The sequence below is a fragment of the Mytilus trossulus genome, chromosome 4 (assembly GCF_036588685.1).
Source record: "Mytilus trossulus isolate FHL-02 chromosome 4, PNRI_Mtr1.1.1.hap1, whole genome shotgun sequence".
Taxonomy (NCBI): domain Eukaryota; kingdom Metazoa; phylum Mollusca; class Bivalvia; order Mytilida; family Mytilidae; genus Mytilus; species Mytilus trossulus.
The window spans coordinates 70,956,917-71,101,095 of NC_086376.1; the positions used below are offsets into that span (position 1 = coordinate 70,956,917).

Genomic DNA, 144,179 nt, shown 5'->3' on the forward strand with positions numbered 1-144,179 from the left:
GCAGGCTGGAGCAACTAATAATAAAGTGCATAATATATGTGCCGAGTGCTTAATTCGATTCTTCATGATTTACGATCACAATTTTTAATCTGTAACTCCGATAGAAGCCGTAATAGAATTTGGTCGAAATTTAATAAATAGTGGTAATGAAAGAAAACAAAATTAGTCTTTTCAAGTTTTTAAAGGTACTTCCACCTTTAAAAAACCGCACAAAAACAAAAAAACTGATGTAAATTTATGATCTATATTGCCGGTGACGCACTTGGCTGTAATATTTATCTCGTTTTTTTATCAATTTTTTTCATCAAGTTAAAAAAAAAGTAGACTTCCACGATGACTCGGAAGCCCGCGGCACCCCCGTTTGTGGTAAAAAAATTATGGAATCACTGATGCATGACTGGACTGGGCTCCCTCTTAGGCAGCCAGAGGACTTCTCTTATGAAAATTTCATAATCCGACACTTAATAAGCCGGGTCTTTCATTCTGTATTCTCCATTATTTTTTTTAATCATTTGCTCATTATTTTTTATCTTTAAAACTATCATTAATTGATAACTGTATTTTGGACATTGCTCTTTTCTCAGTATATTTTTGCTCAAAACTTCCATTATTGCAGTTTTTCTGTACAAAATTAAGGTATTCTTTAATTTTCACAAATTTTCCTATTATTTAATTTTCTCATGTTTCCAATTCAGTTTATATTTAAGCACTCCTTATTCTCTATGCTTTATTATTTTTGCCAATTGATTAGATTAAATTAATGATTAATTATTCTCTATTCGGGAAACCCCCGTTTTTCACGGTTCATGGCACCACGTGCATTCTGTTCATTGTTGGCTACTATTGGCGGGATTTTCTATTTATAAGTAACAGTTTTCAACTCTTCCCGGCGTATCCATTTTGAACTTATAGAGGACTGTTCATACATTTGTTTTGAAAGTTTCGTCTTAAAGGTAGGTTTTATTCTTTCTTTAAATTTATAGATAATATATGACATAATATTGTTACCAGTATAAATATCAAATATCAAGTTTTAAATATTACACAATATCGGAATGTCAATTTTAGTTTGTTGAGTAACTCTCAGGAGTGACTGTCGAAAACCTTTTGTTATCACTTTATAAAAAATACATTTGTGAACAAAAATACGACGATAAAATGTCATCATTCAATATGCATAATGTTATTGTATATAGTCTCTGGTTTAAGGGAACAATTGGCTGAATTCTGTGGATTTCTCGTTCGAGTAGACCGAGTATTCACGTACGTGTGAATCGAGTTTGACATAACATGGCATTGAAAAGAAAATTGTTTTATATATAGGGTTAATTTTAGTTGAATTAGTTTTATCATATAAAATAGTAATTTTTGTTGTCTAAATTGTCAGTTTAATTAATATTGCTGGCATTGTCATGTTAAAAAACAGTGACATAGAAATATGTGGATGTACAAGAACCCGGCCACGTCCACTTGTATTTTTGTCCATCTGATGAGTTGAGCCTTTTCAACTGATTTTTATAGTTTGTTCTTATGTTGCACTGTTATACCAATGTCCCAGGTCAGGGGAGGGTTGGGATCCCGTTAAAATGGTTAACCCCTCCACATTATTTATATATGTGCCTGTCCCAAGTCAGGAGCCTGTAATTCAGTGGTTGTTGTTTGTTTATGTGTTACATATTTGTTTTTTTTCTTCATTTTTCTAAACAAATAAGGCCGTTGGCTTTCTCATTTGAATTGTTCTACATTGTTATACATTGTATCAGGGCCTTTTATAGCCGACTATGCAGTATGGGCTTTGCTCATTTTTGAAGGCCGTACAGTGACCTATAGTTGTTAATATCTGTGTAATTTTGGTCTCTTGTGTATACATTGTCTCAATGGCAATCATACCACATCTTTTTTATATATACTACAGGGCTTTTTTCACATGTCTGTAAAACACTTACCAAAGTGGGGTATCGGTTTGGTTGTTCAAGATATACAACTAACCCAACCATCCAGTTAGAATGTCAACATTATATTTTATGCATTGTGTAGAGAGATTGTCAGTGCTCTGCGCATGAACCCTTTTTACTTCCTTACTTATGATATCCAGTTTTTAATACATCAGAGTTTTTATGATTACTAACTGTCAATGATGGATCCAAAGTGGAGAGGGGTTTCTAGTAGTTGGAACCACCCCTTTTTGCTGGACGATTAAGGTTCATCATAACCTTTTGGCTAAAACGGCCGTATTTACACCCCAAATTTTACTCTGAGTACAGACTAACCTATACACCTGCAACAGTTTTAAGGGATGGCAGGAACAAGATATATAAATTTTAAATGCATTTTATGTTTCAGAAAATTATAAACTTTTCTAGATTTTGCTATACTTTTTTTTTGTTCCTGCAGAAGGTGCAAAAATTAACTAAGTAGTGAAAACAATTGAGAAGCTCCCCTCATATAATCAATGTTGTGAGTAGTATTGATTTAAATGGACAATAGATGGACAATAGACACCTGTTAACAATAGGTGATTTAACAGGTTTAAACTGTGTAACTGAGTGGACCATATCAAATGAAACTGGGTGTTTGTTTATTTTGCTATCTTCTGCAGACTGGAAAAAATGCACATCAAAATGCAGGTAAGTTTTTCATTTTCTGAAACGTAGACTTCATATAACTTTTATATATCTAGTTCCTGCCATGCCTTAAAACTTTCCTGAATGTACCAGTTTGTCTGTACTCATAGTAATTTTCGAGGTGTAAACACGGCCATATTTTTCAATTCCTTATGATGAACCTTAATTCATTTAAATGGGAACATATGGTTGAACCCCCTTTTCTCAATTGTAAGAACCCCTTTTAAAAAAGGATCGACTGGATTCTCCCCTGAACTGCTGTGCATTCATAAGATAATACATAAATATTAACAAACGAATATTGCCAAAAAATATTATAAATACTAACTTGAAATGTAATCAAAAATATTTACATAACTCCTAAGGTTTACTCCTTAGATGGGGAGGGTTACTTCAATATTTTTTTGGGAGTGGTGCGCACCATTTTAGTTTAGACTGCAACTTTTGACCTCAAAGCTTGACAAAGTGACATAGTGATCCAGCAGCAACTGGTGTTAACTAAGTGTTAACTAACTTCTTAACAGCTTTATTTTAGCCAGTGAAAGACCTGTATGCTTCATACTTTGTATATATACATGTAGATGCCTTATGTTGGGAAGTTTCGGTCTGTCTCATGTCCATTGTCCTTGACCTCATTTTAATGGTTCAGTGACTACTCATGATGTATACTTAAAGAAATTTCGTAATGTTAATTTTTCTCTTTAAATCATGAGTAATAGGAAAACTATTTAATATATATACATTGTGTATATATGTACCTTACAAGGGCCTCTTGCCTGTCAGAAAGTTTTCATTTGACCTTGACCTCAATTCATGGATCCGTGAACAAGGTTTTAGTTTTAGTGGTTAAGCCCATATTTCCAATATTATGAACAAAATCCGGTCTAGTATATTTTGTATGGAAGGACTGTAAGGTGTACATGTCCAACTTGTAATTGTCATCTGACCTTGACCTTATTTCAATGGTTATATTTTTAGTATCTGTGTTTTTATACTGATATGCAATGAATTTAAACACAAGGTTTGAAACCACAAACGGAGGTTGGGATTGATTTGGGGGAATTTGGTCCAAAGGGTTTAGGAACAAGGGGCCCAAAAGAAGTCAAAATAAGTATTTTTCTAGTTTCCAGATAATAACTTGTAAGTGTATGTATCTTTCTGAAATTGTATCAGAAGGTTCCATTCCAAAAAAGAATGGTTGGGATTTGGGGTTATGGCTCAAACTGTTTAGGAAAGGGGCCAAAAACAATACTTTTCTAATACTTTGTATAAATTGCTTATTTCTTGACCAATTTCAATAGGGTTTTATTCTTGAATTATTGGGGTTCTTAAATATGCTGAATCTAACCGTACATGTATTTAGTTTTTTGAATTTGATCCCCATTTTTAAATAAGTCCACACAAGGTCCAAAGGGCCAAAAATTAAACTTGGTATGATTTCATAGAAAATTGAATTATTGAGGTTCTTTGATATGCCAAATATAGCCGTGTATTTAGATCTGTGTCTCTTCTTGATGGAATAAAAAAGCAAGACATAGGTATGCTGTTATCGTCAACAATGTATTAGTTTCTGATCGGTTTTAGTTTATGGTGAATTACAAGTGGTAGGTCAATCTTACTTGGTATGCAGTTGTTTAGCATTGGCATACCAGTATCTCATTTCCATAAGGAGATTATTTGGCCCTGCCCCCACAGTCATGGTCTATTGACTTTGAAACTTTTGCTTATTTTTATATGTATAAGTTTGTGATTAGTTATCTCAGATGGTGCCATTAAAACAAAATGCATATATGGATTGGCGATATCTGGCCACAGCTTTTATTCATAATATAGATTCATATAATATATATATATATATAGGTAGATAGATGTATTGTAGATAGATAAATGATTGGTTACCCGAAGATAATATGGCAACCTTGTAGATAGATAGATATATTAAAATGTAAAGGTGCACCGTGGGATACACAGGTGCTTCAAATTTCGAAAACACCTTGGGATACACAAGTGTAGTCTGTATTATCCAAAAACCTAAAATGTCATATTTAAAATTAAGATTCTATGCAGAGATTATTTGGCCCTGCCCCCACAGTCATGGTCTATTGACTTTGAAACTTTTGCTTATTTTTATATGTATTAGTTTGTGATTAGGTTAGTTCAAGGGGAACCATTAGTGGTAGGCCAATGTTAATTGGTATTCAGTTGTACAAAATGTATAAGCATTGGCACATCTTATTTCCATGGAGAATACTTGGTCTCACCTTTCAGTCACAGTCTAATGACTGAAACTTATCTTAGTTTATGTATTAGGCCCTGTTCACACCAAACGTTGTGTACAGTAAACCTGATCACATTTGGTTTAATGTAATGTACACTAGTTTCACATTCAATTTGTTCACATCTGTACACCTTGTTTAGTTACCTGTACATAAGATTTGTTCACATTTGTAAACCATATTAGGTCATTTAAATGTTCATTACATAGAACCGAATTCAAATTTTCGAACAACTTTTTCGGCTGGCTGTTGAGGAACGACCATTTGATTTAAAAAAAAAAGAAGGGAGGGGGAATGGATTTTTCCACAATTTGACTTAGTATAAATATATATAAACTTAAAGTGGTTCATCCTTTAAGAAATTCATTTTGGATGATATGCAGTAGTTTAAAGATGACGCATTAAAAACGTAGGCTGCATCAGTGTGCTTACAGACGAAGAAAGAGAATTGCTATATTACAGATCACTTCATTTCTATCTTTTGTGTTTGTTTCAAATGGTATTTTTTCTCCAAGTAGTATTTTGCAAAAGGAGGTGGTTATGTTTTTTTTATTTCTTATTGTATTTTAACAGATTTGAGATACTACACAAACAAATAATATAACCTCACCCTTTTTCAGTAATGCATTTATGAGTGAATCATGGAGTAAATACCAGTGGCAAATATTTCTGTCAGTGTGTACGTCCAGTCGATTCGGAAAGACCTTTTCAAATGAATTATGTTTTCGGCAATGATAATGGATGAGTCTTGATAAGGGGTTAATAATGCTGTGACGTAAAGTGTCGTCTAATAACATATTTCTTGTTTGGTTTATATGGCCTTGACCTCATTTTCTTGGATCATGTTAAGTTTATATGTGATAGTTGTAGTTGAGCCTTATATGTAGGCATACATGTGATGGACTGTGAAACTCATATCAGGAAATTTTGGTCAGGAGATTAGGACTTCGATCAGGAGGTTTTTAATCGACATAGATTTTGTCGTAAATGTAACCATATGATGTAGAAATTGTCTTTTAAAGTGTTTTTTCTTCAAATTTCCATTCAAATGTAGTACCCTTGTTGCCTTTCTATTTGAATGATATCACATTATTTAAAAAAAAATTGAGAAGAATCTCTTTCTTGTTTTGTTTTGTTTTTGATAATTGATTATTCACTGTTCGCAAATATATCGTTATTACCTTTTCTTTGTGTATAGATTTGTATTCATGTCTCCATCTCCTTATCATTGTTAACTGTATAGACAAATAAGAAAGAAATATGATTTACATGAATATTTATAACACGATAAATAATGAAAGTGTTGCATGGTTTATAAGCATTATGAAAGTCATATTTCTGGTGGCTTAAAGACTCAAACAGAGTTATATCTTCTGACATCGGACTCGGACTTCTCTTGAACTGAATTTTAATGTGCGTATTGTTATGCCTTTACTTTTCTACATTGGCTAGAGGTATAGGGGGAGGGTTGAGATCTCATAAACATGTTTAACACCGCTGCATTTTTGCGCCTGTCCCAAGTCAGGAGCCTGTGGCATTTGTTATACTTGTATTATTTTTAGTTTTTTTGTGTACAATTTAGAGTTTAGTATAAAGGCATTAATTATTACTGAACTAGTATATATTTGTTTAGAGGCCAGCTGAAGAACGCCTCCAGGTGCGGGAATTTCTCGCTACATTGAAGACCTATTGGTGACCTTCTGCTGTTGTCTTTTCTATGGTTGGGTTGTTGTCTCTTTGACACATTCCCCATTTCCATTTTTAATTTTAATGACATTTTGCTAACTTTTATAGCTGAATTACTGATCATTTATTTTACTGACATTTACAAATTTCAATCTCCGGGACATGTTTGAAATAAACCTGACAATGTTCTATTTAAACTTTGAAAACAAGTCGTGATTCATAAATTAATTTATAAATTTATAATTATACCTCAGCTTTATACCCCCGCTTTAAAAAAGGGGGGTACACTGTTTTACCTCTGTCTGTCCGTCCGTCCCATGAATATTTTTCTTCGTATTTTTCTCAGGAACTACAATACTAGGATTTCTGAAATTTGGTTTCAGGGTTTATCCAAGTCAGCTATACCGTGTGATGCGTTTTCAGATTGATTACTTGACAACTTCCGGTTTACCGAACACTTGTATGATTTTACACATGATAGCCGAGTTGAAAATTTTTGTTGCATTTTTCTCAGGAACTACAATACAAGGATTTCTGAAATTTGGTTTCAGGATTTATATAAGTCAGCTATACCGTGTGATGCGTTTTCAGATTCATCACTGCACAACTTCCTGTTTACCGAACACTTGCATATTTTTACACTATGTATATTATCCACTTGCCATGATTGCGGTGGGGGTATCATCAGTGAGCAGTAGCTCGCAGTTTCACTTGTTTTTTATTTGTCCCAAAACATTTAAATTAACTTAATTACCATCCTTTTTATGATTATTTGATTAAAATATTATTCATTCATGTCATTTATATATTCTTTTTACAATTAATTTACATTTTTAAAAGCAAAATAACTTAAAACAGGATAAATCAAAGGGAAGTAACAAACTTATTTCAATTATTTTTCCATACACAACAGCAATTAGCCAGAGGTAAACATCAAAAACATTGTTGATTACTAGTATGTTTGACGTCCAAACTGGCAAGTGAAGCCATATAATTATACATCTTTTTTGATTTACAGGTAAAATTTAACACAGGTGTCAATTACACCCGTACGGTAGACTAGTAAGATATTAACAAATATGGCAGCTAAAATATTTCATGCACAGGATTTGATTCTCCTAAACGGGAGGAAGGGAGCAGACCCCTGAAAATGGGATTATTGTACTCCTGTCGGGAGGTTCACATGTATGTGTAGGACAATTAACATAATATTGATTACTGTGAAAGTACTTTTATTCGTGGGGTACCAATTTTCGTGGTTTTCGTGGATGACCCTATCCACGAATTTAAGTGTCCAACGAAACAAAAAAACCATTGTCCACATCAAGACATGGAAAGATCGTCATCGGTAGGCTTGACTTGTGATATGATCCAGAGAATATATTGAATAAAGCCATATCTGAGAATACCTTAATGGCAGTCACAAAACTATCAATCGCATGCAAGACTATACCCATTTAATCTTTGATAACCTACATTGTACAATTTTTGATTTTTTAATTCTCTTAACAAATATTTTTGATCGATAAAAGTCAGATTTCCGGTATTGATATGCCAGTATGATAAAGTGGTAATTTTATATCCTCAAAGTTCTCGAACACATTGGGGAATGATAATTTTATGCTGAGCTTGATTTTGATAAGAATTATTTGACAATTTAAGATACGTTTATAGCATTTGCTTATGTTACTGTTTTCTTAAGGTGACATCTTCATGGCCTAATTAACGCCTTTGACGGTCTTCTATCTGTTGATCACTTAATCGTGGGTTAATATGTGTTATCACAACAATTTACATGGCTAATGTTTACTTTGCAATTTCCTTCAATCCAGACTTTTTTTAACCTTTGTTTTTTATATTTTTTTCAATTTTTTTTTTAAAGAAAACGAAAATACAGGAATTTTAAAACCCACGAACATGTAAATAATGCTAAAACCACGAAAATTGATACCCACGAATTAAAGTACTTTTACAGTATTAGAAATGAAGCCGACACATTTCAAGGTGTGCACTCTTGTTATATTGTTGCACCTTTAATTTTTCATACTAACGATATTCTTGTTAAGACCCGTAGGGAAATTAATCTCCCTTGATGCATGGTAATTTTCTCTTGAATAACTACATTTGAACCAGTGTGTCGAAGTAACACTCCCCAATAACCATGATACACTAGCTAAAAAAAAAGATTTACACAATCATGATGTATAGATAAGGGTAAATAACGCACTGTGTATAAAAGGGGCTAGAAGGCTTGGGAAACCGAAAGTTTTCATATATAATTGTTTTTTTGTGGGCATGAATTGGGTTTTTGAAAGTTTCAACTGAGTCATGATAGTCAATTGCATTTGGTTTTCAATTGTTTTTTTTAATATTGCTTGATCACACAAATACACAGCTTATCTGGAGCTGTGAATAGGTCAGCTTTATTTGGTGTATGGATTATAGTCATATGTATATGTCTTAGTATCTGGCAGCCATCTGACCTTGACCTCATTTTTATGGTCAAAGGTCAATCTTAAGTTTTTATCAACCTCATCCTGCGACTCGTGCAGAAAGCTGGACATGGGGATAGTGATCTGGTGGGGGTGGCTTTAGATAGCTTAATTTTTATGCCCAATTTATGGGCATTATGTTTTCTGGTCCGTGCCTCCGTTTGTCGGTCCGTTCTTTTGTCCGTCTATTCATCTGTCTCGCTACAGGTTAAAGTTTTTGGTCGAGGTAGTTTTTGATGAAGTTGGAAGTCCAATCAACTTGAAACTTAGTACACATGTTCCCTAGGCCACGTTTTTTTAATTTGTTGGTTTACAGATTTTCTCCATAAAAAAGTCGGTCGGTCGGAAAAAAAAAAAAAGATCTTTCAAGACAGAAAACTGATATGCAAAATAAAAATATATTTCACCTTTGTAATAATATGTTTGTCATACTATTTTTTCATCATTCTTAAATTTTAGTTTGATGAAATACATCGCATGACATCCCGTAAAAAAAGGGGGGGGGGGGGGGGGGGGGGTACACTGACAAAGACGAAATTAAATCGTTATTTCACAAACGAGAAAAACAGATTCATGTCAGTTATTTTACTTAGCTTTTAATCAAAACTTGGTGAAAAATAATAAGCACGAAAACTGATAAAGAAAAAAAAAAGTAAAAACGTCGTACGAAAAATAAGTTTCAACACACATGTCAAAAACGGGTTACACTAATGTCCTGACAATGTCCTGATAGAAATGAAAATGCTTAATACTTTTTTTATTATTGGAAGGATTTACTTGAAATTTGGAATCAAGCAAGATGAGAACTTATATTTAATAAATAAAATAAAAAAAAAATAAAAAATATTTTTAAGAGTTAGAAAACTTGACCTGACCAACTTGACTTTGAAACTATTAATGTCCTGACCGATATGAAACGGCTAAAAAATGTTTTATCATTTACAGGATAGACTTCAAATTCGATACCAAGGAAGATTAATACATTTGATACAAAAATATAAGAAAAAAAATAAGAAAAAAAATATTTTCAAGAGTTAGAAAACTTGACCTGACGAATTACATGCCCCCGTGACTAATGTCCTGACCGATGTAAAATGCTAATAACTTTTTTGTTCTTTGAAGGTTCGATTTCAAATTTGATGTCAAGGAAGATTCTAACATTGAATACATAGATATAAGAAAAAATATTAAAAAAACTAATTTTAAGTGTTAGAAAACTTGACCTGACCAACTACGTCTTTCCCAATAACAAGTTGAAGCCCCGCCTATCTTAATTGCCATGCTTGAGCAAATATTGATACAAGCAAAGCAAGCAAGTCGAACAAAAATTTGTCTTGCTAGCATTAATGTAAAAGCTGTAAGCAAAGTAAGATCTACAAATAAGTCAATTTGACCAAAATTGTCAATTGACCCCTTAAGGAGTTATTGCCCTTTAAAGACTTTTTTCACAATTTGTTCATCATGTTGACTTACTTTAAAAAATCTTCTCCTTTGAAACTACTGTGTCAATTTCAGCCAAACTTAGGCTAAATGAGTTTCAGAGTATCTAGTATAAATTTTAAATTTTATTTCCTTGTATGTCAAGAAACATAGCTCCTATGGCTAAAATAGAACATAGGAGAAAATGATTTTTTTTTTTGCTTTTGAAGAAAATAGGACGATTCAAAGAACATTTAAATAAATTGAAAAGCCAAAATAATCATTGATGAGAGATTTAACCAAAAAAATTAAGGTGAGCGATTCAGGCTCTTGAGAGCCTCTTGTTTTTTAGTATATCCTGACTTTTTTTTACCCAAATTGTCGTCCTGACTTTTTTTTTGCAAGTGTCTCTTCCTGCCTTTTTTTTCTTTCTCAAAACTCCTGTCCTGCCTATTTTTTTCAAATTTCATCCTAGCCCCCCCCATAAAATCAAATGGTAGCTCCCTTAAGTCATTTTGATGTTTCAGTGCTCAAAGTTAACTGTTTGAGTTTTGAACTTTTTTTGTATTACTATTTGCAATAGGTCACAGTGGCGGATCCAGAAAGTGGGGGCCCAATGACTGACCTAAGAGGGGGCACGCTTCAGTGATTCCCTATATAAGCAACCACATTTTTTCCCAAAAATCCGCCTCTGGGTCAATTACATTTGGTGTATGGAAATATTTTATGATGTCAGTCTCTCATGTTTTGTTTGACCCTTGCCTCTTTTTCATGATTCATTGCTCATTTGTAAGTTTTTATACCCGTCAAAATTTTGACATGACGCATTATGGTATTCACATGTCCGGTGTCCGTCCGTCTGTCTGTCAGTCTGTCTGTCCGTCTGTCTGTCTGGCGTAAACATGTCACACTGTAACTTGAGAACGACTTATCCAAATTTCATGAAACTTAATATAGTTGTTTCTTATGATGGTCAAATGATCTGTATACTTTTTGGTGAAAATTAGATTTAAACTTTTTGCTTTACAGCACTTTGTACCTAAAACAGGGGTGTGTTTTTTTCACATGTCGCACTGTATCTCAAAAAAGATTCTTGATTATGGCTTAAAACTTAAAACACTTCTTAGTTATATTAATCTTAATATCTGTATACTTTTTGGTGATGATGCAAAATTTCATTTTTGAGTTATTGAGTATTTTGTAAAAAAGGGGTAGGTTTTTTTTTACATGTCGCGCCATATCTCAAAATCGATTTATGATTATTGCTACCAACTTTACACATGTCTTTGTTATATTAATCTTAAGATCTGAATACTTTTTGATGATGATTCAAAATTTAATTTTTGAGTGATTGAGTATTTTGTAAAAAAGGGGGATGTTGTGCCGTATCTCTATAACAATTTATGATTATTGTTTAAAACTTTACACACTTCTTTGTTATATTAATCTTAAGATCTGTATACTTTTTGGTGATGATTCAAAGTTTTATTTTTGAGTTATTGAGTATTATGTTAAACAGGGGAGTTTTTTTTACATGTCGCGCCGTATCTCAAAAGTAATTTATGATTATTGCTTAAAACTTTACACACTTTTTTGTTATATTAATCTAAAGATCTGTATTCTTTTTGGTTTTGATTCAAAATTTTATTTTAGTGATATTTAGTTTTTGGTAAAAAAAAAAAAACAGGGTGGGGGGTTTCCCGCTGTGTCTCAAAAACTATATATGGTTATTGCTTAAAACTTTCTCAGAAACTATTTATGATTATTGCATATAACTTCCACATAAGACGTCAGGGGTATCATGCGCTCATGGGGCAGCTGTTTATTGTCTTTTGGTCTGTTTTTCATGGTAATGTTTTTCTTTTTAAGATTCTTTAAGCAATAGGTAGGTCAACTATATTTTAAAATCTTAGTATTGATTGTTTTTGTCGAGCCTGCACCTTTGCAGAAAGCTTGACATAGGGATAGTGATCCGGTGGCAGAGTTAGCTAACTTCTTAAAAGCTTTATATTTTAGAAGGTGGAAGACCTAAATGCTTCATACTTTGTATATAGATGCCTTATGTTATGAAGTTTCCGTCAGTCAAATGTCCAATGTCCTTCACCTCATTTTCATGGTTCAGTGACTACTTGAAAAAAAAAGTTGATTTTTTGTAAGGTTAAATTCTCTCTTATTATAAGATTCTAACATTGAATACATAGATATAAGAAAAAATATTAAAAAAACTAATTTTAAGTGTTAGAAAACTTGACCTGACCAACTACGTCTTTCCCAATAACAAGTTGAAGCCCCGCCTATCTTAATTGCCATGCTTGAGCAAATATTGATACAAGCAAAGCAAGCAAGTCGAACAAAAATTTGTCTTGCTAGCATTAATGTAAAAGCTGTAAGCAAAGTAAGATCTACAAATAAGTCAATTTGACCAAAATTGTCAATTGACCCCTTAAGGAGTTATTGCCCTTTAAAGACTTTTTTCACAATTTGTTCATCATGTTGACTTACTTTAAAAAATCTTCTCCTTTGAAACTACTGTGTCAATTTCAGCCAAACTTAGGCTAAATGAGTTTCAGAGTATCTAGTATAAATTTTAAATTTTATTTCCTTGTATGTCAAGAAACATAGCTCCTATGGCTAAAATAGAACATAGGAGAAAATGATTTTTTTTTTTGCTTTTGAAGAAAATAGGACGATTCAAAGAACATTTAAATAAATTGAAAAGCCAAAATAATCATTGATGAGAGATTTAACCAAAAAAATTAAGGTGAGCGATTCAGGCTCTTGAGAGCCTCTTGTTTTTTAGTATATCCTGACTTTTTTTTACCCAAATTGTCGTCCTGACTTTTTTTTTGCAAGTGTCTCTTCCTGCCTTTTTTTTTCTTTCTCAAAACTCCTGTCCTGCCTATTTTTTCAAATTTCATCCTAGCCCCCCCCATAAAATCAAATGGTAGCTCCCTTAAGTCATTTTGATGTTTCAGTGCTCAAAGTTAACTGTTTGAGTTTTGAACTTTTTTTGTATTACTATTTGCAATAGGTCACAGTGGCGGATCCAGAAAGTGGGGGCCCAATGACTGACCTAAGAGGGGGCACGCTTCAGTGATTCCCTATATAAGCAACCACATTTTTTCCCAAAAATCCGCCTCTGGGTCAATTACATTTGGTGTATGGAAATATTTTATGATGTCAGTCTCTCATGTTTTGTTTGACCCTTGCCTCTTTTTCATGATTCATTGCTCATTTGTAAGTTTTTATACCCGTCAAAATTTTGACATGACGCATTATGGTATTCACATGTCCGGTGTCCGTCCGTCTGTCTGTCAGTCTGTCTGTCCGTCTGTCTGTCTGGCGTAAACATGTCACACTGTAACTTGAGAACGACTTATCCAAATTTCATGAAACTTAATATAGTTGTTTCTTATGATGGTCAAATGATCTGTATACTTTTTGGTGAAAATTAGATTTAAACTTTTTGCTTTACAGCACTTTGTACCTAAAACAGGGGTGTGTTTTTTTCACATGTCGCACTGTATCTCAAAAAAGATTCTTGATTATGGCTTAAAACTTAAAACACTTCTTAGTTATATTAATCTTAATATCTGTATACTTTTTGGTGATGATGCAAAATTTCATTTTTGAGTTATTGAGTATTTTGTAAAAAAGGGGTAGGTTTTTTTTTACATGTCGCGCCATATCTCAAAATCGATTTATGATTATTGCTACCAACTTTACACATGTCTTTGTTATATTAATCTTAAGATCTGAATACTTTTTGATGATGATTCAAAATTTAATTTTTGAGTGATTGAGTATTTTGTAAAAAAGGGGGATGTTGTGCCGTATCTCTATAACAATTTATGATTATTGTTTAAAACTTTACACACTTCTTTGTTATATTAATCTTAAGATCTGTATACTTTTTGGTGATGATTCAAAGTTTTATTTTTGAGTTATTGAGTATTATGTTAAACAGGGGAGTTTTTTTTACATGTCGCGCCGTATCTCAAAAGTAATTTATGATTATTGCTTAAAACTTTACACACTTTTTTGTTATATTAATCTAAAGATCTGTATTCTTTTTGGTTTTGATTCAAAATTTTATTTTAGTGATATTTAGTTTTTGGTAAAAAAAAAAAAACAGGGTGGGGGGTTTCCCGCTGTGTCTCAAAAACTATATATGGTTATTGCTTAAAACTTTCTCAGAAACTATTTATGATTATTGCATATAACTTCCACATAAGACGTCAGGGGTATCATGCGCTCATGGGGCAGCTGTTTATTGTCTTTTGGTCTGTTTTTCATGGTAATGTTTTTCTTTTTAAGATACTTTAAGCAATAGGTAGGTCAACTATATTTTAAAATCTTAGTATTGATTGTTTTTGTCGAGCCTGCACCTTTGCAGAAAGCTTGACATAGGGATAGTGATCCGGTGGCAGAGTTAGCTAACTTCTTAAAAGCTTTATATTTTAGAAGGTGGAAGACCTAAATGCTTCATACTTTGTATATAGATGCCTTATGTTATGAAGTTTCCGTCAGTCAAATGTCCAATGTCCTTCACCTCATTTTCATGGTTCAGTGACTACTTGAAAAAAAAAGTTGATTTTTTGTAAGGTGAAATTCTCTCTTATTATAAGTAATAAGATAACTAGATTTGGTATGTGCGTACCTTGCAAGGTCCTCATGCCTGTCAGACAGTTTTCACTTGAATTTGATCTTAGGTCATGGATCAGTGAACAAAGTTAAGTTTTGGTGGTTCTCAGATACTGTATGCAATTGGTCTACTTTATTTGGCGTATGGAATGATTGTAAGGTGTACATGTCTAGCTGGCAGATGTCATCTGACCTTGACCTCATTTTCATGGTTCAGTGGTCAAAGTTGAGTTTTTGAGTTTTAGTCTTTTTTTCGAATACTACATGCAATAGGTCAACTATATTTGGTGTATGGAAGTATTTTATGATCTGTATGTCAGTCACGTAGGTTTTATTTTACCTTTACCTTATTTTCACGGTTCATTGCTCAGTGTTAAGTTTTTGTCTGTTTTTTTAAACTATATAAGCAATAGGTCAACTATATTTGTTGTATGGAAGAATTGTTAGCAGTACATGTCTGCCTGGCATAGTTCATCTGACATTGACCTCATTTTCATGGTTCATTGGTCAATGTTTAGTTTTCTTGGTTGATGTTAAGTTTTTGTGACAGTAACTTGTAATAAGGCTTTATATTAAGGACTATATGTATCAACATAATATCAATGATTAGTGAAGAAGGCGAGACAATTTTCAGTGTGTGCACTCTTGTCTTAGAAACATTGAGCAGTATGTCAACTATATATTGGGTATATGTGTAACCAAGAAATCCAGTCTAATATCTAGGAGACTAATTTGAGGATTGGGTCACAACTAAATGTTAAACCTAAATAACCATGCACCATAAACTAGCAATAATACTGTGGATTCATTATTTTTCGTGGGATACCAATTTTCGTGGCTTTCGTGGGTACTGGTGAACCACGAAATTAAATGTTAAACGAATAACAAATTTTCTATAGGCTTGTATGTAGACATCAGCAAAACCACGAAGTGAAATGTCCACGAACTTGCAAGTTTTCCATAATCCACGAAAATTGGTACCCACGAAAATAAATGAATCCACAGTACACAGAGGATGAATTCCAGTTATTTAAGTATGTAATTTATTTCCAAGACTGGAACTTGTCACTAAGGCTGTGACTTCCAAACTTATATTTTTCACAATGATTTTACAATATATATTTTTAAGAATTAAACAATTAGCTAAGATCAATTATTACATAATGTGTTGACAAATATAAACAAGTTACATGTATTATCCAGATAAAGAAATATAAATAATAACAACTCTTTTAGCAATGTCTCTAATTTAAGAAGGATAAAGGATTAAGCCCTGATGCATTATTGTCACTTTGATTATAATGTCCATTATCAATTCAATATATATTAACTTATTGTCTAGGTAGATAATAAAATATAAAACAATATTAATGATAAATTCTTCGAGTCTCAAGCATAGCAATAAAAAGCTAAACACAGCTTAAAGTCGTTTAAATCTGTTAAACATGAATGTATTGTATGGTGTACATGTATTTCTTGTTTGGTTTTATCTGACCTTGTCTTCCTTTTCTTGGGTCATGTTAAGTTTGTGATATTTATAAACATTTTTTTTATAGGACTATTTGTAAACATTTTTTTTTATAGGACTATCAACATAAATCAATGGTTGGTAAAGAAGGCAAGACATTCCACCATATATGACTTTTGTTGGGATTTGGTCTGTTTTTCACTTTCCCTTTTGATGTTTCAATGCTAGAAATATATATGGAAATTTGATAGAAAATCCTCAGCCTTTCCCGTTGTACAATTCGGTGCTTTATAGATGGAGGATTATTGCATGCGGTGCTAGTATGATTGTGTGTGTGGGGCCTCATTGTGACAAAATGGGCACATTCTTGTTTAACTTTACCACATTGTCATGACAGCACTCCTTTTGCGCAATTACTGTTTTTCAGGGGTATCATTTGTGCCATTTTTTTTTTCTTCAAATGTATCATTTGGTCCAGTTTTGGAACTCATTTGCGCCAATTTACCTCAACACATATTGATTGTACATATTAAAGATTAATATATATTTAGAATCATTTTTGTCTTATAAATGTTTATTCGATACATAATCATTACTCTTGTTGGTGAAAGGCGAGTTTAAATAATAGGATTACCATTAAACTAAAGGTATGCATATAAACACTAATCACAAATGTGTTCATACCTGTCAACTCACCCGTTTTTTGCGGGTGACACCCGTTATTTTCACCTCTCACCCGGGACGTTTTCTTTACCCGGCGGGTCCCGGGAATTTCTAACATTACCCGTTTCACCCGGATTTCTGACCGGAATTGTTTCCGGTATTTAGAAGTAATACGACCTTCGGTTTTATCGGTCTTTTTCAATGTAACCAAAAGTCAAAATGTAGGACTTGTTTATCTGAGCTACGTAACGATATTTTCAACAAGCTACAAGATGAGTTCAGTGACTATCAGTTGACTCCATTAGATGAACTTCCACTTTGCACTTCCCCTGAAACTGACATTGGTACATTTTGGGGAGAAATGTCCAAGTTGCATGACATTTTTCTTAACAAGCCAAGATTTTTTGTTTTGTCAAAACTTGCTAAAACATTACTGGTTTTGCCAAACAGCAATGCAGACAGTGAGAGGGCATTTTCTTTAGTAAAGAAAATAGCTACAGAGTTTAGGGCTGATCTTAATAAGGATACACTGTGTGCTCTTTCTTGTAAAATGAATACACATTTGCATTGCTATGAACTGAAACCAAGTGCAGTTCTTTTAAAGAATGCCAAGTCTGCTACTATAATGGAATATAACAATAGTCTGAAATAAACTTGTATACATGTTCTAACTGTTTTATATACATATTGACTATATAAATTATATGTAAACATATTTTTGTTCTTCAATTGAGCCCGCAAAATGTCGTACGCGTTATGACCTGAGATTTTTTTTCTCAATGCAGGTCATGACCTGACTTTTCATTTTCAGAGGTTGACAGGTATGGTGTCAGTGGCAAATATAAAAGAATCAGTTTAAGAAAAGTCTTCGCGTTGATAACATGGATGTAACTATAAAGAAATGAGAATCAAATCGAGGGAAGCCAACGGCCATAAATTTCGTCAGACTTTTATTAAGAAAAGTAGAGAAATAAGATGGAGATGTACTACAAAAAACTGCAGTGCTACAGCTTATACCGATGAGCAATGACTAGCTGGTCTGAGTGGAAATCTTGCACATAAACATGAGACAGACCCACAAAGTTATTCGTCAAATATTACAAATATGCAAAAGAAAAGCTAAAGAAAATATATCCAAAAGACCAGCTAAGATCATATTTTCATAGCTATTACATCAAGAAGAGGAACATCTATAGAAAAATGACTCGAAGTGCATAAGACAGCATGTACATAGTTTTATATTTTAAAGTTAATCATACTGTTGGTCCCAAGCACGGATAAAGAAGGATGGAAGTCATTTTTAGCTCACCTGGCCCAAAGGGCCAAGTGAGCTTTTCTCATCACTTTGCGTCCGGCGTCCGGCGTCCGGCGTTAGCTTTTACAAAAATCTTCTCCTCTGAAACTACTGGGCCAAGTTAATCCAAACTTGGCCACAATCATCAGTGGGGTATCTAGTTTAAAAAATGTGTGGCTTGACCCGGTCAACCAACCAAGATGGCCGCCACGGCTAAAAATAGAACATAGGGGTAAAATGCAGTTTTTGGCTTATAACTCAAAAACCAAAGCATTTAGAGCAAATCTGACATGGGGTTAAAATGTTTATCAGGTCAAGATCTATCTGTCCTGAAATTTTCAGATGAATCGGTCAATAGGTTGTTGGGTTGCTGCCCCTGAATTGGTAATTTTGAGGAAATTTTGCTGTTTTTGGTTATTATCTTGAATATTATTATAGATAGAGATTAACTGTAAACATCAATAATGTTCAGCAAAGTTAGATTAACAAATAAATAAACATGACCGAAATGTCAGTTGACCCCTTTAGGAGTTATTGCCCTTTATAGTCAATTTTTAACCATTTTTCGTAAATCTAAGTAATCTTTTACAAAAATCTCCACTGAAACTACTAGGCCACAATCATCTTTGGGGTATCTAGGTTGAAAAATGTGTCCGATGACCTGGTCATTCAACCAAGATGGCCGCCATGGCTAAAAATAGAACATAGGGGTAAAATGCAGTTTTGGGTTTATAACTATGAAACCAAAGCATCTAGAGCAAATCTGACAAGAAGTTAAATTGTTAATCAAGTCAATATCTATCTTTCCTTTTTCAGATGAATTGGACAACTGGTTGTTGGGTTGCTGCCCTCCAATTGGTAATTTTTAAAGAAATTTTGCTGTTTTTGGTTATCTTGAATACTATTATAGATAGCGATAAACTGTAAACAGCAATAATGTTCAGCAAAGTAAGATCTACAAATAAGTCAACATGACCTAAATGGTCAATTGACCCCTTAAGGAGTTATTGCCCTTTATAGTCAATTTTTAACAATTTTCATTAATTTGGTAAATTTATGTAAATTTTTACCAAATATAGTTCTCTGTTACTAATGGGCAAAGTTCATTATAGATATAATTGTAAGAAGCAAAATCGTTCAGTAAAGTAAGAACTTCAAACACATCACCATCACCAAAATACAATTTTGTCATGAATCCATTTGTGTCCTTTGTTTAATATGAACATAGACCAAGGTGAGCGACACAGGCTCTAGTTCTTTAAATTGGCGCAATCATATATTTTATTTTTGGTGCAATCGTAGCATAGGAGAAAAAAATTTGTGGCACAAAAGGACGCATTTTTGGCGCAAATGGATCTCTCCCGTTGTCATGTACCTTTAAATATATGTTAAAATTTTCTGTTACTTGTGGTTAATAAAGATAGGATGATGTGGTAGTCAAACCTTCAAATTGAAGACCCTTTCAAAGTTCGATATAAAATGAATGGTCCCTAAAGTAGGAGAGAAATTTCAGCTTGTGCATCTTTGTAACATTGTTTCTTTTTCTTTTTTCTTTGAAGTCAAACGCAATTAAATTTATGATCATTCAGCAATTTAAATATTAGAATGAGGGAAAATGATAATGAAGTACTTGTTTGACTAAGTTTTTCTGTATAATACATTTAAATTCAAGTTCCATCTTGTATTATTTCATTTGAAATAGTGTTAAATCAGTGATTTTGCTCAAATGACAATTCTTATATGACCGCTTATTATCGCCAACCAATATAATCGAAATATATCCACCTTTAGAACAAATGCAGTAAGTGATACACAAAAAAGGCTGTTCCGGGTTAGACCAACTTATTTGAACTACCAGAATTTTCGACATCAAATCCCCCACTATATGTAGGCCAAGCTTCAGATACAATATATTTAGGGAAAACGGTACTTAATTTATTCTGCCATAAATGACAATAGTAACATTTTCTAAATTTACCACTTTTTAAGATGAAAACCTGGATAAAACAGTTATATGTTCACTGGGGTAAAGCTGATGACCGTAACTGCATTCACGGTCATCCCAAGATGTCGGATGAAAAATTATGTCAGTATTTTTATTGTCTGTTAAGGTGTTTCTACATCATTTTCTTTACAAAGCATACTTTGATACGATGTAAATTTATAAAAGATTCACACGGAATTCACAAATCTCTACCGAGGAACGGTTATAAAACGGGAATTTGGATTTGAAAAATTCGCTAGGATGACCGTAAATCGTAATCGAGATGACCGTAACAGGATTAGCGATTCATAACAAGGCTGACCGTAATTGGTCAAAAGATGACCGTAAATTGTTAAGGATGACCGTAATTTATAAAGAATGACTAAATTTAAAAGGATGACTGTATCCATATGTGTATGCATTGTTAATATTCCATTAGATATGGATTTCAATACGGAAATGAAGTCTTCGTATCTCCCAATCTCTTTTAGGTTGCTTCAATATTTGGCAATATTTCATAAAGTTCATTGTTTAATTCCGTTTGACACCCTTCTTCGATATAATCGCCTCTCACTTTCAAATTTGAGGAACAACTTTTGAAAGATATGGTTTGTTCTTCTAAATTTATAATTGGGCTTATAACCTTTTCCTAACATCATTTTAAAATTTGTGACTTCAACTCCGAAATGTACGGACCGATATGCAGTATGACCAGTGTTTTCATCCAAAACTTTCTTCCTAAAACTAAATGTTTGTGGACCAACATGATTGCCTATAGTGTGTAAAAATGCTGTCTACATTAGATGAGGTGAACTTGTAAGTGGTAAATTGATAATATATGTACGTATCTGAAATTAAAAAAAAAAACATCTGCAATGGTAGTTGAAACGATATAAAATAAATGGAAGTACATCCATTGCCTTTTTTGGCATTTTTAAAAAGCTGTATTTATTATATAAAATTAATAGGAATCTCAGAAATAAAAATAAACCTTTGGCTTGTAGTTGGATGCTACATATGACGAACCATGTATTTGAAGCACGTCTTTTATTTGTCTACCTTTAGGATAATGTTGTCTTATAAATACGTCTTACACCAACACGCTTAATTATTTGAAACAAAAAAGGTAATACAAATACGGATATTTCTTAGAAATGACGGTTATACTATGAAAGGTACGGTCATCCTTTATAAATTACGGTCATCCTTTCGAAATTACGGTCATCATTTTACCAATCACGGTCATCCTTATTATATGTTACGGTCATCTTGAAAATATTTTAAAGATGATTTACGGTCATCTTAGCGAATTTTTCAAATCCAATTTCCCGTTCTATACACGTTCTTCGGTAGAGATTTGTGACTTCCATGTGAATCTTTTATAAATTTACATCGTACCAATGTATGCTTTGTAAAAAAAATAATGAAGAAACACCTTAACAGACAATACAAATACTGACCTAATTTTTCGTCCGACATCTTGGGATGACCGTGAATGCAGTTACGGTCATCAGCTTTACTCCAGTGATGTTGTGTAAGTACTTTATTATTCTGTTTTAAAAATTAAAGCCAAATAGTATCATGACCAACTTCCAACAGAGACTGTTTATGTTATCCATGCCCACCGTCATTTTGCACTAAATTTATGAAATTTTGGAAGCCTTTTCAAATAATTCTCTAGAAAATATTTCAATAGGTTTCAAAATTTATATTGTAAATAAACACACTGCAGTTATTCATAGATAAATAGAAAATATATTGTACCCTTACATCCAATCACAGCGCTCCTAATTTGACTTCTTCACCTGCCTTGGGTACACAAAAGGCCAACCTGGGAAAATTTAATACTACCATCTTCCCTTTATCTCTATTCTACAGGAAATTAAATGAAAATATCAATTTCAATTTATTGTCGAGCCTTCCACTTTAGTCGAAAAAGCGAGGCTAAGCTATCCTACATTCCGTCGTCGTCGGCGGTGTTCACAAATTCACTCTTTGGTTAAAGTTTTTGAAATTTTAATAACTTTCTTAAACTATACTGGATTTCTACCAAACTTGGACAAAAGCTTATTTATGATCATAAGATAGTATCCAGAAGTAAATTTTGTAAAAAGATAACTCTATTTTTTTCTGTATTTTAGTTTTAAATGGACTTAGATTTTCTTCCTGTTAACATTAAATATAGTCTGCAGTTAAAAACATTTATTAGATTCATAAACTATCCTAGATTTTTAATAAACTTGGACAGAAGCTTCTTACAATCATAAAATAGTATCAAGAGGAATATTTTTATTGATTTTTTGCCTCATTTTGTTGCGCCTGCGATTTACAGCAAAAGTAGATGAGACACTGGGTTCCGCGGAACCCTTACAATTTTTTTTCAAAATTGGGTGAAATGGTACAGCCAAAATAGTATCGTATGTATAGGGGTTTCACAGTTAACAAAATTGACAAATATGTCCTATTTCGAATCGTAATAATTTATGGCAGCCATACATTGGTTTTCATTTAACCATGGGTTGGGCATTTATATTCATATTTTACCTCTCGCTAACACAATGCTCAAGGTAAAATAGTTGAATATAAATGCCCAACCCATGGTTTAATAAATGAAAACAAATCTACGGCTGCCATGAATTATTTCTTAATTATATCATGACAGGTGACAATGAAAGAATTAACTCTGATTATTGATAAATTTTCATGTTAACTTTTTTTAACCTTATAAAGCCACTGTATCTTTTGTAGTTTTTTAAATGGCATATATTTGAAGTTCTAGTTTGACAATGAGATATTTGTTTGAGACGTATTCCTCAACATGAATAAATACACATGCCTAACATGTTGATTTCTCTTGGACTCATTTTCAGGTTTTTCTGTTGCCCAGGCAAACTCAATTAGATTATTAAAAGCGCCAGGATTCTGTGTTAGTTAAGTTCAGCCCTGTTTATGTCTTGTTGAATCTTTGACATACATTCCATAAATATTGTTATGATGCCATCATTATGGAGTTACCATTTCTGTTTGTTAAACGTGACAAAATATTTTGAAGAAAGAGCTTTTACTTAGATTTATATTTATATATATTTAAAGATGTATTAGACTCACTATTAGTTTATGATTAAGTCAGTTCAAGGGGGACCATTAGTGGTAGGCCAATGTCAATTGGTATTCAGTTGTATAAGCATTGGCTAACCTCATTTCCATGGAGATTATTTGGCCCTCACTCAGCCCTCTCACTCATGGTTTACATGGTCTAAGGACTTCAAAATTTAGCTTATTTTACACGTATTAGTTTGTGATTAGATCAAATTAAGATAACTAATAATGTTTAGTCAATGGTATTTTGTAAAGAAATTAATTGGCATTTGCAAATATTATTTCCATGGAGATTATATAGCTCCATCCCCCTCATCATGGTTAATTTACTTTGAAACTTTACATAGCTTAACTTGTTTAAGATGTTAAAGAATTGTTGTTTTGATTTCAACATTTGCATAATCAAAATTACAAAAAGGCGAGACATATCGCTGTGATAACAGTTAATGGGAATAATAAATCTGCTGCTTTTGAAATGTTTATGTCAGAATAAGACCTTGTAAGCTTGGAGGTCATACAACCTTTACTAAATGCATGTTGACATTGAAATGCAGTAAGTGGTTAAGTCATGTCTTCATTCTGAAGTAGGTCATTGGAAATAAGTTAAACTTGCATGTTTTACTACATTGACTTATGTTGTTCATCTCATTTCAGTTCTTGAATACAATATGAACTTGACCTACAGTCACCTTACTTGGAATTGTGATGGATTGTGGAGAGCCAGACTATGGGTTGCCCTTAGGTATAGTCTGCTTTTTATTTATGATAAATGATTTGAAAAATCGTATTATTTTTAAACCCAATGCTAAGTAGAGTTTAACCAATTAGTCGGTCATTTATATCTTTTCCTTGTGCTGCTCCAAATCTTTAAATGTTTTTTGATATGAAACAGATCATACTATGCCATAAGCTATTGTTCTTCAGTTGGGGGACATTGTTATGTGAGCTTGCTAAATTAAGATTCTATAATAATCAGTTAGACCTGAGCCAGAGAAGTTATTTTGTTTGGTATATCTGAGCTAACATGGTTATAATTCAGAAAGGAAAGATGTCTTCAATTATCACAAGATACCTAAATAATGGTATTAACTGAAGAAAAAGCCTTCAGTATTTCAAGTTCATAATCACCATGAATAGAAAAGTTTTTGAAAAGACAAAACATTTTTTTAAAAATTAAATGATAGTCAGCCGACTTGAATTTTCATGATTCGGTTTTGCATGAAATTACAAAATTGCCTTAGATAGATTAGAAATAGGTTAATTCTGTTGTTTAAAGGAGATGTCCATTATTAAGCATTTAAATTAGAATTATTCTTAATTATATTTATTTAGGTATTTAAGATATTTATTTCAATGAGCTAATTTATGTGTATGCCTTCTCTTAATCTTGTTCCTTCGTACATAATTTTAATGACCATTTTTTTTCAGCATTTCTTTAAAATGATAACATCAATTAAAGAAATTAAAAACTTTTTTAAAATTACATTAACCCTAGCCATGCTGACATCAATTAGAGATAACTTTTTCATTTTCAAAATCTGGTTATGATGTTGGGTGCCATTTCTTTAACAAATCAGCATGGATCCTTCCCTATAAGCACACTAACTTTTAAGTGTATCCTAGGTCATTGACCATATTTTAAAATGAAATATAATTAACTAACTTATGAAGAAAATTTTAATTGAAAATAATTTTACTCATCTCTACTCTGTAGATACTATATATTGCACAAACACTGCACCTGGACTGGAGACACAACTTGACTGAAGACACAAACACTGCACCTGGACTGGAGACACAACTTGACTGAAGACACAAACACTGCACCTGGACTGGAGACACAACTTGACTGAAGACACAAACACTGCACCTGGACTGGAGACACAACTTGACTGAAGACACAAACACTGCACCTGGACTGGAGACACACCTTGACTGAAGACACAAACACTGCACCTGGACTGAAGACTGTAGACAAAATATTGAAGTTGAATGGAACTAGGGACCATTTAAACTAGCTGCTTCAAAAAAAATATTCATTATTGACTTCTTTATTGATGTGTTATGATGAAATCATGTTTTTGATAATAGCATTATAAATGTAAATGCATTAAAACATTGGATTGACTTTGACTCGAGACTTGTAGTTTCTCCAGAGTATAAATGAGTTTGCTCATTAAAGGGTAAAGACAATTTCATTTTGATATTTACCAATTTCTTTACATTTCATAGCAAGGCTATAATGGTAGATGCACCAAAATAGATTTTCATAATTGGCTCTTTTTCCACAAATTTAAAAAAAAATGAAAATTGAAACAGCAAATAGTGTCTATTTAAAGCTGATAATGATTTACAGCTTTTGTTAAAAAGACGGCCTTTTCTTTAATATATGTTGCCCTCCTCGACGAAAGAAGATAGATTCATGGCAGATAGGAAGAGTCAACATGTATGTATTTGTTCATTACAGTTCATCTGAAAACTATGTTCATGTTTTTAAGGCAATACAATCAGTTTTATCTGAATAGTTTGACAAAAAGATGCCTCATGTTAAATTCTAAAAGCATAATATCTCTGCAGAGAGCAAACTTGATTTTGATATAAAATTGATGCATTTAATGGGTGCTTCATGTTAAATGGGACTTGAAAATAAACTCATCATAGATACCTGGATTCAAATTTAATACTTAAGCCAGACATGCATTTCGTCTACAAAAGACTCTTCAGTGACTCTCGAATCAAATTGATGCATTTAATGGGTGCTTCATGTTAAAATGGTAGTTATGAATAAACTCGTCATAGATACCTGGATTCAAATTTAATACTTACGCCAGACACGCGTTTCATCAACAAAAGACTCTTCAGTGACTCTAATCAAAAATGATAAAAGCAGATCTCGGCAAAGAACAAACTTAAGGATTTGATGCAACGTTGACATGCTAATAAAAAGATTAAAATCTGAAAAATTGAAACAGAAAAAAGCCTCTATTTAAAGGTGATATTAATTGATAGTTTTTGTTACAGATACAGCATCCAGTATATGTTGCTCTCCTCGACAGATGAAGAGACCCATTTGTATAGGACTGGCCACATGTATGTTCATTACAGTTTGCTTAAGTTTATGTTTATATTTGAAAGGCAATAAAATTAGTTTTTTTTCTGAACAATTTGACAAAAAGATGCTTCATGTTAATATGGGACTTGTAAATAAACTCATCAGAGATACCTGGTTTAAAATTTATATTGACGCCAGACGTGTGTTTGGTCTATGAAAAGACTCATTAGTGATGCTACAATTAAAAAATGTAAAAAAGCAGATCTCTGCAAAGAGCAAACTTTTCGTTTTGATGTAACGTTGACATTCTATTTAAAAGATTAAAATCTGAAAAATTGAAACAGAAAAAAGCCTCTATTTATAGGTGATATTAATTGATAGTTTGTGTTACAGATACAGCATCTAGTATATGTTGCCCTCCTCGACAGATGAAGAGACCCATTTGTATAGGACTGGCCACATGTATGTTCATTACAGTTTGCTTAAGTTTATGTTTATATTTGAAAGGCAATAAAATTAGTTTTTTTTCTGAACAATTTGACAAAAAGATGCTTTATGTTAATATGGGACTTGTAAATAAACTCAGCATAGAAACCTGGTTTAAAATTTATATTGACGCCAGACGTGTGTTTGGTCTATGAAAAGACTCATTAGTGATGCTACAATTAAAAAATGTAAAAAAGTAGATCTCTGCTAAGGGCAAACTTTTCGTTTTGATGTAACGTTGACATGCTAATTAAAAGATTAAAATCTGAAAAATTGAAACAGAAAAAAGCCTCTATTTAAAGGTGATATTAATTGATAGTTTTTGTTACAGATACAGCATCTAGTATATGTTGCTCTCCTCGACAGATGAAGAGACCCATTTGTATAGGACTGGCCATATGTATGTTCATTACAGTTTGCTTAAGTTTATGTTTATATTTGAAAGGCAATAAAATTAGTTTTTTTTCTGAACAATTTGACAAAAAGATGCTTTATGTTAATATGGGACTTGTAAATAAACTCATCAGAGATACCTGGTTTAAAAGGAGTAGGGGCAATAAGGCCCTTATTTGGCCCAAAAATTACTGCAAATTTAAGTTATCATACATATTTTTAAATTACTGAAAACTTGACTAAGGTGTAAGGTACTAAGAAAAACAAAACAAATTTGACATTGAACAAGTTACCATGGCAACGAATCATGACCTAATTTGCATATTTGTTAAATTTCGTGATTTTCCTTGTTTTTTCATCAAATTTTAAGTTTATTTTAGATTGAAAAAGTATGTGCGCACCCAAGAAACAACTTTATATTTGATGAGATTGTGCCAATAGTTATAATAAAGCTTCTGTTAAATTATTTTGTTTCTCTGCTGCGCAGGATGTTTCCTCAAAATAATGATAGAAAACTGCATAAATTCTATATTTTTCATCGTTTTTGTGAAAACAATACATATTATGACGTAATTGTGACGTCAGCAGATAAAAATCTTTCTGTTTTTAATTTATATTTCTTGACCCTATGCATTTTTAATCATTATGTGCCAATTTGAAATGGTTATCAAACATTTTATTTTCTTGGGCCAAAACTAGGCCTTAATGCCCCTACTCCTTTATATTGACGCCAGACGTGTGTTTGGTCTATGAAAAGACTCATTAGTGATGCCTCAATTAAAAAATGTAAAAAAGTAGATCTCTGCTAAGAGCAAACTTTTCGTTTTGATGTAACGTTGACATTCTATTTAAAAGATTAAAATCTGAAAAATTGAAACAGAAAAAAGCCTCTATTTAAAGGTGATATTAATTGATAGTTTTTGTTACAGATACAGCATCTAGTATATGTTGCCCTCCTCGACAGATGAAGAGACCCATTTGTATAGGACTGGCCACATGTATGTTCATTACAGTTTGCTTAAGTTTAAGTTTATATTTCATAGGCAATAAAATTAGTTTTTTTTTCTGAACAATTTGACAAAAAGATGCTTCATGTTAATATGGGACTTGTAAATAAACTCATCAGAGATACCTGGTTTAAAATTTATATTGATGCCAGACATGTGTTTGGTCTACAAAAGACTCATTAGTGATGCTTCAATTAAAAAATGTAAAAAAGTAGATCTCTGCTAAGAGCAAACTTTTCGTTTTGATGTAACGTTGACATTCTATTTAAAAGATTAAAATCTGAAAAATTGAAACAGAAAAAAGCCTCTATTTAAAGGTGATATTAATTGATAGTTTTTGTTACAGATACAGCATCTAGTATATGTTGCCCTCCTCGACAGATGAAGAGACCCATTTGTATAGGACTGGCCACATGTATGTTCATTACAGTTTGCTGAAGTTTATGTTTATATTTGAAAGGCAATAAAATTAGTTTTATTTCTGAACAAATTGACAAAAAGATGCTTCATGTTAATATGGGACTTGTAAATAAACTCATCAGAGATACCTGGTTTAAAATTTATATTGACGCCAGACATGTGTTTGGTCTATGAAAAGACTCATTAGTGATGCTACAATTAAAAAATGTAAAAAAGCAGATCTCTGCAAAGAGCAAACTTTTCGTTTTGATGTAACATTGACATTCTATTTAAAAGATTAAAATCTGAAAAATTGAAACAGAAAAAAAGCCTCTATTTATAGGTGATATTAATTGATAGTTTTTGTTACAGATACAGCATCTAGTATATGTTGCCCTCCTCGACAGATGAAGAGACCCATTTGTATAGGACTGGCCACATGTATGTTCATTACAGTTTGCTTAAGTTTATGTTTATATTTGAAAGGCAATAAAATTAGTTTTTTTTTCTGAACAATTTGACAAAAAGATGCTTCATGTTAATATGGGACTTGTAAATAAACTCATCAGAGATACCTGGTTTAAAATTTATATTGATGCCAGACGTGTGTTTGGTCTACAAAAGACTCATTAGTGATGCTACAATTAAAAAATGTAAAAAAGCAGATCTCTGCAAAGAGCAGACTTTTGGTTTTGATGTAACGTTGACATTCTATTTAAAAGATTAAAATCTGAAAAATTGAAACAGAAAAAAGCCTCTATTTAAAGGTGATATTAATTGATAGTTTTTGTTACAGATACAGCATCTAGTATATGTTGCCCTCCTCGACAGATGAAGAGACCCATTTGTATAGGACTGGCCACATGTATGTTCATTACAGTTTGCTTAAGTTTATGTTTATATTTGATAGGCAATAAAATTAGTTTTTTTTCTGAACAATTTGACAAAAAGATGCTTCATGTTAATATGGGACTTGTAAATAAACTCATCAGAGATACCTGGTTTAAAATTTATATTGACGCCAGACGTGTGTTTGGTCTCAAAAGACTCATTAGTGATGCTACAATTAAAAAATGTAAAAAAGCAGATCTCTGCAAAGAGCAAACTTTTCGTTTTGATGTAACGCTGACATTCTATTTAAAAGATTAAAATCTGAAAAATTGAAACAGAAAAAAGCCTCTATTTAAAGGTGATATTAATTGATAGTTTTTGTTACAGATACAGCATCTAGTATATGTTGCCGTCCTCGACAGATGAAGAGACCCATTTGTATAGGACTGGCCACATGTATGTTCATTACAGTTTGCTTAAGTTTATGTTTATATTTGAAAGGCAATAAAATTAGTTTTATTTCTGAACAAATTGACAAAAAGATGCTTCATGTTAATATGGGACTTGTAAATAAACTCATCAGAGATACCTGGTTTAAAATTTATATTGACGCCAGACGTGTGTTTGGTCTATGAAAAGACTCATTAGTGATGCTACAATTAAAAAATGTAAAAAAGCAGATCTCTGCAAAGAGCAGACTTTTGGTTTTGATGTAACGTTGACATTCTATTTAAAAGATTAAAATCTGAAAAATTGAAACAGAAAAAAGCCTCTATTTAAAGGTGATATTAATTGATAGTTTTTGTTACAGATACAGCATCTAGTATATGTTGCCCTCCTCGACAGATGAAGAGACCCATTTGTATAGGACTGGCCACATGTATGTTCATTACAGTTTGCTTAAGTTTATGTTTATATTTGATAGGCAATAAAATTAGTTTTTTTTCTGAACAATTTGACAAAAAGATGCTTCATGTTAATATGGGACTTGTAAATAAACTCATCAGAGATACCTGGTTTAAAATTTATATTGACGCCAGACGTGTGTTTGGTCTACAAAAGACTCATTAGTGATGCTACAATTAAAAAATGTAAAATAGCAGATCTCTGCAAAGAGCAAACTTTTCGTTTTGATGTAACGCTGACATTCTATTTAAAAGATTAAAATCTGAAAAATTGAAACAGAAAAAAAGCCTCTATTTATAGGTGATATTAATTGATAGTTTTTGTTACAGATACAGCATCTAGTATATGTTGCTCTCCTCGACAGATGAAGAGACCCATTTGTATAGGACTGGCCACATGTATGTTCATTACAGTTTGCTTAAGTTTATGTTTATATTTGAAAGGCAATAAAATTATTTTTTTTTCTGAACAATTTGACAAAAAGATGCTTTATGTTAATATGGGACTTGTAAATAAACTCATCAGAGATACCTGGTTTAAAAGGAGTAGGGGCAATAAGGCCCTTATTTGGCCCAAAAATTACTGCAAATTTAAAAGTTATCATACATATTTTTAAATTACTGAAAACTTGACTAAGGTATAAGGTACTAAGAAAAACAAAACAAATTTGACATTGAACAAGTTACCATGGCAACGAATCATGACCTAATTTGCATATTTGTTAAATTTCGTGATTTTCCTTGTTTTTTCATCAAATTTTAAGTATATTTTAGATTGAAAAAGTATGTGCGCACCCAAGAAACAACTTTATATTTGATGAGATTGTGCCAATAGTTATAATAAAGCTTCTGTTAAATTATTTTGTTGTTTCTCTGCTGCACAGGATGTTTCCTCAAAGGAAATAATGATAGAAAACTGCATAAATTCTATATTTTTCATCGTTTTTGTGAAAACAATACATATTATGACGTAATTGTGACGTCAACAGATAAAAATCTTTCTGTTTTTAATTTATATTTCTTGACCCTATGCATTTTTAATCATTATGTGCCAATTTGAAATGGTTATCAAACATTTTATTTTCTTGGGCCAAAACTAGGCCTTAATGCCCCTACTCCTTTATATTGACGCCAGACGTGTGTTTGGTCTATGAAAAGACTCATTAGTGATGCTTCAATTAAAAAATGTAAAAAAGTAGATCTCTGCTAAGAGCAAACTTTTCGTTTTGATGTAACGTTGACATTCTATTTAAAAGATTAAAATCTGAAAAATTGAAACAGAAAAAAGCCTCTATTTAAAGGTGATATTAATTGATAGTTTTTGTTACAGATACAGCATCTAGTATATGTTGCCCTCCTCGACAGATGAAGAGACCCATTTGTATAGGACTGGCCACATGTATGTTCATTACAGTTTGCTTAAGTTTAAGTTTATATTTCATAGGCAATAAAATTAGTTTTTTTTTCTGAACAATTTGACAAAAAGATGCTTCATGTTAATATGGGACTTGTAAATAAACTCATCAAAGATACCTGGTTTAAAATTTATATTGACGCCAGACGTGTGTTTGGTCTACAAAAGACTCATTAGTGATGCTACAATTAAAAAATGTAAAAAAGCAGATCTCTGCAAAGAGCAAACTTTTCGTTTTGATGTAACGTTGACATTCTATTTAAAAGATTAAAATCTGAAAAATTGAAACAGAAAAAAGCCTCTATTTATAGGTGATATTAATTGATAGTTTTTGTTACAGATACAGCATCTAGTATATGTTGCCCTCCACGACAGATGAAGAGACCCATTTGTATAGGACTGGCCTCATGTATGTTCATTACAGTTTGCTTAAGTTTATGTTTATATTTGATAGGCAATAAAATTAGTTTTTTTTCTGAACAATTTGACAAAAAGATGCTTCATGTTAATATGGGACTTGTAAATAAACTCATCAGAGATACCTGGTTTAAAATTTATATTGACGCCAGACGTGTGTTTGGTCTATGAAAAGACTCATTAGTGATGCTACAATTAAAAAATGTAAAAAAGCAGATCTCTGCAAAGAGCAAACTTTTCGTTTTGATGTAACGTTGACATTCTATTTAAAAGATTAAAATCTGAAAAATTGAAACAGAAAAAAGCCTCTATTTATAGGTGATATTAATTGATAGTTTTTGTTACAGATACAGCATCTAGTATATGTTGCCCTCCTCGACAGATGAAGAGACCCATTTGTATAGGACTGGCCTCATGTATGTTCATTACAGTTTGCTTAAGTTTATGTTTATATTTGATAGGCAATAAAATTAGTTTTTTTTTCTGAACAATTTGACAAAAAGATGCTTCATGTTAATATGGGACTTGTAAATAAACTCAGCATAGAAACCTGGTTTAAAACTTATATTGACGCCAGACGTGTGTTTGGTCTACAAAAGACTCATTAGTGATGCTACAATTAAAAAATGTAAAAAAGCAGATCTCTGCAAAGAGCAAACTTTTCGTTTTGATGTAACGTTGACATTCTATTTAAAAGATTAAAATCTGAAAAATTGAAACAGAAAAAACCCTCTATTTAAAGGTGATATTAATTGATAGTTTTTGTTACAGATACAGCATCTAGTATATGTTGCTCTCCTCGACAGATGAAGAGACCCATTTGTATAGGACTGGCCTCATGTATGTTCATTACAGTTTGCTTAAGTTTATGTTTATATTTGAAAGGCAATAAAATTAGTTTTTTTTCTGAACAATTTGACAAAAAGATGCTTTATGTTAATATGGGACTTGTAAATAAACTCATCAGAGATACCTGGTTTAAAAGGAGTAGGGGCAATAAGGCCCTTATTTGGCCCAAAAATTACTGCAAATTTAAAAGTTATCATACATATTTTTAAATTACTGAAAACTTGACTAAGGTATAAGGTACTAAGAAAAACAAAACAAATTTGACATTGAACAAGTTACCATGGCAACGAATCATGACCTAATTTGCATATTTGTTAAATTTCGTGATTTTCCTTGTTTTTTCATCAAATTTTAAGTATATTTTAGATTGAAAAAGTATGTGCGCACCCAAGAAACAACTTTATATTTGATGAGATTGTGCCAATAGTTATAATAAAGCTTCTGTTAAATTATTTTGTTGTTTCTCTGCTGCACAGGATGTTTCCTCAAAGGAAATAATGATAGAAAACTGCATAAATTCTATATTTTTCATCGTTTTTGTGAAAACAATACATATTATGACGTAATTGTGACGTCAACAGATAAAAATCTTTCTGTTTTTAATTTATATTTCTTGACCCTATGCATTTTTAATCATTATGTGCCAATTTGAAATGGTTATCAAACATTTTATTTTCTTGGGCCAAAACTAGGCCTTAATGCCCCTACTCCTTTATATTGACGCCAGACGTGTGTTTGGTCTATGAAAAGACTCATTAGTGATGCTTCAATTAAAAAATGTAAAAAAGTAGATCTCTGCTAAGAGCAAACTTTTCGTTTTGATGTAACGTTGACATTCTATTTAAAAGATTAAAATCTGAAAAATTGAAACAGAAAAAAGCCTCTATTTAAAGGTGATATTAATTGATAGTTTTTGTTACAGATACAGCATCTAGTATATGTTGCCCTCCTCGACAGATGAAGAGACCCATTTGTATAGGACTGGCCACATGTATGTTCATTACAGTTTGCTTAAGTTTAAGTTTATATTTCATAGGCAATAAAATTAGTTTTTTTTTCTGAACAATTTGACAAAAAGATGCTTCATGTTAATATGGGACTTGTAAATAAACTCATCAAAGATACCTGGTTTAAAATTTATATTGACGCCAGACGTGTGTTTGGTCTACAAAAGACTCATTAGTGATGCTACAATTAAAAAATGTAAAAAAGCAGATCTCTGCAAAGAGCAAACTTTTCGTTTTGATGTAACGTTGACATTCTATTTAAAAGATTAAAATCTGAAAAATTGAAACAGAAAAAAGCCTCTATTTATAGGTGATATTAATTGATAGTTTTTGTTACAGATACAGCATCTAGTATATGTTGCCCTCCACGACAGATGAAGAGACCCATTTGTATAGGACTGGCCTCATGTATGTTCATTACAGTTTGCTTAAGTTTATGTTTATATTTGATATAGGCAATAAAATTAGTTTTTTTTCTGAACAATTTGACAAAAAGATGCTTCATGTTAATATGGGACTTGTAAATAAACTCATCAGAGATACCTGGTTTAAAATTTATATTGACGCCAGACGTGTGTTTGGTCTATGAAAAGACTCATTAGTGATGCTACAATTAAAAAATGTAAAAAAGCAGATCTCTGCAAAGAGCAAACTTTTCGTTTTGATGTAACGTTGACATTCTATTTAAAAGATTAAAATCTGAAAAATTGAAACAGAAAAAAGCCTCTATTTATAGGTGATATTAATTGATAGTTTTTGTTACAGATACAGCATCTAGTATATGTTGCCCTCCTCGACAGATGAAGAGACCCATTTGTATAGGACTGGCCTCATGTATGTTCATTACAGTTTGCTTAAGTTTATGTTTATATTTGATAGGCAATAAAATTAGTTTTTTTTTCTGAACAATTTGACAAAAAGATGCTTCATGTTAATATGGGACTTGTAAATAAACTCAGCATAGAAACCTGGTTTAAAACTTATATTGACGCCAGACGTGTGTTTGGTCTACAAAAGACTCATTAGTGATGCTACAATTAAAAAATGTAAAAAAGCAGATCTCTGCAAAGAGCAAACTTTTCGTTTTGATGTAACGTTGACATTCTATTTAAAAGATTAAAATCTGAAAAATTGAAACAGAAAAAACCCTCTATTTAAAGGTGATATTAATTGATAGTTTTTGTTACAGATACAGCATCTAGTATATGTTGCTCTCCTCGACAGATGAAGAGACCCATTTGTATAGGACTGGCCTCATGTATGTTCATTACAGTTTGCTTAAGTTTATGTTTATATTTGAAAGGCAATAAAATTAGTTTTTTTTCTGAACAATTTGACAAAAAGATGCTTTATGTTAATATGGGACTTGTAAATAAACTCATCAGAGATACCTGGTTTAAAAGGAGTAGGGGCAATAAGGCCCTTATTTGGCCCAAAAATTACTGCAAATTTAAAAGTTATCATACATATTTTTAAATTACTGAAAACTTGACTAAGGTATAAGGTACTAAGAAAAACAAAACAAATTTGACATTGAACAAGTTACCATGGCAACGAATCATGACCTAATTTGCATATTTGTTAAATTTCGTGATTTTCCTTGTTTTTTCATCAAATTTTAAGTATATTTTAGATTGAAAAAGTATGTGCGCACCCAAGAAACAACTTTATATTTGATGAGATTGTGCCAATAGTTATAATAAAGCTTCTGTTAAATTATTTTGTTGTTTCTCTGCTGCACAGGATGTTTCCTCAAAGGAAATAATGATAGAAAACTGCATAAATTCTATATTTTTCATCGTTTTTGTGAAAACAATACATATTATGACGTAATTGTGACGTCAACAGATAAAAATCTTTCTGTTTTTAATTTATATTTCTTGACCCTATGCATTTTTAATCATTATGTGCCAATTTGAAATGGTTATCAAACATTTTATTTTCTTGGGCCAAAACTAGGCCTTAATGCCCCTACTCCTTTATATTGACGCCAGACGTGTGTTTGGTCTATGAAAAGACTCATTAGTGATGCTTCAATTAAAAAATGTAAAAAAGTAGATCTCTGCTAAGAGCAAACTTTTCGTTTTGATGTAACGTTGACATTCTATTTAAAAGATTAAAATCTGAAAAATTGAAACAGAAAAAAGCCTCTATTTAAAGGTGATATTAATTGATAGTTTTTGTTACAGATACAGCATCTAGTATATGTTGCCCTCCTCGACAGATGAAGAGACCCATTTGTATAGGACTGGCCACATGTATGTTCATTACAGTTTGCTTAAGTTTAAGTTTATATTTCATAGGCAATAAAATTAGGTTTTTTTTCTGAACAATTTGACAAAAAGATGCTTCATGTTAATATGGGACTTGTAAATAAACTCATCAAAGATACCTGGTTTAAAATTTATATTGACGCCAGACGTGTGTTTGGTCTACAAAAGACTCATTAGTGATGCTACAATTAAAAAATGTAAAAAAGCAGATCTCTGCAAAGAGCAAACTTTTCGTTTTGATGTAACGTTGACATTCTATTTAAAAGATTAAAATCTGAAAAATTGAAACAGAAAAAAGCCTCTATTTATAGGTGATATTAATTGATAGTTTTTGTTACAGATACAGCATCTAGTATATGTTGCCCTCCACGACAGATGAAGAGACCCATTTGTATAGGACTGGCCTCATGTATGTTCATTACAGTTTGCTTAAGTTTATGTTTATATTTGATATAGGCAATAAAATTAGTTTTTTTTCTGAACAATTTGACAAAAAGATGCTTCATGTTAATATGGGACTTGTAAATAAACTCATCAGAGATACCTGGTTTAAAATTTATATTGACGCCAGACGTGTGTTTGGTCTATGAAAAGACTCATTAGTGATGCTACAATTAAAAAATGTAAAAAAGCAGATCTCTGCAAAGAGCAAACTTTTCGTTTTGATGTAACGTTGACATTCTATTTAAAAGATTAAAATCTGAAAAATTGAAACAGAAAAAAGCCTCTATTTATAGGTGATATTAATTGATAGTTTTTGTTACAGATACAGCATCTAGTATATGTTGCCCTCCTCGACAGATGAAGAGACCCATTTGTATAGGACTGGCCTCATGTATGTTCATTACAGTTTGCTTAAGTTTATGTTTATATTTGATAGGCAATAAAATTAGTTTTTTTTTCTGAACAATTTGACAAAAAGATGCTTCATGTTAATATGGGACTTGTAAATAAACTCAGCATAGAAACCTGGTTTAAAACTTATATTGACGCCAGACGTGTGTTTGGTCTACAAAAGACTCATTAGTGATGCTACAATTAAAAAATGTAAAAAAGCAGATCTCTGCAAAGAGCAAACTTTTCGTTTTGATGTAACGTTGACATTCTATTTAAAAGATTAAAATCTGAAAAATTGAAACAGAAAAAACCCTCTATTTAAAGGTGATATTAATTGATAGTTTTTGTTACAGATACAGCATCTAGTATATGTTGCTCTCCTCGACAGATGAAGAGACCCATTTGTATAGGACTGGCCTCATGTATGTTCATTACAGTTTGCTTAAGTTTATGTTTATATTTGAAAGGCAATAAAATTAGTTTTTTTTCTGAACAATTTGACAAAAAGATGCTTCATGTTAATATGGGACTTGTAAATAAACTCATCAGAGATACCTGGTTTAAAATTTATATTGACGCCAGACGTGTGTTTGGTCTATGAAAAGACTCATTAGTGATGCTACAATAAAAAAATGTAAAAAAGCAGGTCTCTGCAAAGAGTAAACTTTTCGTTTTGATGTAACGTTGACATTCTATTTAAAAGATTAAAATCTGAAAAATTTAAACAGAAAAAAGCCTCTATTTATAGGTGATATTAATTGATAGTTTTTGTTACAGATACAGCATCTAGTATATGTTGCTCTCCTCAACAGATGAAGAGACCCATTTGTATAGGACTGGCCACATGTATGTTCATTACAGTTTGCTTAAGTTTATGATTATATTTGAAAGGCAATAAAATTAGTTTTTTTTCTGAACAATTTGACAAAAAGATGCTTTATGTTAATATGGGACTTGTAAATAAACTCATCAGAGATACCTGGTTTAAAATTTATATTGACGCCAGACGTGTGTTTGGTCTATGAAAAGACTCATTAGTGATGCTTCAATTAAAAAATGTAAAAAAGTAGATCTCTGCTAAGAGCAAACTTTTCGTTTTGATGTAACGTTGACATGCTAATTTAAAGATTAAAATCTGAAAAATTGAAACAGAAAAAAGCCTCTATTTAAAGGTGATATTAATTGATAGTTTTTGTTACAGATACAGCATCTAGTATATGTTGCTCTCCTCGACAGATGAAGAGACCCATTTGTATAGGACTGGCCACATGTATGTTCATTACAGTTTGCTTAAGTTTATGTTTATATTTGATAGGCAATAAAATTAGTTTTTTTTTCTGAACAATTTGACAAAAAGATGCTTCATGTTAATATGGGACTTGTAAATAAACTCAGCATAGAAACCTGGTTTAAAACTTATATTGACGCCAGACGTGTGTTTGGTCTACAAAAGACTCATTAGTGATGCTACAATTAAAAAATGTAAAAAAGCAGATCTCTGCAAAGAGCAAACTTTTCGTTTTGATGTAACGTTGACATTCTATTTAAAAGATTAAAATCTGAAAAATTGAAACAGAAAAAACCCTCTATTTAAAGGTGATATTAATTGATAGTTTTTGTTACAGATACAGCATCTAGTATATGTTGCTCTCCTCGACAGATGAAGAGACCCATTTGTATAGGACTGGCCTCATGTATGTTCATTACAGTTTGCTTAAGTTTATGTTTATATTTGAAAGGCAATAAAATTAGTTTTTTTTCTGAACAATTTGACAAAAAGATGCTTCATGTTAATATGGGACTTGTAAATAAACTCATCAGAGATACCTGGTTTAAAATTTATACTGACACCAGAAGTGTTTTTGGTCTATGAAAAGACTCATTAGTGATGCTACAATAAAAAAATGTAAAAAAGCAGGTCTCTGCAAAGAGTAAACTTTTCGTTTTGATGCAACGTTGACATTCTATTTAAAAGATTAAAATCTGAAAAATTGAAACAGAAAAAAGCCTCTATTTATAGGTGATATTAATTGATAGTTTTTGTTACAGATACAGCATCTAGTATATGTTGCTCTCCTCAACAGATGAAGAGACCCATTTGTATAGGACTGGCCACATGTATGTTCATTACAGTTTGCTTAAGTTTATGTTTATATTTGAAAGGCAATAAAATTAGTTTTTTTTCTGAACAATTTGACAAAAAGATGCTTTATGTTAATATGGGACTTGTAAATAAACTCATCAGAGATACCTGGTTTAAAATTTATATTGACGCCAGACGTGTGTTTGGTCTACAAAAGACTCATTAGTGATGCTACAATTAAAAAATGTAAAAAAGCAGATCTCTGCAAAGAGCAAACTTTTCGTTTTGATGTAACGTTGACATTCTATTTAAAAGATTAAAATCTGAAAAATTGAAACAGAAAAAAGCCTCTATTTATAGGTGATATTAATTGATAGTTTTTGTTACAGATACAGCATCTAGTATATGTTGCCCTCCACGACAGATGAAGAGACCCATTTGTATAGGACTGGCCTCATGTATGTTCATTACAGTTTGCTTAAGTTTATGTTTATATTTGATAGGCAATAAAATTAGTTTTTTTTCTGAACAATTTGACAAAAAGATGCTTCATGTTAATATGGGACTTGTAAATAAACTCATCAGAGATACCTGGTTTAAAATTTATATTGACGCCAGACGTGTGTTTGGTCTATGAAAAGACTCATTAGTGATTGCTACAATTAAAAAATGTAAAAAAGCAGATCTCTGCAAAGAGCAAACTTTTCGTTTTGATGTAACGTTGACATGCTACTTTAAAGATTAAAATCTGAAAAATTGAAACAGAAAAAAGCCTCTATTTAAAGGTGATATTAATTGATAGTTTTTGTTACAGATACAGCATCTAGTATATGTTGCCCTCCTCGACAGATGAAGAGACCCATTTGTATAGGACTGGCCTCATGTATGTTCATTACAGTTTGCTTAAGTTTATGTTTATATTTGATAGGCAATAAAATTAGTTTTTTTTTCTGAACAATTTGACAAAAAGATGCTTCATGTTAATATGGGACTTGTAAATAAACTCAGCATAGAAACCTGGTTTAAAACTTATATTGACGCCAGACGTGTGTTTGGTCTACAAAAGACTCATTAGTGATGCTACAATTAAAAAATGTAAAAAAGCAGATCTCTGCAAAGAGCAAACTTTTCGTTTTGATGTAACGTTGACATTCTATTTAAAAGATTAAAATCTGAAAAATTGAAACAGAAAAAACCCTCTATTTAAAGGTGATATTAATTGATAGTTTTTGTTACAGATACAGCATCTAGTATATGTTGCTCTCCTCGACAGATGAAGAGACCCATTTGTATAGGACTGGCCTCATGTATGTTCATTACAGTTTGCTTAAGTTTATGTTTATATTTGAAAGGCAATAAAATTAGTTTTTTTTCTGAACAATTTGACAAAAAGATGCTTCATGTTAATATGGGACTTGTAAATAAACTCATCAGAGATACCTGGTTTAAAATTTATACTGACACCAGAAGTGTTTTTGGTCTATGAAAAGACTCATTAGTGATGCTACAATAAAAAAATGTAAAAAAGCAGGTCTCTGCAAAGAGTAAACTTTTCGTTTTGATGCAACGTTGACATTCTATTTAAAAGATTAAAATCTGAAAAATTGAAACAGAAAAAAGCCTCTATTTATAGGTGATATTAATTGATAGTTTTTGTTACAGATACAGCATCTAGTATATGTTGCTCTCCTCAACAGATGAAGAGACCCATTTGTATAGGACTGGCCACATGTATGTTCATTACAGTTTGCTTAAGTTTATGTTTATATTTGAAAGGCAATAAAATTAGTTTTTTTTCTGAACAATTTGACAAAAAGATGCTTTATGTTAATATGGGACTTGTAAATAAACTCATCAGAGATACCTGGTTTAAAATTTATATTGACGCCAGACGTGTGTTTGGTCTATGAAAAGACTCATTAGTGATGCTTCAATTAAAAAATGTAAAAAAGTAGATCTCTGCTAAGAGCAAACTTTTCGTTTTGATGTAACGTTGACATGCTAATTTAAAGATTAAAATCTGAAAAATTGAAACAGAAAAAAGCCTCTATTTAAAGGTGATATTAATTGATAGTTTTTGTTACAGATACAGCATCTAGTATATGTTGCTCTCCTCGACAGATGAAGAGACCCATTTGTATAGGACTGGCCACATGTATGTTCATTACAGTTTGCTTAAGTTTATGTTTATATTTGATAGGCAATAAAATTAGTTTTTTTTTCTGAACAATTTGACAAAAAGATGCTTCATGTTAATATGGGACTTGTAAATAAACTCAGCATAGAAACCTGGTTTAAAACTTATATTGACGCCAGACGTGTGTTTGGTCTACAAAAGACTCATTAGTGATGCTACAATTAAAAAATGTAAAAAAGCAGATCTCTGCAAAGAGCAAACTTTTCGTTTTGATGTAACGTTGACATTCTATTTAAAAGATTAAAATCTGAAAAATTGAAACAGAAAAAACCCTCTATTTAAAGGTGATATTAATTGATAGTTTTTGTTACAGATACAGCATCTAGTATATGTTGCTCTCCTCGACAGATGAAGAGACCCATTTGTATAGGACTGGCCTCATGTATGTTCATTACAGTTTGCTTAAGTTTATGTTTATATTTGAAAGGCAATAAAATTAGTTTTTTTTCTGAACAATTTGACAAAAAGATGCTTCATGTTAATATGGGACTTGTAAATAAACTCATCAGAGATACCTGGTTTAAAATTTATATTGACGCCAGACGTGTGTTTGGTCTACAAAAGACTCATTAGTGATGCTACAATTAAAAAATGTAAAAAAGCAGATCTCTGCAAAGAGCAAACTTTTCGTTTTGATGTAACGTTGACATTCTATTTAAAAGATTAAAATCTGAAAAATTGAAACAGAAAAAAAGCCTCTATTTATAGGTGATATTAATTGATAGTTTTTGTTACAGATACAGCATCTAGTATATGTTGCTCTCCTCGACAGATGAAGAGACCCATTTGTATAGGACTGGCCACATGTATGTTCATTACAGTTTGCTTAAGTTTATGTTTATATTTGAAAGGCAATAAAATTAGTTTTTTTTCTGAACAATTTGACAAAAAGATGCTTTATGTTAATATGGGACTTGTAAATAAACTCATCAGAGATACCTGGTTTAAAAGGAGTAGGGGCAATAAGGCCCTTATTTGGCCCAAAAATTACTGCAAATTTAAAAGTTATCATACATATTTTTAAATTACTGAAAACTTGACTAAGGTATAAGGTACTAAGAAAAACAAAACAAATTTGACATTGAACAAGTTACCATGGCAACGAATCATGACCTAATTTGCATATTTGTTAAATTTCGTGATTTTCCTTGTTTTTTCATCAAATTTTAAGTATATTTTAGATTGAAAAAGTATGTGCGCACCCAAGAAACAACTTTATATTTGATGAGATTGTGCCAATAGTTATAATAAAGCTTCTGTTAAATTATTTTGTTGTTTCTCTGCTGCACAGGATGTTTCCTCAAAGGAAATAATGATAGAAAACTGCATAAATTCTATATTTTTCATCGTTTTTGTGAAAACAATACATATTATGACGTAATTGTGACGTCAACAGATAAAAATCTTTCTGTTTTTAATTTATATTTCTTGACCCTATGCATTTTTAATCATTATGTGCCAATTTGAAATGGTTATCAAACATTTTATTTTCTTGGGCCAAAACTAGGCCTTAATGCCCCTACTCCTTTATATTGATGCCAGACGTGTGTTTGGTCTATGAAAAGACTCATTAGTGATGCTTCAATTAAAAAATGTAAAAAAGTAGATCTCTGCTAAGAGCAAACTTTTCGTTTTGATGTAACGTTGACATTCTATTTAAAAGATTAAAATCTGAAAAATTGAAACAGAAAAAAGCCTCTATTTAAAGGTGATATTAATTGATAGTTTTTGTTACAGATACAGCATCTAGTATATGTTGCCCTCCTCGACAGATGAAGAGACCCATTTGTATAGGACTGGCCACATGTATGTTCATTACAGTTTGCTTAAGTTTAAGTTTATATTTCATAAGCAATAAAATTAGTTTTTTTTTCTGAACAATTTGACAAAAAGATGCTTCATGTTAATATGGGACTTGTAAATAAACTCATCAGAGATACCTGGTTTAAAATTTATATTGATGCCAGACATGTGTTTGGTCTACAAAAGACTCATTAGTGATGCTACAATTAAAAAATGTAAAAAAGCAGATCTCTGCAAAGAGCAGACTTTTGGTTTTGATGTAACGTTGACATTCTATTTAAAAGATTAAAATCTGAAAAATTGAAACAGAAAAAAGCCTCTATTTAAAGGTGATATTAATTGATAGTTTTTGTTACAGATACAGCATCTAGTATATGTTGCCCTCCTCGACAGATGAAGAGACCCATTTGTATAGGACTGGCCACATGTATGTTCATTACAGTTTGCTTAAGTTTATGTTTATATTTGATAGGCAATAAAATTAGTTTTTTTTCTGAACAAATTGACAAAAAGATGCTTCATGTTAATATGGGACTTGTAAATAAACTCATCAGAGATACCTGGTTTAAAAGGAGTAGGGGCAATAAGGCCCTTATTTGGCCCAAAAATTACTGCAAATTTAAAAGTTATCATACATATTTTTAAATTACTGAAAACTTGACTAAGGTATAAGGTACTAAGAAAAACAAAACAAATTTGACATTGAACAAGTTACCATGGCAACGAATCATGACCTAATTTGCATATTTGTTAAATTTCGTGATTTTCCTTGTTTTTTCATCAAATTTTAAGTATATTTTAGATTGAAAAAGTATGTGCGCACCCAAGAAACAACTTTATATTTGATGAGATTGTGCCAATAGTTATAATAAAGCTTCTGTTAAATTATTTTGTTGTTTCTCTGCTGCACAGGATGTTTCCTCAAAGGAAATAATGATAGAAAACTGCATAAATTCTATATTTTTCATCGTTTTTGTGAAAACAATACATATTATGACGTAATTGTGACGTCAACAGATAAAAATCTTTCTGTTTTTAATTTATATTTCTTGACCCTATGCATTTTTAATCATTATGTGCCAATTTGAAATGGTTATCAAACATTTTATTTTCTTGGGCCAAAACTAGGCCTTAATGCCCCTACTCCTTTATATTGATGCCAGACGTGTGTTTGGTCTATGAAAAGACTCATTAGTGATGCTTCAATTAAAAAATGTAAAAAAGTAGATCTCTGCTAAGAGCAAACTTTTCGTTTTGATGTAACGTTGACATTCTATTTAAAAGATTAAAATCTGAAAAATTGAAACAGAAAAAAGCCTCTATTTAAAGGTGATATTAATTGATAGTTTTTGTTACAGATACAGCATCTAGTATATGTTGCCCTCCTCGACAGATGAAGAGACCCATTTGTATAGGACTGGCCACATGTATGTTCATTACAGTTTGCTTAAGTTTAAGTTTATATTTCATAAGCAATAAAATTAGTTTTTTTTTCTGAACAATTTGACAAAAAGATGCTTCATGTTAATATGGGACTTGTAAATAAACTCATCAGAGATACCTGGTTTAAAATTTATATTGATGCCAGACATGTGTTTGGTCTACAAAAGACTCATTAGTGATGCTACAATTAAAAAATGTAAAAAAGCAGATCTCTGCAAAGAGCAGACTTTTGGTTTTGATGTAACGTTGACATTCTATTTAAAAGATTAAAATCTGAAAAATTGAAACAGAAAAAAGCCTCTATTTAAAGGTGATATTAATTGATAGTTTTTGTTACAGATACAGCATCTAGTATATGTTGCCCTCCTCGACAGATGAAGAGACCCATTTGTATAGGACTGGCCACATGTATGTTCATTACAGTTTGCTTAAGTTTATGTTTATATTTGATAGGCAATAAAATTAGTTTTTTTTCTGAACAAATTGACAAAAAGATGCTTCATGTTAATATGGGACTTGTAAATAAACTCATCAGAGATACCTGGTTTAAAATTTATATTGACGCCAGACGTGTGTTTGGTCTATGAAAAGACTCATTAGTGATGCTACAATTAAAAAATGTAAAAAAGCAGATCTCTGCAAAGAGCAAACTTTTCGTTTTGATGTAACGTTGACATTCTATTTAAAAGATTAAAATCTGAAAAATTGAAACAGAAAATAGCCTCTATTTATAGGTGATATTAATTGATAGTTTTTGTTACAGATACAGCATCTAGTATATGTTGCTCTCCTCGACAGATGAAGAGACCCATTTGTATAGGACTGGCCACATGTATGTTCATTACAGTTTGCTTAAGTTTATGTTTATATTTGAAAGGCAATAAAATTAGTTTTTTTTCTGAACAATTTGACAAAAAGATGCTTCATGTTAATATGGGACTTGTAAATAAACTCATCAGAGATACCTGGTTTAAAATTTATATTGACGCCAGAAGTGTGTTTGGTCTATGAAAAGACTCATTAGTGATGCTTCAATTAAAAAATGTAAAAAAGTAGATCTCTGCTAAGAGCAAACTTTTCGTTTTAATGTAACGTTGACATTCTATTTAAAAGATTAAAATCTGAAAAATTGAAACAGAAAAAAGCCTCTATTTATAGGTGATATTAATTGATAGTTTTTGTTACAGATACAGCATCTAGTATATGTTGCTCTCCTCGACAGATGAAGAGACCCATTTGTATAGGACTGGCCACATGTATGTTCATTACAGTTTGCTTAAGTTTATGTTTATATTTGAAAGGCAATAAAATTAGTTTTTTTTCTGAACAATTTGACAAAAAGATGCTTCATGTTAATATGGGACTTGTAAATAAACTCATCAGAGATACCTGGTTTAAAATTTATATTGACGCCAGACGTGTGTTTGGTCTATGAAAAGACTCATTAGTGATGCTACAATTAAAAAATGTAAAAAAGCAGATCTCTGCAAAGAGCAAACTTTTCGTTTTGATGTAACGTTGACATTCTATTTAAAAGATTAAAATCTGAAAAATTGAAACAGAAAAAAGCCTCTATTTATAGATGATATTAATTGATAGTTTTTGTTACAGATACAGCATCTAGTATATGTTGCTCTCCTCGACAGATGAAGAGACCCATTTGTATAGGACTGGCCACATGTATGTTCATTACAGTTTGCTTAAGTTTATGTTTATATTTGAAAGGCAATAAAATTAGTTTTTTTTCTGAACAATTTGACAAAAAGATGCTTTATGTTAATATGGGACTTGTAAATAAACTCATCAGAGATACCTGGTTTAAAATTTATATTGACGCCAGAAGTGTGTTTGGTCTATCAAAAGACTCATTAGTGATGCTTCAATTAAAAAATAAAAAAAAAGTAGATCTCTGCTAAGAGCAAACTTTTCGTTTTAATGTAACGTTGACATTCTATTTAAAAGATTAAAATCTGAAAAATTGAAACAGAAAAAAGCCTCTATTTATAGGTGATATTAATTGATAGTTTTTGTTACAGATACAGCATCTAGTATTTGCATCTAGTATATGTTGCTCTCCTCGACAGATGAAGAGACCCATTTGTATAGGACTGGCCACATGTATGTTCATTACAGTTTGCTTAAGTTTATGTTTATATTTGAAAGGCAATAAAATTAGTTTTTTTTCTGAACAATTTGACAAAAAGATGCTTTATGTTAATATGGGACTTGTAAATAAACTCATCAGAGATACCTGGTTTAAAATTTATATTGACGCCAGACGTGTGTTTGGTCTATGAAAAGACTCATTAGTGATGCTACAATTAAAAAATGTAAAAAAGTAGATCTCTGCTAAGAGCAAACTTTTCGTTTTGATGTAACGTTGACATGCTAATTAAAAGATTAAAATCTGAAAAATTGAAACAGAAAAAAGCCTCTATTTAAAGGTGATATTAATTGATAGTTTTTGTTACAGATACAGCATCTAGTATATGTTGCTCTCCTCGACAGATGAAGAGACCCATTTGTATAGGACTGGCCACATGTATGTTCATTACAGTTTGCTTAAGTTTATGTTTATATTTGAAAGGCAATAAAATAAGTTTTTTTTCTGAACAATTTGACAAAAAGATGCTTTATGTTAATATGGGACTTGTAAATAAACCTATCAGAGATACCTGGTTTAAAAGGAGTTGGGGCAATAAGGCCCTTATTTGGCCCAAAAATTACTGCAAATTTAAAAGTTATCATACATATTTTTAAATTACTGAAAACTTGACTAAGGTATAAGGTACTAAGAAAAACAAAACAAATTTGACATTGAACAAGTTACCATGGCAACGAATCATGACCTAATTTGCATATTTGTTAAATTTCGTGATTTTCCTTGTTTTTTCATCAAATTTTAAGTATATTTTAGATTGAAAAAGTATGTGCGCACCCAAGAAACAACTTTATATTTGATGAGATTGTGCCAATAGTTATAATAAAGCTTCTGTTAAATTATTTTGTTGTTTCTCTGCTGCGCAGGATGTTTCCTCAAAGGAAATAATGATAGAAAACTGCATAAATTCTATATTTTTCATCGTTTTTGTGAAAACAATACATATTATGACGTAATTGTGACGTCAGCAGATAAAAATCTTTCTGTTTTTAATTTATATTTCTTGACCCTATGCATTTTTAATCATTATGTGCCAATTTGAAATGGTTATCAAACATTTTATTTTCTTGGGCCAAAACTAGGCCTTAATGCCCCTACTCCTTTATATTGACGCCAGACGTGTGTTTGGTCTATGAAAAGACTCATTAGTGATGCTTCAATTAAAAAATGTAAAAAAGTAGATCTCTGCTAAGAGCAAACTTTTCGTTTTGATGTAACGTTGACATTCTATTTAAAAGATTAAAATCTGAAAAATTGAAACAGAAAAAAGCCTCTATTTAAAGGTGATATTAATTGATAGTTTTTGTTACAGATACAGCATCTAGTATATGTTGCCCTCCTCGACAGATGAAGAGACCCATTTGTATAGGACTGGCCACATGTATGTTCATTACAGTTTGCTTAAGTTTAAGTTTATATTTCATAGGCAATAAAATTAGTTTTTTTTTCTGAACAATTTGACAAAAAGATGCTTCATGTTAATATGGGACTTGTAAATAAACTCATCAGAGATACCTGGTTTAAAATTTATATTGATGCCAGACGTGTGTTTGGTCTACAAAAGACTCATTAGTGATGCTACAATTAAAAAATGTAAAAAAGCAGATCTCTGCAAAGAGCAGACTTTTGGTTTTGATGTAACGTTGACATTCTATTTAAAAGATTAAAATCTGAAAATTTGAAACAGAAAAAAGCCTCTATTTAAAGGTGATATTAATTGATAGTTTTTGTTACAGATACAGCATCTAGTATATGTTGCCCTCCTCGACAGATGAAGAGACTCATTTGTATAGGACTGGCCTCATGTATGTTCATTACAGTTTGCTTAAGTTTAAGTTTATATTTCATAGGCAATAAAATTAGTTTTTTTTTCTGAACAATTTGACAAAAAGATGCTTCATGTTAATATGGGACTTGTAAATAAACTCATCAGAGATACCTGGTTTAAAATTTATATTGACGCCAGACGTGTGTTTGGTCTACAAAAGACTCATTAGTGATGCTACAATTAAAAAATGTAAAAAAGCAGATCTCTGCAAAGAGCAAACTTTTCGTTTTGATGTAACGTTGACATTCTATTTAAAAGATTAAAATCTGAAAAATTGAAACAGAAAAAAGCCTCTATTTATAGGTGATATTAATTGATAGTTTTTGTTACAGATACAGCATCTAGTATATGTTGCCCTCCACGACAGATGAAGAGACCCATTTGTATAGGACTGGCCTCATGTATGTTCATTACAGTTTGCTTAAGTTTATGTTTATATTTGATAGGCAATAAAATTAGTTTTTTTTCTGAACAATTTGACAAAAAGATGCTTCATGTTAATATGGGACTTGTAAATAAACTCATCAGAGATACCTGGTTTAAAATTTATATTGACGCCAGACGTGTGTTTGGTCTATGAAAAGACTCATTAGTGATGCTACAATTAAAAAATGTAAAAAAGCAGATCTCTGCAAAGAGCAAACTTTTCGTTTTGATGTAACGTTGACATTCTATTTAAAAGATTAAAATCTGAAAAATTGAAACAGAAAAAAGCCTCTATTTATAGGTGATATTAATTGATAGTTTTTGTTACAGATACAGCATCTAGTATATGTTGCCCTCCTCGACAGATGAAGAGACCCATTTGTATAGGACTGGCCTCATGTATGTTCATTACAGTTTGCTTAAGTTTATGTTTATATTTGATAGGCAATAAAATTAGTTTTTTTTTCTGAACAATTTGACAAAAAGATGCTTCATGTTAATATGGGACTTGTAAATAAACTCAGCATAGAAACCTGGTTTAAAACTTATATTGACGCCAGACGTGTGTTTGGTCTACAAAAGACTCATTAGTGATGCTACAATTAAAAAATGTAAAAAAGCAGATCTCTGCAAAGAGCAAACTTTTCGTTTTGATGTAACGTTGACATTCTATTTAAAAGATTAAAATCTGAAAAATTGAAACAGAAAAAACCCTCTATTTAAAGGTGATATTAATTGATAGTTTTTGTTACAGATACAGCATCTAGTATATGTTGCTCTCCTCGACAGATGAAGAGACCCATTTGTATAGGACTGGCCTCATGTATGTTCATTACAGTTTGCTTAAGTTTATGTTTATATTTGAAAGGCAATAAAATTAGTTTTTTTTCTGAACAATTTGACAAAAAGATGCTTCATGTTAATATGGGACTTGTAAATAAACTCATCAGAGATACCTGGTTTAAAATTTATACTGACACCAGAAGTGTTTTTGGTCTATGAAAAGACTCATTAGTGATGCTACAATAAAAAAATGTAAAAAAGCAGGTCTCTGCAAAGAGTAAACTTTTCGTTTTGATGTAACGTTGACATTCTATTTAAAAGATTAAAATCTGAAAAATTGAAACAGAAAAAAGCCTCTATTTATAGGTGATATTAATTGATAGTTTTTGTTACAGATACAGCATCTAGTATATGTTGCTCTCCTCAACAGATGAAGAGACCCATTTGTATAGGACTGGCCACATGTATGTTCATTACAGTTTGCTTAAGTTTATGTTTATATTTGAAAGGCAATAAAATTCGTTTTTTTTCTGAACAATTTGACAAAAAGATGCTTTATGTTAATATGGGACTTGTAAATAAACTCATCAGAGATACCTGGTTTAAAATTTATATTGACGCCAGACGTGTGTTTGGTCTATGAAAAGACTCATTAGTGATGCTTCAATTAAAAAATGTAAAAAAGTAGATCTCTGCTAAGAGCAAACTTTTCGTTTTGATGTAACGTTGACATGCTAATTTAAAGATTAAAATCTGAAAAATTGAAACAGAAAAAAGCCTCTATTTAAAGGTGATATTAATTGATAGTTTTTGTTACAGATACAGCATCTAGTATATGTTGCTCTCCTCGACAGATGAAGAGACCCATTTGTATAGGACTGGCCACATGTATGTTCATTACAGTTTGCTTAAGTTTATGTTTATATTTGATAGGCAATAAAATTAGTTTTTTTTTCTGAACAATTTGACAAAAAGATGCTTCATGTTAATATGGGACTTGTAAATAAACTCAGCATAGAAACCTGGTTTAAAACTTATATTGACGCCAGACGTGTGTTTGGTCTACAAAAGACTCATTAGTGATGCTACAATTAAAAAATGTAAAAAAGCAGATCTCTGCAAAGAGCAAACTTTTCGTTTTGATGTAACGTTGACATTCTATTTAAAAGATTAAAATCTGAAAAATTGAAACAGAAAAAAGCCTCTATTTAAAGGTGATATTAATTGATAGTTTTTGTTACAGATACAGCATCTAGTATATGTTGCTCTCCTCGACAGATGAAGAGACCCATTTGTATAGGACTGGCCTCATGTATGTTCATTACAGTTTGCTTAAGTTTATGTTTATATTTGAAAGGCAATAAAATTAGTTTTTTTTCTGAACAATTTGACAAAAAGATGCTTCATGTTAATATGGGACTTGTAAATAAACTCATCAGAGATACCTGGTTTAAAATTTATACTGACACCAGAAGTGTTTTTGGTCTATGAAAAGACTCATTAGTGATGCTACAATAAAAAAATGTAAAAAAGCAGGTCTCTGCAAAGAGTAAACTTTTCGTTTTGATGTAACGTTGACATTCTATTTAAAAGATTAAAATCTGAAAAATTTAAACAGAAAAAAGCCTCTATTTATAGGTGATATTAATTGATAGTTTTTGTTACAGATACAGCATCTAGTATATGTTGCTCTCCTCAACAGATGAAGAGACCCATTTGTATAGGACTGGCCACATGTATGTTCATTACAGTTTGCTTAAGTTTATGTTTATATTTGAAAGGCAATAAAATTAGTTTTTTTTCTGAACAATTTGACAAAAAGATGCTTTATGTTAATATGGGACTTGTAAATAAACTCATCAGAGATACCTGGTTTAAAATTTATATTGACGCCAGACGTGTGTTTGGTCTATGAAAAGACTCATTAGTGATGCTTCAATTAAAAAATGTAAAAAAGTAGATCTCTGCTAAGAGCAAACTTTTCGTTTTGATGTAACGTTGACATGCTAATTTAAAGATTAAAATCTGAAAAATTGAAACAGAAAAAAGCCTCTATTTAAAGGTGATATTAATTGATAGTTTTTGTTACAGATACAGCATCTAGTATATGTTGCTCTCCTCGACAGATGAAGAGACCCATTTGTATAGGACTGGCCACATGTATGTTCATTACAGTTTGCTTAAGTTTATGTTTATATTTGATAGGCAATAAAATTAGTTTTTTTTTCTGAACAATTTGACAAAAAGATGCTTCATGTTAATATGGGACTTGTAAATAAACTCAGCATAGAAACCTGGTTTAAAACTTATATTGACGCCAGACATGTGTTTGGTCTACAAAAGACTCATTAGTGATGCTACAATTAAAAAATGTAAAAAAAGCAGATCTCTGCAAAGAGCAAACTTTTCGTTTTGATGTAACGTTGACATTCTATTTAAAAGATTAAAATCTGAAAAATTGAAACAGAAAAAACCCTCTATTTAAAGGTGATATTAATTGATAGTTTTTGTTACAGATACAGCATCTAGTATATGTTGCTCTCCTCGACAGATGAAGAGACCCATTTGTATAGGACTGGCCACATGTATGTTCATTACAGTTTGCTTAAGTTTATGTTTATATTTGAAAGGCAATAAAATTAGTTTTTTTTCTGAACAATTTGACAAAAAGATGCTTCATGTTAATATGGGACTTGTAAATAAACTCATCAGAGATACCTGGTTTAAAATTTATATTGACGCCAGACGTGTGTTTGGTCTACAAAAGACTCATTAGTGATGCTACAATTAAAAAATGTAAAAAAGCAGATCTCTGCAAAGAGCAAACTTTTCGTTTTGATGTAACGTTGACATTCTATTTAAAAGATTAAAATCTGAAAAATTGAAACAGAAAAAAGCCTCTATTTATAGGTGATATTAATTGATAGTTTTTGTTACAGATACAGCATCTAGTATATGTTGCCCTCCATGACAGATGAAGAGACCCATTTGTATAGGACTGGCCTCATGTATGTTCATTACAGTTTGCTTAAGTTTATGTTTATATTTGATAGGCAATAAAATTAGTTTTTTTTCTGAACAATTTGACAAAAAGATGCTTCATGTTAATATGGGACTTGTAAATAAACTCATCAGAGATACCTGGTTTAAAATTTATATTGACGCCAGACGTGTGTTTGGTCTATGAAAAGACTCATTAGTGATGCTACAATTAAAAAATGTAAAAAAGCAGATCTCGGCAAAGAGCAAACTTTTCGTTTTGATGTAACGTTGACATGCTACTTTAAAGATTAAAATCTGAAAAATTGAAACAGAAAAAAGCCTCTATTTAAAGGTGATATTAATTGATAGTTTTTGTTACAGATACAGCATCTAGTATATGTTGCCCTCCTCGACAGATGAAGAGACCCATTTGTATAGGACTGGCCTCATGTATGTTCATTACAGTTTGCTTAAGTTTATGTTTATATTTGATAGGCAATAAAATTAGTTTTTTTTTCTGAACAATTTGACAAAAAGATGCTTCATGTTAATATGGGACTTGTAAATAAACTCAGCATAGAAACCTGGTTTAAAACTTATATTGACGCCAGACGTGTGTTTGGTCTACAAAAGACTCATTAGTGATGCTACAATTAAAAAATGTAAAAAAGCAGATCTCTGCAAAGAGCAAACTTTTCGTTTTGATGTAACGTTGACATTCTATTTAAAAGATTAAAATCTGAAAAATTGAAACAGAAAAAACCCTCTATTTAAAGGTGATATTAATTGATAGTTTTTGTTACAGATACAGCATCTAGTATATGTTGCTCTCCTCGACAGATGAAGAGACCCATTTGTATAGGACTGGCCTCATGTATGTTCATTACAGTTTGCTTAAGTTTATGTTTATATTTGAAAGGCAATAAAATTAGTTTTTTTTCTGAACAATTTGACAAAAAGATGCTTCATGTTAATATGGGACTTGTAAATAAACTCATCAGAGATACCTGGTTTAAAATTTATACTGACACCAGAAGTGTTTTTGGTCTATGAAAAGACTCATTAGTGATGCTACAATAAAAAAATGTAAAAAAGCAGGTCTCTGCAAAGAGTAAACTTTTCGTTTTGATGTAACGTTGACATTCTATTTAAAAGATTAAAATCTGAAAAATTGAAACAGAAAAAAGCCTCTATTTATAGGTGATATTAATTGATAGTTTTTGTTACAGATACAGCATCTAGTATATGTTGCTCTCCTCAACAGATGAAGAGACCCATTTGTATAGGACTGGCCACATGTATGTTCATTACAGTTTGCTTAAGTTTATGTTTATATTTGAAAGGCAATAAAATTAGTTTTTTTTCTGAACAATTTGACAAAAAGATGCTTTATGTTAATATGGGACTTGTAAATTAACTCATCAGAGATACCTGGTTTAAAATTTATATTGACGCCAGACGTGTGTTTGGTCTATGAAAAGACTCATTAGTGATGCTTCAATTAAAAAATGTAAAAAAGTAGATCTCTGCTAAGAGCAAACTTTTCGTTTTGATGTAACGTTGACATGCTAATTTAAAGATTAAAATCTGAAAAATTGAAACAGAAAAAAGCCTCTATTTAAAGGTGATATTAATTGATAGTTTTTGTTACAGATACAGCATCTAGTATATGTTGCTCTCCTCGACAGATGAAGAGACCCATTTGTATAGGACTGGCCACATGTATGTTCATTACAGTTTGCTTAAGTTTATGTTTATATTTGATAGGCAATAAAATTAGTTTTTTTTTCTGAACAATTTGACAAAAAGATGCTTCATGTTAATATGGGACTTGTAAATAAACTCAGCATAGAAACCTGGTTTAAAACTTATATTGACGCCAGACGTGTGTTTGGTCTACAAAAGACTCATTAGTGATGCTACAATTAAAAAATGTAAAAAAGCAGATCTCTGCAAAGAGCAAACTTTTCGTTTTGATGTAACGTTGACATTCTATTTAAAAGATTAAAATCTGAAAAATTGAAACAGAAAAAAGCCTCTATTTATAGGTGATATTAATTGATAGTTTTTGTTACAGATACAGCATCTAGTATATGTTGCCTTCCACGACAGATGAAGAGACCCATTTGTATAGGACTGGCCTCATGTATGTTCATTACAGTTTGCTTAAGTTTATGTTTATATTTGATAGGCAATAAAATTAGTTTTTTTTCTGAACAATTTGACAAAAAGATGCTTCATGTTAATATGGGACTTGTAAATAAACTCATCAGAGATACCTGGTTTAAAATTTATATTGACGCCAGACGTGTGTTTGGTCTATGAAAAGACTCATTAGTGATGCTACAATTAAAAAATGTAAAAAAGCAGATCTCTGCAAAGAGCAAACTTTTCGTTTTGATGTAACGTTGACATGCTACTTTAAAGATTAAAATCTGAAAAATTGAAACAGAAAAAAGCCTCTATTTAAAGGTGATATTAATTGATAGTTTTTGTTACAGATACAGCATCTAGTATATGTTGCCCTCCTCGACAGATGAAGAGACCCATTTGTATAGGACTGGCCTCATGTATGTTCATTACAGTTTGCTTAAGTTTATGTTTATATTTGATAGGCAATAAAATTAGTTTTTTTTTCTGAACAATTTGACAAAAAGATGCTTCATGTTAATATGGGACTTGTAAATAAACTCAGCATAGAAACCTGGTTTAAAACTTATATTGACGCCAGACGTGTGTTTGGTCTACAAAAGACTCATTAGTGATGCTACAATTAAAAAATGTAAAAAAGCAGATCTCTGCAAAGAGCAAACTTTTCGTTTTGATGTAACGTTGACATTCTATTTAAAAGATTAAAATCTGAAAAATTGAAACAGAAAAAACCCTCTATTTAAAGGTGATATTAATTGATAGTTTTTGTTACAGATACAGCATCTAGTATATGTTGCTCTCCTCGACAGATGAAGAGACCCATTTGTATAGGACTGGCCTCATGTATGTTCATTACAGTTTGCTTAAGTTTATGTTTATATTTGAAAGGCAATAAAATTAGTTTTTTTTCTGAACAATTTGACAAAAAGATGCTTCATGTTAATATGGGACTTGTAAATAAACTCATCAGAGATACCTGGTTTAAAATTTATACTGACACCAGAAGTGTTTTTGGTCTATGAAAAGACTCATTAGTGATGCTACAATAAAAAAATGTAAAAAAGCAGGTCTCTGCAAAGAGTAAACTTTTCGTTTTGATGTAACGTTGACATTCTATTTAAAAGATTAAAATCTGAAAAATTGAAACAGAAAAAAGCCTCTATTTATAGGTGATATTAATTGATAGTTTTTGTTACAGATACAGCATCTAGTATATGTTGCTCTCCTCAACAGATGAAGAGACCCATTTGTATAGGACTGGCCACATGTATGTTCATTACAGTTTGCTTAAGTTTATGTTTATATTTGAAAGGCAATAAAATTAGTTTTTTTTCTGAACAATTTGACAAAAAGATGCTTTATGTTAATATGGGACTTGTAAATAAACTCATCAGAGATACCTGGTTTAAAATTTATATTGACGCCAGACGTGTGTTTGGTCTATGAAAAGACTCATTAGTGATGCTTCAATTAAAAAATGTAAAAAAGTAGATCTCTGCTAAGAGCAAACTTTTCGTTTTGATGTAACGTTGACATGCTAATTTAAAGATTAAAATCTGAAAAATTGAAACAGAAAAAAGCCTCTATTTAAAGGTGATATTAATTGATAGTTTTTGTTACAGATACAGCATCTAGTATATGTTGCTCTCCTCGACAGATGAAGAGACCCATTTGTATAGGACTGGCCACATGTATGTTCATTACAGTTTGCTTAAGTTTATGTTTATATTTGATAGGCAATAAAATTAGTTTTTTTTTCTGAACAATTTGACAAAAAGATGCTTCATGTTAATATGGGACTTGTAAATAAACTCAGCATAGAAACCTGGTTTAAAACTTATATTGACGCCAGACGTGTGTTTGGTCTACAAAAGACTCATTAGTGATGCTACAATTAAAAAATGTAAAAAAGCAGATCTCTGCAAAGAGCAAACTTTTCGTTTTGATGTAACGTTGACATTCTATTTAAAAGATTAAAATCTGAAAAATTGAAACAGAAAAAAGCCTCTATTTAAAGGTGATATTAATTGATAGTTTTTGTTACAGATACAGCATCTAGTATATGTTGCTCTCCTCGACAGATGAAGAGACCCATTTGTATAGGACTGGCCTCATGTATGTTCATTACAGTTTGCTTAAGTTTATGTTTATATTTGAAAGGCAATAAAATTAGTTTTTTTTCTGAACAATTTGACAAAAAGATGCTTCATGTTAATATGGGACTTGTAAATAAACTCATCAGAGATACCTGGTTTAAAATTTATATTGACGCCAGACGTGTGTTTGGTCTACAAAAGACTCATTAGTGATGCTACAATTAAAAAATGTAAAAAAGCAGATCTCTGCAAAGAGCAAACTTTTCGTTTTGATGTAACGTTGACATTCTATTTAAAAGATTAAAATCTGAAAAATTGAAACAGAAAAAAGCCTCTATTTATAGGTGATATTAATTGATAGTTTTTGTTACAGATACAGCATCTAGTATATGTTGCCCTCCACGACAGATGAAGAGACCCATTTGTATAGGACTGGCCTCATGTATGTTCATTACAGTTTGCTTAAGTTTATGTTTATATTTGATAGGCAATAAAATTAGTTTTTTTTCTGAACAATTTGACAAAAAGATGCTTCATGTTAATATGGGACTTGTAAATAAACTCATCAGAGATACCTGGTTTAAAATTTATATTGACGCCAGACGTGTGTTTGGTCTATGAAAAGACTCATTAGTGATGCTACAATTAAAAAATGTAAAAAAGCAGATCTCTGCAAAGAGCAAACTTTTCGTTTTGATGTAACGTTGACATGCTACTTTAAAGATTAAAATCTGAAAAATTGAAACAGAAAAAAGCCTCTATTTAAAGGTGATATTAATTGATAGTTTTTGTTACAGATACAGCATCTAGTATATGTTGCTCTCCTCGACAGATGAAGAGACCCATTTGTATAGGACTGGCCTCATGTATGTTCATTACAGTTTGCTTAAGTTTATGTTTATATTTGATAGGCAATAAAATTAGTTTTTTTTTCTGAACAATTTGACAAAAAGATGCTTCATGTTAATATGGGACTTGTAAATATCATCAGAGATACCTGGTTTAAAATTTATATTGACGCCAGACGTGTGTTTGGTCTATGAAAAGACTCATTAGTGATGCATCAATTAAAAAATGTAAAACAGTAGATCTCTGCTAAGAGCAAACTTTTCGTTTTGATGTAACGTTGACATTCTATTTAAAAGATTAAAATCTGAAAAATTGAAACAGAAAAAACCCTCTATTTAAAGGTGATATTAATTGATAGTTTTTGTTACAGATACAGCATCTAGTATATGTTGCTCTCCTCGACAGATGAAGAGACCCATTTGTATAGGACTGGCCTCATGTATGTTCATTACAGTTTGCTTAAGTTTATGTTTATATTTGAAAGGCAATAAAATTAGTTTTTTTTCTGAACAATTTGACAAAAAGATGCTTCATGTTAATATGGGACTTGTAAATAAACTCATCAGAGATACCTGGTTTAAAATTTATACTGACACCAGAAGTGTTTTTGGTCTATGAAAAGACTCATTAGTGATGCTACAATAAAAAAATGTAAAAAAGCAGGTCTCTGCAAAGAGTAAACTTTTCGTTTTGATGTAACGTTGACATTCTATTTAAAAGATTAAAATCTGAAAAATTGAAACAGAAAAAAGCCTCTATTTATAGGTGATATTAATTGATAGTTTTTGTTACAGATACAGCATCTAGTATATGTTGCTCTCCTCAACAGATGAAGAGACCCATTTGTATAGGACTGGCCACATGTATGTTCATTACAGTTTGCTTAAGTTTATGTTTATATTTGAAAGGCAATAAAATTAGTTTTTTTTCTGAACAATTTGACAAAAAGATGCTTTATGTTAATATGGGACTTGTAAATAAACTCATCAGAGATACCTGGTTTAAAATTTATATTGACGCCAGACGTGTGTTTGGTCTATGAAAAGACTCATTAGTGATGCTTCAATTAAAAAATGTAAAAAAGTAGATCTCTGCTAAGAGCAAACTTTTCGTTTTGATGTAACGTTGACATGCTAATTTAAAGATTAAAATCTGAAAAATTGAAACAGAAAAAAGCCTCTATTTAAAGGTGATATTAATTGATAGTTTTTGTTACAGATACAGCATCTAGTATATGTTGCTCTCCTCGACAGATGAAGAGACCCATTTGTATAGGACTGGCCACATGTATGTTCATTACAGTTTGCTTAAGTTTATGTTTATATTTGATAGGCAATAAAATTAGTTTTTTTTTCTGAACAATTTGACAAAAAGATGCTTCATGTTAATATGGGACTTGTAAATAAACTCAGCATAGAAACCTGGTTTAAAACTTATATTGACGCCAGACGTGTGTTTGGTCTACAAAAGACTCATTAGTGATGCTACAATTAAAAAATGTAAAAAAGCAGATCTCTGCAAAGAGCAAACTTTTCGTTTTGATGTAACGTTGACATTCTATTTAAAAGATTAAAATCTGAAAAATTGAAACAGAAAAAACCCTCTATTTAAAGGTGATATTAATTGATAGTTTTTGTTACAGATACAGCATCTAGTATATGTTGCTCTCCTCGACAGATGAAGAGACCCATTTGTATAGGACTGGCCTCATGTATGTTCATTACAGTTTGCTTAAGTTTATGTTTATATTTGAAAGGCAATAAAATTAGTTTTTTTTCTGAACAATTTGACAAAAAGATGCTTCATGTTAATATGGGACTTGTAAATAAACTCATCAGAGATACCTGGTTTAAAATTTATATTGACGCCAGACGTGTGTTTGGTCTACAAAAGACTCATTAGTGATGCTACAATTAAAAAATGTAAAAAAGCAGATCTCTGCAAAGAGCAAACTTTTCGTTTTGATGTAACGTTGACATTCTATTTAAAAGATTAAAATCTGAAAAATTGAAACAGAAAAAAGCCTCTATTTATAGGTGATATTAATTGATAGTTTTTGTTACAGATACAGCATCTAGTATATGTTGCCCTCCACGACAGATGAAGAGACCCATTTGTATAGGACTGGCCTCATGTATGTTCATTACAGTTTGCTTAAGTTTATGTTTATATTTGATAGGCAATAAAATTAGTTTTTTTTCTGAACAATTTGACAAAAAGATGCTTCATGTTAATATGGGACTTGTAAATAAACTCATCAGAGATACCTGGTTTAAAATTTATATTGACGCCAGACGTGTGTTTGGTCTATGAAAAGACTCATTAGTGATGCTACAATTAAAAAATGTAAAAAAGCAGATCTCTGCAAAGAGCAAACTTTTCGTTTTGATGTAACGTTGACATGCTACTTTAAAGATTAAAATCTGAAAAATTGAAACAGAAAAAAGCCTCTATTTAAAGGTGATATTAATTGATAGTTTTTGTTACAGATACAGCATCTAGTATATGTTGCTCTCCTCGACAGATGAAGAGACCCATTTGTATAGGACTGGCCTCATGTATGTTCATTACAGTTTGCTTAAGTTTATGTTTATATTTGATAGGCAATAAAATTAGTTTTTTTTTCTGAACAATTTGACAAAAAGATGCTTCATGTTAATATGGGACTTGTAAATATCATCAGAGATACCTGGTTTAAAATTTATATTGACGCCAGACGTGTGTTTGGTCTATGAAAAGACTCATTAGTGATGCATCAATTAAAAAATGTAAAACAGTAGATCTCTGCTAAGAGCAAACTTTTCGTTTTGATGTAACGTTGACATTCTATTTAAAAGATTAAAATCTGAAAAATTGAAACAGAAAAAACCCTCTGTTTAAAGGTGATATTAATTGATAGTTTTTGTTACAGATACAGCATCTAGTATATGTTGCTCTCCTCGACAGATGAAGAGACCCATTTGTATAGGACTGGCCTCATGTATGTTCATTACAGTTTGCTTAAGTTTATGTTTATATTTGAAAGGCAATAAAATTAGTTTTTTTTCTGAACAATTTGACAAAAAGATGCTTCATGTTAATATGGGACTTGTAAATAAACTCATCAGAGATACCTGGTTTAAAATTTATACTGACACCAGAAGTGTTTTTGGTCTATGAAAAGACTCATTAGTGATGCTACAATAAAAAAATGTAAAAAAGCAGGTCTCTGCAAAGAGTAAACTTTTCGTTTTGATGTAACGTTGACATTCTATTTAAAAGATTAAAATCTGAAAAATTGAAACAGAAAAAAGCCTCTATTTATAGGTGATATTAATTGATAGTTTTTGTTACAGATACAGCATCTAGTATATGTTGCTCTCCTCGACAGATGAAGAGACCCATTTGTATAGGACTGGCCACATGTATGTTCATTACAGTTTGCTTAAGTTTATGTTTATATTTGAAAGGCAATAAAATTAGTTTTTTTTCTGAACAATTTGACAAAAAGATGCTTCATGTTAATATGGGACTTGTAAATAAACTCATCAGAGATACCTGGTTTAAAATTTATATTGACGCCAGACGTGTGTTTGGTCTATGAAAAGACTCATTAGTGATGCTTCAATTAAAAAATGTTAAAAAGTAGATCTCTGCTAAGAGCAAACTTTTCGTTTTGATGTAACGTTGACATGCTAATTAAAAGATTAAAATCTGAAAAATTGAAACAGAAAAAAGCCTCTATTTATAGGTGATATTAATTGATAGTTTTTGTTACAGATACAGCATCTAGTATATGTTGCTCTCCTCGACAGATGAAGAGACCCATTTGTATAGGACTGGCCTCATGTATGTTCATTACAGTTTGCTTAAGTTTATGTTTATATTTGAAAGGCAATAAAATTAGTTTTTTTTCTGAACAATTTGACAAAAAGATGCTTCATGTTAATATGGGACTTGTAAATATCATCAGAGATACCTGGTTTAAAATTTATATTGACGCCAGACGTGTGTTTGGTCTATGAAAAGACTCATTAGTGATGCATCAATTAAAAAATGTAAAACAGTAGATCTCTGCTAAGAGCAAACTTTTCGTTTTGATGTAACGTTGACATTCTATTTAAAAGATTAAAATCTGAAAAATTGAAACAGAAAAAACCCTCTATTTAAAGGTGATATTAATTGATAGTTTTTGTTACAGATACAGCATCTAGTATATGTTGCTCTCCTCGACAGATGAAGAGACCCATTTGTATAGGACTGGCCTCATGTATGTTCATTACAGTTTGCTTAAGTTTATGTTTATATTTGAAAGGCAATAAAATTAGTTTTTTTTCTGAACAATTTGACAAAAAGATGCTTCATGTTAATATGGGACTTGTAAATAAACTCATCAGAGATACCTGGTTTAAAATTTATACTGACACCAGAAGTGTTTTTGGTCTATGAAAAGACTCATTAGTGATGCTACAATAAAAAAATGTAAAAAAGCAGGTCTCTGCAAAGAGTAAACTTTTCGTTTTGATGTAATGTTGACATTCTATTTAAAAGATTAAAATCTGAAAAATTGAAACAGAAAAAAGCCTCTATTTATAGGTGATATTAATTGATAGTTTTTGTTACAGATACAGCATCTAGTATATGTTGCTCTCCTCGACAGATGAAGAGACCCATTTGTATAGGACTGGCCACATGTATGTTCATTACAGTTTGCTTAAGTTTATGTTTATATTTGAAAGGCAATAAAATTAGTTTTTTTTCTGAACAATTTGACAAAAAGATGCTTCATGTTAATATGGGACTTGTAAATAAACTCATCAGAGATACCTGGTTTAAAATTTATATTGACGCCAGACGTGTGTTTGGTCTATGAAAAGACTCATTAGTGATGCTTCAATTAAAAAATGTTAAAAAGTAGATCTCTGCTAAGAGCAAACTTTTCGTTTTGATGTAACGTTGACATGCTAATTAAAAGATTAAAATCTGAAAAATTGAAACAGAAAAAAGCCTCTATTTATAGGTGATATTAATTGATAGTTTTTGTTACAGATACAGCATCTAGTATATGTTGCTCTCCTCGACAGATGAAGAGACCCATTTGTATAGGACTGGCCACATGTATGTTCATTACAGTTTGCTTAAGTTTATGTTTATATTTGAAAGGCAATAAAATTAGTTTTTTTTCTGAACAATTTGACAAAAAGATGCTTTATGTTAATATGGGACTTGTAAATAAACTCATCAGAGATACCTGGTTTAAAATTTATATTGACGCCAGACGTGTGTTTGGTCTATGAAAAGACTCATTAGTGATGCTTCAATTAAAAAATGTAAAAAAGTAGATCTCTGCTAAGAGCAAACTTTTCGTTTTGATGTAACGTTGACATTCTATTTAAAAGATTAAAATCTGAAAAATTGAAACAGAAAAAAGCCTCTATTTAAAGGTGATATTAATTGATAGTTTTTGTTACAGATACAGCATCTAGTATATGTTGCTCTCCTTGACAGATGAAGAGACCCATTTGTATAGGACTGGCCTCATGTATGTTCATTACAGTTTGCTTAAGTTTATGTTTATATTTGAAAGGCAATAAAATTAGTTTTTTTTCTGAACAATTTGACAAAAAGATGCTTCATGTTAATGTGGGACTTGTAAATAAACTCATCAGAGATACCTGGTTTAAAATTTATATTGACGCCAGACGTGTGTTTGGTCTATGAAAAGACTCATTAGTGATGCTTCAATTAAAAAATGTAAAAAAGTAGATCTCTGCTAAGAGCAAACTTTTCGTTTTGATGTAACGTTGACATTCTATTTAAAAGATTAAAATCTGAAAAATTGAAACAGAAAAAAGCCTCTATTTATAGGTGATATTAATTGATAGTTTTTGTTACAGATACAGCATCTAGTATATGTTGCCCTCCTCGACAGATGAAGAGACCCATTTGTATAGGACTGGCCTCATGTATGTTCATTACAGTTTGCTTAAGTTTATGTTTATATTTGATAGGCAATAACACAGTGTAGATACTATTCTGTACGCTATCCGGAAGTCGCGATTTTCGAAGCGAGAACTTTTTGGATAGCATGTGAAATTTGATGGATATACTGAATTAAACGGTAAGTGGATCATCTGTGCATTGCTTAATGATTAATTCAGCTGACATCGATATTCTCAAGTGGTTTAGAATTAAATTTAGCACATTCATTATTCGTATCTCTGTCTTAATCAATAGATTTTCAAGTGCATCACTGAGGACAATCAGTCTGTGAACCTAAAAACAATCTTTTTACCCTCTTAGTGTACAAATTAACGTAAATACCAGACTTAATTAACTAAATGAAATATATTTCAAGTGGTGGTAAAAGTTTCAACCAGATCTTTGAAGCCAGAAATAAGAAAATAACACTTGTTTGAATTTCTCACTGTACGATCAGTCTCGCTTGTATATTTTGAAACTGTATGATCAGTCTTTATTTAACTGTATTCTAGTAGTGATTTCAAAGTTATTTAGAAGGTGTAATTTTTCTAAATAGCACAAATATATTTCAATAAATTCACATCCTGAAAACTTATATGAAACATGTTTAGCTTAATAGGGTGTACTCGACTTACTACATCAGTATAAGGATGTTTAAATGTTGTTAAAACAAGAGGAAGGTTTGTTGTATGTATAAGTTTCGGTGTGTCCTCCGTTATACTTAAAATTTTACAAACGCACAGATTTAATTGTAATACAAAAATGCATGTATTTACACACATTCGAGGCCGTACTGTAGCCTATAATTGATCACAGTTAATTCACTTTGTTTTGGGAGTAGAGCTATTTCTGTGACACCCAATTGTTCAACACTTTGTGGGGGTTTATAATGATAATGAAGTCCGTCTCTCCGTTCGTTCGTTGGACAGTTATATTATGTTTGGCCGGTTTTGTAAGTGCATCTCCTCATTTACCACTTAATGTACAATGGGGTTTCCAGCCATTTTTAAATGGAGAGAGGGTCCAATCCAGGAGAAAAGGGGATTCCAAATATATGTTCCCATACAAATGCATTGGTAGTTAAAAAGGGTTTTAATCCGCCGGATCTCATTTTTTTTTATCCGTCACTGATATGACTATTAATTAATCTCTCCCGGATTCCTTATCATAAATTATAATGACTGTAGTGTGCACCGTCTATTTCGAATTTAAGTAAACATCTTTTATGGGGGTTCTTTGTATAAGATACGGACTTTGCATTATATGGGGCACCTATCAGGTATTTCCAACAGCACCTCCTAAACCTATTATTAAAGTTCTGAAATTGCTCAATTTTAATCAATTAATGCAAATATGTACCTTATATTTCGATTTTTAGGCGAAAATATTTTTCATGTTTTTATATCTAAAATGCGGACTTTGCCATAGCTTTATATTGGGCGTATCTATTTTATATCCACAAATTCCTTCAGACACTTAACTTTATGCATCTGTTTTTAGATTCTTTATCATTTAATTCAATTGTGCACCTCTTATTTTGATTTTTTGTGTATGATTCACATAGACCACTTTCGAGTTCATCCGTCACCGGAAAAAACTTGTCAATTATACGCGCCTTTATCATCGTCATTTGTGCGTTTAGGGGCGTCGTCACTTCCTTCCAATGTTGAGCGAGTGGTTGGAAAACTATAATTCGATATTGTACGAATTATTCGGCAAATTGAATTCTCAAAATTGACAATCAACACTGCTGTCATTAGGGAAATGTCAGTAAGTACCTACAGAGCAACCATTATTTCTAGTTTATCCTGCACAAAGACGATCACTAAGACGCTTGATGAACATAAATAGTGCAGGGATACAGGCGAGCCCCTCTATCTGGTAAATGACGTCATAAAGGCGTGTATAATTGACGAGTTTTTGCCGGTGACAGATGAACTCGAAAGTGGTCTATTGGGGAATTATGAATTTATTGTCCTTCTTAATTTCAGCAGGTATTAGCTTGAAGTTTTTTGTTCGGACATTTGTAGAAGATGAAACAAGTGTTGCCACTTTCAACTTTAATTCTTCTGAATCATGACAAATTATGCAATGATCTACCAGTTCTGCAAAATCTCTTGACCGCACATTTGTGCAATAAAAACAGCAAAACTATGTCATTGGATTATCATGAAAAGGAAATATATCTTTTGTATACTTGAATGCATTACAGCATTTATATTGATTTGAAGTTAACATGTACATTTCATTAACAATTTTCAAATAACAAAGTCAGTAGATATTAATAATGTGCCTCCTTTTCACCCCATCCCAAAGTTTTTCTCAGGGTCGACTAATACCAACTTTTAACCTGAATGTTTCGACGGACGGTGTACATAGTCTTTTAAAATTTTATAGCTAAAAAGATAACTGCAACGATACACTATTACAAAGTCCACAAGCAAATCATGTATTGCTTTTTAGGCGTTTGATTTTAAACAAGACTGACGGAACAAAAATACAATTATTTTGCAGTCTACAAAAATCATCATATCTATATTTATATTGTCTGATGAATGATATTACACTTTAAAGTTCCCTGGACAGTTCATAATATCATATAGATACGTAGATACCTTCAAATTGCCTTTGTTTTTTTCTTCAAAATCACGACTGGTCATACAGTAAAAAAAATTGAAATCGCTACTAGAATACAGTCAGTTATAGACTGATCGTACAATTATTTATTTTGGGATCCTCAAGGAAAACATATTTTTTATGGGAAATACGAATGTTCTACTTAAATACGAAACGAATATTGAAACAGTATATATTGAACTTTAAACTGATGCAAATATTTGCAATAAAAGGTTATTTGTTTTGTGATACGAGAGCAAAATTGTTCATCGATTTCACTTTTTTCTATCAAGTTGGTATGATGCACACGTATATTTTATGTTCTAGTGCATGTTTTTGTTAAAGTTACACATATTTAGGATGCTTTACATACCTTGAAGATGTTCAAAGCACTTTATAGATATAGGTGTAAGCAAATGATGAGAAAAGTCACCGTAGGCAAAACCGTCCTGTTAGCCAGTTGGTAGTCATCGCTTCGAAAATCGCGACTTCCGGATAGCGTACAGAATAGTATCTACACTGTGAATAAAATTAGTTTTTTTTTCTGAACAATTTCACAAAAAGATGCTTCATGTTAATATGGGACTTGTAAATAAACTCATCAGAGATACCTGGTTTAAAATTTATATTGACGCCAGACGTGTGTTTGGTCTATGAAAAGACTCATTAGTGATGCTTCAATTAAAAAATGTAAAAAAGTAGATCTCTGCTAAGAGCAAACTTTTCGTTTTGATGTAACGTTGACATTCTATTTAAAAGATTAAAATCTGAAAAATTGAAACAGAAAAAAGCCTCTATTTATAGGTGATATTAATTGATAGTTTTTGTTACAGATACAGCATCTAGTATATGTTGCTCTCCTCGACAGATGAAGAGACCCATTTGTATAGGACTGGCCTCATGTATGTTCATTACAGTTTGCTTAAGTTTATGTTTATATTTGATAGGCAATAAAATTAGTTTTTTTTTCTGAACAATTTGACAAAAAGATGCTTCATGTTAATATGGGACTTGTAAATAAACTCATCAGAGATACCTGGTTTAAAATTTATATTGACGCCAGACGTGTGTTTGGTCTATGAAAAGACTCATTAGTGATGCTACAATTAAAAAATGTAAAAAAGCAGATCTCTGCAAAGAGCAAACTTTTCGTTTTGATGTAACGTTGACATTCTATTTAAAAGATTAAAATCTGAAAAATTGAAACAGAAAAAACCCTCTATTTAAAGGTGATATTAATTGATAGTTTTTGTTACAGATACAGCATCTAGTATATGTTGCTCTCCTCGACAGATGAAGAGACCCATTTGTATAGGACTGGCCTCATGTATGTTCATTACAGTTTGCTTAAGTTTATGTTTATATTTGAAAGGCAATAAAATAAGTTTTTTTTCTGAACAATTTGACAAAAAGATGCTTCATGTTAATATGGGACTTGTAAATAAACTCATCAGAGATACCTGGTTTAAAATTTATATTGACGCCAGACGTGTGTTTGGTCTATGAAAAGACTCATTAGTGATGCTTCAATTAAAAAATGTAAAAAAGTAGATCTCTGCTAAGAGCAAACTTTTCGTTTTGATGTAACGTTGACATTCTATTTAAAAGATTAAAATCTGAAAAATTGAAACAGAAAAAAGCCTCTATTTATAGGTGATATTAATTGATAGTTTTTGTTACAGATACAGCATCTAGTATATGTTGCTCTCCTCGACAGATGAAGAGACCCATTTGTATAGGACTGGCCTCATGTATGTTCATTACAGTTTGCTTAAGTTTATGTTTATATTTGATAGGCAATAAAATTAGTTTTTTTTTCTGAACAATTTGACAAAAAGATGCTTCATGTTAATATGGGACTTGTAAATATCATCAGAGATACCTGGTTTAAAATTTATATTGACGCCAGACGTGTGTTTGGTCTATGAAAAGACTCATTAGTGATGCATCAATTAAAAAATGTAAAACAGTAGATCTCTGCTAAGAGCAAACTTTTCGTTTTGATGTAACGTTGACATTCTATTTAAATGATTAAAATCTGAAAAATTGAAACAGAAAAAAGCCTCTATTTAAAGGTGATATTAATTGATAGTTTTTGTTACAGATACAGCATTTAGTATATGTTGCTCTCCTTGACAGATGAAGAGACCCATTTGTGTAGGACTGGCCTCATGTATGTTCATTACAGTTTGCTTAAGTTTATGTTTATATTTGATAGGCAATAAAATTAGGTTTTTTTTCTGAACAATTTCACAAAAAGATGCTTCATGTTAATATGGGACTTGTAAATAAACTCATCAGAGATACCTGGTTTAAAATTTATATTGACGCCAGACGTGTGTTTGGTCTACAAAAGACTCATTAGTGATGCTACAATTAAAAAATGTAAAAAAGCAGATCTCTGCAAAGAGCAAACTTTTCGTTTTGATGTAACGTTGACATTCTATTTAAAAGATTAAAATCTGAAAAATTGAAACAGAAAAAAGCCTCTATTTAAAGGTGATATTAATTGATAGTTTTTGTTACAGATACAGCATCTAGTATATGTTGCCCTCCTCGACAGATGAAGAGACCCATTTGTATAGGACTGGCCTCATGTATGTTCATTACAGTTTGCTTAAGTTTATGTTTATATTTGATAGGCAATAAAATTAGTTTTTTTTTCTGAACAATTTGACAAAAAGATGCTTTATGTTAATATGGGACTTGTAAATAAACTCATCAGAGATACCTGGTTTAAAATTTATATTGACGCCAGACGTGTGTTTGGTCTACAAAAGACTCATTAGTGATGCTACAATTAAAAAATGTAAAAAAGCAGATCTCTCCAAAGAGCAAACTTTTCGTTTTGCTGTAACGTTGACATTCTATTTAAAAGATTAAAATCTGAAAAATTGAAACAGAAAAAAGCCTCTATTTAAAGGTGATATTAATTGATAGTTTTTGTTACAGATACAGCATCTAGTATATGTTGCCCTCCTCGACAGATGAAGAGACCCATTTGTATAGGACTGGCCTCATGTATGTTCATTACAGTTTGCTTAAGTTTATGTTTATATTTGATAGGCAATAAAATTAGTTTTTTTTCTGAACAATTTGACAAAAAGATGCTTCATGTTAATATGGGACTTGTAAATATCATCAGAGATACCTGGTTTAAAATTTATATTGACGCCAGACGTGTGTTTGGTCTATGAAAAGACTCATTAGTGATGCTACAATTAAAAAATGTAAAAAAGCAGATCTCTGCAAAGAGCAAACTTTTTGTTTTGATGTAACGTTGACATTCTATTTAAAAGATTAAAATCTGAAAAATTGAAACAGAAAAAAGCCTCTATTTATAGGTGATATTAATTGATAGTTTTGGTTACAGATACAGCATCTAGTATATGTTGCCCTCCTCGACAGATGAAGAGACCCATTTGAATAGGACTGGCCACATGTATGTTCATTACAGTTTGCTTAAGTTTAAGTTTATATTTCATGGGCAATAAAATTAGGTTTTTTTCTGAACAATTTGACAAAAAGATGCTTCATGTTAATATGGGACTTGTAAATAAACTCATCAGAGATACCTGGTTTAAAATTTATATTGACGCCAGACGTGTGTTTGGTCTATGAAAAGACTCGTTAGTGATGCTACAATTAAAAAATGTAAAAAAGCAGATCTCTGCAAAGAGCAAACTTTTCGTTTTGATGTAACGTTGACATTCTATTTAAAAGATTAAAATCTGAAAAATTGAAACAGAAAAAAGCCTCTATTTATAGGTGATATTAATTGATAGTTTTTGTTACAGATACAGCATCTAGTATATGTTGCTCTCCTCGACAGATGAAGAGACCCATTTGTATAGGACTGGCCACATGTATGTTCATTACAGTTTGCTTAAGTTTATGTTTATATTTGAAAGGCAATAAAATTAGTTTTTTTTCTGAACAATTTGACAAAAAGATGCTTTATGTTAATATGGGACTTGTAAATAAACTCATCATAGAAACCTGGTTTAAAATTTATATTGATGCCAGACGTGTGTTTGGTCTACAAAAGACTCATTAGTGATGCTACAATAAAAAAATGTTAAAAGCAGATCTCTGTAAAGAGCAGACTTTTGGTTTTGATGTAAGGTTGACATTCTATTTAAAAGATTGAAATCTGAAAAATTGAAACAGAAAAAAGCCTCTATTTATAGGTGATATTAATTGATAGTTTTTGTTACAGATACAGCATCTAGTATATGTTGCTCTCCTCAACAGATGAAGAGACCCATTTGTATAGGACTGGCCTCATGTATGTTCATTACAGTTTGCTTAAGTTTATGTTTATATTTGAAAGGCAATAAAATTAGTTTTTTTTCTGAACAATTTGACAAAAAGATGCTTCATGTTGATATGGGACTTGTAAATAAACTCATCATAGAAACCTGGTTTAAAATTTATATTGACACCAGACGTGTGTTTGGTCTACAAAAGACTCATTAGTGATGCTACAATAAAAAAATGTTAAAAGCAGATCACTTTTGGTTTTGATGTAACGTTGACATTCTATTTAAAAGATTAAAATCTGAAAAATTGAAACAGAAAAAAGCCTCTATTTATAGGTGATATTAATTGATAGTTTTTGTTACAGATACAGCATCTAGTATATGTTGCTCTCCTCGACAGATGAAGAGACCCATTTGTATAGGACTGGCCTCATGTATGTTCATTACAGTTTGCTTAAGTTGATGTTTATATTTGAAAGGCAATAAAATTAGTTTTTTTCTGAACAATTTGACAAAAAGATGCTTTATGTTAATATGGGACTTGTAAATAAACTCATCAGAGATACCTGGTTTAAAATTTATACTGACGCCAGAAGTGTGTTTGGTCTATGAAAAGACTCATTAGTGATGCTACAATAAAAAAATGTTAAAAGCAGATCTCTGCAAAGAGCAGACTTTTGGTTTTGATGTAACGTTGACATTCTATTTAAAAGATTAAAATCTGAAAAATTGAAACAGAAAAAAGCCTCTATTTAAAGGTGATATTAATTGATAGTTTTTGTTACAGATACAGCATCTAGTATATGTTGCCCTCCTCAAAAGATAAAGACTCATAATTATAGGACTGGCCACATGTAAGTTATCACAGTTTGCTTAAGTTTATGTTTATATTTGATAGGCAATAGAATTAGTTTTTTTTCTGAACAATTTGACAAACAAATGCTTCATGTTAATATGGGACTTGTAAATAAACTCATCGTAGATATCCTGGATTTTTAAGATAATACTTATGCCAGACAGGTGTTTTGTCTACAAAAGACTCATTAGTGATGGTACAATCAAAAAATGTTAAAACAAACTTTATGTCTTGATGTAAAGTTGACATGCTTATTAAAAGATTAAATTCTGAAAAATTGAAACAGCAAATAGCCTTTTTTTAAAGGTGATATTAATTGATAGTTTTTGTTACAGATACAGCATTTAGTATATGTTGCCCTCCTGATAGATGAAGACTCATTTGTATAGGACTGGCCACATGTAAGTCATTACAGTTTGCTTAAGTTTATGTTTATATTTGATAGGCAATAAAATTAGTTTTTTTTCTGAACAATTTGGCAAAAAGATGCTTCATGTTAATATGGGACTTGAAAATAAACTCATCATAGATACCTGGTTTAAAATTTATACTGATGCCAGACCCGTGTTTGGTCTACAAAAGAATCATTAGTGATGCTACAATAAAAAAATGTTTTCAAACTTTAGGTTTTGATGTTATGTTGACATGCTAATTAAGAGATTAAATTCTGTAATTGTTTTTTTAGTTTGCATTCTGAAAATAAAGATAATGCAATATTACCATAGGAACTCCCTGTGTGGCTTCAACTGCCAATTTTAATGTGAAGTTTCATGAAAAATTATATCCAAGAACAGAAAGTTCATTTGCACTTTTTTATTCAAAGGTAATAAAAATAGGGGTTTGCAGCATATTTTCAACATTTACATGTATATGCCCTGATCTTCTAAGAGTTTAAACTTATATTGAAATTCTATACTAGACCTACCTACAGTTTTCCCCGTGAACAAAAGTTTGAAATTTTAACAAATTTGTCTAACATTTCTTTTATTCAATTAATAACTGTAATAAGAATGTAAAGTACCGGTAGTTTTAAATATTATAACTTGTCTCTAATTTAGAAATTGACATATAAAAACATGCATCACATTAATTTCTGAATTGATTGTTTTTGTTACAGATGCAACTTATGAGATGTTTGAGTCATAAAAGGTGCAGCATAGCAGCAGCAACCCAGCAGAAGATTTATAATTGAGTTGTGATGAGACAGTTTAATATTTTAGATAATAAAAATCATTTATGTTTAAAATATCAGATGATAATTTGCCAAGTGCTCTCTATATGACTGCAAAGATATAACATGCATAATTAAGAATTTACTGGTTTTGTAAACCTCTTTTCCAGTATTCACAAGTAGTTTCTGATTGTCAATTTAGATATTTACTTATTAACCTAAATTTTGTTATTAAGTCCATTTGATAACTATTATTAAGTAATTGGAACAATAAGATTTTATTTAGATATTTATATTGAAATTTTTATTATTTATGTTCCAGATATATACATCAGACAATTTTGGTTTACAAGCAATTTCAATTTTTGAAATTTGAAATGAAAATATTTAATGATTTATATCCAAAAAATCAATTGAACAATAGTGTTGGTTGCAATAAATGCAGCTCTTCATACTATCTTTAAATTGCAAATTTAGATAATATTTAAATTTGACATTTTACCATATCTGCAAATTTTTAATTCTGGTATAAATGATGAGTTTATATAAAATATTCTGTATCATCTTTTGAGTCGGAACACCCAAATAAATTCAAATTTTGTGAAATATTTTTCCTGTTGTATCTATCATTGCTTTATTTTGTAAGATAATAACAAAAATGTATATGTAGTGTAAACAATTTTGTTAAATATATTTCAAATTAAAATTTCAAAAGAAAAATATATTTCAAATTAAAATTTTAAAAGAAATCAATTTATGGTTTAGTTCATGCACCCTAGAATTTATATCTGAAAAGTTTTGTTGTGAACTAAGGAAATATCATTTCAGAAGTACATTTCGCTTGCATGGTATAATCTTCACTAACATTTAACATTGTGGGTTTTGGAGTTACTGAGGTAGTTCTTATTGGTGTGTTTCTTGTTTTTTCTATAGAGGAATCTATAGTTTCTTTGTCTTCAGGATATGGTTTTGTCATTCAAAGGGAATGTCAATGTAATTCTGAAATGATATACATTTGGTAATTTATTGTCATTGAAAAAGAAACAATATAAGTGCATGAACATTTGAACTGTGAAGATAAAATATTTAAACTTAATAATTTATAATTTTTTAAATCGATTTTGGAAATTGATTGTATCAAAATTAAATTGTATTTGTCACCATTTGATGGATGGAAATTGAAAATTTGAAAAACTGGATTTAATTTTTGGTTTGACATTTTAGCACAAGTGAAAACAAATTTCTAAATATAAATTTATGCTTCATTAAAATGTTTGGTTAAATGGATCTGCAATATCACTGATGGTTAACAGGGTTATATAATCCACTCATAAATATATAGTGTTATATATAGTTTAGTTTAGTATATAATGGATCCTGTTTATGTTCTATTAAAAATATTGATGTATTATGAATCTTGTTCTTAAATTTAACATGTAAGATGCCAGAGATCCCCTTTGTTATAAAGGGTTGCCCCTGCATCAGTGTCTTACTTATAATACTGTATTATACTGAATGATAAATTAGCTCGGTGGGTAGATGATAACAATGTTCTAGCATAGGAATTGTTTGTAGTACAATTGAACAATTATCTACTCTTACTAATTTGATAGAAATAGTTATCAAAGGCGTGTTTCGTCTTCCTTAAGGTTCCACTAAAGTCAAAATATAGGACACTTCATAAACATCTAAACTTTGCCTGTATTTTTCAACCTATAATGAATAAAGTCATAAACTATGAAAACATATGTTCATTAAAACATACTTTACATATACACACTGTGTAAATTGTAAATAAACTTGAAATTGTTATGTTGTGGCCAGGCCGGTTCTTGGGGTGAACACTAAATTTTCAAAAAAATCTGCAGGCCTGCAAGACGACTTAATTTGCTTAAAATTGGTATGGACGAATACTATTACATGTAATGCAGGGCAAGCCATTGTTGATTTTTTATAAAATGTATTGATTTTCGAGTTTCAGTTAATTTCATGTATCTAAGTGAACGAATATGGAAGGTACAATACAGAAATTGGACAAATATGCCATTAAAACATATGTATGTGACAAATCAGCATTAGCTTGCCCTGCATTACATGTTACAGTATTCATCCATACCAATTTTAAGCAAATTAAGTCGTCTTGCAGGCCTGCAGATTTTTTTGAAAATTTAGTGTTCACCCCAAGAACCGGTTTGGCCACAACATAATAATTTCAAGTTTATTTACAATTTACACTGTGTGTATATGTAAAGTATGTTTTAATGAACATATGTTTGCATAGTTTATGACTTTATTCATTATAGGTTGAAAAATACAGGCAAAGTTTAGATGTTTATGAAGTGTCCTATATTTTAACTTTAGTGGAACCTTAAAACACTTCCATAATCAACTTTTTGTGGCTTTATTAATTTTTTAAAAGGCTTACACCACTTTGGAAAGAGATGTTATGGTATTAACTAAATATAATTGGTGCTGTTCAGACTTTTAATTCTGCCAATTAGTATTAAGTCCATTTTTACAAATATGTCAGAACATAACACATTCTTAGACTGCCAAATAGAAATTGGTTTAAAAAACCTGAAATATATTATATACTGATGTTATTATGACAAACTATGAAAAGTGCAACAACTTTTTTTAAGTTGTTGCACTTTTCATATGAAAACAAAGTGTTATGGTGAACAATTTTGACCACCATCTATTCCTAATTCAGCTGCATTTGTTAATTGTATTTGTCATAAGTTTTAAATGAGCATTTAGACTCTAAATGCAAAAGCCGTTGCATATTCAGAAAATAGATCATTAGGGATGGTAACAGCCAAGCATAAACCTTTTGGAGGTGTTTATTTCAATGTATTTATGAAATTATATGAAAGTTTGGTTTTCCTTGAAATAGAATATGAAAAGGCTATGGGTGTAAAACATATTCTTGTATCAATTCCATACATAATGGGGCCTATAGATTCTTTCTAGAAGTAGCAAAATATGCATCAAATCACATTCAAATGTTGTTGTTTCTGATCCATGTCATTTTTGAACCCCCTTAAAAGTGACCCAGGGTCATTTTTCCCATATGGTATTTTGAACCCCCTTGCAGTATATTGAGCCCCCCTGTTTTTGATAAATAGTATTGCAGATAATCTTATTTACAATTTGCTGGCTATCATTTTTTTTTAATTGGAGGTTTTTAGTAGGGGGTTCAATATACTACAGGGGGGTCACGATACCATGGCAAATTAAAGTTTTCAAACATTTTTCAAGAGTAAAATACATGCAAACTACTTATTGGAATATATCTACTATGTTAAAGAGTTATAACAGCTAGATTTTTTGAAATTCAAGGTCTGTAGGAGGGGTTTAATGTTGACATGAATATCAATAATGTGGTCATTTTTATAAATTTTCTGTTTATAAAACTTTGAATTTTTCGAAAAACTAAGGCTTTTCTTATCCCAGGCATAGATTACCTTAGACGTATTTGGCACAACTTTTGGGAATTTTGGATTTTAAATGCTCTTCAACTTTGTTGTTGTTTGGCTTTATAAATATTTATATATGAGCGTCACTGATGAGTCTTATGTAGACGAACAGTGCGTCTGGCATTCTAAATTATAATCCTGGTACCTTTAATAACTATTTAATATACCATGGTAGGGGGTCAAAATACCATGGCAAAGTAAAATTTTCAAAACATCTTTTCCATCATGTTAAAAACATACAAACTACTAATTTGAGTATCATTACTATAAGGAAATAGTATACCGGTAGCTAGAAATTTTGAAATGAGAGGTCTGTAGTAAGGGATTCAATGTAACGCAGAGGGGTCAAAATACCATGGCTCACTGCTTTCCTGAACTTGAATTATTCATGAATATTCAAGAATGTTAAATGGCACCTTGAATATACATGAATATTGTATGAACTGAATAAGCTTGAATATACATGAATATTGTATGAACTGATTAACCAAGAATTAACATGAATTATTATCTATAGAAGTCCATGAATAATGCATGATAGAATATTCTAGAATCACCATGAATGTAAAATATATATCTATCCCAAAATTGAATGCTAAATACATACTCTAGAATAAAGTAAACTTTTGAAAACATCTTTTCAAGCAAGTAAAATACATAACTACTTATTGGAATATTATAACTATGTTGATGAGTTAAAACAGCTAGATTTTTTAAAATCCAAGTTCTATAATAGGGGGTTCAACATACCATGGGAGGGGAGGGGGTCAAAATACCATGGCTAAGTAAAATTTTCAAAACATCTTTTCAAGGAAAAAAAATACATACAAACTACTTATTGTAATATAATAACTATGTTAAAGAGTTATTAAGTCTCCCAAACAAAGTTGGGAGACTTATTGTTTTTGCTCATTTCTTATTATTTTTCTTCTTCTTTTTCTTCCGCCACTTTTAAAAATGAACTTGTCTGCAGCGTTTCTCCAAATCGATTTTCAGATTTACTTAGGGTTTCATAGAATGTTAGGATATGTCTAGGTTAGCCATCAATCTTTCGTTTGTGCATTTGGGTCTATTGATGGGTATTTTGGAGGGCAGAAAGAAGGGAGGTGTTCACTGTAGATCCCTATGGGATTTTTTTTTATAATTTTTTCAAATGATTATAACTTGAAAACTGTAAGTGATAAACACACGCAATCTATAGAAATGATCACAGGACAATAAAACAAATCACATGAAATATAGGGTGAGTCCCTAGGGGTCACCCCACCCCGTTCAATTTGAGAATATGCTATTATCTTGTAAACTGAGCGAGTCCCGATCCCCATCCCTAAACCATATATATTCTTGTAGGGGACAATAAAACAAATCAAATGAAATAAAAGGGAATTCCCCAGGGGTCACCCCCACCCCTTTCAATTTGAGAATGTGCTATTAACTTGAAAAGGGTCATATCCCCACCCCTAAACCATATGTATTCTTGTTTGGAAGAATAAAACACATCAAATGAAATATAGGGGGTCAACCCCATCCCCTTCAATTTGAGAATATGCTATTATCTAGTATGCGGTCCAGATCCCCATCCCTAAACCATATATATTCTTGAATTGGATGATTAAACAAATCAAATGAAATTAAAGGGAAGTCTCTGGGGGTTACCCATCCCATTTAATTTGAGAATGTGCTATTATCTTTTAAACAGTCCAGATCCCCACCCTAAACCATATATATTCTTGTAGGGGACAATAAAACAAATGAAATAAATAAAAGGGAAGTCCTTAGGGGTCACCCACCCCTCTTGTTTTAAAACTTGTTAATGGTCAAGAACCCCACCCTTAAACCATATATATTCTTGTACGGAGGAATATAACACATCAAATGAAATAAAGGAAGAGTCATTGGGAGTTGCCCCACCCCTAAACCATATATATTCTTGTACAGAAGAATAAAACATCTAATGAAATATAGGAGTCCATGGGAGTCATCCCACCCCACCTGTATGAAAAACTTTTAAATAGTTTAGATCCCTACCCCTAAACCATATATATTCTTGTATGGGACAATACAACAAATCAAAGTCCCTGGTAGTAACCACCACCCCTCCTGTTTGAATACTTGTAAATGGATGGGATCATAGGAATGGCGAGTTATGGGAGCTTTGTTTTGGAGACTTCGTAACAGCATCCTGTTACAATTACTTCTTGTGACAGCTAGATTTTTTTAAATCCAAGGTCTATAGTTGGGGGTTCAATATACCATGGCTAAGTAAACTTTTGAAAACATCTTCCCAAAAAAAATACAAACTACTTATTGAATTATAATTACTATCATGACTATGTTACAGAGTTATAACAGCTATATTTTTTGAAATCCAAGGTATATAGTAGGGGGTTCAATATACATGGTAGATGTCAAAATACAATGGTAAAGTATATTTTTTTAAATATCTTTTCCATCATGTTAAATACATACAAACTACTTATTTGAGTATTATTACTATGTTATGGAGTTAGTATAGCTAGATTTTTTGAAATGAGGTCTATAGTAGGGAATTCAATGTCATGCAGGGGTGTCAAAATACCATGGCTAATTAAACTTTTGAAACATCTTTTCAAGCAAAAATAAAATACATACAAACTACTTATTGTAATATAATTACTAGGTTTAAGAGTTATAACAGCAAGATTTATTTTAATCCAAGGTTCATAGTAGGGGGTTCAATATACCCCAGAAGGGTCAAAATACCATGGCTAAGTAAAATTTTCAAAACATCTTTTCAAGTAAGTGAAATACATACAAACTACTTATTGGGGTATTATTACTATGTTAAACAGTTATAACAGCTAGTTTTTTTTTAAATCCTTGGTCAATAGTAGGGGTTTCAATATACTGCAGGGGGTCAAAATACAATGGCAAAGTATTTTATATTTTAAATATCTCAATCATCAAATAAGAGGTCTATAGTGGGGGGTCAATATACCGCAAGGGGAGGAGGGGTTTAAAATACTAGTACCATGGCTAAATAAAATTTTCAAAACATCTTTTCAAGCAAGTATAATGCATATATAATACTTATTGGAATATAATTACTATGTTAAAGACCTATAACAGCCAGATTTTTTTGAAATTCGAGGTATATAGTAGGGGGTTCAATATACATGGTAAATGTCAAATTACAATGGTAAAGTAGAATTTTCAAAATATCGTTACCATCATGTTAAATACATACAAACAACTTATTGGAGTGTTATTACTATGTTACACTAATTGGAGTATTATAACTTTGTTAAAGAGTTAAAATAGCTAGAATTTTTTAAATGAGAGGTCTACAATAGGGGTTTCAATATAACGCAGGGGGTCAAAATACCATGGCAAAGTAAAATTTTCAAAATATCTTTTAAAGCAAGTAAAATACATACAAACTACTTATTGGAATATAATTACTATGTTAAAGAGTATCTACAGAATTTGGATTTCAAATTATCTAGCTGTTATAACTCTTTAACATAGTAATTATATTCCAATAACAGCTAGATTATTTGAAATCCAAATTCTATAGTAGGGGTTCAATATACCATGCTTGGGGGGTCAATATACAATGGCAAAGTAAAATTTTCAAAACATAATTTTCATCATGTTGAATACATGTAAACTACTTATTGGAGTATTATTTCTATGTTAAGGATTTTGTATAGCTAGAATTTTATAAATGAGAGGTCTATAGTAGGGGTTCAATATAACCCATGGGGTCGAAATACCATGGCTAAGTAATATTTTAAAAACATCTTTTCAAGCAAGTAAACTACATACAAACTGCTTTTTGGAATATAATTACTATGTTCAAGTGTTATAACTGCTAGATTTTTTGAAATGAGAGGTCTATAGTGTGTGTGGGGGGAGGGGGGGGTTCAATATACCACAGGGGCGGGGATCAAAATACAATGGCTAAGTAAAATTTTCAAAACATCTTTTCCATCATGTTAAATACATACTACTAATTGGAGTGTTATAAAAGCTAGTTGTTTTGAAATTCAAGGTATATAGTAGGGGGTTCAATATACCATTGTAGGGGGTCAACATACAAAGGCAAAGTAATTTTTTTTAAATATCTTTTCCATCATGTTTAATACATACAAACTACTTATTGGAGTATTGTTACTATGTAAAGGAGTTAGAATAGCTAGAATTTTTTAATGAGAGGTCTTATAGGGGTTCAATATACCCCAGTGGTGCATTTAGGTGGTTTTGATGTATTCGTGATAATGTAAACACAGGAATTGTATGATGTTGAATTATATATGCATTGTTAAAATAATGATTTATTGAATTTGTGATTATTTATAATATAACCGAGGCAACCTCAGATTATGTGAGTTGTTCATATTTGGCTCGAGTATGTAATTAAAACCACCTTTTTGATTTTTTCGTAAGCAGTGAAAAAGTATATTTTGTTTGTGGTGTAGTTTAAATAACTTGAGCTTAAATTGAAAAAATTCAAAAGTTCATAAGTGCGTATAAAGCATAACTGTTAAAATCGGAACTTTTTAGTAAGGCACTCCTTTTTTGGACTGAATTTAAGTCAAATACATGAAGAAAAGAAACCTTTTTTAATGGTTCCGAAATCTGTTTTTTGATTTTAAAAAGGTTTAGAAATTTTATATATTGTAGTAAATAGTATCATTTACATTGTTTATATAGAATATATAATAATGAATGCTAATAAAGAGTTTAAATTGCTTGCCTGCAAATTTTGTTTGGTTTTTTTCTCGGACATTGTTATTAAGATTGACACCTAATTTCAATGAATATGTACAGTATATAAAAATGGTATCCATGGATAATAAGATTAGGTCCCCAGGGGGGGCATATACACATAACATATATAATTGATACATCATACAGTATTTTACATAAAATTGAAAAATAAACTTGAAATAGTCATACAGGTATTATTTGTTAAATAAAAAAAGTAATTCAGAGTTGCTACTCCAAAGATGTGGCAAACCTCATTTATATATTTTACTTTTTTTTTTTCTCTTTTTCTCACTTGATTTTATAATATTTTGCTGAAAATGTATAAATATAAAATAAATGATTGTTTAGCTGCAACAGACACCAAGGGACGATGCTCTAGGATTGTGATCTTAAAAGCTCTAACAATCCTCCTCGTATCTGATGCAGAAAAACAAACACAAATGGAAAAGTTCAGTATATTCACAGCAAATAACATATACTACAGTAAACAGGTATTGAGAATAGTGTAGGTTTCCCAACTGCAACAGATACCAAGGGACCGTACTCAAGGAGCTTTGGTATTTACAGTCCTCCTCGTGTCTGAAGCAGACAAGAAAGCCACATACTTAACAATTTTTCACAATGCAGCAGTGAGAATAGACTTATCTTCTGTGTTCATAGGCCATATCAGTTTATCTCTTGCGTTAAGAGTTAAAAATCTCTTGAAAAAGGTGATTGCGGTCATCAGTAAATTTAACAAATTGGAATAAAATATTATATTCATCCTCCACATCTCCGGAGTTACAACGAGTACAAGTTCTGTCATATAGGAGAGTACCCTGATACCTTCCGGACTCAATTCTTAAGTGGTGTGATGAAATTCTGAGCTTTATTAAGCTTCGTCTCTGTTCAAAATTCCCTATAATGGAAAGATATTTTTCTCTTCCAAAAACTGATTTAAATGTAACATAAGTTCTAAGTTGACCATCTGAATGCTTTACCAATTCAGTGTTCCACAAGTCTATAAAATATGATTTTTAATTTTTTTTTCATATTAGCTTTGAAGGTATTAATTTGGTAATGGTGAAGATAGATGATTGATGTCTGGGATCATTTCAAGAATTCATTTAGCCATACCAAGATAGGTTTTTTGAATGAGAAAAATTCTGTGATGTTACATAAGCATCTTTAAGAAGAGAAAATTGGGAATCAAGATTTTCCAAGCGATACCAGTAATTGAACATGGATTTAATCACATCATAATGTAGTGTAATCGTCCTAGCTCTGATAAAATTCCAAAATTCATGAATTTTTTATGTACACCTAAAACAAGTTTACAAAATTTTATATGTAGTCGCTCACATTTTAAACTGGAATAGATTTTTTCATGGTAAAGTTCCATTTCTGAATCTTGCTGATAATGGATTAAAAATTCCCCATATTTCAGACCCATAAAGGAGTATTGGTTTTATGGTATCAAATACATGTAAGCTGGTTCTTATGCTTGGATTAAGTGATAATAAATTCTTGTACTATTTATAATAAGCCTTCAAGGACTTTTTATACAGTTCATTCTGAGCATATGAAAATGACCCTATGCACTAAAGTGCAAACCAAGATATTTATAATAATTAACACTATCAACCAACATATTTTCATAAGTAAATTTTTCACAAATGTGTCTGCCTGCTTTGTTGAATATCAGAACCTTTGTTTTGGTGTGATTAACACTTAATAGCAATTCTCTGTAATCACCAAAATATTTCGGCACGCACTAAATTATATTTGTTTTAAACTTTATTAGTTCAATAGAGCCACATGAGCTTAGCAAAAAAAACACCAATCTTAACAATATTTTTCTAGAATGTTTAGTCTTGTTTGCAATCCTTCAGCAGATATTGATAATATATATATATGTTATCCATCGACAAATATTGTTACCTTTGCTTAGAATAGCACACAGGGCTAAAATCAAGCTTTCGTCATCTATCTATAAAACTAGATAAAATTGAAAATAGAAATGTGGAATGTGTCAAAGATACAACCAAACCAGAGAACAAAAAGCAACCAAAGGTCGACAAATTTACAATGGGTCTTCAAAGCATCCGACTGACAAAAATGGTCTATTTCAGATGTAACTTTCAGAAGAAAAGAAGTAGATTATCTCGATCGGAGTTTTTTAGCCTTAAAATCAATTGTTCTCCCACATTTTAAATCTGTTGTACTCCTATAAAATCAGTTGCCCCACGAGAAATTGCCTAATAAAGTGACATTTAAATTTTGAAATTGCTCTATTAACAGACCTACAAGTTCAAATTTACTTAATTTGTTTCCGTTAATGGGTATGCATGTCGTTTTGGGCGGCGTGTACGCTATCTGATGTTGATAGATAATATAAATAAATCTAATAACCTCAAATTTTCATTATGTCATGCGTGAGGGGATCGGTTCTGATTGAGGACATCTTGAATGCGTGAGGAGACGTGAAATCATATCTTTATATCCAAGCTATGAGTCGTTGAAAGTTGCCTAAATGTGGTAAGATTGTTCGTGAAACAACACATTTGTGCGACTTAAAAACATTGCGAGGTAGAATTTTGAAATAAATTTCTGGGAAGATAGTCGTTCTCGTTCTGTTTTGTTTAGGTTAGTTGCAATAATCATGGACATTGCTAACCATATATAGACTATTCAAACCCGTATCGACTACATCCAATAATGAGGAAAAACGTTATTTTTAAGGTAGAATTCGCCAATAAAGATTTAAATGCTGTAAATATATGCAATATTTTCCATCAAAAATCTGTACAAAAAACTATACCCGATTACTTTAAAAATAAAGCTACACCTGTTATTTCTTATACTTACACCAAATATATTGCATCCAATATTTTTAACCACAAGAGAGTTTTAGAGGCCTTCAACCTCCAAGCCTCCTGATTGCTCATGTTCATCGTCACAATACACTTATAGTCCAGCTGGTCATGTGAACTTGGCATCGTTACCAATGAAACTAAGAGAATTGTTAGCCAAGGGACCAAAATATAGAATCCCCCAGCCCATCAACTGGAAAAAAGAACTTCAAGATACTGATGGATGCAGTTGAGGACAATGCAAGACAATGGGTAAAAAAAGAAAATGGGTAAAGCGCAAACCAGAAGAACCAGAACTTGACACTTTGACTGAATGGATCAAAGCTATTCAATCATGCATTCAGAAGCGCATTCAAAAACTACGATGTAATATGAGTACTAGAGTTTTTAACCCTTTCAAAAATCCGGATGTTGTGGATGCTTTATCCTCTTTGCATAAGAAATATGTCGTTGTTCCAGCAGATAAAGCATCAAATAATATTGTCTTCATATGTAAAAACCAGTATTTGCCATGTCTAACAACAGGGCTTGGAATAAATAAAACTACTGGTAACCCTACATATTTTTAACATTTACCAAGGACGAAATTTTACAAAATCATGAATCTGTCCTTCTTTCTTTTGGTATCAACATCAAAGAAAACGAAGAAAATTTACTATCATTATACTGGATACCTAAATTACACAAAACTCCATATAAAGAACGATACATAGCTGGGTCTTCAAAATGTTCGACTAGACATCTTTCTTACTGGCTACAATTAAAGATGGGCATCAAAAATATTGTGATGAGATTTATATTTCCAGTGGTGTCAACCAGATGTGGATTCTCATAAATTCGAAAGAATTACTGCTTAATCTTCGACCACAATCTTTGCTATTTTGCAGAAACATAAAGACTTTTGATTTTTCTACGCTTTATACTACTATTCCCCATGCTTGATTGAAAGATCGACTTCACCATCTCATTAAACAGAGCTTTTTCTATAAAAATAATAATTTTGGATTAACTATCGAGATTTGATAAATCCGATAATCCATGATTAAAAAGACATTTTCTTTTTTTGTTAACCGAAAATCCCCTTCGAGTGCCTTTCACATTGCACGAAGTTGTCAATTTCATTAAACACCTGTTATCAAATTTTGGCTCATCCAGTTAGCTAAAAAGGTCATGACCCTTAAAATCATCCAATGATCTTTGAGATCACCAGCATCCACACGTTGATTAAATTTTTTTATACAATGGGTTCGGAAAGGGATAAATTTCCATAGAATTAGAGAAACAAATGTCTTGTTTTGGGTTACAAAAACTCATATTTTGTGAAGAATCGCACTTAATCTAACAGAAAATATACTGAAGATGATATGATCAAAATGCAGGACTTTTTGATCGACAATATTTTTGTTGAGTTTGGAGGATTTCTTTTTCAACAGACAGTCGGTATTCAAATGGGTACTCATTGTGAACCCCTAATGGCCGATTTGTTATTGTACTCGTATCATATGATACGTTGCTTTTTTGTCCAGTTTTGTTTTATCGGTCCTATAATTTTGCTTTTTGTCCGACACTTTTGTTTTTTGTCCGTTGCTCTTTGTCCGTTTCGCTTTTTGTCCGAAAATTTGGCTTTTTGTCCGACATTTTTGCTTTTTGTGCGATGCTTTTTGTCCGATGATTTTGCTTTTTATCCGACACTTTTGCTTTTTGTCCGTTTTGCCTTTTTAGCTCACCTGGACAAGAGGGCTAAGAGGGCTTTTCTCATCAATTGGCATCCGTCATCGTGTTTAACTTTTAAAAAATCTGAAACTTATGGCAAAATTATAGGAAATATGGCCTATGGCCCCACCATCCTTCGGGTATCTAGTTTCAAAAAAGTATCCGATGACTCCGCTCAATTATCAAAATGACCGCCATGTCTAAAAATAGAACATAGCGATAAAATGTAGGTTTTGGCTTATATCACTGAAACTAAAGCATTTAGAGCCTGGGATTAAATGTTCATCATGTCAAGATCTATCTGTCCAAGATTTTTCAGTTACAGAAGACAACGCGTTCGGGGGTTGTTGACCCTGATATTTTAATTTAAAGTTAAATTAGCATTTTTTAGTTTAAATTTGATTGCAGTTTTATTTGAAAGTCATTATAACGAGTAAGTCTATTTGTTATAACGACTTTACTAACAACACAGCTAGAGCTAACTTGTTTAAACGACTTAACTACTAGTAACTCGTTTAAACCGCTTGATTAACTTGATATAGGAAGATGTGGTGTGAGTGCCAATGCTTGTTTGCTTAAAAACTACTTATTTTAAATACATAATTTTAGGTGATGTTTGATGATAATATAATAATTAAATTTGTTGCTATCAGATAATAAAGCATGGTACTTCACATCCAATCTTTTATGGTAATATTCTTTACAAAGCGCAAAAATGTAAGTATTCACCTGAGAGGCTCACAAAACGTTTAAACAGACTTATGAAGAAGGGATATACATGTAGTTACGATACTGTTGTCCGGTCAATAAAGATTGCATATTTTGGCTTTACTATTGATTCACTTATAGGGTTTTTGCATCGAAATTTAACACATTATAATAAAACCAGTTGTTGGCGTGACACTTGTTATGATCTCATTTCATGATGGTATACTACTAAACCCATTACAGGAGGGATTGTGGCTGATATTCATATGATGAAGACATAATCTTTTAATCAGTTTAATTGAAGTTGAAGCTGGCATGTCGGTAACTGCTAGTAGTCTGTTGTTATTTATGTATTATTGTCATTTTGTTTATTTTCTTTTGTTTCATATTCTAACATCGGACTCTGACTTCTCTTAAACTGAGTTTTACAGTGCGTATTGTTGTGCGTTTGTTTTTCTACATTGGCTAGAGGTATAGGGGAGATTTGAGATCTTAAAAAACATGTTTAAGCCGTCGTAATTTTGCGCCTGTCCTAATTCAGGAGCCCCTAGCTTTTGTTATTATGATTGATAATTTTAGTTTCATGTGAACAATTCGGAGTTTAGTATGACGTTCATTATCACTGAACAGTAACTGGTATACATATAATTTGTTAAGGTGCGAGCTGAAGGACGCCTCCGGTTGCGGGAGTTTTACGCTACATTGAGGACCCATTAATGGCCTTCGACTTGTCTGGTCTATGGTCGGGTTGTTGTCGCTTTGACACATTCCCAATTTCCATTCTCAATTTTATTTCTGGCGAAAAAATTTATAACGGCCGAATTTAAAGTCATGTCTTGGCTAATAGAAGAAATGTCATGATAAAAACTGAAACGCATGCGGAAAAACGCACAAACGCATACAGGTGTTTATTTAGGACAATAACTTATATCCAAATAAAACAGCAGAAATATATATGAACTATCACCAATGAAGGTTGTTGAATACTATAGGTGATACTTACAAATTGCACAAAAATATTTATAAATAAATGAAAATTCTTGAAAAGCCATTCGTTGTTGGCTAAATACTATTTCTTTCTGAAATCTAAATTTTGCTTCGCTGTTCTGAGTGTTCAAGATGTTACACGCAGCTAAAATATTGGTAAAATAATTGAAAATAAATACTGGTCTGTATAAAATGTACGCAAAAGTAAAATTCACCGCTGGAATGCACTCCTGGTCTCAGATAAGCACATTTTAAAAATGACAGCTAACATGAAATTAGTGTCAATAAAAGCGCGAGTCCAACACTTCCTTTTTCAAAAACAAAATCTATATTCAAAATGATAATCTATATAAAAAAAAATGAATATGGAAATTTACATTTCAAATAATAGATCGGTATCAAACAAAAATGTTTCATTATAATTTTTCGGCTAAAATGGGTATATGATATCTAATGTCGAATCATCAACATTGAGTCCTAACAGAGAATGTTTCTGTCATGTTGCGCAACGAAATCTCTACAGCACAAGGTACATGTAGTGACAACACTAGATGTTTAATAGGATCCCGCGACAAGTTTGACTTTGGTCCACGAAGGTATCAAATTGTCTGTGTGACCATCGCTGACGGCTTTTTGGTACACATGAACTATTTTGTTGGTTAACAGTTATTTGTTGTACGCCGGACAGCCATGATCAAGTAAAGTTTGTCATGCTCTTTGTTAATTTCCATGAAACTGATATAGTCCCAAAGGTTTTACCTTGAAGACCAATGGATAGTCCAGTCAATTTGAAGGCCACGTGGAATCAGTATCGGAGATGTTTAAGACAAATGCATCTATCCTGCTGGGCGTTTGATGCTTTATATCTCCCTGGACATGGCCTATCATTAAAAAGGTCCTTTTTTTATTGTTGATCTAATGTAGAGGGTAAATATTAGTCTACAAGCAATTGCTTCCTATGAAAAGCCTCCTTAAATTACGCCCCAAATTTGCTGTTAGAAAGACCTGACATATAGTCTGCTGTTTATTGAAGTTTCTTTACAAATTCGTAATTCTGGTGTTATCAAACTAATATTCAAATTATATCAGAAAAAAATCAAAACACTCTTTGAATTTTTTTAACTTTGTTTATTTATCTAGTTGAGGATCTAGTTTACGTTGTCTTTTATTATTTACACTGGACCTTTGCTATTCCTCATCCCTTGATTACAGAAATAGCATGCAAATTGTACAGCAATGACCATAAAAAGGGTTTATACGGAGGACCAAAATTCCAAAATACGCGTGAAAATTAAGAAATAGCCAATTATGATTAATGAAATGGATAATTTGAATAATGGAATGGGCTGCTGCGGCCTCTCGATCCCTATTTACACTTATACCTTATATACTCATTCGAAAGCTTATTATTAGTGACGCAAAATGATCATTAGAGGTTACGGAGGACCTAAATGCCAAAATACGTGTGAAAATGAAGACATAGCTTATTTTGAATAATGATATGGCCATTTGAATAATGGAATAGGCCGCTTCGGTCCTTCAGCCTTTTTACAGATAAACAACAGATGAACAATTATCTGCCCTTGAGTATGAAGGTGTGAACATTTGAGGAGACTAAAAAGAGAGAAATTTATATCCTCCAGTGTAATTTGTTATGATATATTTTGAAAATTTATTAGATATTATGTGAAAAGTATATTATATTCGTTCGAACAGATTCATTTATGACCAAATAGTGACTTTTGCTAGATTTTTCATTTATATCTGTAATATATTGGAGTTCACAACACACACGATGTCTGACTAGGTAATTAAAGAAAAACAACAACAATCTAACATTGTCAGTTACTTTAAAAATACACCAAAGCATAGTGGCAAAAGAGACCAACCATCTAGTAGTCATGATAATTCATCCCCGTCAATGGAGCAAGTAGAAAAACTTGCCAGACTTGTCAACCTTGATACTTCACTCAGTGACTTTAGCTTGCCCAATTCTGATAGTACTGAGAATATCATATCATCTGTTGAAAAAGAAACTTTTTTAAAATTATCAGATGTTGTATGTGCTACTCTAAAAAATCAAGAGTTTATGGATTTCATCATCCCTCTTATCACAGAAAAGGTCATTGAAATGGTCAAACCCAAAATTGTCCAGATAGTTGATGAATGCATGCAGCCTCACTTGCTAAGTATTAAACACTTAAAGACGTAGAACTTAATAAATATAAAAAGGAAATGAAAATGTTTAAAACCAAATTAGACAAGGTCAAAGCCAGAATTGAGGAACAGGAACAATATTCGCGAAGAACAAGCTTGCAATTTCATAATGTTCCAGCTCCAACTGACGATAATGGTGACATAATTAAACCTATTAACACTGATGCACTTGTACTTGATATTTGTAACCAAAATCTCAATTTGAATTTGAACACAAGAGACATTGGCCGGTCCCATCCAAATGGTGAAATTAAAGATGGCAAAATTGCAATCATTGTACGCTTCCTGTCATACCGTCAGAGACAATTAGTCTTCAACAGCAAGCGCTAGTAAAAGGAAACAAAAGCAAAATTTCCATTGCAGAAAATCTCACCAAACACTAGTATGATCTGCTACATAGATTAAACACTTTGCGTGAAAAGATATCATACACTCCTTTTGGACACATGACGGTTTCATAATAGTAAAAACAACAGAAAATGCTCTTCCTAACAAGATTAACTCAAGGCAAGACATATACAGACTCACACCACATCTTCCTATATCTAATTTCTTGAAGGTGATGACCAGAATGAGAATTAGACATTCCTTTACCATCATATTTTTGTATGTTTTGTCTGCCGGAATACAGTTTACAAATTCACAAATTTACGCGGAACTGCATGATCAAGTTTAATACTATGTACAATATGTAATTTGTCAATAAACTGTTTCAAGAAAATGTCTATAACTGGTAATTAAGGACGATGAGTGTTTACTTAATTTTTAACAGTAACTGTTGTATAATACACGTGTTTAGAGACACGTGGTAGTGTTTACATACACTAAAATAATACATCTTTGGCAATGTGAATAGGTTTAAATCTTACTCTATATCACATGAGTGATAATCAACGAAGTCATGTTTTAAAAAAAACATTGTACCACGTGACAATCGTTACGGTTATTATGTCCAAGCTAAATTTATATTATACCTTTAAATTACCTTATTTGACAACAATATGCAAATCAGTTCATTTCCACTTCCGATATAATTCAGAGAGGCGCATACAAATTGATCACTTAACTTGGATTATTAAAGTTTCAGTAACACAAAATCTTTGTTAAATATTCAGCTCTCTGATATTTGCAGTATCAACCTCGAATATTTATTTTTGGACATGTACATATTTTTATTTTTCTGAAATTCATGAAGGGTCATTCGAATTATAATTGTCCATGCTATGTATCATGTTTTACAATGCAGTTCTATATTCTTGGGGTAAACACTAAATTTTCAAAAAAATCTGCAGGCCTACAAGACGACTTAATTTGCTTAAAATTGGTATGGACGAATACTGTTACATGTAATGCAGGGCAAGTGCATGCTGATTTTTCACATACATATGTTTTAATGGCATATTTGTCAAATTTCTGTATTGAACCTTCGATATTCGTTCACTTAGATACATAAAATTAACTGAAACTCGAAAATCAATACATTTTATAAAAAATCAACATCCGTTTGCCCTGCATTACTTGTAATAGTATTCGTCCATACCAATTTTAAGCAAATTAAGTCGTCTTGCAGGCCTCCAGATTTTTTTGAAAATTTATTGTTCACCCCAAGAACCGGTTTGGCCACAACATAACAATTTCAAGTTTATTTACAATTTATACAGTGTCTATATGTAAAGTATGTTTAAATGAACATATGTTCTCATAGTTTATGACTTTATTCCTTATAGGTTGAAAAATACAGGCAAAGTTTAGATGTTTATGAAGTGTCCTATATTTTGACTTTAGTGGAACCTTAATTGAAGTCTGGAGCTGGCATGTCAGTTACCTGCTAGTAGTCTGTTGTTATTTATGTATTATTGTCATTTTGTTTATTTTCTTTGGTTACATCTTCTGACATCAGAATCGGACTTCTCTTGAACTGAATTGTAATGTGCGTATTGTTATGCGCTTACTTTTCTACATTGGTTAGAGGCATAAGGGTATTAATGATATCACTGAACTAGTATATATTTGTTTAGGGGCCAGCTGAAGGACGCCTCCGGGTGCGGGAATTTCTCGCTACATTGAAGACCTGTTGGCGACCTTCTGCTGTTGGTTTTTTTATTTGGTCGGGTTGTTGTCTCTTTGACACATTCCCCATTTCCATTCTCAATTTTATTAATACTAATTGGGAAAATTTGATTTCTGATGCAAGTGATGTTCATGTTTCTGCTACGAATTTCACTAACACTTTTATTAATATAGCATCTGCGTGTATCCCTACAAGAAACGTAACTATAAGATGTGATGATAAAGTTTGATTTGATTCAAATTGGAGACGGGAAACGAGAAAACGGGACAGATTTCGAAAAAAAATTATGCGTTCACATAGTACATCTGCTGAACATAAATATAAGCAACAAAGGAACAAAGTTAATAATTTAAAAAAGCAAGCTAAAAAGCATTTTTACGAGACTATAAACGAGAATTTGGATGAACTTAAAGTTGTAAACTGTAAACACTATTGGAAGACCATCAATATGCTTCATTAAAAGCGACAGACCAACTCATGATATTCCTCCACTAAGAGACCCGGATCATAACTTTAACCTTGCGTATGAAGGAACAGAAAAGTCTGAGATTTTAAATAAATAATTTTGTTCTATTTCTAATATAGATGATGCTAATAAAGATTTATCGGAATTTGATGATCGCTGTCATGATCTTCTTTCGTAGATAATTGTTAGTGAACAAGATGTACTTTATATTATTTCCACGCTTGATCCAAATAAAGCGGTAGGACCAGATATTGTTAGCAACAGAATGTTACTTGCTGTAAGAAATGAAATTTCAAAACCATTATGTTTACTTTTTAATAAATCACTTCATGGCAGAGTATTTCCCGACCAATGGAAAATTGTATATGTTATTCCATTATTCAAAAGTGGTGACAAATCACTACCTTCTAACTACAGGCCTGTCTCCTTATTGTCATGTGTGAGTCAATTATTAGAAAAAAATGTTTTCAACAATATTTTTAACCATTTACATGAAAATAAACTGTTGTATAAGTATCAATCTGGATTTATTCCGGGAAATTCCACTACGCACCAATAATAGTTGAACTTTACAACAAAATTTTATTGGCGCTAAATGATAAGCTAGTTACTAGTATTACATTTGCTGATATAAGTAAAGCTTTTGATACGGTCTGGATTAAGGCTTTACTATACAAACTTGAAAAATATTGTATAAAAGGAGACTTGCTGTGTTGGTTAAAAAGCTACCTATGTAGCCGATCTCAGAAAGTTGTCTTAAAAGATTCACTTTCAAAATTTGGAAAATTAAACGCCGGTGTGCCTCAGGGTTCGGTATTAGGACCGTTACTGTTTTTGATATATATTAATGATATAGTATAGCTGATGTTTTTTCTGGATTTGGGAGGTTTTTTGCAGATGACACTTCAATAGGTCATACTGCTCCTTATGAATCCATTTTTAAAAATTTAATCAGCACAGATCTTGTTTATTTAAATGCGTGGTCAAACAGATGGCTAGTGAAGTTTAACCCAAATAAAACAGATAGTATGATATTCAGTATGAATGTATGGCACTACGTTAGAGCCAGTTCATACGCATAAACATCTGGGTGTCATATTTAGTAGTGATTGTAAATAGAGTAAGCATGTTGATAAGCTGATAGAAAAAAAACACAAATCAGCTTAATGTTCTACTTTTATTCGGCCAATTTTGGAGTGTTCGTCAGAAGTATGGGATAACTACATGGACAAACAAATTCTGATCGATTGGAAAATATCCAAATCGAGGCTGCTCGAATAGTTACGGGATTAACAAGTTTCCCTAGACGGAACAGTATCTATTTAGAGACGGGATGGGAATAATTAAGCGTCAGACGGGAAGTTAAGAAATTATCTATGTTTTATAAGATTATAAATAACCAAGCGCCAGATTATTTACACGATTTGGTTCCGGATTTTGTATCAGATATTTGTAATTATAATTTGCGTAACAGTCAAAATATTTCTATTCCCGTAAATCGTTTATCAGCTTATCAACAGTCTTATTTTCCGTCATCTATTGCACTGTGGAACTCTTTAGACTTAAGTATAAGACATATTCCTACATTTTCCCTTTTTAATCAAACTTGCACAAACTATACTATAGAAATAATAAATCTCCGAGATTTCGTTCTTAAAGAGACCGTTTGTATTGTGTTTTACACACAAGGCTGCGTAACAGATGTAGCGCACTGCGTGCTGACTTGTTCAAAGTAAATTTGATAAAATATGTAAATTGTTCATGTGGCTATTATATTGTATTATTTTTTTCAGCTCAGAGAAATCTGATGTTTAACGAAATTAATGTCTTTGATTTAAATATTACTATCGATTTATTATTATTTGGCGATGATGCTTTACGTACTGAAGAAAATTATATTATTTGTTTATCTGTTCAAAGGTATATAAAAAATACCAATCGTTTTTCTCTGCATTGAAAACCTTAATTCTGCTTACAACACATGAATTTAAAGATATTTCTATATACATTTAATGACAATAATCGAATGATCTTGATGAATATTTACTGTTAAGGTTTATGAGCCCTTTTGTAGCCATTTTTGTACAAACTTTTCAAACTTCAATTGTATCAAAACTACAGATACAATGAATAATAGAGATATGCCATTTTGTACATATTCCAAGAAAACTTGATGCAAAGAATTATTTTTTACTGTTTCATTGCATTTATAGAAAAAGAGGACTTTGTGGCAAATAGATCAAGATTTTTATAGAAAATGAAACAGTATACAATAATGCTTGAGGGGGACAAGGGGGTCCCCATAACAGCAAAACAGTGAATTGATTTGGTGAAAAACAGATAACAAGGAATTGAAAAGGGACAATAACAGATAACAGTAAATGCAATATGAAAATAAATCTGTCCAGTACCAATCCAGTAGATGACTCGTAGATCTTAGTATATAACTTGTGGTATGGACCTAGAAAATTGCAATTTTTGAAAACAAGACGTTTCGGCCGTTGAGGCAGTTCTGCCTTGGTTTATTTTTTTCCCCGCAACTTGTACAATAAGGTATAGTATGAATGTTGAATTTTTCTGTACGAAATTTACTAGTTTCTGTTTTTGATATAGGGATATTTTTAATCTAGGGCATTTGAGGGATCAATTTTTAATGATTTCGGTTTTTTATTTAATTTTTGAAAGTAGTGCAACCAGTGACACTTTATTATTGATTCAATTTGATTTTTAGATTTTTTATTTCTGAAAAGCAATATATGTACTTTACAAGTAATAAAACAAATCATTGATAAAACTTACTTATAAAATACAAAAATACCCAGATCAGTGGAGACGGGACATGTAACTGACACACGCATGTCAGTTATGGTTATTCTGATAATATTCGGAAATTGACTCAAGTGACAATTCTGAAAGTATAATAGAAATTGGACCTAGTGAAAATTTGGATGACACCGAGTGAAACACCAATCATGTATCTTATGTGGAAATATAGAATATGGAAAATGTGGGTACAGCATTGGAGAAGCTGTAGCATTTTTAAATGGGTATTTATCGAAAATTTGTATTTGCATCAATGGTTTCTGAGCTTCAATTTTCGCCATCTGAAGCAGTTAAAAGACTTTTAAATTAGGGTGGTCAGGGTTCTATTTCATGTAAATGAAAAGAGATGGAGTAGCACTTATGATATAAATGCTAAACGAAAAAGATGTTGTATAATTCCCAAAGACATAATTCAAACCCATACCACATAGTAATGTGTAAAACAATTCAAAGGAGAAAACTAACTGCCTAATTTATCCACAAAATAGTGAACGAGAAACTTAGAAAGACAGTAACAAACTACAACCACTGAATCCAGGCTCCTGACTTGGAAATAAGCCCATACAGAATGTGACTGCTTCAACTAAGCATGCTAGTTGGTGTCCAATGGTGTAATAGTAAAACATAAATATTATTATGTGGTCATTGAATTAAAAAAATCTATAGGGTGTACCAATGCTTTTTTATAACAAAATCCATACTATAAGTTATTGTACAAGTAATAAGTGAATTATAATTTGTACAAAATGCTCACAGACTACTGAATTTATAACCAAAGGATAATAATAATATATACTGGAATGGTCCTGGGTCCAATTGATTTTAATATGTTTATGTGATGTATGTTACTGAAATTCTTCTTCAAATACACGATATTCCCAGTAGAAAGACCCAAATAGATATACAAGAAGATGTGGTAAGCGTGCCAATGAGACTATTATCCATTCAAATCACAATTTTCAATTATCTTCAATTTCTACGGAAGATTGGCTGTCAAAATGCTAACATTCCAATTTTCAATAACAGTTAACAGCAAATAGATTCTCACATTAACAGATAACAAAATAGAAAATAGTCCTATAACAGCTAACAAAGAACAAGTGAAACTGTGAGCTACTGTGAGAAAATGTACAAAATGGCCTATCTCTATTATTCATCATATCTGTAGTTTTGATACATTTGAAGTTTGAAAAGTTCCGACAAAAAATTAAATGGCTTCAGAAGGGGTCATAAACCTTAAGTTTTGTTATCAATAACGATTCAATGGATTTTAACGAAAGAATATAAAAATAAGTTTCAAATCTATACTTACCATTGTACAGCTGACATCCTTTTCGTAAACTTGGATGATATATTAAGATCCCACGCTTTATTATGAGAAAAACACACACACTTATTTAAGTTATGTCCACAAGAACAAAATTTGCGCATAGCCTAGGTAATTCCACTTACCATTCAACAATTTGAAGTTTTTAACGACCTTGACTGGCTATACAGCCCTTGCACGTTGTGTTTGTGTCGTATTTATACTTTAAAAGGATGCACTCGATTAAAGTCCATTGATTCGCTTCAAAAGTTTCCTTTTGTTTTCATATCTTTATTCTTAAATTATTTGTTAGTATGAAATATTTGATGTGTTTACTAATTAATGTGTATATTTTGTATTTGTTTTGAAAAACTTGTGTCTTATCCTTTTGTCATTTTGAACAATAAAATATGCAACTACAGATATACCTTATTCCCCATTCGAAAGATTATTAATAGAGAAGCAAAAGGTGTGAAGTTAGTGTGGTCTGCATCGCCTATAAGAGGAGAAACGAGAGACTAAAATGACACAGACATCAACAACTATAGTTCACCGTACGGCCTTCAACAATGAGCAAAGCCCATACCGCATGGTCAGCTATAAAAGGCCCCGATAAGACAATTCAAAGGAGAAAACTAACGGCCTCATTTATATAAAGTAAATGAACGAAAAACAAATATGTAACACATAAACAAACGACAACCACTGAATTACAGGCTCCTGACTTAGGATAGGCACATACATGAATAATGTGGCGGGGTTAAACATGTTATCGGGATCCCAACCCTCCCCTAACCTGGGACAGTGGTATAACAGTACAACATAAGAACGAACTATAAAAATCAGTTTAAAAAGGCTTAACTCATCAGATGGACAAAAATACAAGTGGACGTGGCCGGGTACTTATATATCAATAGCTTGTTTTGAATAATGGAATGGAATGCTGCGACCGGTCAGCCTCTAATTAAGGAAACCTTAATACACCATTAATTGTACGCTTATTGATAATATAACAAAATTGTTTTAAACAACGTGTTTTGTGGCACCTCTAATGGTCATTGCGGGACATAATCATTATAACCATTTTATTCCTCTCTGTATTGCTATAGGCTATATACCTCTTGTTTCTCTGTTGGTACGCTTTTGAATGACGTATAAGGTAGCAGTACACAGTAAGGAATTTGGTATCGTATTTTGGCTCTGGTGGATTTTTCAAATATGAAAGTTAGTGCAAAAAAAATATTTTTTAGACAGCTGAATACTAATTTAGCCTTCAAAGACGGTTTATAAGAACATGAAGATTATTTTTTACATGTTTTATGGCCTATTTTCTGTTTGACTCTTCATATTTTCATATCAAGACTGGTCATAGGTCCGGAAATTAATGTAAATAAATGTTTACCAACGCTTTTTTTGTACACAAAGTTTTTGACGCAATTTTACAAAAAAAATGAGATGAAAGACATTCGATTTAAAAAAAAAACACACTTTTGTGATATTTGATAACAAAAGCAGATTGTTGCTATGGATATACAAAAATAGAGATTACACTTTACCATTTTAAGTACATATATAAAATCCATCCGTAACCCCTCTTATGGTCAATGTGGACCATACTGTTGAAAACCAGTTTTGACAATTGGTAGAGCTCAACATCCTGCTGTTGTCAGATTTTCTCTCTTTTTAATGGTTTTCAAAATTATAAAGAAAACTTTAATTTTCATGATCCCGTATGTTCTATTTCAGTCATGTTTGTCATCTTGGTTGATAGGCGAGATAATCAGACATATCTTTTTTTTTTTTTTTTAAATAAGATACCCTAATGATTATTTTAAAAAGTTTATTAAAGTAAAACCTGCAAAAATATGCACGTTTTTATATCGGACATGAAGCGAAACGGACAAAAAGCAAAGGACAAAAAGCAAAAGTGTCGGACAAATCATACAGATACAATAGTAAAGGTAAACAAATACAGTAAGATATTTTAAAAGTACAAAATTATGATTTACATAGTCTGTATCATCTCTGAGTGCGCCTTGTCTCTTTCCGTTTTTTGCCTACATTCGTTACCAAACTGGCATAATTTATTCGATTTCAGTTTTTGTGTATTGGGATGAAATATTAATCCACATGACAAAATTGCTCTCATTTTAAATTATCCGGACATATTTCAAAATCTCATCTTTATAAACAAATTATTAGGCCGTCCGATCGTCTGTTTGATAAGTTGAATCTGTTTTTCATTTTGAAAGTATAGCCAGGTAGGGATACAATGTAGATGGTAGCAGGTGTGGCGATGTTGGTTTTTGGAAACATCTGTCTCTATGACATGTGCTTTTGACCATCAACAACTCAAGAACCTGCGGTCATCCGATGTTCAGGACTTCAGTTCTTTGATTGTTATTGGCGTTGTTCTGTACAATTTATATGCGTTTATATACACATGTAATTTATTTATTGTGTACATGTCACAGGCACTTGTTTCTGTCAATGTGGGGTTTACTATCCATACCAGTACAAAAAAAACCATGTTTTTTTTGTACTGGTATGGATATTAAACCCCACATTGACAGAAACCAGTGCCTGTGGTACATGTATCGAAACTCGTAAGTCGTATCAATCCAGCGCCCTCGTGTTGAAAATCGTTGACTATTATACAGACGTTATATAATATAGACAATTAAAAGAAAAATATATTCTATTTCTATATTATGTTGCCGTCACTCAGTAAAGAACTGTAACAGGAACAATTGTGCAGGAGATTCGAGGGTGCAGATCACATCTTGTAAACTGATTTAATGGAGATTATCACGGGATGCCCAATGTAAAAGCGCCATTTAAATTTTATGGAGACCAAAGACAGTGAAAACGATATATCATTTATTTATATAAAGTACAACTTTTATAATGAAATCCAAAAGCAGATATACACACATATATTAGCAATGATTCCAAAAGTTTAGAAATGGAGCATTCAATGAATTCATTAGACGAGTTGTATATACGCGTTTTCGGATAAAATATACTTTTTTCACTTTCTTGGTCTTTTGGAAAATGTGGTTTGTGATGTATTTAGACCCTTCTAGAACGAAATTTGTTTTAAATGCACACTTATAAAATTGCTGTTTTTATCCAACGCAATCCAGTGACGGATCCAGAAATTTTCATAAGTTGGGGCTAACTAACTGACCAAAGAGGGGGCCCGATCCAGTCACGCTTCAGTGATTCCCTAAGTAAGCAACCAAATTTTTCCCCAAAAAAAGGGGGGTCGGGACCCTGCCCCCCTATCGTTGGTGTATTACACCAGAAAGAGGGGGAGGACAGGGGTACACTTCTCCCACCCCTCTTCTCCTTTCTCCTATATCTACCCCTCTTCTCCTCAATTTTTTTTTTTAATTTACCGGAAAAAAGAGAGATATTTTATTTTTTCATATTTTATATTTTTCTCCAACTTTTTCTCCTTTCTCCCAGCCTTCCTCTCCTTTCTCCTATCCCCTTTCTCCTTTTTTCTACCCCTTTTCTCCCTTACCCCTGTCCTCCCCCTCCAAAAACATGAATATATATTATATTAAGTTGAGATAGTAGTCTCGATCAGTCTCAGTATAAAGGAAGCAGAATAATTACCTTATACAAGGAATCCTTGAAGGCAGGTAAGTTTTGAGAAACAAAAAACAAAACGTGATGCAATACTTAAATAACAAATAATTGAAATTACTTCAATGATCATATTATGTGATTAAACCTGCCGTGTAATTCAATTTCCCGCGTTATGACAGTTAATTAACAAGGACGTCGGAATCTATTTTTATCGGACTTGAATCTATAAGCTACCTTGACCTCTCCAACAACAGGTAGTGTTGTTTTGTTTTTTTTGCTTTGCAGAGTTTAAACGATATGGCAGTACTATTACGAACAAGATTGGCACGTCGGTTAGTGAACTGTGCATTGAAGTATCAGTCAGCATGTATGTCAAGTGTCCCAGAGCCTATAACGAAGCCAGACGTCCAGTATGCAGGTGTAAGTAAAAATTGTGCTGTGTTGCAATATTTTTTTTTAGAAGATATTTATAATTTAAACATGTTCAATACAACTTTGTTTTTTTAAAACGTAATTTACACGAATAAATATTATTATCAACCGGATACTGGTGATTATTTGGAATTCTTTAAAATGAATAACGTAAAAATGGGAAAGGTGGACACACAGGGTCACAGCAACTGAGGTCCGCGGTCAAAGTCTGAATTCTTAAAATGTCTTATAAATTTGATCTTATTTTATAAACAAATTTATAATCACTAAAACCAAGACCCAATTGTCATTGTTTTGTTTTTTTTGTTAATGAAATTTGAGTAATATAAATTAGTTTTAAAACTACTGAAGTTCAACTTTAATCATGATTTATTTTGGGGGAGGTGGAGGTCATAAGTTCATTAAATTAACTGTCAGACAGATAAAGATTAAAAAATGCATTTATTAATTTTGTTGAGTTTTATTATTAATCAAGCTATTAGGCAGCAACCATTTGATTTTCGGGGGGGGGCTTATGGATTTTTTTCCCCAGACAAACTTTTTTTTTCGGATTCGGCGAAAGACAATCTATTTTTTTCTTTCCATTTTATCATTACATATAGTGGCAGCTGAAGGTGAAACAAACAATTTTTTTTCTCAGGGTCAAAAACAAATGATTTTTTTCTCCAAAAACTGGAAACTTAACTTTTTTTTCCAAAAAAAATCCATACCCACCCCCACCCCTGAAAATCAAATGGTTGTTGTCTTAGCACTGTACAATGTCATGTTTTCTGAAGCTGTTTTATGTTAGTATTACATCTGACACAGGTTAATTCTGATTGGATTTTTCATAGACTTGCCTGGCAAGCATGATTTATAAATTTATAAGTTGTAATTGGCATTAAACATTAGATCAGTACCTTTTTCTTCAATCCTTGTTAGTCATGTTAGTTTTTTTGTGTGTGCCAAATGTGTCAATCTGTTTTCCAACTGAGTTCAATTATACATAGTGTCATTGACAGGATTTATTAAGGTAATACAGTCCATTAACTCCATTTGTCTGTCTATCCATCCATATATCTCATCTTTTTTTTATGATAATTCAAATTTGGTTAAACCAATTCTCATGAAATTGTTGACACCAAAACATAGAATTTATGGACCAGCAACAAACAGCTGTTAAACAGTTAGACATTGGCAGATCCAGGGGGGTGTAACGGGGGTTGGAACCCCCCTTTTTTTGCCGATAAATGCATTTGAATGGGGACATAGAGTTGGAACCCCCCCCCCACCCCCCCCCCCCCCCCCACCCCTTTTTGTCATGGGTCGAGAACCCCCTTTTTAAAATGGCTGGATCCGCCCCTGACAATGCCTGAGTTATATGACTATTCCATAAACAGGTAAACTCCTTGCCTTTTGTTTACATATGGAGTACATGTAGTACATATGTTTTCCTTTAAAATCTTTCTTATTTTTGGAAAGGTGGGGGGGGGCATTTAAATGTGAGATCAAATTTTGCAAGGAACAAATTGCATTTATACTGTCAGTCATCTTTTATCATTTTATTTGTAGTCAATTATTTATAAATTTTATTTTTTTAGTTTATGTAAATAAATAAAGGGGAAAAAATATTAACAATTGTGTTGTCAGTAAAATATTTTGTCACATTAATTCTCCTTTTGTTATTATGCAATAATTTTATCTGCTGGTTTTACTTTTGTGTTGTTTCAAATTTTTGCAAGTTTAACCTTTTTAAGCTTACTATCCCATACCCATGATCTTAGAGCTGATTGCATCTAGTTCAAAAAAGTAAATTTTAGATTGTACTTGGCATACATGTACATCTTTAGATTGCTTAGCTATTTTTTTTAGATAAAAACTGTTGTGGGATTTTCACTGTATGACAAAATTATAGATTTGCTCGGATTATTATACTAGTCCTCAATATTTGTAATCAAATATGTAGTATTGCAAAAAGATTGATGTCTTTGCTTTCGTCTCCTCCTACTTTATTTCATATATTGATTTCTTTGCTTTCGATTCCTCCTACTTAATTCATATATTGATGTAACCTCATTCAATGTTTGAATAGAAATAAGAAGGCCAAAACACTCATCTGTTTTTGAGTTATTTTTTATTTAAATACATGGTGACAAAGAAAGTATATTTGTTTATTTTTAGTCAATATTGGTTGTTTGCTTTGTTTATAATTACAATTTACTATCTCATGATAACAAAAGCTTATTTTATTAGAAGTTTGTGTGAAAAATTGAGTTTTGGAAAAACAGAATCAATCATCCTAACTATTCTATTAGGATTATAGATTTAATGTGTCCGGTGTTTAATACACAGTACCTCAAGAAAGTGAGATTTCTTTTGTCTTCAGTGATATTGTTGGCTTTTTTCAAAACTACCTCTACCCTTTTTTATTGGGAAAATATGCGTCATTTTCATCAAATTTGGGAAATTTAAAATTAACCATGAATTTGACTGAAACTTCAATTTACAGAGCCATTTTCAAGAGTCAAACCCTGCTTTAAAATAAGACCTCATTTTGTCAGTGATGATACATCAAATCTGCAAATATAGTAATTTTCGGCATAAAAAATGTGTAAATGAGTGTTTTTCAGTTGGTATTCATGCACAATTTCTACTGAGACAGCACTGTTTGGGAAAAAAATTGTCTTTTTGGGAATTATTTTAAGCCATTTTTTTTTTCAAATTGGGATTCTTCTCCAGGGGAAAAAGCCTTTATTCTCCACTAATTTAAGGCAAACAATATCACTGGTCTTCCCCCCCCCCCCCCTCATGCATCAAATTTGTTTTGGACAAAAGAAAGATGTATGACCTCTTTTCTGTCCACCCATGAGTCCGCCATTAATACATATTTAGGCACAATGGAGCTTGTGTCTCATGATCTGCCATCACATATCGTATAGCAAGTTATTTTCACGGGTTGTAAATTTTGGCATATTTTCACAGATATAACTTAATCACCAACATAAATTCTGCCACTTTAAAAGTGTATATGAAAAGGTATTGATAAAAGTTTTGAATGCGCCAAAATAATAACCATCAAAATAATAACCAGCAAACTATTTTGTATACCTTATTCATGAAAATCATGAAAGTTTACACGCACAAAAATAACCATCTATACAGTAATAGACTAGTAAGACACTAAATTTTTTAAGGTTCTCAGGAAGCTACAAGAAAAATAATCTTTTACACTGAGACCCTATTTACCACTATTAAAATCTCTATCATTGCTTCAGATACAATAGTAACTGTGTTCTCTATTACCAATTGACCACTTTCGAGTTCATCCGTCACCGGAAAAAACTCGTCAATTATACGCACCTTTATCACCGTCATTTGTGCGTTTAGGGGCGTCTTCACTTCCATTCCAATGCTGAGCGAGTGGTTGGAAAACTATAGTTCTGTATTGTACGAATTATTCGGCAAATTGAATTCTCAAAAATGATAATCAACACTGCTGTCATTAGGGAATTGTCAGTAAGTACCTACAGAGCAACCATTATTTCTAGTTTATCCTGCACAATGACGATCACTAAGACGCTTGATGAACGTATATAGTGCAGGGATACAGGCGACCCCCTCTATCTGGTAAATGACGTCATAAAGGCGTGTATAATTGACGAGTTTTTGCCGGTGACGTATGAACTCGAAAGTGGTCTATTGTTTTGCTATCATGTACAGCAGATTTTTGTTTGCCATTCTGATTGCGGTTGCATTACAATGGACTTATATACATGTATTCGTGTATAGCAGATTTTTGTCTGCCATTCTGTTTGACCTAGGGGTCTTTTTTGTTGTATTGTTTTTGGTTGCTATCTCATCACCTTTCACAAAATAAAAAATACAGCTTAAAATAAAATGAATCTGAAGCAGACATTTCTGCTGTAGTAATTAAGCAGAAAAAATACAATGATTCTTTGTATAAACTTTAAATTATTCCACCACAGCCATTTAGTTGTGAAGTACTTTGTTTATTTTAAACATGAATACCATAATACAAAATACATAAATAATGTATCTTATACGTATCAAGGATTTGTATAGTATAAGTAAATCCTTGTATGTATTTAAAATTTGTCTCCATGGTCTATTTGTTAGTTAAGCGTGAAGGTCATTTTGATTTTATTTTCCAAAGAAATGATATAATATTTAGTACATATGTCCTGTGAATGATGGCTGACTGAGTTAAAGTGAAAAACCATGTTTTAATACCAATCTAGCATGAAATGTTGGTTAATAACTTAATACGCTTGGCTGAGAACACATTTATTGGTTAATATGCTAGACTGAGAACACATTTATTTTCTAATGCATTTCTGTAGAACATCATTGCTTATTTTCAAAAGCCCACCTGCATTTTCTTAATTACCGGTAGATTGTTACACTGTATTGTACTAATTTTGGGACAAATTATATAATTTTTTACAAAAATGTGCCATATGCACAATTTAATATTAAGGGGGTCCTAATAAAATTCAGTTTGACAGCGTCAAACATACAATTTTTCTAATTCCTTTTTGAACTGGACCAAATCTTTCTTTACAATTCAAGACCCAAATTTAAAAAAAATTTGATAATTGCACTCTAATCTATTGTTAAACTTATAAAAATTAATCAAACCAGCAACATATTCACACCCATGCTTAATAATATATTTTTCAGATTTTCATCAATAATGAGTTTGTAGATTCTGTTAGTGGGAAAACCTTTCAATCAATCAATCCATCAACAGGGGAGGTAATCTGTGACGTGGCTGAAGGAGACAAGGTAATAACAGGTTCATAGGGCTCAAGGTTTAATATGGAGAGAATGTTATAACACGTTCAAAGGGGTCAAGGTTATGGGGAGAAGGTAATAACACATTTAAAGGGGTCAAGGTTATGGAGAGAAGGTAATAACACGTTCAAAGGGCTCAAGGTTATGGGGAGAAGGTAATAACAAGTTCAAAGGGGTCAAGGTTATGGAGAGAAGGTAATAACACGTTTAAAGGGGTCAAGGTTATGGAGAGAAGGTAATCACAAAGATTTGATCAAAAAAGGTAATCTCAATGGTTTGCTGAAGAAAATGTGTTCACAACAGTTTGAAGGAGACAAGGTTATCACTAAGTTTTAAATAAACTCATCACAGATACCAGGACCAAATTTAGTAAACATGTATATACGTCAAATACAGCTAAGGTAATCTATGCCTGAGGTGGAAAAGCCTTAGTATTTCAAAAAATTCTAAAATTGTAAACAGTAAATTTATAAATATAACCATATCAATGACAATTCATGTCAGCACAAAAAGTGCTGACTACTGGGCTTGTGATACCCTCGGGGAAATAAATCTCCACCAGCAGTGGCATCGACCTAGTGGTTGTAAATAAACTCATAATAGATACCAGGACCAAATTTAGTATATATGCCAGACACGCTTTCGTCTACAAAAGACTTAAGGGAGACAAGGCGTTCACTAAGATTTGAATGAAACAAGGTATTCACAATTTGTGACAAATGTTTAAATGTAATGAGGTAATCACAAAGGTTGGAATGAAACAAGGTACATTTGTATTCACAACCATTTAAATGAAACAAGGTATTCACTAATGTTTGAATGTACCAAGGTAATCAGAAAGGTTTGAATGAAATAAGGTAATCAGAAAGTGCAACAACAAAGTGTAAGCTAAATTTTGGATGAAACAAGGTAACAACAGGTTAAATAGACACAAGGTAATCACAGAAATCTGAAGGAGGTAGGGTAATAGGACAGATTTGAAGGAGACGAGGTAATCACAGAAATCTGAAGGAGATAGGGTAATAGGAGAGATTTGAAGGAGACAGGGTAATCACAGAAATCTGAAGGAGGTAGGGTAATAGGAGAGATTTGAAGGAGACGAGGTAATCACAGAAATCTGAAGGAGGTAGGGTTATATGAGAGATTTGAAGGAGACAGGGTAATTATAGAAATCTGAAGGAGGTAGGGTTATAGGAGAGATTTGAAGGAGACTAGGTAATCACAGAAATCTGAAGGAGATAGGGTGGGTAATAGGACAGATTTGAAGGACACAGGGTAATTACAGAGATCTGAAGGAGATAGATTATTAATACAGATTTGAAGCAGACAAGGTTATCACAAAGGTTTAACAGAAAAAATATAATGACAGAGATTTTATCAAAACAAAATAAAAGATTTGAGACCAGATGACCTGGAAAGAACCAACAAAGTTATAGTGACCGGTCCAATATCATTGAACAATGAGCAAAACCCATATCAAACTTTTTCATAATTATTTGTTCACAATACACGTAATCAATTTTTTAGAAATATTTAATTTACTGAAATTTTTTCAGGATCTTATATATACTTCTATCTTTAGTATTTTAAAATTGAATAAGAATGAACTGATTAAGTACCCGGTATCTTATCTCAGTTTATAATAAAGATAGCTAGGCATACTTTATGGAAAAAGACATAAGTAGAATGTATGATTATTATTTGTTCATCTTTTACAACAGGCTGATGTAGATAAAGCAGTTAATGCAGCAAAAGAGGCCTTCAGACTGGGATCACCATGGAGACGTATGGATGCTGCTCACAGAGGACTTCTATTGAACCGACTAGCAGACTTAATGGAGAGAGATCGAGGATACCTAGCTGTAAGTCAAAATCAGAAAATATAAAGCTGATAAAATAGAGTCAACCATCATAGATATATATAAAATATCAAGGAACAATGAACTTAGTAAAGACATCCTCATATTTTTATGCAAAATTTATTATGCCCCATTTATGGGCATTATGTTTTCTGGTCTGTGGATCTGTATGTTGTCCATCTGTCTGTTCTGCTTCAGGTTAAGGTTTTTGGTCAAGGTAGTTTTTGATGAAGTTGAAGTCCAATAAACTTGAAACTCAGTACACAATTGCCCTATGATATGATCTTTCTAATTTTAATGCTGAATTAGAGTTTTGACCCCAATTTCACAGTCCACTAAACATAGAAAAATGATATTGTGAGTGGGGTATCCATGTACTATGGACAAATTCTTGTTATATTACAAAGTTTGACTTTTATTACTATTAAGTTGGACTACTATTGATATATGTTTAGACTTTTATTGCCATAAAATCTGATAGTAATCATTATAGGGCAAATTATTTATTTTCTGATTGGTTAAACATCTGTGTATCTGTGTGCTTGTTAAAATATAAAATACATTATAATTTATTGATAAAAAAAACTTTTCATTTTAATATCGAAATTTAAATGTTTAATGTATATACGATTCTGTGGTTGTTGGATTTGAATATAGTTGAAGGGGTTGTGTTTAGCACTTAGCAGTAATTGTGTCTATCAAAAGTACTTATGAGATAGATTCCAAAGATCGGATATTGAATGTTACTTTATCAGACTTCAGAGTAAATCGATGCAATATTAGGGTGGGAAGGGTGGGCACGTAACACCTATGTACCACTATTGTTTCACGGAATTTTAATTAAACTTCAATTAAAATTTCGTTTAATTATATAATTCCATTTCACAAATATGGTACATAGCTGTCACGTGAGATGTTTAGAGATATTGCATCTATTTATCCGAAAATTACTGGAGATTATAACCAGTAATAAATATACAATAATAAAGTTCTCATACATTTATCTAATCAACATATTTACATTGCATTACTGAGTATCGCATTACAGAAACTGGTGTCTATTGTTACAGGTTTATTATAGAATTTCCGAAAAGTGCATTGATTTGTCCACCCTGCGGTGCGTAAAATTGTCGAAAGTGGTAAACCTTTACTACAAGCTTTAGAAACAGACGCTGATCTCACACTGTGAGGTTTAAATGCGGAGCAATCTATACCAGCTGCTATCATAACTGTTTTCATCCATCTGGATATAGTGTCTTTGCTTACACCTTTATACGGTGCTACATAACTTACAAAAAATTTCTTTTCTTTCCCGCGAAATTTTTCAGTCATTTTTATATATAATTTTAAACAAGTTACAATACACAAATTTGTATTTACAAATCTATCTAAAACAATTTCATTTAAATGTTTTCCTGGTTTAGTTTGCTTCAAAATGTCACCTATTCTTATCTTAACAATATCATTCGAAAACTCTAAATTACGTATATCTAATAAATGAATAGACTGTAACCTTTGAGCTGTCAACAAAGACAATAAAGAAACACATTTCAAAGTAATTTGCTTTAACGTCAAACAGTTATTTTCTAACGTATCTAAATAATTAAGTAGATCGGACACGTTCCATGTAAAATTGTATCTTGGAAGTGAAGGTCTCAATTGGAATATTCCTCTCATAAATCGCTTGACCAAATTATGTTTGCCAATTGAATCGTGTCCATTAAGTGTCATAAATGAAGACAAAGCAGATCGCGCTGTATTAAGTCCACTATAACCTATCCCTGAATGGAAAAGTTTTGCTAAAAAATCTAAAACTAAATTTACAGTTGATGACATGGGATCAGCATGTTTTTCAACACAAAAACACACCCACTTTTTGATATAACTCCAATATTGTTGTTTTGTGGAGTCTCGCCATGAATGCATGATAATGTCGACAACTGATTTTGATAAACCTTGACTTTCAAATGATCCCCGGACAATTTGAACGCTGTCAGGTGAAGTTTGTTGAGGAGCGGATGAACTTTTGTTTTGTTGAACGAAAGTGTCACAAGTGATTTCTTCACTGGTAAAATTCTGGGACAATCCACAAGCAACTGTAGAATTTTTGGAAACCAAGGTTGAGTTGGCCATAACGGGGCTATTACGATTGCATCTGCCTGATCCTGTACAATCTTCCTCAATACTGCTCCTAGTATGCTGAAAGGAGGGAAAATATAATTAAAGTTTGTTCCCCAATTAAAAGTAAATGCATCAACAAGTTTTGCATTTGGATCTGGTCTATAAGAACAGTATGGCGTAACTTTGTAATTTAACCGTGAAGCAAATAAATCAATATCAGGGCTTCCAAATAATTGTTCAATTTTTATATAAACTTCACTATCTAATTCCCATTCAGTGTCATCATTGCTATTACGCGATTCATAGTCAGCTTCGCAATTTTCACTCCCCGGTAAATGTGCAGCAGTTAACCAGATGTTTCTATTTATACACCATAACAAAATCTCCCTTGTCAAGTCATTGAGATTTTCTTTCATACCGCCCATTTTATTAGCTCACCTGACCTGAAAGGTCAAGTGAGCTTTTCTCATCACTTGGCGTCCGTCGTCCGTCGTCCTGCGTCCGTCGTCCGTCGTCCGTCGTCCGTAAACTTTTACAAAAATCTTCTCCTCTGTAACTACTGGGCCAAATTTAACCAAACTTGGCCACAATCATCCTTGGGGTATCTAGTTTGAAAAATGTGTCCGGTGACCTGGCTATCCAACCAAGATGGCCGCCATGGCTAAAAATAGAACACAGGGGTAAAATGTATATTTTGGCTTATATCTTTGAAACCAAAACATTTAGAGCAAATCTGACAGGGGATAAAATTGTTGATCAGGTCAAGATCTATCTGCCCTGAAATTTTCAGATGAATCGGACAACCCATTGTTAGGTTGCTGCCCCTGAATTGGTTATTTTAAGGAAATTTTGCAGTTTTTGGTTATTATCTTGAATACTATTATAGATAAAGATAAACTGTTAACAGCAATAATGTTCAGCAAAGTAAAACCTACAAATAAGTCAACATGACCAAAATTGTCAGTCAACCCCTTAAGGAGTTATTGCCCTTTATAGTCAATTTTTAACCAATTTTCGTCAGTTTTTGTAACTTGTACAAAAATCTTCTTCTCTGAAACTGCATGGCCAAATTAAACCAAACTTGGCCATAATTATCATTGTGGTATATAGTTTAAAAAATGTGTCCGACAACACCGCCTTCCGAACAAAATGGCCGACATGGCTAAAATAAGAACATAGTGGTTAAATGCAGTTTTTGATTTATATCTTTAAAACTAAGACATTTATGGCAAATCTTTCAAGATTTAAATGTCCATCAGAATAAGATCTATCCCCTCGCTAATTTTCAGATGAATCTGACAACTCGTTGTTGGGTTGCTGCCCTAAAATTGGTAATTTTAAGGAAATTTTGCAGTTTTTGGTTATTATCTTGAATACTATTATAGATATAGATAAACTGTAAACTGCAATTTTGTTCAGCAAAGTAGGATCTACAAATAAGTCAACATGATAAAAATTGTAAGAGTACCCCTTAAGGAGTTATTGCCCTTTATAGTCAATTTTTGAACAACTTTTCGTCATTTTTGTAACTTGTACAAAAATCTTCTTCTCTAAAACTATGGGCCATATTAAACTAAATGTGGCCACAATCATTACTATGGTATCTATTTAAAAAAAGTGTCTAATGACCCCACCTACCAACCAAGATGACTGACATCAGTAAATACAGTAGCAGGTGAGCGACACAGGCTCTTGAGAGCCTCTAGTTTATATACGTCACAGCAGTTGTGTTATCTATCTGCGCGTGTATATGTACACACGACGCGTTGCTACAAAATGACTTCAGTGTTAAATACACAGCTAACAATTCTAGCTGATTAATGTGATAAGAATTTTCTTCAGCCGACCATCTACCACCTGTAGATTGGCTCTCATAAACTCCGCCCCATCCCGTTAAAGACGCATCTGATCTAATTATAATTTCGGGATTTCCAATACACACATATTTCTTGCAATTCTCTATATTATCGATCCACCAATTTATATCTTGCTTACACATTTCATTGAGACCGAATTTTGCGTCATAATTGCCTCGTTGTTTCCGTAACTGTTCGTTTTTAGTTATATGCAGTCTTTTGTGAAATAATTTTGCATACGGAACGCCGTATTCGCTTGCTACCATTTTACCTATCAGTTCAGAAAATTCTCTGATAGAAACATATTCCTTGCGTAAAATTTGTTTACATAATTCCTTGAATTTTTGAGATTTTTCTTGAGTAAGACGCACTGACATTTCTCGTGAATTCAACACAAACCCAAGATGTTGAATTTCTTGTGTCGGAACGAAAACGGATTTATTTGGATGAATTGTAAGACCTAGCATTTAATGTTATTAATGCAATCCTCATAAGATTGTCCAATTAAAAGAGAATCATCGATATAGGCTGAATTGCAATGACCTTTCTTCCGTAATTCAGAAAACACACATTTCATTATCTTTGTAAAAACACGTGGGCAAGTACTTAGACCTTGAGCTAAACATGTAAATTGATATAATTCCCCATTCCACGTGAATCGGAGAAATTTTCGATCAGACTCTCTGACTGAAATACTAAAAAATGCATCCTTCAAGTCTATACTACCAAAATAACAATTACGGTTCATTAAATTAATTGCAGTGCCTAAACTATCCATCTTAAAATGATAATTCTCTATATATTCATTTAAAGATTTTAAATTTAAAATCACTCGGTGTGTTCCATCTTTTTTAGGTCGTGTGAAAATATGTGTCACAAACTGATTCTTGCATGGTATAGCTTTTTGGATAATGCCTTTCTTTAAAAAAGTGCTCACTTCTAAAGTTATGGAAGTTTTTTCATCTTCATTAAACGAAGGATTATTACAACTGTTGCGACTTGGCGGTAAGGTGTGAAATTGTAACCGATAACCAGTCAACATTTCTAGAATTGATGTATCACTTGTTATTGATCTCCAACTTTCAAGATTGTTTTTTACTTTCCCAGCTCTAAAGTTTTCAGGAGTATTAACAAGATTTGAGAATTCACATTTACTTTTGTTATCTAATTGTTTAATCTGACTAACCTGTGGACTTATCGATTGTTTGGTTTGTTGAACTGTCTCCCCCCTCTTCCTCGTTTGTTCGGGAAGGAGTTTCGCTGGTCTAAAAAACGACTTTTGCCATTCCCAGTTTTATTGTTATTATACCCTTCAGAAGAATTACGATGATAGTTATATCCACTTGTTGATGGTTTCTCGGTAAATCCGGTATTAAATCCCGTTACAGATATTTTCTTTGATTTTTGAATATCTTCAATTTTCTTCTGCAAGTCATCCCCAAACAATTTATCAGATACGGAATTGTTTGTATAAGTAAGTTTCTTGAACTTCCCAATCATAATTGGTTTGAAATTTTCTTTTCTATATTGGTTTAGTTGGGTATAAGAAGCCGCGAACATTCGGATGCTATCTGTCATTTTTCTAAGGTTTTTTGTTGGTTCAAATGTATTTTTCTTTAAAGCAGCTTTCAAGATGTCATTTGTCGTTTCTATTGCTGGTATCATTCCCTTAATGACGTACCCCATGATTTTTTGTAATTTTAGATCACGTGATCTTATTGCGTTAATCATAGAGTGTTTTTCTCCCCAAACTTCTTCATTTACTGAAGGGATCATAAGGTTTTGACAGTTTTCTGGTCTTTTATACTTCGATTTAATTTCTTTGAATTTAGAATCTGGGATTTTAGATCTTAGAGAAGTATTGACTGATTTTGCTAAGCTTTCTTCAATAGCCGCACTAGTTTCCTCAGAATCATTATAAAATTCACTCATTTCATCCATTAATTCATTGACCTCGTTAAGATCCTCGTCATCAGTGACGTTATCTGATTTATCAAGGTTGTCGGTCTCAGCATTTTCAAAACTACACATAAGTTTATCTAGGTCATCAACAGACTCTGTGTCATGCTGGGAATCATCTGCAACTTTTAAGTGTTTATTTGAAATGTTAGATTCCCCGTCATCACAATGGGATCTTTTTGTTCTACTTGCACTATCGTGTGGTGCTATTGTGTATTTATTTGCACTGTCCGACACATCATCGGATTTAGAACCTAAATGTTCTGTTAGTTTTTGCATATATTTCATCTGCTTGTATTGTAAACGTATTAAAGTGTCAATCGACATCGATGACATATCGTCGTCATCATCAGAGTCAGATTCATGGGTTTGAGAATCCCTAAAGTCTTTGGGTATTCTATTATCATCTACACCCTTTCCAGATTGCTGGCTAGTGTTAGGGTTATGGTCATCATCAGATAAGTCTAGTGTCCCATTTTTTGGATCATCATCAACCTGAGATGCCATTGTTCAACAAGTTATATAACTTGCACTTACGTGGTTACGTACTGAAAACCGTGATTTCACGTTAATCTAATTTCAGAAACGCCAAAACTTCGAAATTGATAAAAGTTTGGATAAGTTTAAATCCTGGCACTATATAAAATCCAAGAGTTCTAAAGACAAAATTTATCACATGTTAACAATATAATTGACGAGCATGTTCTGACATCATGACGAGGCTGTTCATCTCACGTGACAGCTATGTACCATATTTGTGAAATGGAATGGAGAGTTTAACAGGTATAATGGTATCATAGTAATGGACATGAAAGATCATTGATTTTATATCTGTCTTTAAGTATAATTGAAAATAAAATCATGCTGATATTTTACAATTCTGTATTTTTGCATCTCATTAAAGAAAAATTATGAATGCCATTTTGAGCTGTCACTTTGACATGTTTAATAAGTGAAGATATAATAAAAAAATTCACAATATTATTTATCTAATTTTGAGGATATTTATATGCTTTGAATATGTTTTTTAATTCTTAAACATAGGCTTTTGATATTAGGTTAATACTGGTCTGTTTGTGGGGCTTGAGGTCATGCATCTCTTCTCATAGGTTACTGATAAATCAGAAATTTTTGTGATGTTTTTATTATTGCAAAAAATGTGACAGGGTTCTAATCGCAATAACTTAAACTCACATACTGAAAAATGCTGTATTATGTTACAATATATGGTTAATGGATGGGAATCTTTATTGTTTTCAATATAACTAACAATTAATACCCTAAATTCAGAAATTATTGCATGCATTTTTATTACAATTTTGACATTTTAAACTGTAATGCGATTTTAATTTTTGCAATATTATTTTGAGAAAAATCCTTTTCCTTTGAAGTTTTTACCTGAGCCGAATATTTTTATTTAAAGAAATTTAGAGGAAACTGAGTTGCTCAATTCAGAGAAAAGGAAAAAATAACTTTTTGTCATATCTGATGTGCCGTATTCCCAACTGGATCAGTTTTCTGGTGCTGCGCTGTGGCACAGACTAGAACAACACTCCCACTGGTTTTTTTTATTGGAAAAAAATTAACAGGCCACTTTTGAATTATGTTACAAAATATATACACCACTCAATACTCCTGCGGATTTGTCAATTGAATATGATCACTCGTAAATAGCACGGTATATATAATACATAATACTTAAATAAGTTATTGTGCCTTTTCTTAACTGTAGTAACTAGTACCATATGGTACTCTAATTCTTATTTTTGTTCCTCATTTTTGATTTTACATGCAACTTTTAAATTGGTAGATATTTCATCTTAATATTTGTATTCCTAAAAAAGTGTAAAGAGAATTAGGATACATGATACTTTATTTCTAACATCATAATATTTTGATGACCAGAAAGTTGTACAATTAAATGTTAATGAGTACATTGGAAAAACAAATGACATGGGATATCATTCGGTACATGCACAGCAAAAAACACACCAAAAGCATAGGAACAGTCCTTTTATTACTATTTTCATTTCCAAGTCACATAATTCATCTTTTTAGACAAAACTGTGGTCATATAATCATTCTTAAATGAATATTTATATTTTCAGTCTTTGGAAACTCTTGACAATGGAAAACCTTATCAAGTGGCCTTTGCTGCTGACCTTGAACTCTCCATAAAATGCTTCAGGTATGATCATAGTATTGGTACACAATTTGTCTATCTCAGATATTGTGCAGGACTACTTATAATGCAAAAGATATAGACAACCAGTGATGGTGTAACTGACTTGGGACAGACATATTTAAATGGTATGGTTTAAAGTTTTGATAACTGTTAAAACAGACATGGTTTCCCTACTAAAAGTAATTACCAGTGTTTGGTCATTGGCAGAGTTTGCCTGACATCATTGATTACCTATAGACAACTTTCAAGTTCAATGCATTTCCGCCAAAAACTTTGGTTTTAGTGAACATAGTTCATGCCTTTAGGGGCGTTGTAACTTTCGTTCAAATGTTGAGAGAGTAGTTGGAAAATTATAAAGCTATATTGCACAAGTTATTTGGCAAATTAAATTCTCATAATAGTCTGTCAGCACTGCTGTCATTAGGATATTGTGATTAAGTACCTACAGAACATATATTATTTCTAGTTTATCCTGCACAATGAAGATCATTAAGACGCTTGATGAACGTTTTTAGTGCAGGGATACAGGCAATCCCCTCATCTGGTAAATGATGTCATCAAGAAGGGCATACTGTAAAGTAACTAAATCTTGCATGCGATTTATTTTCGCCCCTTTCGCAAGTAGAAAAATAAAGCGAAATTAAATTGTCGTAAAAAGGAATAACTTGGATCTTTCCCTATCAAACTACATTAAGTATATAAGAAAATCGCGAAACTAAATCGCTGCAAAGTTGACTAGCTGGGTATAAACGTGAAATAAAGTATCTGCGAAAATAAGTTGGTTTACAGTAATTGACAAGTTTTTTTCCGGTGAAGGACAAACTCTTAAGTGGTCTTTAAACATGATTAAATAAAAACTCTAAATAATAATAATCTGCAGGCTACACTGATCTTGACTGCATTTTTCAAAATATCAAATGTTACCTTACTGAGATTGTTTTTCTTCTTTTTTAACACAGGTACTATGCAGGATGGGCAGACAAAAACCATGGAAAAGTTATTCCTATTTGTAAGTCAATTGGCATCTATGATTTTATGTTTACATCAAGGGAAAGGCTTTTAAAAAATATTTTTAACTACAGAAACATCTTCGTATAAGCCCTTTTGTAGTAAAATATCTTTTTGAGTAAAGGACAGCATCATATGAGGGTTTTCTTGCTGTCTAAGTTTGAAATTTTGTTTTAGAAAATTGTTTCTGTCTATAAAGAAAATAACATTAAAAATGTGGTGCACTCTGAATAACTCACATAGCAGGTTATCAATAGTGTGAAATGACAGAAAAAATGCTAACATCATTCCTTATCATTATCTAAATTCCTTTTTTAAAGAGTAAATTATGAAAAAATGTAAATAAGGTCATGGTCACATTACAAAATTATGTCTATGAGTAGATAGGCAAAAGACTTTCAGCCAATCAGAAGATGTGTTACATTTAAAATTTAATTATTTGATTAGGAATATTATAATTTTATATTCAGACACTGCCTTTTGGTGAAACCTTTATTTTTGTATAACGTATTTCTAACATTTCAGAGACTAGACAGTTACATGTATATATAGTGAGTTAAACGAAAAAAAAATATAATCTGTATGTTCCTCAAGAGAACATATTTCTTCATTCATTATAAACAATGCATATACCCATGTATTTTTAAACTTCAATTGTTTGAGTATATTTAATATGAATGTTTTCCTAAATATTTTGTTTTTGAGAGCATAATAAGAAGAATTGTAAATCAGACTGAACTAGGAAGAGATTTCATATTTGTCCATATTCTCGAAATTTGTCACCCTTTTCAACTTTTTTTTCATGATTTATATGTCGACCCACCCTTTGACCATTTCAAATTTGGTTGGAAAGGAAAGAATAAAGCATATAAAAAAATATATTTCAGCAAACATTTTTTTGTGCAAGATGCTGCTCCATTGTAAAGTTTTCAGATAATTACCATAAATTTTTCCAAATTATGCATAAAATCAGGTTTTAATGTCATTCAGTTACATTTTTGATGCCACAAATACATCACTAGTGATGCATTTGTTAAATTGTTTTTCAATTGAAATATTTGGACATTGCAGCATATGTTTTCATCAAGTTTTCACAACATATTCACAGTTTAAAATTTTCAGATTTATTTTGCCAAAAATATGAGTTATTGAACCCTTTACATTGTAGTACGAACAATAAATATTGTCTTTATTAGTACTAACATTGATTTTATTTTCAATAGTTTAGGACATATATATTTTCCCGATATCCTGTCAATACTAACATTTTTACATTACCCAAGGTCATGCTTCTTTAACTGCTTATTATGTCCATACACTAATACATGTTCTGTTGAATGTGTGCCGGCTGATATTTTGGTGTTGGAAATATGTTTCTTTTCATAAACTGATATTTGGCTTTGAACTAAATTGAGGGAAACTGATACATGTAGTCATCACCCTGTATTTTATGTATGGCTGTCAATAAGTAATGTCGTCTAAATTAAACTAGTATTGTCTGGTAGTCCTTTTGTCGGATTTTACAAAAATTAACTTGTTTGTTTAACAATTAGTAAAAGGCAGTTCATCTAGTGAACTTCTGTTGTTGGGTTGTTGTCTCACAGTCACTGATATTTGATCTTTTATCTCCCTTGGTATCTGTACTAGAGACTTTTTTGTGAAAGGTTTTCCATTCTTTAAGTAACTAATGGTTAACACTATATGAATGTATAATTATAACAGAAATAAACCAGGTGTTTTATTAGGTGTCTTTTAATTATAGGTGGTGATTTCTACAGCTACACTAGACATGAACCTGTAGGCATCTGTGGACAAATTATTCCTGTAAGTTAATCAGAAAATTATTCTTATGGTAAAATTATTTTCCATTCATATATATGCAAGGCTTCTGACAGTGACTTATTTATATTTTTCTCAATTATGTACATTTTTTTTACATCATAATTTGAAATAAAGGGGGGAAAAGCATATAGGTGTCAGACCACCAATTATAAATCCCTATCTGTTCAACCAAATTTTGCAATTTTCACAGCTTTCTAAATTTTTTACCTTAAGTTTAACTTCATAGAAACCAGGTATATCCTGAATTGTACATGTTTCAGCTTTCTACATGCCAATTTTCAGCATACCTTTAAAGCCTTCTAACAAAATAACTGACCTTTAAATAGAAGTACTCCAAAACAAAAACCTGGTTTTCTGGAAATCTAAAATTAGCATACTATGGAGCGCATTAATCCTCAATTTTTAATGCAAACTCATAGACAAGTAAATTTTGGCTCAAAAGGATCTAGATATATTTATCTTTCACCAAAAGTTTCATTTCTGCAAATTTGTTTGTTAGTTTAAGTAAACAAGGACATCAAAAGCACTATTTTGTGTCAGAGTAGGTCTACTTTTACATACGTTCTAAATTGGACGGAGTAATTGGTGGTCTGACACCTATATGTACACAGAAATCAAAGCGAAAGAAGAAAATCACTGACGCATTGAAATTTTATTTTGCTCTCACTAATATATTTGACAAACACAGGTATGCATTCTAAGAGACCACCTCCTGTCTTAATGGGTATCTGGAATCAAATTTGTTTATTTGTTCCTGCCAATAAATCAACAAGGCAATCATGGATTAAAATAGAAAAAAGGGGTAAAATGCATTAATTGTCTAATGTTTTTGATATATTATTTAACCACTGTTTTACCTAGTTGTTACAACACAGTGATATTGCGTTTATTTTAAGATTTTGTGGTATCAATTTTGACTAAAATTGAGAATGGAAATGGGGAATGTGTCAAAGAGACAACAACCCGACCGAAGAAAAAAAACAACAGCAGAAGGTCTTCAATGTAGCGAGAAATTCCTGCACCCGGAGGCGTCCTTCAGCTGGCCCCTAAACAAATATATACTAGTTCAGTGATAATGAATGCCATACTAATTTCCAAATTGTACACAAGAAACTAAAATTAAAATAATACAAGACTAACAAAGGCCAGAGGCTTCTGACTTGGTAACTAGAATACCATGTGACTGGTGTATATTTTTGTATTCCTTGTCATGAAGACAATAAAAGTTGCAGCGTACCAGGTACTTAGTTGTTTTTGTCAATTTTGTGGTACTTGTATATATTTTCCAGAAGATTTTTAGAAAGAGCACATTTGGAGGTGTCCAACACTTCAAGAATGATATTTTTACAGGGGAGATAACTTTTTCACACACAAATTCAATCAGGGCAGACAACAGAGTTTGTAATGAAATTTCAAAATGTCTGCTACATTCATTGATAAGCATGGTTGGTGTTTTTCAGTGGAATTTCCCATTGCTGATGCAGGCATGGAAATTAGGACCTGCTCTATCAATGGGTAACTGTGTTGTGATGAAGACAGCAGAACAGACACCCCTAACAGCTTTATATGTGGCTCAGTTAGCAGCAGAGGTAATACTATGTACAGTACTAATTTTGCTGCACCAGATGCAAATTTCAACATTTTATAATGTCTCCATGCAGTGATGTTGGAAACCAATGCATTGTTTTAGGCTATCTAAAGCTTTATCCTTTATAGCTTGTTGTTCGGTGTGAGCCAAGGCTCTGTGTTAAAGGCCGTACAATGACCTATAATGGTTTACTTTTTTAAATTGTTATTTAGATGGAGAGTTGTCTCATTGGCACTCACACCACATCTTCCTATATCTATTGGAAATTTCTATAAGAATAAAACTTTTTAGATCTTTGAAAATTTTAAACAAAAAAAAACCTGTGGGAAGAAGCATACATTGGAATGGAATGTTCTGTTAAATAATAATCAGTTTTACATAACTACATTTGCAGGCCGGATTTCCCCCAGGAGTATTGAACATTGTACCAGGTTATGGTCCGACTGCTGGTGCTGCTATAGCTAATCATCCAGACATAGACAAAGTGGCCTTTACTGGATCTACAGAGGTTTGTATTACCCTTATGTATTTTCTAATATATTAGTAATCGCAAAAACTGATTTATCCATATATATATCAAGAATGTATGAACATTTATTATTTATCTAGTGGAAATGATTTTCCAGATAGGGATAAACAACTAGGTACAACTATGTTTGTCTAAAGTTAAACATAACCTTAAGTGATAAAAAGGTATCCATACTATTTAGCTATAGTTATCAAGGGTACCAGGATTATAATTAACTACGCCATACGCGCGTTTCTTCTACATAAGACTCATCAGTGACGCTCATATCAAAATATTTATAAAGCTAAACAAGTATGTAGTTGAAGAGTATTGAGGATCCTAAATTCCAAAAAGTTGTGCCACTATATATCACATTACCATTGTACATTACCAAATATGTATTACAATATTTTAGTTCATGTAAATGATAAGAGATGTGGGTGTACACAAATGTTACAGCAACCCAAAAAAAAACAAATATGCAAAAGACATCTGTTTTTGCTTTCCACTAAAAGAAAGTCTAAGATATTTGTATATGAAGAAAAGGTACAAAATTTTATATGTGAACATTTATATACTTAGGTTGGAAAAATAGTTGCCAAATCTGCAGCAGAATCTAACTTGAAGAGAGTGTCTCTGGAATTAGGAGGAAAGAGTCCAAATATCATCCTCTCTGATGTTAATAGTATGTACTTTAGAGTGTACTGTAAAATAAAACAGCTCTTAAAAGCATACATATAGGAGCAAGTAATATACAATAGAAAAAAAGAAAAATATTTTATAACAGCACAGAAGAAGATTCTTCTTGCACAGACTGACTTTGGAGCTATAGTAGCACAGAAGCTATAAACAAGACTAGAAACTAACAAAACATAACAATTATGCCGAAATTTGCTACAAACAACATAAAAAAAGTTCCAGAAAGTTGTTGACTCATGATTTCAAAGTAAAATTCTTTCGATTTAAAAATGTATTAAATTTGATAATTGTGGCTATATTTTCATTTCTGATCATCTTGTCATTTTATCCATCGAGTTATCCGACAAGATATTTTTCCACACTTTACTCTGTCAAAAACCTTTCTCATGTTCAAAACTTTGGATAATTATTTATTTATTGTGGGTATACTCAGCACGACAACATGTAAAACTTTTTATAATTACCCGTACTCAAAAAGAGCCAATTTTGTGGTCAGATTAAAATGTTACAAGTAATAAATTTGTTTACTAGTTGAGAAAGCTGTTGAAGATGCCCATTTTGCCCTGTTTTTCAACATGGGTCAGTGTTGTTGTGCAGGAACCAGAGTGTACGTAGAGGAAAAGATCTATGATGAGTTTGTAGAACGTAGTACAGAGAGAGCAAAGAAAAGGACAGTTGGTGATCCATACTTAAAAACAACAGAACAAGGCCCACAGGTTTGTCCAAGGAGGATCTAAGCTAATTGTTTAGATCACTAAGAAGTAACTTACAATACATACATAATAGAGTTTCCATCTTTTCTGAAAAGCAAAATGAAATGATGGTTGCAGTTTGATTTAATACCTTATCCTTATGTAAGTTGTTTCAAATCAAAGTTACAAATAAAATACATATGAGCTTCTTCCAATAGATATTCATATACTTGCTTATATATGTATTAGACTGATTAATATTGGAACATTCAAATACAAAATGAAATTGAATTTTGGGTCTGTTTTGGAGATTTTCATAAAAATATGTGACTTCAAAATTTTCAAACAGTCACAGACTTTTCTAGATTTTTTCAACCAGAAATAGGCTAACAGTTGTATTGATATTTATTTGCATAACATTGATGACTGTCTAGGGATTCTCATTTGAAACATTTTAAAAAAATGAGAAAACAGATGTGTTACTATGCTACTGTGGATTCATTATTATTCGTTGGATACCAATTTTCGTGGATTTCGTGGGTACAGGTGAACCACGAAATTTAATGTTCAACGAATACCAAATTTTCTATAGGGTTGTATCCAGATTTCGCAAAAACCACAAAACCAAATATCCACGAACATGTAAGTTTTCCTCAATCCACGAAAATTGGTACCCACGAAAATAAATGAATCCACAGTAATTATACAATTATGACCTTGTAAATATAAACATTAAATTTTCTATTTAACAGATTGACCAGGATCAATTTAACACTGTAATGAAGTATATTGATATTGGAAAGAAAGAAGGAGCAAAACTGACAACAGGGGGAGCTAGTATAGGGGACAAGGGATACTTCATAGAACCCACAGTTTTTGCTGATGTCAATGATGATATGGCCATTGCTAATGAAGAGGTAGGATAAAGAACAATCACATTAAAATATAAGTCTTACTTACTTTGATATAATCTGACTAATGAAAGACAATCTTTTTGATTAACTAGAAAGCCAGAATGTAAATTAATAAGAAAAAAAATATAAATTCTTGCAACTGTAGAATTTAAAATTATGGCAGTCTTGAAAAAAGTAAAAGAAAGACAATAGTATTTGTCTTTGTTTTGATCACTGTGTAGTAATGTTAAATAATGTGAATATTGTTAATGTATATGGTATTTTTACAGATCTTTGGTCCAGTGATGCCAATAATGTTAAATAATGTGAATATTGTTAATGTATATGGTATTTTTTACAGATCTTTGGTCCAGTGATGCCAATAATGAAGTTCAAAAATATTGAAGAGCTGATTGAGAGAGCAAATAAGAACCATTATGGTTTGGCAGCAGCTGTTCACACCAAAGACTTGGATAAAGCCAATTACCTAATCAACAGTCTCCGAGCAGGAACTGTATGGTAAGTCTATTAGTAACCATGTGCCAATTAAACATAGATAAAGCCAATTACCTAATCAACCGTCTCCGAGCAGGAACTGTCTGGTGAGTCTATTGGTAACAATATTCCAAAAACTGGCTAGTAATATTAATTTGGGGAGAGGGGGCACTTCAATACTTAATTGATAGGGATGCCGCTGGGTTTCTGTTGCCCCACCTTTTTCATATAATTGAGATTTAAAAAGTATATACCTTTTCATATATTGCATAGGTAAAAATGTTACCTTTTCTCAGATTGCTTGGGTTTACTTTGGTGTGTAATGAAACAGTGGAATACCAAAGTGCCATAAGAGAGAAAATTGGTTGATTAATTGGCCAGAAACAGCAAGAAACATGATAGACAAAGTTTAGTGAATTTAATTGACCTGATCCAAGGATCCGGAAATTTTTTCACCTAATTTCGGTCATTTTCATACAACTTAAAAGTTGATACCCCTTTTCAAAAGATGATTGCCAAAATCACATTACTGCATGAGACTCATTATGAGTATGCTCATACTCGATCGTCATGTTCGTTAGCATCAACAAACTTGTTTCACAGTTGCATCGCATTTACTTCATGATTTGTCCTACCATTTTCCAAAAATCGATCAAGGACAATTAAGGGAAGGCAGCAATTTAAAAATAAAATGATTTTAATGACTCAAAACGATAATATTCTCAGTTATCGCTTACGTTTCTTTCGATTCTGAAGTCAAAATTCAAACCGGATGTACTGCAACAATACTAAAACGAACAATTCCGGACTCATTTCCGGGATTAGTTTTGTTTATCCAAATCACAGGAAATCATCAGCCTTTTTTAATATTTTATCTTTAATAGTGTAAGAATATTAATTAAAGTAGTTGCACTGGCTTTATTTAGGATTAAATTATTTAAATTTTACGATTAATTGTCTAAATCTGTGGAAGAGAATTTCAAGCATGCGTATTACATAGTAAACAAAGCACGTGTGTTAGAAGTAAAAAAAAAGAAAAAATCTACAAAATTAAACCAAGTTTTTATTAGCTCACCTGGCCCGAAGGGCCAAGTGAGCTTTTCCCATCACTTTGCGTCCGTCGTCCGGCGTCCGTCGTCGTTGTTAACTTTTACAAAAATCTTCTCCTCTGAAACTACTGGGCCAAATCAAACCAAACTTGGCCACAATCATCATTGGGGTATCTAGTTCAAAAAATGTGTGGCGTGACCCGGTCAACCAACCAAGATGGCCGCCAGGGCTAAAAATAGAACATAGGGGTAAAATGCAGTTTTTGGCTTATAACTCAAAAACCAAAGCATTTAGAGCAAATCTGACATGGGGTAAATATGTTTATCAGGTCAAGATCTATCTGCCCTGAAATTTTCAGATGAATCGGTCAATCGGTTGTTGGGTTGCTGCCCCTGAATTGGTAATTTTAAGGAAATTTTGCTGTTTTTGGTTTTTATCTTGAATATTATTATAGATAGAGATAAACTGTAAACAGCAATAATGTTCAGCAAAGTAAGATCTACAAATAATTCAACATGACCAAAATGGTCAGTTGACCCGTTTAGGAGTTATTGCCCTTTATAGTAAATTTTTAACCATTTTTCGTAAATTAAAGTAATCTTTTACAAAAATCTTCTCCTCTGAAACTACTGGGCCAAGCTAATCCAAACTTGGCCACAATCATCTTTGGGGTATCTAGTTTTAAAAATGTGTGGTGTGACCTGGTCAACCAACCAAGATGGCCGCCACGGCTAAAAATAGAACATAGGGGTAAAATGCAGTTTTTGGCTTATAACTCAAAAACCAAAACCTTTTGAGGAAATTTGACATGAGATAAAAATGTTTATCAGGTCAAGATCATCTGCCCTGAAATTTTCAGATGAATCAGTCAATTGGTTGTTGGGTTGCTGCTCCTGAATTGGTAATTTTAAGGAAATTTTGCTGTTTTTGGTTTTTATCTTGAATATTATTATAGATAGAGATAAACTGTAAACAGCAATAATGTTCAACAAAGTATTATCTACAAATAAGTCAACATGACCGAAATGGTCATTTGATCCGTTTAGGAGTTATTGCCCTTTATAGTCAATTTTTAACCATTTTTTCGTAAATCTTAGTTATCTTTACAAAAATCTTCTCCTCTGAAACTACTGGGCCAAATTTATCCAAACTTGGCAACAATCATCTTTGGGGTATCTAGTTTTAAAAATGTGTGGCGTGACCAGGTCAACCAACCAAGATGGCCACAAAGGCTAAAAATAGAACATAGGGGTAAAATGCAGTTTTTGGCTTATAACTCAAAACCAAAGCATTTAGAGCAATTTGACTTGGGGTGAATTTGTTTATCAGATCAATATCTATCTGCCCTGTAATTGGAAGATGAATCTGACAACCTGTTGTTGAGTTGCTGCCCGTGAATCAGTAATTTTAAGGAAATTTTGCTGTTTTTGGTTATCATCTTGAATATTATTATAGATAAAGATAAACTGTAAATAGCAATAATGTTCAGCAAAGTAGGATCTATAAATAAGTCAACATGACCAAAATGGTCAATTGACCCCCTAAGGAGTTATTGTCCTATATAGTCAATTTTTAACAATTTTCATAAAATTTGTAAATTTTTAATTAACATTTCCACTGATACTACTGGGCCAATTTCATTATAGATAGAGATAATTGTAAGCAGCAAGACTGTTTAGTAAAGTAAGATTTAAAAACACATCACCATCAACAAAACACAATTTTGTCATGAATTCATCTGCTTCCTTTGTTTAATATTCACATATACCAAGGTGAGCGACACAGGCTCTTTAGAGCCTCTAGTTTGATTTTAAATCATAATTGACAATTGTCTGACTTGTTGAGTAATTAAATATTGAAGCCAGTTGGTATGGAATTTTTATTTCTTTATAATAATAGTTTGGAGCTTGTGATTAATTGCCAGGTGTGAATTTGAATTAAAAACACAGGTAAAGAGATTAGCAATCATTAGCCAATAGCTCCCCAAGGCATAAATATAGTTATTAGGAGGGCCCTCAGGATTATAACACTTTATTGGAGTGGCAGTTTAATTACAGGAAGTCGATAACTAAACAAAAATATGTTCAAAATGGCGATTTTGAAAGTCGATCTCAACAAATTGACCGAAATTATTAATGTAGAAAAATAAAATTTGACCTAAATCCCAATTAAAAGTTTAGGACATTATAGTTTCAGTTTAGGACATGACTGGCAAAGATGACCGTTTCCGGACCCTTGACCTGATCATATATTTCTGATAGTTTTCCCGACCTATTCACATATATTATTAGCCTGAAAAGCAGGGGCCTGTCCTATCACCTTGTATATAGAAATTGTAAGTTTGTAGGCAGCCAAACATCAAACCCGAAGTACTCACAGAATCTTCAAATAAATTATAACAAAAAAACTGAAAGCCATGATTATTCAAAAAAGGGAAACCCATTAAAAGTGATAAAATAAAACATTATCAACCAAAGGAACAAATGAAAAACAGCTGCCATATTCCTGATTTGGGAAAGGCATTTTCCAAGAAAATGGTGTGCACAAAGGTTGTGTATTTTAGTTAAATTGTGCAAATTAATGATTGAATACCTGGTAAATTTATTATTCCTTACTTTAATTTTATTTTTACAATAGGGTGAACTGTTATGATGTGTTTGATGCTGCTGCACCGTTCGGTGGATATAAGATGTCAGGACAAGGCAGAGAGTTGGGAGAATATGGACTACATGCATATACAGAAGTTAAAAATGTAAGTACAAACATTGGTTAAACCATTTTAATATTAAGTCTTTTCAACTTGAGACCATTCTGTACATTATTTTCATTTGATGTTTATTTTAGAGGCAACATAAAAACAGAAAATTAGTTCAATTAGTCGGGGAGTAAGAATAATATTAATATACATGTTCATCTTGCAATACAAAACATCAGAAAGAATACTACTTTTCGAAAGTATAAACAGATATAAATATAGGAAGATGTGGTGTGAGTGCCAATGAGACAACTCTCCATCCAAATAACAATTTATAAAAGTAAACCATTAAAGGTCAAAGTACGGCTTTGGTTTGTTAAGTTTTCAAACAAGAAATTTATTTCCATATGATGAATGGTTTTATTGCACTTAGAATAATAAATATTCCAATATTTTAAGACGAAAGACTAATTAGGCTCTGTAGTCTCATCATTGAAAAAACCTGCCTTTTATACCATTTAATTTCAAAATTGATTTATAAAATGTTGGAGTGATTATCTACTGATTCTGTATTGGCTGATGGTCAGGCAGGAACAAATTGCAAACTTGAAGGTCATTTAAAAGTCATAGTGTGAAACCTTTAACAACAATAATATACCCAGCTGACTTGTTACAGCAGATTTAAGCCAGTATGTAGCTTATGGTTATATCTTTGGTTAGCTTGCTTGTTAGCTGAACTGTGAAGTCATTGTTAGGTAAGGTATACTACCTTCCTTTTAAAGTAGCTTAGTCCTACAGAGAGAGAGATTGGTTATCTGTTGGGCTAGTCTACTATTAAAGGAGGGTAGTTTACCTAACCTAACAATGACTTCACGGTTCAGCTTTCAAGCAAGCTAACCAAAGATATTACCTATAGCTTCATACTCACTGAAATCTGCTGTAAGGAAAAGAGAACTTTCCTGATTCATTGAAACATTTTAAGCAATTTATGCAATACATGTTCATAGAGTAATGCTAATATAGTACAGGAAATCATGATCTTCCTTCCTAAATTTTTAGTCAGTCTTTGCCATACAATGTGGATTAGTCTCTGACTTTGATCATTTTGTAGGACATTTGCCTGCTTTGCAGAAATAATATTAAAAAAATATATGAAGTATAATGTTCATTAATTCCTAATTTGGAAGAGGAAGTAAAAAGATGCCTTATTTACCGAAATACTTTATTTGATTTGTAAAACAGTAGTTCCTGAATGGCTTCAAAGGGACATTTGTAATCATTCTGAATCTGAACAATTCCTGACTTGGTACAGGCAATTGAAAATTTCTCTGTAGTAGATACTGGTACATCATTTAATTACCTTGAGTTCATGTTTTAATTTTATATTCACAGGTTACTGTTGCACTTACACAGAAGAATTCTTAAAGAATGTATCAACACAAAGACATTCAATATTAGCACTACTCTTTAACATGGTGTTTTTATTGTACTCTGATCTTTAGACACTTGATAAGTGTCCTCAATATTAAAGCATTGTATTATTAATATTTTCACATACATTTTACTTGTATAATACAATCAAATAGTGTTTTTTACCATTTATACAATCATGCTGAACTGTGATCAATTTTACATCTTGTTGTTAAGCAATTTTATTTTGGGATTTTGTTATGTTTTATGAAAGTATTATAAACAGTTAATTTCATGGAATTGAATTCACCATATGGAGCAGAATTCAATTACAAGATGTGGTTGTACATGTCTTGATTTTAGAAAGACTTCTACAAATTGTTTAGTATCACAAATTGAAGAAGTGTTATTATTTCATTTGTAGATATCATATATAAAGATCAAAATAAAATATATATTTAGAAATTGCAAAACCATTTGTAGTTATTGATCTAAAAGTCTTATTAATAATTAGATATCAGAAGATGTGGTATGAGTGCCAATGAGAAAACTATCCATCCTAGTCTCAATTTGTTAAAGTAAATGGTTATAAGTCAAAGTACGGTCTTCAACAAGGATCCTTGGCTCACACCAAGCAGCAAGCTATAAAGGGTTGTAATAAAAATGACTAGTGTAAAACCATTCACACAGGAAAACCAATGGTTTAATCTATGTAAAAAATAAGAAACGAGAAATACTTATGAACCGCATCGAACAAACGACAACTACTAAACATTAGCTTCCTGATGAAACAACTAAACATCAGTTTCCTATTGAGTTGCATGAAACACTGACTCAACAACACAAGCAAACAAGAATGAAGACAATGTTATTGCTAAACTTCCAAAGAGCATGAAACAGCTATATAGCAATGATTGATTGACTGTTGGTGTTTTACACCACTTTCATGATATTGGCTATAGCATTGTGGCCAGTTCTTGTGGAAGAACGCCTAAGGTATCAGTAGACTACCACTACAGGGAGATAACTCTGTAAAATCAGCTAGACGTTATATTTACATTTTGTTCTTAAGGAAATAAGCTTCCCAATGATCAAATTTAGTGTTAATCAAACTGCTATATAACCAGTGTAATACTCCTGATAAAATGGTTGGTTCAAATTTTTTGAAATTTTTATATTTTTGTCAAAGAGTCAAAGTAAATACTTTGTCAAAGTTTTATGAAAATTAAACTAGCCAAATTAATTTGAGTGAAAGTGTTGGGTACCACCTTTAGCCTTGAAAATTGGCAATCATATGCAATTAAGATTTGAGTCACACATTATAAAGTGATGAGAGCATCTTACTTATACTTCAACAAATTTAATGCTTAAAGATAGCGCAAAATGCCCTAAGTAAAAATTGTTAGGAAAACATACTTACATATAAAATCAATTCTAAAATTAAGTGCTAAAACATAAAAACACAGCAAAAACAAGAAAAAGATATCAAGAAGTTAAATCAAATATGAATGCCATGGGACATGCTTATAATTCCCAAGTTTTTGTCTCGTTTTACCTTGACGTCAACAATGCATTAGTTTGTGATAAGGTCTTGTTTATGGTGAACCACAAATGGTAGGTCAATTATATTTGGTATGCAATTGTCTAAGCATTGGCACATCTCATTTCCATGGAGATTATTTGGCCCTACCGCCTTAATCCTTGGAAATTTTGCTAAGTTAACATGTGTTAGTTTGTGATTAGGCCAGTTGAAGGGAAATCATTAGTGACGGGCCAATTTTAATTGGTATTTAGTTGCATACATGTATCAAATAAACCATGGGTGTCTTTCCCTCATTTTTTCGTAATATCTAATCACAAAGTTCGTGCGACAAAAAAAATTACAATAATTGATGGACCAATGTATGGTATGGACATGCAAATACAGACTGTCATACAGAAAACAGCCTATATTACATACATTACATAACCTAGATGTTCATATAAACCCAATACCAAGGCTATTTCAGTACTCAGCTATCCAAAAATGAATTTTATTGCACACCTAGCTCTCATATTTGAAAAATCCACAGGGGACAAAATGGGAAACTACAAACCTAACAGTGGAGTGCTACCTTAATGTGAAATTTTTCCCCTCCTGCCTCAATTTTTAGTATATTTTTGATATGTTCTACTAGCTGTAACGATTAAAATGGTACCTTAGTTTTTAAAATTGGTTCAGTAATAAAGATTTTATGAAGGTAAGCAGTTGATGTTGAAACGCGACAAAAAGTGATTTGAAAATAAATAATGGATCATAGTGAAAACTTCAAAGTCTGTCTCATTTTTGGGGTAAATTTCTAAAAACTTAAAACAGCCTATATTACATACATTAATACATAACTTTGCTGTTCATATAAACCCAATACGAAGGCTATTTAAGTACTCAGCTATCCAAAACTTTATTTTATTACACACAAGCTCTCATATTTGAAAATCCACAGGGGCCAAAATGCGAAACTACACACCTAACTGTGGAGAACTACCTAAAAGGCATGGAATTTTCTACTTGACTTTCCAGTCATGTCAAATATCTTGATATTTAAAAATCATCTGTTGACTGAAATAACATTTTAATTGATATGTCTGACAGGAGCCGATTCATAATAATTCATGACATCTAACAAAAAATATCAAAATCTTTATTTCTGCATAAAAAATTGTAAAAATAAAATGTCTCCAATTGCATTAATCAATTAACAATAAATACTTCAAATTAATAATTATTAACAAATATATCTAGATAAAATCAACCAAAAATAATAGGAAAAGGTAGAATAGGATTTCTTTTAAAGCTCAGTTATTTCAAAACAATGTGGATTCATTTATTTTTGTGGATTGGTTAAAATTTTATTTTTGTGGATACCGAAAAATATTTTATCATGCACCAATACCCTTAAAATTCAAGGAAATTCTTACAAAAAGGTATCCTATGAAATATAATGGTAATGTAAATTTGGGTAAAATAAGACCCATATTGTCAGCAAGTTCCACATACACTTATCAGAAATTTCATTCAAAAAAAGTCCAGCTTGCTCCAAGTACCTTTTAACTAAATATGGACAAAAGCTATTACATTTTTATGAAAACAGAAAAGAAATACTTCATTTTATTATTACAATGATATTACTGGTATCATAAGTAGTCTATAAATCTATCCTTTCAATTTTTTAATCTAACAAAAGAGAAAACAAAGAACTTATATCCTACCTTCTCCTTTTTATAAAAAATACATATTTAATTTTTAATTACAATTTATCACAAAACATTAAAAAACTAGCAAAATAAAATGACATCCAACCTTATTTGTGGCAGACAGGGACAGTACCTGTGTTTCCTACCAAACCAATTATGCATATATACAAATTTAAGATACTGTAGATTAATTTATGTTCGTGTGTACCAATTTTCATGGTTTGAAGAAAACTTGCATCTACGTGGATATTCAATTTCGTGATTTTTGCAAAGTGCGCACACTTTCCATTGGAAAAAATATTTAATATTCGTAGAACATTTGAATTTGTGGTTCCCCTGTACCCAGGAAATCAAAGAAAATTGGTATCTAACGAATATTAATGAATCCACTGTAGTCTAAGAAAACAATGTGAACTTCCTCTTAAACTAGTGCTGCAATTTCCGAGAATAATAAGCATCCTTAGTATTCATTATTACAGGATAATGATGTACTTAGCATCACTAAAAGGGGATAATCATGTATGAATATTATCATAGAATTGCTGTATTGTTCATGTTGATCCAAATGTGTAAGTGGCATTCTTTGAAATTATTCTCACTTGGGCATGTATTTCATTGAAAATCCTGATGATTTCTTAAAAAAGTTACTAGATTCATAAAATCTGGCAGCTGAAACTTAAACAATGTATTCAGTACCATATTTTGTGTATCCCAAAAACCTAAAAATGTTCCAACTTTAGCAGTAGAAACTTTAAATCCACAGTTTAACAAGCAACTGATTATGGAGTCCAATCAGAAACACCAGAGACCTAATTGAACTCTTACAATTGAACACTTTTTATGGACTGCCATAAGACACCAAAAGTGCTGTATCTTCATGTAAAACCTTAATAATATATTGAGTAGTCTAGTCTGAACACTTAGTTTGCAAATAAAATATCAAATGAATTAAAGATACAATCAGTAAGGCAGTTAAGTAGTTCATCTGATTAAAATATTCTGGTTTTCAAGTTATAATTTATGGCTCAATGGTTTCCCATGACGATACTGAACACCATGTTTTTTCGTAACTGTCATCACAGCACCATTATTGTCATCAACTTCAAGTAAGGTCATAAATCCTTTGACCACTTCCTCTACTCTGAAATAAAAATAAAATTCTATAAGATAAATAAACCTTCTATAACTAAGGCTGTTGCCAAAAGGTAGCGAATTATGACAGATAATGTCACACCCAAACCATAATACACCACAATAATCACTGGGGTAAAGCTGATGACCGTAACTGCATTCACAGTCATCCCAAGATGTCAGCTGAAAAATTAGGTCAGTATTTTTATTGTCTGTTAAGGTGTTTCTACATCATTTTCTTTACAAAGCATACCTTGATACGATGTAAATTTATAAAAGATTCACACGGAAGTCGCAAATCTCTACCGAGGAACGTGTATAAAACGGGAATTTGGATTTGAAAAATTCGCTAGGACGACCGTAAATCATAATCAAGATGACCGTAACAGGATTAGCGATTCATAACAAGGCTGACCGTAATTGGTTAAAAGATGACCGTAAATTGTTAAGGATGACCGTAATTTATAAAGAATGACTAAATTTAAAAGAATGACCGTCAATTGAAAGAAATATCCATATTTGTATGCATTTTTTTTTGTTGAGTTTGTCGCAATAGGGGCTCGGTTAGTTCTTTTTAACTATTTGGCGTGTTTTGAGTTTATATGAAAATGATAGTAAATAGTATAAACGATGTTGTGAGTAGTTTTGATTTAAATGGACACTAGAAACAATAGACACTGCAAACACTAGGTGATTTTAACTGAGTTGACCGTATCAAATGAAACTCGTATGTATGTTTATTTTGCTATCTTCTGCATATTTAAAAAAAATGCAACTAAAAAAACAGGTAAGTTAGTTTTTTTTTCTCAAACATAGACTTTACATAACTTTTACATATCTAAAGGTCCTGCCATGCTTAAAGGTTTATGTACCCTTCTGTAGCCATTTTTGTACGATTTTTATTTAAACATCAACTGTATCAAAACTACAGATATAATGAATAATAGATACAGTCCATTTTGAACATATACTTGATGCAAAGCATTATTATTTACTGTTGCATTGCATTTAATTGAAAAAGAGTACTTTGTGGTAAATTAACCAAGATTTTTATAGAAAATTCACAGCCTTTAATAAAGAGATTTTTGTTATAAAATTTGAAACATAGATTACTCACTTGCTTTTCTATGCTGTGCTAGTGTTTATTTTTTACAAAAAGGTCTAACCAACCTGTAAATTTCAAAATACCTCGTGCAGAGTAACTAAAGTCGAGCGCACCCAAAAAGCTGTACTTGATTTGGTCCATATTTTTATTTGTTCTAACCAATAACTACATTAATAAACTTGTTTTAAGGAAATCAATGCTAGCACTGCATGCAATAATCCTATATCTATCGGTCATCAAATTGCCAAATATGATAGAACAAGGATAAAGGCTGTGGAATTTCTATAAAATTTCCATATGTTTAGCATTGAAGCAACACAAGGGTACATAATCCTTAATACGTTCCTAGATGCATCAGTTTGTCTGTTCTCTTAATAGATATGTGTGTGTAGAAACGGCCATATTTTTCAATTCCCTCAGATGAACCTTTAACATTATGAATATCCGGTAATTGAGCCCATCCCAGTGTATGGTAGTTGAAACGATATAATATAAATGGGCCATTTGGCTGTACATCCATTGTCTCTTTGGCATTTTTATAAAGCTGTATTTATTATATAGAGACTTTAAGTTAATAGGAATCTCAGAAATAAAAAAATCTTTTGGTTTGTAGTTGGATGCTACATATGACGAACCGTGTATTTGAAGCACGTCTTATTTGTGTCTACCATTATGATAATGTTATCTTATAAATACGTCTTACACTAAATAACACGATTAATTATTTGATACAAAAAAGGTAATACAAATACGGATATTTCTTAGAAATGACGGTTATACTATGAAAGTTACGGTCATGATCTTTCGAAATTACGGTCATCATTTCACCAATCACGGTCATCCTTTCGAAATTACGGTCATCATTTCACCAATCACAGTCATCCTTATTATATGTTACGGTCATCTTGAAAATATTTTAAAGATGATTTACGGTCATCTTAGCGAATTTTTCAAATCCAATTTCCCGTTCTATACACGTTCCTCGGTAGAGATTTGTGACTTCCGTGTGGATCTTTTATAAATTTACATCGTACCAATGTATGCTTTGTAAAGAAAATGATGTAGAAACACCTTAACAGACAATACAAATACTGACCTAATTTTTCGTCCGACATCTTGGGATGACCGTGAATGCAGTTACGGTCATCAGCTTTACCCCAGTGATAATATTGCACACTTACATTAGGCAGAGTTAAACTTTTTTTTTTAACATTTTGATAAATGATTTTATTTAGATTAAATTTTCATCATTCTTGTTACAGGTTAGATATAAACCAATAAATATTCTATATAAATTCTTAAAAAAAAGTTGAGACAATAGTCTTAAATACCAAGAACAAAGCTTAGACAGTTTCATTGTATCTACTTACGTATTAACCCCTGTTGCCTCTATCAGGTGTAGAGCCCCTTTTTTCTCCTCTTCACTGACCCCTGGTGGTGGTCCTTCACCCTCATCTGACCATTTCTTATCAAACATGGTGGTATCAGTAAAGGCTGGACATAAACAAGTATATCTCATCCCTCTTTCTTTGTTGGCAGGATTTTGCTGTAGAGAATAATCATTACAATATTTTATATGGTGAGCCACAACAGAGCATAAAATCAATGCTAACATGCATGTAAATGTCTGTTAGTAGCTTGTTTAATACTTCACTTAAATTTTAGGTGCTAGCTAATGAGACTGGTATAAGTTTGAAGACAGAAAAATAGCAAGTCTTTGTCTGCAAGAAGTTAACAACTAACTCTGCCACATTTGCAAGTGTATGTCCTGTGAGTGTTTGTAGAGAATATTATGTTGTCCTGTGGCGCTAACGGGAGTTGTAAGTGTAAGTTATGTTGCCCTGTACATATTTTAGTTATTTTCCTGTTATGTTGTTGCCTTATTGATGTAAAGCCGCATCTTGCTTATTCATATCTAATGTTTTTTTTGTTATTTTGACAAATTGGTGTTCAGTGACAGACAGCAGATTTTTCTTAAATCTATTCACAAATCTTTAGACCCAGGGTGTTTTTACTGTACTTCTTGTAGAGATATACTCACAGCAACACTCCTTGTATATCCTACAATACTATATTTAGAAGCTACATAAATTGGCATGTAGAATACTGGAGTTAAACCTAAAAACAAATTGGTGAAATTACATTCTAGAAGTTATAGTAAAGGAAATAAGATTTGATATTGTTGCTGAATTATACTGTGAAATTCTCATTTTCTATCTGCAAAGACTTATATTATCAAGTAACATGAAATATTCCTTAGATTAATACAGCATGTATCATATAGTCATTACGAAATTGAATGTCGCTGTGTTTCAGCTAGCTCTCAGTATAAATATATCAACAAATATAATGTCAATCCATGTTAAAATTAGCATAGAGCATGGCATGCAAGAATTATTTCTAATTATATTATTTGAATCCTACTTTATCCTTTCTTACCTGCAGTAGAAGAAATATTGACTACAACCCCTCCTTGTCCTCCAGATTCCTTACTTAAATAGTGTGTAGCTAACTGTGTCCCCTCTATGACACCTATCTAGGGGAAAAGAACAGAAATGTACACATACATGTATTACATATAAGATAAGCATCATAAAATAGTTGATAAAACTATATATAGCTGAACGTCAAAATCAGGTTTTATCTGTTTCCTCATGTTCAAAATATGATGTTTGTAAAAAACATCCATGCAAAGATTGTTAGTATACCGGTAGTCATGCACTGCTTCATATATTTTTGCAACAAATTCAGCATTGTTTCAAAAGACAATGCCATTTAAATCAATACATGTCAGTTATTAAATGTTAAAGAGAAAAAAAACACATATTAGGTAAGTTTATAAGTTTAAAATAGTTTTAAATGCTCTTAGTGCTTATGTTTTGTACCTTAAAATGTAAACATAGCAGATTGTATTGTATAATTTTACATTTCAAACATTTTGTTGGCCAAAATTGGTTTTCGGCCCATCCTTATTACTGTCCTTATTCATTCCTGTTAAGTAATCTAAAAATATATCTATAGATGTGACTTGTAAGAATGTTGTGCAATGTAGATTATGTATGCCAATACTCATAAGATTTATGTCATAAATCTATGAACATAATTCTTTTTTTTTATATAAAAGATTAAAAAGAGTTTTTACTGCTCTTCACAGAAATTTACAAACTTATTTGAAAGCTTATAATATCAAGGCCGACTCCATTATGTTCAAAGATTTTGAAAATCTACTGTTGTTTGCTAGAATTTGATGATTTCCATAATCACCATTTATTTTTATAGAACTTTGCAAAATAAAACCCAGTTGAGGATTTAGCTCGAAGAAATAATCTGGTCACAGAACAAGAAATAACTTCATGAGAGAAAGTGTTAAACAATTGTTTATCAAAAATAAATTATACTCACTGAATTAACCATCATTGTTTTTCTCACATTATCTTCTGTAAGAAGCCCTGCATTATTTACCACAATATCTAATACACCAAATTTTCTTTTTGCTTGCTTAAATACATCTGAAAAATATACTTATAGTGTAATATGAGGGGGCTGATGGGTTAATTTCGTTCTTCGTGATCGAGGATGTTTTCATTTCGTGATCCGTGAAAGATGCCAATTTTTATCGTGATCTGTGATTTTGAGGAAATTAAGTCGTGATTTGGTAATGTTAATTTTTTGTGAATTGTGATTGATATTTTTTGTTTTCCGTGATGAGGACCCCCCATTAGGCCCCTCTAATATTTCATGTCATGGGTTTGATAGGATCTGAAGAAGGTTCACATAATTGCTCTAATTTATTTAAATCTCATAGAGATGTATCATGGAAGATATAGCTACATCAAGCCAGCAACATAAGGGTTTTGGTTCCTTTCCTAAAATCTTTACCCAAAAGTAACAGCAAACTAACATCTTCAAGTATACACCAAAATCTTATGTTTGTATATTAATATATTAAACAATTGATATTCAACCAATTCCATGTTGTGTGTGAACAAATAAATAAATATCCTGAAATGGTGAATTGTGTTGACTTGTGTGTATGAGACAAACACATTTGATTTATCATCAAAAGTTCTAAATCAAAGTTTTGCTTTTAATAAACTGTGACATTTTTAGATATCATATTATTATGTGGCACCCAAAGAGTTGATTTACATAATACATTCCTAAATCTAAAAAAAGGGGAGAGATCAGATTTGTCTTTAGTTTACCCCTCTTAAATGGTTAAGAATTATTAATACACCCCTCCCCAAAGGCATTTTTATTTAAATTTTGAAACAAATGAAAAAAACTTACTTTCAAAACTATCATGGTCTGTAACATCACATTTTACAAACATTACATTGTCATTACCAAAGGTTTTCTGAAATTTGTTCAGAGTTTTAAATCCTTCTTCTGAATCTATATCACATAAACATACCTGGAAAATAGATGGGTTTTAATTAGTTGTAAGGCAAACAACATGTATTCTTGTGTATTGTTGACCCAAAGAAGAAGAAGAAGATTTCAACTATGTATTGGCTTCCGAAACCTACACAAAACACCTTACAAATATAGATTTATTTTGTCTTCAAGCCATTGTTCCACTACTAAATTGTCTATTCTTCTTACCAGCACACTTGGTACAATCAAAAACCGGATAATAAATTGTTCAAATAAGGCCTTCGAAAATAGTGGAATTAATTACTTTTGGAGTGTCAAGAACTCTTTGGAAGTACTTGATAAATTGCATGCATTTATTGGTGATTTTGAATCTGTTTAAAGTTTTGATTTTTCTACCCTACCCTGTATACCACATTGCCTCACATTCTCATTAAGAAAAAATTCACACACCTAATTAAATGGGCATTTAAGAAGTCAGAATGTAAATATATATGTTCAAACTCTTTTAGGTCATTTTTTAGTAGCAATAAACAAAAAAACTATGTCAATTGGACATGCTTTGATACTATATCTCCCCTTGAATTTTTACTAGATAATATTTTTGTTCGCTTTGGAGATTCTGTATATCGTCAGGTTATCGGAATTCCAATGGGGACTCAATGTCAACCACTTATTGCGGACCTGTTTTTGTATTGCTGAGTTACAATTTGTGACAAAAATAAGCAAAGACACATCGAAACAACATCTGATAAACAAATTTAATAATACTTTTAGATATTTGGATGACATTTTGGCTCTCAATAATGACGACATCAGTATGTATACTAAAGAAAATTATCCTGTTGAGTTTACTTTAAATAAAGCTAATACTAACAATGACCACTGCCCTTTCCTCGATCTTGATATCTATATCACTTACTGAAAGCTAAATACTAAATTTTATGATAAAAGAGATGATTTTTCATTTCCTATCATTATTTATCCATTTTTAGATGGTGACGTTCCCTTGTCATCATCTTACAGTGTTTATATATCTCAACTTGTACGATTCGCTCATGTATGTAACAATGTTTTAGTTTTAACGAGAGAATTTTATGTATTACTGAAAAATTATTACACCAGGGTTTTCAATATCACAAACTAGTCAAAACATTTACTAAATTTTATCATCGGTATAAGGACATCATTGGTAAATATAGCTCAACATGCAGACTTCTTATATGTTCAGGTATTTCACATCCATTTTTTTATGAAAATATTCTTTTTAAAGCACAGAGGTATTCACCTCAGAAACTAACAAAACCTTTGAATAGACTTATTAAGAAGCGAAATAGTTAATATACTGTCGTCAGGTCATTAAAGATTGCATATTTTGGCGTTAATATTGATTCACTTATAGGGTCTTTGCATCGGAACTATTAAAACACATTTATTCAAAAACCAGTTGTTGGCATGACACGGGTATTGTTCTTCTCATATATGTTATGATGGTATGATACTATACCCCTAACTGGAAGGATTGTGTCTGATGTGCATATGATGAAATCATAATCTTTCAGTCAGTTTAATTGAAGTCTGGAGCTGGCATGTCAGTTAACTGCTAGTAGTCTGTTGTTATTTATGTATTATTGTCATTTTGTTTATTTTCTTTGGTTACATCTTCTGACATCAGACTCGGACTTCTCTTGAACTGAATTTTAATGTGCTTATTGTTATGCGTTTACTTTTTCTACATTGGCTAGAGGTATAGGGGGAGGGTTGAGATCTCACAAACATGTTTAACCCCACCACTTTTGGAATCTGGGTTCGTTCGCGCCCGTTCACATTCGCACCCACTCATGTTGGCCCCCTTTCACTTTCGCACCCTACATGTTCGCGCCCAATCTTAATTGGTTTTGTGTTTAACAACTTTGTAAGCATTAAGCAAGTGTATTCTCATAAGTGTAATTGTTGTCATTGTCTCAAAATAAAGTGAGACACCATTTTTTTTTGGTGTTGAATAAATTTTAATCATGTTTTGGATCACAGTGTATTGTTAAAAAAAATAATAATCCTTTCTAAATAAAGTGGGATTCTGTCAACGTTTAATTTTGTGTTGAATAACTCTTAATCATGTTTTGGTTAGTGTATTGCTATTACTTTGTTTCATTGACTTGTTTCAAAATGAAGTGAGATTCTGACTATGGTTTTTTTTTTGTATGTTGAATAAATTTTATCATGTTTTGGGTATAATCAAAGGGTATAATCAAAGGGACCAAGCTGTTAAAAACAATTATCTTTTGTGTTTTCCTTTAAAATCTTTATTTTCTTTACCCATACCAAGCTATAAATACATTCAGTATTTACACCAAAGCAATTTAAAATAACAATCAAGATTTTCCAATTATTCAACTGGAATTTGAATTAAAATTGGGCGCCAACGTGTAGAGTGCGAACAGACCTTGAGTGCAAACGTGCAAGGTGCGAACGTGTAGGGTGCGAAAGTGTTTTGGGCGCCAATGGACCTGATACCACATTTTTGCACCTGTCCCAAGTCAGGAGCCTCTGGCCTTTGTTAGTCTTGTATTATTTCAATTTTAGTTTCTTGTGTACAATTTGGAAATTATTATGGCGTTCATTATCACTGAACTAGTATATATTTGTTTAGGGGCCAGCTGAAGGACGCCTCCAGTTGCTAGAAGATAAACATAACCGTTGACATTATAAACCCTCTCCCCCTTTTTTCCAACCTTAATTGTTGAATCTTTTTCAATCTAGAATTATCGACGTTGTAGTTAGTCCAATATCCATTTTGATCATAATCTTCTATTTTTCAATACCAACGTTCTCGAAGTCGAATTGTACAGTCGGTTTAATTTGTAAATAACACGAATTTACCTTCCCGCTAGCCTTTAATATTGCTTCTGCATATGCTCTACCAAGACCTCTGGCGCCTCCAGAAATCAGTGCTACTTTGCCCTTCAACTTCATCTAGCGGCTGTTGTTATTGTCAAGTCATAAACAAAAAAAGAAAAGAAAAAAGAAGGTAAGAGTTTGAAGTTCAATGTTTTGTGCTATATTTTGACCTATCTGATAGTGTCTAATTGTGATGCGTAGTAGGGACGACAACGTTGGTTTTCCGTTTCTTTCCATCATCTACCTATATCAGAAAACTGTATAACGATGGTAACGATTTGTATAGAAAATAATTTTATACATGTTTTATTGTACCATTATAATTATATTATTTATTTATGTATATCTCAGCCCTGAGTGTTCTTTCGTTTATTTGTCTGTAATTTCAAGTAAATCCCGTCCCGACGGAAATGTTGTCATTTTACTACGGCGACATTTCTGCTAACATTGTCATATGAGTGGGAGGTTTGGCTAGTCATGAAACCAGTTTCCATCCATATATTTTTTTTTCAAAATGACTTGTATAAAATCAGGCAGTTGTTATCAAATAGTTCGTTTATGTCAGTGTATGAATTGTCACGGCGTTTTTTTTAGCAGCACTGTGTTTCTGTAAATGAGGCAAATGCCTCATGTTGGAAATTTGAAGAAGAAAAAAATTGAAACAAAAGCTTGTCTTCATATCAAATTGTTTTCACGGCGAGTGTCTTGCAAGAAGGAAGTTCTCTTCACTCTCTGATGTCGCCCCTGCATGTTTTTCGTGACCTATGTTTCTAATTTACTTTTAGTTTTCAGTGTTGATGGTCTATTGTTTGTAGTTATGTGTCTTATCTGTACCCGGGTTTGTCTTTTGTTCATTTATTGTCCTACTTTATGACTATAGTCTAAGTGTTGATTTTCTTTTGTAAATCTAGTAATTTTGTGTAAAACTTGAGTTTTCTTATACTGAAGGACCTTTTGTCTAATTGAAAAACTACATTCAATTGTAAGAATATTTGAAATTAGATCTACGATGACGGGTGAACGGTTGTGTGGTTTTTGGCAATGTTGCATGTCCACCGATGTCCAGACATTGTGCGAGAAAATATTTTAAGAAGATACGATGCTACTGGACACAGAAAAATTGGTCGTTTTTTCATGGAGAATTGAATTTGTATTAAAGAATACAAAGCTGGCTCTCTTTATTGTAGATAAAACTAGATAGCTGACATGGGTTAAATTAAAGTGAGACCACCAATCTCACGGTATCAAATCATTTGGAAAAAAAAACAATGTATTGCCATATATGACCTTTTACATCGAAGCGCTTGCAATTCAGTCGTGTTCAGACCCTTTAATATAAAATAAAGGAATATGGAGTAAACGTGCACGGGACTTAATCGCACACAAAGTCAATACATAGAAAAAAATACAAATTATCTATACTCAGGGTTTTTATCCCTGTTCTTCGTCTTGATAGTCGCTGGCCTGAGGGTCTTCAGCAATGAAAGAATCATTAATACCATAAAACAAAGTCAAGATGGTCCCTAATGTCGACTTAAGCGGTACGTAAAGTATAACACTGCACTGTCACTATATCTAAATTCAGTCATAAAAAAAATTCTCCAAAGTCTAAACAAAATACAAGACAAGAACAGACAGGTCTGGTATTAAAATGATTATGAGAATTACGATTTTTGCTTTATCCTACATATCGGTCTTTTGATGTTGTCCCTTAAACCTAAAAGTTTTTATTCACAATGAATCTATATATTTTGCTTTGAGACCAGAATATTGTCGAAAAAATAGCTAAAATTAATTGCGTTTCAGAGTAAGAAAGAGTCCGAGAAACGGTCAGAATGCACGATTTTGCGTCAATTTTTTCAGAGCTTCTGGGGGCCTTGAGAGGCCTCAAGACCCTTCGCCTCGCTTCGCCTCGCTTCGCTCGGCGAATATATTTTGCCTCACTTTTAAAAGAAGCTAGTTACAGCCCTGCTGTTATGCATAGTCCGTTGTTTTCCTCTTTCTCTCGGTTTTGGTTTGAGACCCGGCATGATTTGTTTTCGCTTATTCGATTCATGACTATCGAACATGGGTATAGTACTGTTGCTTTTATATTAAAGATATATAGCCATCTCAGGCCGTGTCGCAGCATCTATCACATAAAATAAAGGATACAAAGGAAACAGTTAAATCTGTTTCATATCAAGATATGTATCTATAAACTGATTAAGAAAAAAAGATCGGTTGATACCTAAATAATGACAAGACAAATGATTTCGCACTTTTTAAGGTGAAATTTTGATTCTGTGTAGCAACACTTCATTCATAAGCGCCAACGGATGGGTGATTTACATCTCCCAGTTGATAAGATATTCCTGAACGGCTTACGCAAGTTCATGCTTTGTATGTAAAGGATTACTGCTTAGAAAGATATTGCCCCAAGGTTTCCAATTTGAGTAGTCAAATCCCTTATAGAAATTTATAGAGTCCATGCATATTTGGTTGAACTTTATAGAATGTTTATGTCACAGATGAGGACGGATAGATATGTTCCGCTTGTTGTAACCACACCCTGTTCTCTCTCCCTCCATTGTGATATTATAGCCAGACTATTTGCTGGGTATTAAAATGAAGATTCAAGTCGGTATAAAGTTTAACAATTTAATAAACGATCCAACAAGAATATAACGATGTTACAATATTGAGTCCGGTGTTCACGGTTTAAGAACCTATCCAAAAACTGAATATAAATTATTTTTAAGAAGTATATAAAACATAATAACATAAAAATACACGTAACAACGGATTAAGCAATTATTGTCCATTGTTCAGATAATCTGCTAAAACTGTCTTTGACACGTAGATACGAAGTCCATTATCGGATTAGTAGAAACATACATTTTAAACCAAAAGATAATTGTGTAAGAATATTTGAGCTAAGAATGACAATTGAAAGATATAGTAATTAAAGTCAGAAAGATGATAGTCCAACTAATTAGAGTGCTTCTCGTCCGGTCATAATATTGTAACGTGATCGAGGGGAGGTCAACACCGACACAGACGGACGGACATAGCCATCTATGGCACGACAATATATCCTGTGGTAAATTCCCAGTAACTAAATAATACGGTATTTATATATACTAGTTTATTAGCAAATGTACATTACTTCAGACACATTGACAAAGTTAGCTACAAAGTTTAAACATATAAA

The 144,179-nt window shown here is 31.8% G+C and overlaps 2 protein-coding genes and 3 long non-coding RNA genes across 6 annotated transcripts; 4 read left to right on the forward strand and 1 right to left on the reverse strand.

Annotated features, from left to right (window-relative positions):
• The first annotated feature begins 772 nt into the window (after positions 1-772).
• Positions 773-55,374, forward strand: LOC134715869 (uncharacterized). The gene is made up of 4 exons (XR_010106810.1): positions 773-953; positions 24,304-24,391; positions 25,078-26,095; positions 55,303-55,374. It is a non-coding gene; the product is annotated as an uncharacterized LOC134715869 (long non-coding RNA).
• LOC134714151 (uncharacterized) lies at positions 41,278-44,025 on the forward strand. The gene is made up of 3 exons (XR_010106500.1): positions 41,278-41,333; positions 43,537-43,605; positions 43,961-44,025. It is a non-coding gene; the product is annotated as an uncharacterized LOC134714151 (long non-coding RNA).
• A 16,274-nt stretch (positions 55,375-71,648) lies between the features above and the next one.
• LOC134714152 (uncharacterized) lies at positions 71,649-73,533 on the forward strand. The gene is made up of 3 exons (XR_010106501.1): positions 71,649-72,014; positions 72,352-72,417; positions 73,134-73,533. It is a non-coding gene; the product is annotated as an uncharacterized LOC134714152 (long non-coding RNA).
• A 26,818-nt stretch (positions 73,534-100,351) lies between these two features.
• Positions 100,352-128,720, forward strand: LOC134715870 (aldehyde dehydrogenase, mitochondrial-like). Of its 2 annotated transcripts, XM_063578395.1 has the most exons (14): positions 100,352-100,578; positions 105,271-105,375; positions 107,106-107,246; positions 115,288-115,367; positions 116,324-116,373; positions 118,135-118,196; positions 119,675-119,803; positions 120,197-120,310; positions 120,893-120,995; positions 121,541-121,725; positions 122,454-122,618; positions 122,956-123,113; positions 126,777-126,891; positions 128,227-128,720. In XM_063578395.1, the coding sequence occupies exons 1-14, from the start codon at positions 100,456-100,458 to the stop codon at positions 128,257-128,259; spliced, it is 1,563 nt and encodes a 520-aa protein (XP_063434465.1). In that variant the 5' UTR covers positions 100,352-100,455; the 3' UTR covers positions 128,260-128,720. The 2 variants fall into 2 exon arrangements, with proteins under 2 accessions (XP_063434465.1, XP_063434466.1); XM_063578396.1 differs by lacking the exons at positions 100,352-100,578; positions 105,271-105,375 and adding an exon at positions 105,658-105,702.
• Positions 128,721-131,008: 2,288 nt separating this feature from the next.
• LOC134715871 (15-hydroxyprostaglandin dehydrogenase [NAD(+)]-like) lies at positions 131,009-141,186 on the reverse strand. The gene is made up of 7 exons (XM_063578398.1): positions 140,969-141,186; positions 138,005-138,128; positions 137,117-137,223; positions 136,154-136,250; positions 135,756-135,832; positions 135,085-135,260; positions 131,009-132,619 (listed from the first exon to the last, which is right to left on the reverse strand). The coding sequence occupies exons 1-7, from the start codon at positions 141,059-141,061 to the stop codon at positions 132,490-132,492; spliced, it is 804 nt and encodes a 267-aa protein (XP_063434468.1). The 5' UTR covers positions 141,062-141,186; the 3' UTR covers positions 131,009-132,489.
• Positions 141,187-144,179: the final 2,993 nt, after the last annotated feature.

Bases quoted from the DNA above. Each gene is read 5' to 3' on its own strand.
- LOC134715871 (XM_063578398.1), bottom strand. From the start codon at position 141,061: ATGAAGTTGAAGGGCAAAGTAGCACTGATTTCTGGAGGCGCCAGAGGT. The intron at 138,129-140,968 runs GTAAATTCGTGT...TCTATTTTCCAG, and splicing joins TATTAAAGGCTAGCGGGAAG to GTATGTTTATGTGATATAGA. The intron at 132,620-135,084 runs GTAAGTAGATAC...TTTTTATTTCAG, and splicing joins GAGGCAACAGGGGTTAATAC to AGTAGAGGAAGTGGTCAAAG.
- LOC134715870 (XM_063578395.1), top strand. From the start codon at position 100,456: ATGGCAGTACTATTACGAACAAGATTGGCACGTCGGTTAGTGAACTGT. The intron at 119,804-120,196 runs GTAATACTATGT...CTACATTTGCAG, and splicing joins TGGCTCAGTTAGCAGCAGAG to GCCGGATTTCCCCCAGGAGT. The intron at 123,114-126,776 runs GTAAGTCTATTA...TTTTTACAATAG, and splicing joins CTCCGAGCAGGAACTGTATG to GGTGAACTGTTATGATGTGT.